The 144179-nt window shown below is 46.0% G+C and overlaps 2 protein-coding genes across 5 annotated transcripts in view; one reads left to right on the forward strand and one right to left on the reverse strand.

The window, feature by feature from the left end:
- Window positions 1-53327: 53327 nt before the first annotated feature.
- On the forward strand, window positions 53328-100378 carry ANXA2 (annexin A2). Its single transcript, XM_082255650.1, has 13 exons — window positions 53328-53430; window positions 71948-72006; window positions 73440-73542; window positions 82034-82128; window positions 83391-83504; window positions 85273-85363; window positions 85740-85819; window positions 88589-88648; window positions 90683-90776; window positions 93713-93808; window positions 95703-95761; window positions 99296-99418; window positions 100147-100378. Exons 2-13 carry the CDS (start codon window positions 71959-71961, stop codon window positions 100204-100206), a joined length of 1023 nt encoding a protein of 340 aa, XP_082111776.1. The 5' UTR covers window positions 53328-53430; window positions 71948-71958; the 3' UTR covers window positions 100207-100378.
- Window positions 100379-139300: 38922 nt separating this feature from the next.
- The window catches only part of SIN3A (SIN3 transcription regulator family member A), a 123710-nt gene continuing 118831 nt past the window's right edge, over window positions 139301-144179 (reverse strand). For 3 of the 4 annotated variants that reach the window (XM_082253074.1, XM_082253073.1, XM_082253072.1), the window contains one exon: window positions 139301-140022. In XM_082253074.1, the coding sequence (XP_082109200.1) occupies window positions 139792-140022 (231 nt within the window). In that variant the 3' untranslated portion in view covers window positions 139301-139791. The remainder of the gene's footprint in view (window positions 140023-144179) is intronic. The other variant, XM_082253075.1, reaches the window with a different exon arrangement.

Raw genomic sequence — 144179 nt, forward strand, 5'->3', positions numbered from 1 at the left:
CAGTGAAATGGTTAATCCTATGTCACTAACATTCCCTGAATTCTATGTGAATCTTTCTTTGTTGTAAAACAAGGTTCAGTAAAGAGGTGAGGAGTGTTTTTTCAGATCAAATTCCATGGATTCTACTGCCCCACCCCATGATATCCCCATGACTCACAGCCAAGATATGCAGTTTGCTGAACTTCTCCCAGAAAAAAAAAAAACCTGGATATTTTACCACACACTGAATGAGGGCCGAGTATCTGCAGCCTGACATGATGGATGGGATTGCAGATTTTAGCACTATTGACCTGTACAGGGTGAGGAGGAGGAGGGTGAGGCTGGGAATGAAGCTCACACCTCTTTCATCTGTAGCTGTGGTCTGTGCTGTGTTCATCTACATTCTACCTACTATCTCAAATGTGCTGCATGCATGACATTCAATATAGGAATCTGTTGCCTACATGTAGTTTAACTTTACACTTTCTAGTATTTTTACTACAAGGGACTATTGGTGTTACCTGTATTCGCTAAATTATCACTAAAGTTCAATGGTCTGCTAGCTGTAGTAAGTTGAGTTTTTTATCTCCTATAGCAGAGATAACAGTGAAACATAAATATTCTGTTTTTCAGTAAATAGTAGGGTATTCCTTATAAAACACAGATACCCACACAGAAAGAATGTTGACTTTGTGAGTCAACACTAATTTCCAAATGCTTCGTCACTAACTCTAAATAGGAAGTATTGTAAAATATATTCATACTCTACAAATTAGTAGAGGATGGTATTTTAAAGGTGCCACACAAAAATTGGAATTAAAATTCAAATTTTTATTATAAATATGAAAATGTAACTTTCTCTTTCATTCATCGACGGATACAGCGCTCCAAAAACATAACTACTGGGTTATATTTCCTCCTAGGCTCCTGGCTGGGATCTCTAGTCCTAGAAATTTTTTCTCCTTCCTTACATCTTTTTTGTTTTTTCTCTCTGGAGATCTACAAATAACTGCCAGGCTGGGCGACGGGCTGGATAATCTAGATCCAGTGGTCCCCCCAGTCCAGCCAGCAAATGCGAGCAGACCGCAGTTACGCACTAGGTCGACCGTGACATAGCCTAACGGACAGAGGCTGGCCCGCGAGTTAAATGCCTTGCAGGGTCGCATATGACCAGGCTTGGGTCTGTCGCAGCGTCCCTTGGCTGACCGCTCCCCTACTTCGCTGGTGAGGACTCTGTCTGGAGCGTTACCCGCACCATGGAAGGGTAAGTTAGTACAGTCCCCCGTCTCCCCTTTTGGTGTTTTTTTGGGGGGGACATGGTTAACCTCCAGGGACGGACAGACCTGCCTGCAGGTTCTCTACTTCCATCCTTAAATCCCTCAGTGAGCTGGGCTTCCCCCACTCCATTTCCCCCCTGTGTAGACCTGGAGTTTGGGGGGGGTCCCAGGGCAGAGGATGCAGCAGAGACCCCTGGGCCCTCCTTCTATCCCCACTCTGTAAGGGTCCTGGGATAATGTGCATCCTGCCCTGGTAGTCTGGAGGGGTCCCAGTGTAGGAGACCGCTAGGTGCATGCCTTTCCGTATGCAGTGTGGGTATAATGCAGGGGGGTCCCAGTGCAGAGACTGGTGCAGTGTGCCCAGAGCATTCTGTCAGCATGCTCTAGCTGGTGGCGGCCATTTTCCCTTAGTCTGACTGGTCTCCGGTTGGCGGCCATGTTTGTGTAACCCGATGATTTCACGGGGGCCAATTTCCCTTAGTCCATGAGACGACCGAAGCCTGGTGGGGATCCTGAAGCTCCTCCTCTTCCTCCTCAGTTTCCTCTTTCTGTGCCCAGGACATATGAACAGGGATGGTGTCCATGGTGATGCTGGGTTTGAATTCGCAGCACTCCCCCGGTCAGTAGGGTGAGTCCTTGGGGGTCCCTATCATTTCTCTCTGCTGATAGGTACCCTGAGCCTTGAGGGGCTCCTTTAGTGGTTCCAAAAAAAAGTACTTTAATTTAAAGTACTAGTAATTTGTACTGCAAGGTCTTCCTTGCCTTTTGGAGCCTCAGTGTCACATCTTCTCCAATCACCCCCTCATGGAAGTGGCACATCCCTCGGAACATCATCTTCCCATGGTTGCACTGATGGCGGTCCTGCAGTCCTTAGTGTCCTGGGTGGAAGTGGCGTGTGGGCAAAGGCCCAAGAGGAAGCATCCCCTGCTTAGTCTGTCTCATCCGATTCTGAGCCTGAGGCTGCCGTGGACTCGCCCCCTCAAGGGGGGCTTAATATCACACCCCCAGATCCATCCGATAGTGGTGATGATTCCTCCATGGTTGCAGCAGCAAATGAAAAAGCACTGGTAGATGCACTTTTCACTGCAGTGCAGTGCGTAAGAGTTTAAAAATGGAGAATGCAGCTGATGTAGCCACAGACGTGACTGTGTTGTTTAGTACACATAAGTCACCTCGCACTCCAAAGGGGTTTCCTTATGTGTCTTATTTTGACAGGTTTGGGAACAACCAAGATTACCGTTTCTGGTTCCCAAACGTTTTGCTGTACGTTACCCTTTTGAGGAGTCACTCCACAAAAAGTGGACTAGTTCACCATCAACGGGGCATTGATCAGACGTTGGCCTTGAGTACCTTCAAGGTGTCTTCCTTGGCAATCTTCTTTCAGTGACCCCTAGCCTCGCACTCTTTAATTTGTACCTTCATTCAGGGGGTTTGACATGTGGCTCCACCTGTATGGTCTGTTTTGCCGCTATGGGATTTAAATTAAGTGCTTTCTGTTCTCCAGAAACCTCCATTTGAGAATATTCAGGCGATTCCCTTGTCTACGTTAACCCAGAAGATTACATTCTTCGTGGCTATTACCTTGGCCCTCAGGGTATCGGAATTGGCGGCATTATCCTGTCGCAGTCCCTATTTGGTGGTCTATAGGGATAAAGTAGTTCTTTGTCCCTGTCCATCATTCCTGCCCAAAGTTGTCTCTGACTTCCATTTAAATGAGAACATTGTGTTGCCTTTCCTGTGTCCCAAGCTGGCTCATCCCAAGGAATTTGCTTTGCATACCTTGGGTGTGGTTTATGCGATTCAGTCGTATCTGGCAGCTACTGAGTCCTTTTGGAGGTTAGACTTGCTTTTTGTCGTTACGTTACGCTTCTTCGGCTACCATCTCCAGATGGATCAGACAGACGGTGACTCAGGCCTATTCCATTAAAGGTCAGGTTCCATCTTTCCTTGTCACAGCGCATTCTACTCGGCACTGAGAGCTTCTTGGGCCTTCCATCATCAGGCATCAATATCGCAAGTTTGCAAGGTGGCCACTTGGTCGTCGGTGCATACCTTCACAAGGGTTAAGGGCACTTATGCTTAGCCTTGGGTTATTTTCCCCACCACTCTTTTTCCTTTTGGCACTGCTTTTGGACGTCCCACTAGTTATGATTTATGGACTGCTGTGTCCGTTGATGAATGAAAGGGAAAATGTGATTTCTCTATCGTTCTTTGACAGACACCGCTCCTGATATTCTTAACCATTGGATTATACTGCCCCTACAGGAGTAGGACACTAGGCAGTAAAAAAGTCTGGCTACGCCCATGGGCAGTCCCAGGGGGTACACTCCCTCTCTGAGCTATATAGGCACTCCATGTTTTTTCTGCCTAGTCAGGAGTAAGGACCTAGTTCCTTGCTGGGATCTTTGGTCCTGGCAAATGTTTTCTTTTTAGATAGATATTTTTTCTCCTAAATTTTTCCTGTGAAATCGGAAATCAACTGCCAGACTGAGCAATGGGCTGGATAATCTAGATCCAGTGGTCACCCCAGTCTGGCCAGCGAGCGTGCGTAGACCTCAGCTCCGCGTTCGGTCGGCTGCGACATATCCCCAGGTCGCTATGTCTTGTCCTGCAAGTTAAATGCCTCAGGAGGGAGGTCGCATATGATCGTTTCTCGGCCCGAGTCGCAGCGTTCCTCTTGGCTGACCGCCCCCCCCCCCATTTCGATGGAGAGGGGTTCTGTCTGGAGCGGTGCCCTCCTGGTTCCTGGTATGGTTTCTGTCCCCCCCTCTTCCTGGAGGGTTTTGGGGTGGATGTTGGCCCCTCTTTGGGATGGTCAGACCCCCCCGGTTCAGTATTGTCTGTCTGATTTACGCTTTCCCTTCTCTCAAGCTTCTGCCAAGACTTCTATTTAGGATCGAGGCAGAACGGATTCCGGTCATCTTAGGGGCTCCGGACTGGCCTCCCCGGGCTTGATACCCAGATCTGGTGCAGCTGGTCGCCGATGTTCCTTGGAAGCTTACTCACAGGGAGGATCTGCTGTCCCAAGGACCGATCCTCCATCCTGCTTTACAGTTCCTCTTGGCTGACCGCCCCCCCCCCATTTCGATGGAGAGGGGTTCTGTCTGGAGCGGTGCCCTCCTGGTTCCTGGTATGGTATCTGTCCCCCCCTCTTCCTGGAGGGTTTTGGGGTGGATGTTGGCCCCTCTTTGGGATGGTCAGACCCCCCCCGGTTCCCCTCTTTCCCATCAGGCACCCCCCTGTTCCGGTGTCCCCCATCCTACCCCTTCCTCCACATATGCTGGGGCTTTTTGGGTGATCTGTTCCACCTCCTAGGGTGGGCGCAGGGCGCTAGCTGGTGATAGGGGCTGGAGGGATGCGCTGCCGGCGACCAGACGATCAACTGTGAGGTGTTGTACCTGGTTGGGGGCTCCTGCCAGGGCCCCCGTCCTATCTGGATCCATCCTTGATACCTTGGTTCTCTTCTAGGTCCCTGTAGGCCTCGTAGTGCCACACAGAACCGCCATTTTGTTGTATCCTGTGCCTTTCTATACACAGCGGCCATATTTGTGTAGTTCGGTGGCTATTTTGCTGAGGTTTGCCATTGAAAATAGCGGTGGCCATGACAGTGGAGCCCTGTGGTTAACAATTTCAGTGGTGGGAGCCCCTGCTCATCCCCTGATTCTGACTCCTGAATCCTTTCACTTCCTGATCGCCGGACGTGTAGTGCAGATTATCCTGGTGGCTGCAGGTGCCTGATTCTGCTGGGTGGTGAATCTGGTGGGGTTCTCTCTCTATTTATCTGAGGATTGCTTGGTGCTTGTGTCTGGTGAGGGGGTGGTTCTGCAAGCGCGGTGGGGGTTGTCCCTTTGCAGTGTTTTACACTTTTTGTGGGGTCCCCTTGGTGACTCATGGAGTCTTTGGAGCACATCTCCCCACCTGATCCTCTCTGTGAGGCTGCGGGACCCTCCGGGTCCCAACCATCCATCAAAGCACTGATGGTGGACCTGGAGTCCTTTGTGTCCTGGGTGGCTTTTGGGCGACGGGCTAGCAAAATGCACCCCCGCCTTCCCCTGCCTAATCTGTCCCACCAGATCCTGAATCTGATTTGGCCTCCACGAATGTGGGTCTCCCTGATGGGACGTGGTTCACCCTCCTGTGTATGCAACCTCGTGTTCAGAATCGTCTTGTATTGAGAATGATGGACGAGTCCAGACTACTGATCAATGTCTTGGAACTCCGAGCGATTAGACTTGACCATTGGACAGATCATCTTCGGAGTTGTCCAGTGCGCATTCAATAGGACAATGCCACATCCGTGGCTTATGTCAATCACTGAGGGGGCATAAGAAGCATCCTGGAGGTAGCCGGCATTCTAAGGTGGGCAGATCAGTTAGTTCCAGCCCTCTCCACCGTACCTTCCGTGGGTGGAAAATTGGCAGGCGGATTACCTCAGTCAGCAGGCGTTGGACCAAGGGGAGTGGTCCCTTTGTCCAGAGGGGTTTCATCAAATGTCTCTCCGGTGGGGCACCCCTGAGATGGATCTTTTGGTATGACGGCTCAACAGGAAGGTGCAGAGGTTTGTGGCTCAATCAAGGGATCCTCTGGCGGACGCCACAGACGCACTTGTGGCCCCTGGTGGGGTCAGTATTGTCTGTCTGATTTACGCTTTCCCTTCTCTCAAGCTTCTGCCAAGACTTCTATTTAGGATCGAGGCAGAACGGATTCCGGTCATCTTAGGGGCTCCGGACTGGCCTCCCCGGGCTTGATACCCAGATCTGGTGCGGCTGGTCGCCGATGTTCCTTGGAAGCTTACTCACAGGGAGGATCTGCTGTCCCAAGGACCGATCCTCCATCCTGCTTTACAGTTGCTGGCTTTGACGGCTTGGCTGTTGAATGCCAGGTGCTAAAGGATAGGGGTTTATTGGAGTCAGTGATTCCTACCCTTTTGAAAGCTAGGAAATCTACTTCTAGGAAGATTTACCATTGTATGTGGAAGACTTGCATTGCCTGGTGTGAGTCTCTTGGGATTCATTCTCGCTCCTTCTCGGTGACTCAGATCTTGACCTTCCTTTAATGGGGGGTTGAACAGGAGTCAGGTGTCGGCTTTGGCGGTCTTCTTCCAAAAACCTTTGGCTACATGCTCCCTGGTGCGTACCTTTCTTCCGGTGTTTCTGACATTTGGTTCCTCCAGTACGGGTTTCGTTTCCACCTTGGGATCTCAGTTTGGTGCTTTCGGTTCTCCTGAAGCCTCCCTTTGAGAACCTTCAGGAGGTTCCCTTGCTTACGCTGTCCTAGAAGGGGGCCTTTTTGGTGGCTATCATCTATGCGCGCAGGGTGTTGGAACTGGCAGCGTTATCCTGTCATACACCTTACCTGGTGATTCACAGGCATAAGGTGGTGCTTTGCCCCTGTCTGTCATTACTCCCAAAGGTTGTTTCTGATTTTCCTTTGAATGATAACATTGTGTTGCCTTCCCTGTGTCCCAGGCCAAAACATCTGAGAGAAATTGCTTTGCATGCCTTGGATGTAGTCCGGGCAATTAGGGTGTACCTGGCAGCTATGGAGTCTTTCAGGAAGTCAGACTCTCTATTTGTGCTCACGAATGGACCTCGTAAAGGGTTGTCCGCTTCTTCTGCGACCATTTCCAGATGGATCAGACAGTGATTCAGACCTAATCCATCAGTGGTCAGGTTCCTCCTTTCCCTGTCAAGGCGCACTCTACTAGGGCGCTTAGTGCCTCCTGGGCTTTCCGTCATCAGGCATTAGGGACGCAGGTTTGCAAGGCGGGCACCTGGTTGTCGGTGCACACTTTCACAAAGTTCTATAAAGTGGATGTGCGGGCATCTGCCAATTCTTCTTTTGGCCGCAAGGTTTTGCAGGCTGCTTTTTAAGAGGACTTGATCCTCTTTGAGAGGGTGTATTGTTTTTTTCAGGTGGGCTAAAGTTGTTTTGGGTTGAGCTCCTGTTGCCTGGTTGGCTACTGTTTAGCCTGGGGAATTTTTTTGTTGTTCCCACCCCTCATGTTTTATACTGCTTTGGGATGTCCCAATGGTTAAGAATGTCAGGAACTGTGTCAGTCAATTACTGAAAGAGAAATTGGGATTTTTGACTTACCGTAAAATCCATTTCTCTGATATTCATTGACAGACACAGCACCCGCCCCTCTGTGGAGTTGTAATTCTCCTGACACTGTTAGTAACTAACCTGAATGCCTGTAGCTGAGAGAGGGAGTATACCCCCTGGGACTGCCCATTGACGTAGCCAGACTTTTTTTCTGCCTAGTGTCCTTCTCCTGTAGGGGGCAGTATAACCCAATGGTTAAGAATATCAGGCGCTGTGTCCGTCATTGAACATCAGAGAAATGGATTTTACAGTAAGTCAAAAATCTGATTTTTTTGTACTTACCATAAAATCCATTTCTCTGAGTTCATTGACGGACACAGCACCCACCCCTATATTGAATTCTGATACTTCTAATACTGCTTGCTACTAAACTGATTACCTAGAGCAGAGAGAGGGGTTATAAACCAAGCTGAGGACGGCCCATGGGTGTAGCCAGGTGTTTTTTTTCTGCCTAGTCCTACTCCTGGAGCAGGCAATATAACCAAGGAGTTTGGATTTATGGATCGCTGTGTCTGTCGATGAACTCAAAGAAATGGATTTTACGGTAAGTACAAAAATTTTTTTTTCATATATAAACATAATGAAATATCCATACTGTACTAATGCAATGTATTCATCTCTACATGTCTTGCTAGACTATGGCTTCTTCGGGAGACTTTTAAAAATACTGCATAACCGTTCACTCATTTTTGACAATGAAGATGCCCGCTACATATCCAGAATCAATTGAATATAGCAAGAGGATATCCGTAACTGCAGAGGAGAATATATACAGTGGTTACGGAAAGTATTCAGACCCCCTTAAATTTTTCACTCTTTGTTATGTTGCAGCCATTTGCTAAAATCATTTAAGTTCATTCTTCTTCCTCATGAATGTACACATAGCACCCCATACTGACAGAAAAACACAGAATTGTTGACATTGTTGCAGATTTATTAAAAAAGAAAAACTGAAATATCACATGGTCCTAAGTATTCAGACCCTTTGCTCAGTCTTTAGTAGAAGCCCCCTTTTGATCTAATACAGCCAGGAGTCTTTTTGGGAAAGATGCAACAAGTCTTTCACACCTGGATTTGGGGATCCTCTGCCATTCCTCCTTGCAGATCCTCTCCAGTTCTGTCAGGTTGGATGGTAAACGTTGGTGGACAGCCATTTTTAGGTCTCTCCAGAGATGCTCAATTGGGTTTAAGTCAGGGCTCTGGCTGGGCCATTCAAGAACAGTCACGGAGTTGTTGTGAAGCCACTCCTTCGTTATTTTAGCTGTGTGCTTAGGGTCATTGTCTTGTTGGAAGGTAAACCTTCGGCCCAGTCTGAGGTCCAGAGCACTCTGGAGAAGGTTTTTGTCCAGGATATCCCTGTACTTGGCCGCATTCATCTTTCCCTCGATTGCAACCAGTCGTCCTGTCCCTGCAGCTGAAAAACACCCCCACAGCATGATGCTGCCACCACCATGCTTCACTGTTGGGACTGTATTGGACAGGTGATGAGCAGTGCCTGGTTTTCTCCACACATACCGCTTAGAATTAAGGCCAAAAAGTTCTATTTTGGTCTCATCAGACCAGAGAATCTTATTTCTCACCATCTTGGAGTCCTTCAGGTGTTTTTTAGCAAACTCCATGCAGGCTTTCATGTGTCTTACACTGAGGAGAGGCTTCCGTCGGGCCACTCTGCCATAAAGCCCCGACTGGTGGAGGGCTGCAGTGATGGTTGACTTTCTACAACTTTCTCCCATCTCCTGACTGCATCTCTGGAGCTCAGCCACAGTGATCTTTGGGTTCTTCTTTACCTCTCTCACCAAGGCTCTTCTCCCCCGATAGCTCAGTTTGGCCGGACAGCCAGCTCTAGGAAGGGTTCTGGTCGTCCCAAACGTCTTCCATTTGAGGATTATGGAGGCCACTGTGCTCTTAGGAACCTTAAGTGCAGCAGAAATCTTTTTGTAACCTTGGCCACATCTGTGCCTTGCCACAATTCTGTCTCTGAGCTCTTTAGGCAGTTCCTTTGACCTCATGATTCTCATTTGCTCTGACATGCATTGTGATCTGGAAGGTCTTATATAGACAGGTGTGTGGCTTTCCTAATCAACTCCAATCAGTATAATCAAACACAGCTGGACTCAAATGAAGGTGTAGAACCATCTCAAGGATGATCAAAAGAAATGGAAAGCACCTGAGTTAAATATATGAGTGTCCCAGCAAAGGGTCTGAATACTTAGGACCATGTGATATTTCAGTTTTTCTTTTTTAATAAATCTGAAACAATTTCAACAATTCTGTGTTTTTCTGTCAGTATGGGGTGCTATGTGTACATTCATGAGGAAGAAGAATGAACTTAAATGATTTTATAAAATGGCTGCAATATAACAAAGAGTGGAAAATTTAAGGGGGTCTGAATACTTTCCGTACCCACTGTAGATCCAAGACCATAAGTCTGCGTGCTGCAGTCGTGCCCTGGGAGACACACATTATATTAGACCGCAAGTGCAATGTTCTAGCACTGCTTGGAGACCAATTGCTGCTTCATGCTATGTATTTGCCATTTGACTGAATAAATTGATCTGATGCTGTCCTAATTCTGTGGATTTCTGTGACTCCACATGGTTCATCCTTGGATCTCCTTTGGATTTTTGTCAGTGGCAGGCTTCTAGTCTTGGGTCTATATTCTCCTCTGCGGTTACTGATATCCTCTTGCTATATTCAATTGATGCTGGATAAGTAGCAAGCATCTTCTCTGTCAAGAATGAGTGAACTGTTATCCAGTATTCTTAAGTCTCTTGAAGACGCCACAGTCTGGCGAAACGTGTAGCGATGAATAGGTTGCATCATTACTGTGTGGATATTTCATTATGTTTTTATATGAAAAAAAATTACATTTAATCTTTATAATAAAAAATGTTTTGAGTGGCACCTTTTAAATCCCATCCTCCACTCCTCTGCCAATAGTGGAAGTTTTTTTTTTTTTTTTTTTTTACCTTAAAGCAGGCAATGTTTAAGGGTAAAAAAAAAAACTTTTGGGTTTAGAACAACATTAGGCAGCTGCAGGGGCTGGAATTAAAATGAGCTTTGTCCTACTCGGGGCTTATCCTTACTTCTACTTGGGAAGTATTAGTCCTCGGGGGCCCCATTAAAGCTAACCCCTTACATTTCCCTGCATTAAGTTCCACCTTGAAACGTAGGTTATGGTATTGTTTATGTAAAGTGTTAAGGGGTATGTTTAGGTTAAGGTGTGAATCTTGCTTACACTATTTAAACCAATAGGTTAGGTTCAAGGTTATGGTGTGTTTAATGTTTGTGTCAGGTTACCAGGTTTAGAGATTCATATCACGGTGGTGTCTGACCCCTGTCAAGCACCTTGCAAACAAGTTGTCTAATTGTCTCCTCTATGTCTTTACTAATAATCACTTTGTGTGCAACGCCTCAAGGCTTCAAGTGAGGTTTCCTGATTTACAATAAACCCCCTGTTCACGGCATGTGATGTTGTAGATCATCTTTCCTCTACTTTAATGGCAGTTACTATTACTTTTAGATGTTATCACTTTTTTCTGCTTTTGTATTTTTGTGGCAGGATCTAATATTGTTTGACCGACAGGGAGGGTAGCTTATGCTTTAAAGGATAGGCTTACCTTTTAGAACATGTTACACCCATATTGTGTGAACAGATGTTGCAAGCAGTCAGTGGGTGCTGCTGGAACAACCTGCAATCTGCACACTGGACCCAGGGAGTCACTCGCTCCTGTATCTTTACCATTCATCAAACATTCGTTTTTTTTTTTTGGTTTTTTTTTCAATAAACTTAAGGTGTTCTCTTTTTGGAAAAGGTGGGCAGAAGTGGCAGATGACATCACGATCACCGCCTTGTCCAATCACAGATACTTGGAGTTCATAGTTCTAGAAAAGGCACCCTTTTACTAATTTATTTTTAAATTCACTTAAAAATAAAAATTTGACTTGATTTGGCCTCTTATAATCCCCTGTACAGCAGCACTCAGCAATCAGATGTCTTGCATGCCCATGTGCTGACAAGGAACATGCTGCCAGGTGGAGAGAGCATAAAGGGGACTTTATCAGTCTGCTGCTACTCATCCACTCTTTCAGTCATTGACTGGGGGCACAGAGGTGACCTGGCTGTGTTGCTAAAAAACAAAAGCAATATTTATTATAATGCGGCATAACATTTTTTAGATGTGATGGCTGTATAATTTCCTTTTTTAGGCTTGCTATCTTCTATTTTCATCTGGTGATCCAGCTATTAAGTTTGTTGCTTTTCAAAAGAACAATCTCTCTTGCAGATACAGGGATGAGACAAACCATTTAACACAAGATGGGGTGCTTAAATTATCCAGTTTTATTTATGCACAACCGTTATCCCAAAGGTAAAAAAAAAATTGCCTGCAACCGATAACCGCCCCACCAACAGTGCTACTGTCCTCATTCCTCCAAAGTGGGGGTTCTCTAATACAGGAGGTGTGTTACTGGCCAAATCACCAGGTGAAAACAGAGGGGTAAAAAAGAAAACTATTGCAGCCACCACATCTAATGATTGGCAAGTTGCAATGTATTAAATGTTGGCTTTATTGTTGCTTTATCTTCAAAGTCTGATGAATAGAGGCTGGCTGTGTTGTCTGAGAGGACTTTGTAAATGTCAGGACTGAGTGAATACAAAAAAAAATTCTTTAGCAGGTAAAATATCTCCAATATATGTAGTTCAGTGGTTTATGTAGCAGTTTGTCCTGAGATGAGCATTAAGGGTTAAGCCCCGTACACACGGGCTGAATGTCGGGCGGCATCAGCTGGTTCAAAAGAAACTGGCCGACATTCAAACCCATGTGTACTGCAGTCGGTCCGACAAAAGTTCGGCCAGCTTCTGTCAAAGGAGCATGACCGAGAAAGGTCTGCAGACCAGCTTGGATCACCGCTCTCAGCTGGTGGGGGGCTGTTCTCCTGTCAGAACACAATAGAACAGCCAGGGAGATTGCTGTACTAACATCAGATTGTTAGTACAGCGGCTCCTCCTGAGCTGTCAGGTTTTTTTTCGTTCAGCCTGCTGGGTTGAACAGGAAAAAAAGCTAGCAGTGTGTACTAGGCTTTATGGTCTGGTGTCATGATATTGGTGAGCCTACATTAACATGGCAGTTAAAATGGGCCAGAAAAGTGAGGAAAGATGTCTCTGATCCTTTTGGAAAATCATGGTGCTGTGGTACAATCCAGTTTTGTGCAGTTGCTAATGCGTTGGATGCCATTAGGAATTAATGACACCCCTGCTTTTCTGGTAAATAGCAGCATGTATTTCTGCATATCAGGAAAACATGCAATTTTTTGCGCATCCCCAAGACACAGAGATATGAACCTAGCCTTTAAACTATCCACTGCTAAACTTCTGTGTAAATATAGCCCAAGACTATTACTCTAATAACGCATGATGCATTTTTCAGGTGGGGCTGGCGATGAAACGGCTGAGGCTACGTTTGCATGTGGGCGCAGCGGATCATGGGCAGAATCACCACGATTCTGCCCGCGATCCGGAAATCATTGCAAATCGCGGGATACCTGTGCGATGCCCGTGATTTGCAATGGCACCCAGAACGCTACGCGATTTTGCAGCGATTTCCGCCTGCCGAATCGTGGTAACATCGCGCAAACAGAATCGCGGGACGCATGACGCACAAAAGAAGCTCTTGTACCTTCCTTTGGCGTCGTACGTCCCGCGATTCGGCAGGCAGAAATTGCGGCAACCTCGCACAGCGTTTGGGGTGCCATTGCAAATCACGGGCATCGCACAGGCATCGCACAGGCATCCCGCGATTTGCAATGATTTCCGGATCGCGGGCAGAATTGCAGTGATTCTGCCCTGATCCGCTGCGCCCACATGTGAACGTAGCCTAATAGATTGTGAATCTGTTGCTCTTTGGATTACACTCATTTTGTTATGCTTTGTGGTTTTAGGGAAAGTTTTAATGACCTTTTCCTGTTTTTCAGTCTAGGCTCTGCTGTCCTGTGCTGCATGCTACTGAGAAGAACACTGTAGAACCTATCACAAAAATTCTGCTATGCCTTTTTTTTTACATTGCAGATATGTATTTCCTTCAGCAGACCAAATACTTTTGGGCGGTCCCGGTCAGCGTGCTCTCGGTTCTGGAAACAATGGAGGAATTCAGTACTTTGGCTGTAATGTTATAATGTAATCAAGAGGACAGTACGGTCCAAGGTATTTCAGAGGTCAGGGAAAAAAAACACATTGGGTGGGAAAGTAATGTTGATCCTCTTGGATCAACAAGGTTATGAATTCAGAACTCATTGTTTAGTAATAATAGAAGCAATCCTACTTGGTATTGAGCAGTACTGGATTGCAAGATTACAAAACTGACTTCAAATTATTGATTTTAATAAAATGTAAAAATATTTGAGATTCTGTCACATTTTGTGAATCATACACCCCCTGCCTCAGTGCATAGCCAGTAGGGCAATGACACTTTTATAGTTAAATTGGAGAAACAAGAAAAAAAAAACATAATTTAAAATAAAACACTTGAACAGTAATAAACGCTTGTATAAAGAGAGTGTAGCCCTGCCCCCTTGAGGGTGGCTGGATTTCTCACCTTTTTGGGGTCCCCTGGGTTACCGATAGCAACTGCATGCAGAATCTTAACAATTTACTTTCTAGCTCAGTCCATGAACAGTCTAGGGGTTGTTGTTTTTGTTGTTATATTTTAGATGGGGATGGGAGAAGGGATGAGTGGGATACTCCAACACTTGAACTATTCACATTGCTGAGGATGTCTATCTGAGAATGCGGCAAGGCTGCAGCTTCATCCTGCCACTAGATGAATCTGAAGTAATGTTCTTTAGCACTTATCTTCAGGGCACTCGCCTAGTACCCCCTTTCTATCCACCTGCTGACACCTGTCCTCTGACTACTCTACTCCGGTGTGGCCCCCTTGCTGGTCAGGCCTGTAGACACGATCCCCTGCACTCACGATACTGCTTTTCAGGTTCTCCAGTGGCTCAACTCCTCCTAGTCAGCTCTCCTGGACCTCTGGGTTCAGCTCCACACTTCTGGCTCACCAGGCCTACTGCCTGTGACCATACACCAACCACTGCAGAAGAGGAGGCAGCCGCCACCCTCCTTTCGGGACTCTGCTCACCAGCCAAAGACGCCGAGCACATGTGCTCCTGGCTTTTATACCACACCCCACAATGCACCGAGACAGCAGTCTGTGCCAATCACTGGGCCTGTATCAAAGCCTGTGTGCCCATTGGTCAGGTTTCCTCCACTGTCCAATGTGCCTCCCCATTGGACCAGTGGGGACACTCCCTCAGACCACATGAATCACTCACTGAGCACATTGAGCAGACCTAACTCACAGATCCTGCTCCCTGTTGAGCAGAGAGAAATATAGAATTGACCTGCTGCTCCTCTGACAGGCAGACAGAGCCAAAAGCTATACTCACTCTCTAGCACCTACCTAGGAGGGTGCTACAAGAGCATACAGGAATAATCTTCTCCATTGTATAAGACACTGGAGTTGATTTACTAAAACTGGAGAGTGCAAAATCCGGTGCAGCTCTGCATAGAAACCAATTATTTTCCAGATTCTTTTTGTTAAAGCTTAATTGAACAAGATGAAGTTAGAAGCTGATTGTCTATCATGCAAAGCTGCACCAGATTTTGCACACTCCACTGTGTAGGTTAGGCCGGCCATACAAGGTACGAATCTCGGCCAGTTCAGCAAGAACAGGCTGAGATGCGAGCCATTAATGGGCAGGCTGAATATACCAAGTTGATCGGTACAACCAGCCTGCCGGATTCTCTTGCAGCTTTCCTGGCCCATCCCCGCTGGGAGCAGACAATTGCTTGGCAGGAGGGGTCCCCCTGTTAGCGCTGTCTGTGTTGATGGGGGTACCCTGCAAATTTCTTTCCTGCAACAGACAGAAATTCACACCGCCTATGGCCAGCCTTACTAATGATAACAACAGAACCTTGAGTAACCTGTGTAGGGTCCCTGCTGAACTAGAAGACTGCAGTCAGTGTGTCCTTTCACTCTCTGATGATTAGGTAGATGTAAACCAGCGTTGTTTCATAGTGACCCAACATCTGCTGTACATGTTAAATAATAAACGCCTGATATTTAATAACTAATAAACAGACCCCATATGCTGAACCAATTTATATCAACTGCTAATAGATTGCTTCTACAAACATACTTTCAGTGTAAATACATATGAACAGTTTACAGACTTTTGCAGACACTGTCGATAAGAAATCAAAAGATCAACAATGGTAAAAAGTCTGTATAACGCTATCTCAGTTATGAGAGTGAGTCATTGTGTTCATTGAACAAAGTTTGGCTTTTTTTTTTTCATTTGCTTCTACGTCCCGCTTCCTAGCAATTTTTCATTTACGTCACTTTCTTCTGTTTCTAGGTACACTGATATAAATAATTCACAGGCTCTGTATGAGCTAAGTGATATCAGAAAGCTCCAACTGATTAACCACTTGGACTGAGTATATATACCTGATAGAGAAAACAAAGGCCAGTTTACGACTCTATCTTCATACAATGTTAATTGTGCATACAAAGTTTTCATAGACAGTGTACCTGAAAAAAAATTAAATCCTGAGAGCCAATAAACTTTTATTATACTCTATTGCAGAAGCCAGCAGCCTATGGGGTGAGGGTGATCATCTATTTCGGGGAATCGGTTTAGAGTGAAAATGTGGTGTCTGATCTGCATAGAATCCTACAATTTATGAATTCTAATTGCGTGGCTTTGTCATTTGCATAATTATTCAGGACCCTGCAGGGCAGCCATCAGAAATTTTGGGGCCCCTTACACAGCTTAAGGCCTGGGCCCAACCGGGCCTGACCACCAACATTCCGCAGGGCCCGCCCTCTGGCCGTCCCACCGAGTCCTTCAGTGCACCCACTTCTATTTAACACTCTTACAACTTAATAAATGAAAATGAATCCAATCCATCAAAGAGACATCCCCATATATTTAGCAAAGAGATATCACAATCTAACAAAGAGACAGCCTCATATATTCAGCAAAGAGACATCCCAATCAAGTAAAGAGACTGCTTCATATATTCAGCAAAGAAATATCCCAATCCAGCAAAGAGACAGCCTCATATTTTCAGCAAAGAGACAACGCAATCCAGCTAAAAGACATCCCTTTAGCTGCATCGACTTACTCTGCAGCCACTATGCTTTAGCAATTGCTAGTTACTGCAGCTGGAACTACTCGGTCTCCTTGGTTGGGGCCTGGGTGGCCAGGCCCCTTTGGAACACCTGGGCCCCTTACATGTGTATGGGCTGTCCCCCCCTGATGGCTGCCCTGGGACCCTGACCTGTCTGGTGTGTTCCTTGGCCTTCATGATGCTTTGTGTTCACTAATGCCTCGTACACACGCAACGATTGTTGGCCGTGAATTTTCGACCAATGTCCGATCGGCCGATTGTCGGCTTGTTAGTATGATGCTTCTGACAACCGTGTTTTTACGGCCGAACAAAATCTGGTGTGCATGCTATAAAATTTTTGTTGGCCGTCAACAGAACGGCCGATTGTTCGTTAGTCAGTACAGATTTCGGCAGACAAAAATCAGATGAGCAAGACTGGGCATGCTCAGAGAAGAAAAAACACACGGAAAGTAAACCAGCACATGGCATCACTTCTGAAGTTGGTTGTTGTTGGCCGAAAAAATTTGTGTGCAGTCTAGAGCACATTTCAACCAACACAACAACACTGGACAAAAGACAGCCGATCGGTCTGCCGATAATCGTTGCGTGTGTACGAGGCTTAAGATTCTCTAACAAACCTCTGAGGGCTTCACAGAACAGCTGTATTTATACTGAGCTTAAATTACACACAGGTGGACTCCTTTTACTAATTAGGTGACTTCTAAATGCAATTGTTTTGAATAGATTTTAGTCAGGGGTATCAGAGTAAAAGGGCTGAATACAAATGCATGCCACACTTTTCAGTTACTTATTTGTAAAAAAAATGTGAAAACGATTTCAATATTTTCCTTCCACTTCACAATTTTGTGCCACTTGGTGTTGGTCCATCACATAAAATCCCAATAAAATACATTTACGTTTTTGGTTGTAGCATGACAAAATGTGGGAAATTTCAAGGGGTATGAATACTTTTTCAAGGCACTGTTTAATCAGTGTTTGAGATCTCCAGATTTATTAATATAGATTTTATTTTTATTTTTTTGGATTGAAGTGGCAAAATGACACTGGATACCAGAAAAATGGCATACACTTGCGTCAGAGGCGTAACTAGAACCTTCAGGGCCCTGATGCAAGAAACCATGAAGGGCCCCCCAGACCCCTGGCCAGGGCCCTTACCTTCAAGCCCAGGGCTCTTCCCACTTATCCTGGGGCTCTTTACACACGTTGCATGGCCTTTTATTACGGTCCCGCAGCAGGATTCTTTCACAAGTTCTGCAGTGGGCCCCCTTCCTGCAATCTTGTGGGCCCCCTTCCTGCAATCTTGGGGCCTCCCCACAGTGGTGCAATGCCAGGGTCCGGTCGCAAGTGTGACCTTTGCGATCCTGGAAGTTCACCCACTGGTTTGCTACCGGGCCCCCTGGAGCATGGGGCCCGGTAGCGATTGCAACCCCTGCAACCCCTGTAGTTACGCCCCTGACTTGCGTTCTCAAACATTTAACAAGAATTAGGCCCTTTCTGGTCAGCAGAGGATCTGTGAAATGATTCCCTGCAGAATCGGACAAAAACAAGATTAAATGTCACTTTTGTGACATCTGTGTCCTCTAAGGTTTTTCCTGTAGCCTGAACCTGGACCCACATTAGGTCTATGGGCAGGCAGATGTAAACATGCTTCCATATACAACCCCAAATCCAAAAAAGTTGGGATGCTATGTAAAATCTAAAAAAGAAAAATCAATCAGCACAGCATAATTAACAGATAAAAATATATATGCATATACACTACAGTATAAATACTAAACAAAAACAATAAGAGCCAGAAGATTGCAAGCTGAACACTTAAAGGTGATCCCACAACACCCCAATAATCAGTATGTGAAGTAAATAGTGCAGAGCAACCTTCCTGTTGCAGATAAGTGATTATTATTTATGCGCATCCGGGAATAAAAACAATATATAAACCAAAACATAAAAAAAAAAAAAAAAATGAAAGTTCCATGTATAAAATCTAGTAACATATGTCCAAGATAGTCATCGAGGTGCTTATCAGTGAAATATCTTTCAATTAGGAAATAAGTGTCACTCGTGTCTTCACCACCAATAACAAGTGGCCGCTCACCTCTAAAAGTTGACCATGAATGAACAGTATGGTCACAATATGCTTGTCCCCTTCAGGGGTTATTCATCCTGTGTAGCTGAATGTTCCTCTCACATCACCTCCACATATGCGCCTCTGAAGTCCTTACCCATTATTGAGGAACCCTACCAGAGGTTGGCAGTAGACCTTATAGGGCCCTTAGCCATACCCAGCAGTTCAGGGAAACGTTACATACTTACCGTAGTAGATTACGCCACCAGGTACCCAGAGGCGGTGGCCCTGAGCTCTACTCGGGCAGACAAAGTTGCAGATGCGCTGTTGAGCATCTTTACCTTTACTTTAGTCGGTTTTCCCCGGGAAATGCTCACAGATCACGGCACGCAGTTTATGTCTCACCTGTACATGCACATAGAAGTGGAAGTGATGTAAGAGGACCATTCAGATACACCAGATTATTACCGTTGAAGGGGAGCGGCCATTTGTTGTTGGTGGTGGAGGCGCAAGTGACACGTATTTCTTAATTGAAGGATATCTCACTAATAAGCACCTTGGTGATTCTTTCTTGGACTTTAGTTATTATATTTTTAATATATGGACTTTCATTTTTATTTTTTTTTTGTGTTTTGATTAATATATATTTCTCTTACGTCCTCCGACAGTCGCCGCCCTCTTCATATTCGTCACAATGGGGTATTAGACTTTGCTCCGAAGGAGTAGCTAGGCAACAGAATATGTTAATATAAAAGTTTTAACACATCCCACCCCCAGGGGGTGGTCCCCTCAGTCAATACCCTCCTACTTCCTGTATCCATACTCCAGTTTCAATGTCTAGCTTGTCAGGAGTAGCTGGATGTCTCTATGCTGGGGCATTTGTCTCAGCCTTTTCTCTATTCTTTTTTGATTTTGTTTGAGTTTTTTCTCTCTGTTTGCTTAGCTGTTCATTTTGTCAGCGTTAGTTAGTTCTTCTGATGAAGAGGATTCGTGCGGGCTGGGACTCGGGCTGATCCCCCTGGTCGCAGGTTGTGGGTCAGTGGTTTTCCCGGCCTGCCATCGAGCGTTCAGCCAGGTATTGCTCCTGGCACAGTGAACGACCCATCCCTGTTCGGTGCAGGGATGCTTGGTGAGGTGGCTACCTCACTGGACGCTGTGTGGTTTCTTAACCCCGGTTTCGTGCGTCCTGGTTGCGACTCTCCCTGCCTCATGTGCTGCGGTTTGTTCGCCAGTGCGGGTCCCCCACGCCATTAGCAGGTAAGTGAACTTATGTGGGGACCTGTCTGTCGGGGGGGGTGTCAGTCTGGGACTGTGTAACCTGCCTCTATTCACACTATTGGGCTCCCTGTCATTCTGCCTGCACGCTGTGGGCTGCAGGAGGGGGGGCTGTGTGGCACTGTGTGTCTGCCTGTTACTGTGTGAAGCGCTGTGTGCTGTGGGGCATGCCTGTGGTCATGTTGGGGGCACTGTACAGCGGTCGCTGCGGCGACCTGCCATGTTCATTTTTACATGGGCGATGTGTTACATCGCAGAGCGGGGGAGCGGCGTTTTCGGTGCCAATCGCCGCCATTTTGCCTGCATCGCCCCGGCCGCATGTTTTCAATGCGGGCGGCCACTTTCTTGTAGCCTCTCATAGGCTTTACAAGAGCGCCCTGATTGCATCACTTCTTCTTTCCTGATGTGCACCGATCGCAGCAGCAGCTACTACAGGGGTCCCCTCAGGTTTTTTTAACTTTCCTATCTGCCTGTATCCATTGCCTGTTTTCTGTGCTCTCCCTGTGGGGGTCTCATTAGGCTTGTGTGTGTGGCGGTGGGCTGCGCTCGCCGCGCTTGTTAAGGGGGCAGTGACCCTTTCTTGTCAGCATAAGTTTTGTGGGGCAATGGATTCTCAGGAGGGCAAATTTCCTGCCACATTGGTGGGTAGCCAGGGGACTGCTGTTTCTCCCCCAGGGGGGGATTTGGCTGTGATTGTGGCTAATCTTGCTGCCCAGGTGCAAATGTTGGTGGCTGCTCAATCCACAAAAAGGTCCAGAGTTTAAATTTCCTCTGGTTCAGAGGGTGATGGTGCGGGGGCTGATATGGCCGGGGTCTCCTTGTCGGGGTCCCGTTCCTCCCTGGATCTTGTGGGGTTCGAGGTGGAGGCTGAGGTTGAAGGGGTGGATAATTCTCCCCCTGGCTCGTCTGAAGAGCTTGCGCTCATGGATGACTTGGTTGCTTCCATCAAACAAACGCTGCGCTTGCAAGATGAACCGTGTCCGCCGGCTGCTTTGGCAGCTTATGGGACAAAGAGAAGGCGCAAAACATCGCAGGTTTTTCCCTGCACTGATGATTTTCAGAGCGCCGTTAAGGAACAATGGCGTAATATTCGCAAACCTTTTGCGGTACCCAGTAGGTTTAAACTGCGTTATCCTTTCACGCCCGCTACTGACGAGCGTTGGTGTGTACCACCTCCTGTGGATCACGCGATCGCGGTTCTGAATAAGTCCACTGCGATTCCTGCTGAGGATACCCCGGTATTCCGGGATGCCACGGACAAGAGGCTGGAGTCTCTTGCCCGTCATACCTATTCTATTATGGGTTCTATGCTAAAAGCTCTGTTTGCTTCCCTTATGGCGGCCCAGGCGGTCGCGAGTTGGACGCAGGTGCTTAGAAGCGTTTTGGTGGCTGACTCAGCCCCGCAGGCGACATTGGACATGGTGGATCAAATCCATCAGGGTGTCATGTATTTGTGCGATGCGGACTTGGATATGGTCCCGTTGGCCGCACGTGTACACGGTGTGGCGGTGTTGTCTCGCCGTTTGGTTTGGTTGAAGTGTTGGTCGGTGGACCAATCTTCTCGCAAGACTTTAGCCAATCTTCCTTATGACGGTTCTCGCCTTTTTGGCGAATCCTTGGATACACTGATAAAGGGGATCACGGGTGGTAAGAGCATGCTCTTGCCCCAATCCCAGAAGGCTAAGTCGGCTCCTGGTAAGAAGCATGCTTCCTTTCGGCCCTCTCAGGGGTCCTTTCGTGCCTTTCGGCCGCACTTTAAGGGCAAACCGTTCAAAGGTCAGGGCTCTCAAAAGAAGCCGTGGACAGGTAAGCAGAAGTCCGGCCAATCCGGATCCGCTGCCCACAACAGTGCGGCCTGAAGGGGCGCCCTCACCCAGTTCTGGGGTGGGGGGACGCTTGCTCGGTTTTCTACAACCTTGGCTGGCCCGTTTTCGGGACAGGTGGGTTCAGGAAATCGTTCGATCTGGTTACAAGATCGAGTTTCTCTCTCGGCCGGAGAGCAGATTTTTTCCCTCAAATCTTCAACTTTCTCCGGAGCGTTTGCGGGATCTGCACCTGGCGGTGCGGGACCTGAGAGCTCAGGGAGTGGTGGTCCCGGTGCCTCATCGGGACAGATTTCGGGGGTTCTATTCAAATCTGTTCACTGTACCCAGGAAGGAGGGCAAGGTTCGTCCATTTCTGGACCTGAAGGCTCTAAACCGCTTTGTGCGGGTTCGCAAGTTCCGCATGGAATCTCTGCGGTCGGTGGTGGCTGCCCTGGTTCCGGGGGAATTCATGGCCTCCATCGATCTGAAGGATGCGTACCTACACATTCCCATTTTCGAGGGTCACCAGAGGTACCTTCGATTCGCCATTGCGGAGGATCACTACCAATTTGTGGCGTTGCCTTTTGGCCTCGCTTCGGCTCCGCGGGTTTTCACCAAGGTGCTTGCGCCACTGCTGGCCTTGTTGAGGGCCCAGGGCATCTCTGTCCTGGGGTATCTGGACGACATTCTGGTTCGGTCTGCGACCAGCCAGGGTCTGGAGAAGGATCTGTCCGTCACGGTGCAGACTCTGCAGGAGTTTGGTTGGACGATAAATTATCCAAAATCTACAGTGTGCCCGGCGGTTCGTCTTCCCTATTTGGGAATGATCCTGGACTCGGTCCAAGCGAAGGTCTTCCTACCGGACGACAAAATCAAGGTTCTTCAGGGAGAAGTCCAGTCCCTCAGAGACGTTCCGTGCTCATCCCTGCGGAAGTGCATGCGGTGTCTGGGTCTGATGGTCTCGGCTTTCGAGGCAATTCCCTTTGCCCAGTTTCACACGAGGGGTCTCCAAGCGGAGATTCTGTCCAAGTGGGACGGGCGTCCGCAGTCTCTGGATGTCGAGGTTTCGTTGAGCCGTCGCACCAGAAGGGATCTTCTGTGGTGGCTCCAGTCCCCGGCGGTGTCGGGGGGAAAGTCTTTTCGTCCTCTTTCATGGACGGTGATCACCACGGACGCCAGCCTGTCGGGCTGGGGTGGTGTTCTGGGCGTTCTGTCCGCCCAGGGGACTTGGTCGGAGGAGGAATCCTCCCTTCCGATCAACATTCTGGAGTTGCGTGCGATAAATCTCTGCCTTCACCGTTGGACGGACAGGCTGCGCGGCTGTCCAGTTCGGGTGCAGACGGACAATGCCACGGCGGTGGCTTACGTCAATCACCAAGGGGGCACCAGGAGTGCCCGAGCGGCTCGGGAAGTGGCCGGCATTCTTTCTTGGGCCGAGACTCATGTCCCGGCGATATCGGCGGTACACATTCCGGGGGTGGAGAACTGGCAGGCGGATTATCTGAGTCGCCAAACCCTGGATCAGGGGGAATGGTCTCTCCACCCGGCTGTCTTCCAGATGTTGTGCGCGAAGTGGGGTCTTCCGGAAGTGGACCTGTTCGCGTCTCGTCTGAACAACAAGGTAAAAAGGTTCGTGGCAAGGACGCGCGATCCTCGGGCAGACGCGTCCGACGCGTTGGTGGCCCCGTGGCACCAGTATCGGCTGCTGTATGCGTTCCCGCCGATCCAATTGCTGCCCAGGTTCCTTCGCAGGTTGAACTCGGAACCACACACGGTGATTCTTGTGGCACCGGACTGGCCTCGCCGGTCCTGGTACGCGGATCTCGTGAACCTGGCGGTCGACGCTCCTTGGCGTCTGCCTCTTTGAGAAGATCTCTTGTCTCAAGGGCCGATATTCCATCCTGCTTTACAGTTGCTGGCTTTGACGGCCTGGCTGTTGAAACCTAGGTCCTGAAGGATAGGGGTCTCTCTCCGGAGGTCATTCACACTTTGATTAACGCGAGGAAGTCTTCCTCGGGGAAGGTCTATCACCGTACTTGGAAGGCCTATTTTGCCTGGTGTGAGTCCAGGGGGTTTTCACCTCGCACTTACTCGGTGTCTAGGGTGTTGTCCTTCCTTCAGACGGGTGTCGACCAGCGTTTGGCGCTGGCTACGGTCAAGGGTCAGGTGTCTGCGCTGGCCGTTCTTTTTCAACGCCCTGTGGCGTCTAACTCTTTGGTTTGTACCTTTGTTCAAGGGGTGCGACATCTGGTCCCTCTTAGGAGGGAACCTTTACCTCCTTGGGACTTGAATCTTGTTCTGTCCGTGCTACAACATGCTCCCTTTGAACAGATCAGGAAGATCTCGTTGTCCATGTTGTCCAAAAAAAAAGTTGCTTTTTTGGTGGCGATCACTTCGGCTCGCAGGGTTTCGGAGCTGGCAGCTTTGTCATGCAAGTCTCCGTATCTGGTCCTTCATCTAGATAAGGTGGTCTTACGACCTAACCCTTCTTTTCTTCCGAAGAGGGTTTCGGATTTTCACATCAATGAGGATGTTGTCCTGCCTTCGCTCTGCGCGAAGCCCAAGCATCCGAAGGAGGTGGAGCTGCATTCCTTGGATGTTGTTCGGGCGATCAGGGTTTACCTGAAATCGACTGAATCTTTCCGCAAGTCGGATTCCTTGTTTGTCCTTCCTGAGGGACCTCGGAAGGGCTTGGCTGCATCGGCCTCTACCATTGCCAAATGGATCAGACAGACTGTGGAACAGGCCTATGCTTTGAAGGGGAAAGTTCCCCCTGTGCCTGTGAAGGCGCACTCTACAAGATCTCTGAGTACGTCTTGGGCCTGTCGTCATGGGGCTTCTGTGGCCCAGGTGTGTAAGGCGGCGACTTGGTCGTCCGTTCACACCTTCACAAAATTCTACAGAGTGGATGTTCAGGCATCGGCAGATGCTTCCTTTGGCCGCAAGGTTCTTAGTGCGGTAGTTCCTTAGAGCCTCTTGTATGGGCTCCTTGGCTGTTTGGGATACATGTTGTTATCCCTGGGTTATTTGTCTTCCTGGGATTTTTGCTTCTGTTGAGCAAGTTTTTTTTCTTCTGTTGCCCAGAGGGTTTCCTTCCTTTGGTAAGGTTCCTTTCTCTGCTGTGAAGACGGCGTTGCCTTGGGCGCGGCTGCGTTTCCCACCCCTCATGTTTGCACTGCTTTGGGACGTCCCCATTGTGACGAATATGAAGAGGGCGGCGACTGTCGGAGGACGTAAGAGAAAACGGAATTTTTGTAAAATCTTACCTGTAAAATTCCTTTCTCTGAGTCCTCCGACAGTCGCCGCCCCCGCCCCTCTTTTGGGGTTGAATGTACTCTCTACTGCTATTCCACTGAAACTGGAGTATGGATACAGGAAGTAGGAGGGTATTGACTGAGGGGACCACCCCCTGGGGGTGGGATGTGTTAAAACTTTTATATTAACATATTCTGTTGCCTAGCTACTCCTTCGGAGCAAAGTCTAATACCCCATTGTGACGAATATGAAGAGGGCGGCGACTGTCGGAGGACTCAGAGAAAGGAATTTTACAGGTAAGATTTTACAAAAGTTCAGTTTTTTTTGTTCGTGGATGTGTAAAAACTATTAATCACTTATCTGCAATTGGAAGGTTGCGATGCACTATTTACTAAAAATAATATGTAAAATCTGCATAAAAACACAATGCAGTTATCTGTAAGTCCATATTTTATTCATAATCAAAAATATATCAAATGTTTAAATTGAGGAAATGTAGAATTTTAACAAAAAAATAAATTCACTTTAAAATTGATGGCAGCAATACATCTCCAAAAAGTTGGGACAGGGTCATGTTTACCGCAGTGTATCATCCCCTCTTCCCTCAACACTTTTTGTAAATGTCTGGGAAATGAGAAGACCGGTTGCTGGAGTTTTGGGAAAGGAATGTTGTCCCATTATTGTCTGATATAGGATTCTAACTGCTCAACAGTTCTGGATCTTCTTTGTTCTGTTTTCCCATAAATTATGGCTTTATAGGATTGGCAAATCATCGTATTCTGTTTTTATGTAGATTTTACACAGTGTTCCAACTTTTTTAAATTGGGGTTGTACATCCTTTTGTTCTTTTATTCTTGATCCATCACAAGTGTGTCCTAAAAAACCCAAATTATCAATTTGTTTTCTATTTTTACCGATCTAAATGAACTCAGAGGTAATTGGGTGTAAACAACCACGTCTGTTTACTTCCATCTGCCCATAGACTAAAGCCGGTGTTCTAAAATGTAGTCGGACCCGTGAAAATTCCGGACCCTCGTCACTTCCGGTGATGCTACGTCAGCACCAGCTGGAGCAACAGCTGTTGCGAGCCCCGGTGCGCATGCGCCCAAGACATTTTCCAGGTCCAATGAAATTTTAAGACTTTGCTAACAGCTGACTGAGAGGAGGCGGGGCTGAGGTGGGACGATAACACCGCCGCGGGAAAATTTTACAACACTGCCGCATCAAGAGCTGACTTAGAGGGGACTGTCCGTCCAGAGGAGGCAGGAAGGAAGTGAATATATATAATTTTAGAACACCGCCTGAAGTCCCTAGACTTTCGCACTTAGAGCCACTTCCGCCTGTTCTCCCGATACTTCCGCCCTTACTGACACATACCTCCGCCTGAGGTCCATAGACTTCCGCCCTCACGTAGAAGTGAATTCCACATTCTATATGGAAAGTAATAGAGAACTAATAGAGAACCCCTCTAAGTCAGCTCTGCAACATGTTCCTTGCTCGATGATGCGGCGGTGTTATAAAATTTCCCCGCGGCGGTGTTGTCGTCCTACCTCAGCCCCTCTTCCTCCTCTCAGTCAGCTGTTAGTAAAGTCTTAAAACTTCATCTGACCTAGAAAATGTCTTGGGCGCATGCGCACCGGGGCTCGCAACAGCTGTTGCACCAGCTAGTGGTGACGTAGCGTCACCGGAAGTGACGAGGGTCCGGAATTTTCACGGGTCCAATAAAATTACAACACCGGCCATAGTGTGATTTTTCTTTCCTGCAATCACGAGTGAATCCCTCCCGTGGAGCCATTGTGTTCTTCTGGTGGGGGTGGAAGCCCTCCCTGCCCCCGCTGGAGAACACAGTGATTATTGCTAGCGACTGTAGGAGCCGCTTGCAATAATGCCATGTAAGATCCGGCAGGCTGGTTGTACATTCAGCCTGCCCATACATGGTTCGTATCTCGGATGCTTTCTGCTGAACTGGGCGAGATTTGAACCGTCTAAGGCTGGCAAAACACTGAGCTTCTGTTCAGATCCGGCAGTCAGCTTTACAGGCAGATCTGACTGTACCACCAGTGTGAACATACTAAGTAGTTTAGGTCTGTTTCAGTTGAGAAAATGAAGGGCTTTTCACTTTTTAAATGTACCAAAAACCGAAAACCTTTTTTATATATTTTCGGCCCTAAATGGTAACCTAACCTAAACGGGTACAGATCTATTTTCACCTGCCTGCCCATAGACTAAGATTGAGCCTCTGTTCAGGTACATCTGTCAGTTTGTCAGATAAATCTGATCGGACCGCTCATGTGAAAGGATGCGGAATACTTTAAGCTCAGCTCATTTTAAAAGATTGAATGTGTTTACCTTTTTAACTGAGAATGGGGTTCCTGCTTTAAAGTGTATCTAAACCTTAATTTTTTTTTAGTTTTTGAAAGAGTAGGGAGAGGATTACAACCTGATTGGTATTTTTTATTGCTGTCTGTGTCAACACTGGGGAGATTCACTTTTCTTTTTTCTCCTGGTGACCACAGTTAGGGCCAGGACAAGGGATGGGCAGGAGGAGCGGCTGCCCTGGGCACTGTGTTATCATGTCAGGTGGGGGGCACTACAAGGAGGTTGGGGGGAGGGGATATGTGTTGGGAGGGGGAATTTGGGCGGTGGAAGGGGATAAGAATTGTTCTAGGAGGGGAAATTTGGGGAGGTGTAATGGGAGTGGGGATTTGAGAGGATTTGAGTTGGAAGGGAGGGGGGATGGGGGAAGAAGATTTGTGCTAGGAGGGGGAATTTTGGGGGTTTGTGCTAAAAAGGTAATATAGTAGGGGAAGGGATTTTTGCTAGGAGGGGATTGTTTTTCCTGCGCTATCATTGATGATTTGGGGTATGTGTTATAGGAGGGGAAATTTGGGAGGGATTTGTGCTAGGATGGGAAAATGGGGAGACTTAGTGCCGTGAGTGGGGGGGGGGGGGTGAGGATTGTGTTGAGGGGAAATTTGAAGGTAAAGGGAATTGTACTAGCAGGAGGGAATTTTTTTTTTGGTCGCGGATAGGGGGGGGGGGGGTGAATTGTGCTGGGGGCATATGGGGAATAAGAGGATTTGAGCTGGAGTGGTTGGGTGGGGCAAAGCTTTGTACTGGGAAGGAAATTTCAACAGGGGGTGGATTTGTATTGGTAAGAGAGGGACTTTATGCTTAGGGGGTAAGCATGCAGATTAGTGCTCAATTTTTTTTATTTTTTTTCTGGGGGGGGGGGGGTTTGCTGACACATAATGCTTCTACATCTGGGCGGGGAGGCAAAACTTGTTATGTTCGCCCTGGGCTCTGGATGACCTTGATCCGGTGTTCCGTGAGAATTACCTACCCTGTGAGAATTACCTACCCCTCGTCACTTCCGGCCAGAAGCATCTGAGCAGCGCAGCAGTGCGCATGCTCAGAGCACCGGATACCTAATGGCAGAACAGAGGAGCTTACTAGTGCGCATGCGCACTAGTATAAAACGATCACGGTGTACCGTGAAAAAAACCTACCGACGCGGCACTTACCTAAAACAGCTGTGCTGACATACGAGTCATCCCCGCACCTGTCCCGGTCACTTCCCTGCTCTCGGCAAGTAAATATAAAAGCGGCTTTCGGCTCAGTGATTTATCTTTTCATACAGCCGCCGCCGCTTTTATATTTACTATCCGAGAGCAGGGAAGTGACCGGGACAGGAGCGGAGATGACTCGTATTTCAGCACAGCTGTTTTAATGTACCCGCTGCATTACATACAGTGCGGAGTACCGGAAGTGACGAGGGGTAGGTTTTTCTCACGGGTAGGTAATTCTCACGGAACACCGGCACTGACCATAGTAATTAAGACTGAATGAGAGGGAAATGCCAAACTTTGAGTTGTCAGCAGAACAGTAATAGAGGGGAAATTTTTCAATGGAGATTTTTTTCACTGACAACTGTTTGTAAGGGAAATTCACTCTTGAGGATATTCCTCTTGCTTGCTGTTGTGTGCTCAAGACAGAAAGTGACAAGAAGTCACCCCAAAAGAATAAAATGGGATTTTATCCATCTCCTATTGAAAAAAAAAAAGTTGTCTTTTCACATATTTTAGATACAAATAATTTAGATATGGATACTTGGCAGTTTTGAAGATGCTGGGGCTATTAAAGTGGAACCAAACCCTCCCATCCTTTACATACAAGGAAGCCTCTGTTTGATCAGCAACTGCCATGGTGCTGCACCTGTGATCGGTTATCGTTCACGGAATGCCTCGAATGTAACTGTTTTGGGACACAGAGTGGAACTAAACCCATCGATTTAACGGTCTCAAACAGTGAAATTCCCAACATGCCCAGGATGCTTCTAGGTTTGCTTTTGCTCTCAAACTGTCAAACCATTAAATGTCTGGTATCCTACTGATCACGTGCAGTGCCATGGCAGTTGCAGATCAAATAGGGGCTAAGATGGCAGCTTCCTTGGCTGTAAATGATAGGAGGGTTTATTCTACTTTAGGAAAAAAAAAGTAAATGCACATATTTATTATTTTTTTTATTGTGCCTGGTCTCCAGAGCATTGCACCTTCTATAAGTAGATCATATGTGGAATGTCAGGCTCTTGCAGACACTGCCTCCAGCTTGCCTGGCTGTACCTCCATACAGGCAGACCATTACAAAGCTGGAGGAAATGTCAATGAACTATGAGGGTACTCACCAGCAACCAACCCCCACTGTTTTTGAAAAATTATAGTGGGTGGGGGAAGCAGAACTGGAGCATGTTACTCAAAATGGGTGTAAAGTGTAACATGCTTCAAAAGGTAAATTTATCCCTTAAATTGGTGGTCTCCAAACTGCGGCCCTTTGCTTGCTTTTACCTGGCCCTTGCAGCACTAAACATCCCACTGACACCAAAGATGGGTACTATACCTCCCACTGACACCCAAGATGGGGCACTATACCTCTCACTGACACCAAAGATGGGGCAGTATACCTCCAACTGACACCAAAGATGGGGCACTATACCTCCCACTGACACCAAAGATGGGGCACTATTCATCTCACTGACACTAAAGATGGGGCACTATACCTCCTACTGACACCAAAGAGGGGGCACTATACCTCCCACTGACACCAAAGATGGGGCACTATTCATCTCACTGACACCAAATATGGGGCACTATTCCCCCACTGACACCAATGATGGGCACTATTCATCTCACTGACATCAATGATGGGGCAATTTTTCCCCATTGACACCAATGATGGGGCACTATTCCTCTCATGGACATCAATGATGGGGCACTATTCCTCTCACGGACATCAATGATGGGACATTATTCCTCCCACTGACACCATTAATGGGACACTATTCCTCCCACTTACAATAATGATGGGACACTATTCCTCCCACTGACACCAATGATGGGGCACTATTCCACCCACTAACATCAGGGATGCGGCACTTTTCCTCCCACTGACACCAATGTATTTGCAAATGTGTGCTAACTTAACCCCTGTTTTTAATGCATATGGTTGGACAGGTTAATTCAGTTGGTGAGAAAACTGGTTGGAGAGTTGAGCTGGGAATTTTCTCAGGTTTTGTTTTGCATGCATTGCCTTCTATGTACTCCTTGCTGTGAAGGACAGTTATTGGTGGAGGCAGGGGCCATTTGTTTGTTACTGATGTAATCTTGGTGAGGGGACTCACTGACACCTTTGCTGCCATTGTGCTATGTGCTGGGTGTCCAGTGTGCCCCTGTGCCTTTAAAGAGGGATGGGCTACCTCCAAGCTCACCTGCCTTCTATCTATCCATTAGAATGCATGTGCTTCTACTATGGATACGTACAAGAGTTAGGACTTCAGATAATACTGGGGTGCCATGCAGAGGCTCTGCAGCTTACACATGTATTTGCAAATATGTGCTAACTAAACCCCGTTTTTTTATTTTTTGAACCAAACAAACGTTTATTGAGTTAAGCACCGCATGTAAACATACAATAAAAAAGTATCGTCAGACAAGTACAATATCATATAGCCAAATACTTCAAACTTCACACTGGGCAAAGAGTAGGAGAAAAAAGATGTAGAAAAAAAAAGGAAAAAAATTACAACGAGGTACATGTCTTGTTGTATTCAGAACAGGACTACGTGCCCCAGCTAAGACATAATAGAGGCCACGGGCGCGGGCCCAGCAAACATCTGCTGCGTCAGGACAGAGGCATGGGGTACCCACCCGCCCCTAAGTCTCACAAACGTCAGAGGCCTCCAGCAAACCCCTGTTTTTAACGCATACTGTTGGACGGGTCAGTTCGGTTGGTGAGCAGGCTGGTTGGTGAGTTGAGCTGGGAATTTTCTCTGGTGCCCCAATAATGGAGCACTATTCCTCCCACTGACACCAATGATGGAGCACTATTCCTCCCACTGACACCAATGATGGAGCACTATTCCTCCCACTGACACCAATGATGGAGCATTATTTATCCCACTGACACCAATGATGGAGCACTATTCCTCCCACTGACACCAATGATGGAGCACTATTCCTCCCACTGACACCAATGATGGAGCACTATTCCTCCCACTGACACCAATGATGGAGCACTATTCCTCCCACTGACACCAATGATGGAGCACTATTTCTCCTACTGACACCAATGATGAGGCACTATTCCTCCCACTGACACCATTGATGGGGCACTATTCCTCCCACTGACACCATTGATGGGGCACTATTCCTCCCACTGACACCAATGATGGGGCACTATTCCTCCCACTGACACCAACGATAGGGCATTGTTACAGACACTAGGACATTTTCTATCCGTACTGGCCACAGTCTGGCCCCTCTAAAATCTGAACGATAATAAACTGGCCCTTTGTTTAGAAAGTTTGGAGACCGCTGCTTTAAATCAATGAGTTTCGTACTGCTTTAAGCTGTGGATTTTTAAAAAGCCCTTGAAGCTTAACAGTCCATTCAAAAACTATTGCAATGCAGATTGTTACAGTCAGCATAAGTGTCTTGGTTCTTAAGCACCCTCTTACGATAATTTGCTTATTTGTTATATGTGATTGTTAGAGGGCCACTTGTATGTGGCATTTGCATGAACATTGCTATTGTTCCCATGACTATGATACCTTCATGTGTATCCAGAGTGTGTACATGTTTTGATCAGTAATATAACTCTTTCTATAGCAAAAAAATAAAATCAAATAAATTGTAACCTCAGTGATGTCGGAGGAAAAACTTCAGAGGTGGTAATAAATGATAGTAAATTCTCATACTTCATGGATATTTCGAAAGAGTTGTCAAACTGGTTCTTACCTAAAATGAATTCTGGAAAGCAGGCAAGTTAAACTTGTATATATTATAATAAGAGTCCCATGTTAAATCTACCCATTAAACATCTGACTGATCTGTTAAGTGGGGTACACACTAGTACAAAATCTGCTGAAAATTCCCGTCCGAGGTAAAATCGTACGATTTTCGGCTAGTGTGTACACAACTTTCAGCAGCCGATGCCGACATTTTCAACGAAAAAAAAAACGGAAGGACAAACACCAAAATTTTTATAGTCTGTCCCCAGCATGACCAATTTTCATTTAATGTGTATGCAATACGTCTGCGAAAAATCTGATACGAAAGACCGCGCATGATCTGAAGTTGCTGACGACCTGGAAATCTATGAACAAACGTCCCAAAAAAAAAAAAAAAATTGGACGATAAATTTCGTGAACATTATGCACTGTCAACTAAAAATGGTTATGACCGCTGAGCATGAGAGAGAAAAATTGGAGGATATTTCGTCCGATTTTCGTCAAGTGTGTGCGAGCCTTTAGTTTTTGGATAGATTGGGTGACAAACTCAGGTCTATGAAAGGACTCTGACCCTACAGCCTGTCTACATTTCAATTGTTGTCCCTGAGATAAGGAGAACATTTCAATTGTTGTCCCTGAGATAAGGAGTGCTGGCAGTTATCTACTAGTGCCAATTATCCCCTCCCCTTTGACTTAGGCCAGCCATACACGGTGCAAATTTACTTCCTGCAACCACAGGTTGCAGGAAAGAAATTAGCGCCATGTATGGCCAGCATAAGTCAAGGGGTAGGGGATGCTTTATAGACAGTGCTGACAGGGGAATCCGCAATTGTCTTCTCCAGGCAGGGGTGGGCATTGGAAGCCATCCCTGTTAAAACAGTGATTATCACTAGCGGCTATAGCAGCGTCTACTGATAATCGCAGGAGAATCCAGCAGGCTGGTTTCACTCATGTTGATCAATCAACTTGGTACATACAGCTTGCCTATTAACTGTTGAGATCTTGGCCTGTCCCAGCTGAACCGACCGAGATTTCGAACCATATAAATAAAAACGTGATGCGCCAGACGTGCACTAAATTATTGCTAAAGTGACCGTATAAATAATGAAAGTGTCCAAATATACAGTTCAAAAATAATGCCGTGCTCAAAAGCAATTATTAGTGTGTTCAAGTGTTCATATATCATGAAGGAAGCCTCGATCCCGTGAGAGATGATAATAAACACCAGTGTGTTGAATCCCTCCACCAGAAAGATTGGCCTCTCACCTCAATATGAGACCCAAACGGGCCAGCATTAGCCTGTATGAGGATAATGGACTCCTGGGATGACTCTCCAGCCTTTCACCTCCGGAGGTCGCCGGGACATGCGGTAAAAATATAAGGCAAAAATCTAGTGCTCTCTGCTTATATGTAAGTAAGCTTTATTGGAAATAGGAAAGTAACTCACGTTGGTCAGGCACTCAGCCGTGCCTGCTAGTATGGCATTCAGTGTCTAGTTCAACCCGAGAGATGATCGGCGTCAGGCACGCAGGCTCCGCCCCCTATACGCGTTACGTCATGTTATTTGCATGTCAAGCCTCGCCTTATATCAACATTACTAGAGGTGGATTGGCCAGCGATCATTCGCCCCTCCTTCTACTACTAGCAGTATGCGGGACACCGGAACCAACGATACAATCATGTAATCTTCGGTGTCACTAGCTAATATATTCATTTGGGGCGATCCAAATCTATTTATAGGCATCTGCAACTAGAGACACCGCGGAGATCGCGTGTGTCTGGTCCGCCATCACTCGGGTATCGCTATTAAAAACATGTTATTACACATAAAATCCAATTAAATCATACATTGCCATAAATTAAATAAAAGGTAATAAAAGGTCTCAATAAAATTAAAACCAGATAAAATGGACAAAAGTAGATACAAATATAAAATTAAAATTAGAATTAAAACAGCCCCGGATGATCACTGTATATACTGATAAATATTGGGGTACTATCTATTGCTAATGAAGCAGTTGAGGTCAAAGTCTATGTTTAACCCCCTGGGTGCCAGTACTTTGGCCTCATAAACCCAGAAGGACTCTCTTCTGCTTAACTGGCGAATGTAGTTTCCCCCTCTCCAGTGTGGTTGGACATGTTCAATCCCCCAAAACTTAAGAGAGTGGGGTTTCCTGTCATGGACTTCTCTAAAGTGCTTTGAAACATTGTGTGAGACTTCACCCTTTTTGATGTTTTTAATGTGTTCCCCTATCCTTACATTTAGGGGTCTGGAAGTACGGCCCACATATTGAAGTCCACAGCCACACTCCATCATATAAACAACCCCAATGGTAGTACATGTGATCAAATCTTTGATCTGGTATTCGTTGCCTGTGCTGTTAGATTTAAACGATTTTCTTTATAAATATTTCTCGTTTGTCGGCAAACTCCACATTTGCCACATGCATAAAATCCGGATAAAAACTGGAAAACAGTATTTTTCATGGGTTTGGGAGGATCTACCACTCCTGGTGCCAACCTGTCCTTCAAAATAGGCGCCCTTCTATATATGAAGCCAGGTTTCTCCGGGAGGTGGGGTCCTAAAATTTTGTCTTGTTTTAAAATACCCCAGCGTTTTTTGATAATACGCTCAACCTGCCTGTGTTGAACGTTAAAATCAAACACTAATTTAAAATCATTACCCTCCCTTGGTGGAATCCTCTTGTTTTCTAAAAGATCTACCCTATTCAATGAGGATACTTGTTGTAAATCAGAAGTCACTTTCTCCATATTATATCCCTTTGCCTGAAAATGATCTTCCAATATTTTGGACTGTGCAATATAGTCATCCTCGTTCGAACAATTCCTCTGGATTCGGATAAGCTGTCCCCTCGGGATGTTAAAAAGCCAATTTCTATGGTGGCAGCTATCCATAGGCAAATAGGAATTTCGATCGGTTGGTTTAAAGAAGTTTTTTGTATGTATACGACCTTCTTTTATAAAAATTTCTAAGTCAAGGAAGTGTAACTTTTCCTTTCAGTCCATGAAAGCACAATGTTTCTATTATTAAAATTCATCTTAGCTTTAAAAATATTAAAAGATATCATATCTCCCTCCCAGATCATGATCAGATCGTCAATAAATCTTTTATAAAAAATAAGTTCTGGGGGTCTGTCCAGTAAAATCTCCTCCTCCTCCCACTGAGCCATGAATAAATTGGCTACACTGGGGGCAAATTGGAGCCAATTTATTCAGACCCATTTGCACCTACCATACGTGCAGAAATGCACACAGAACAATGCGATTCCAGCCTCAACATTCAGTTTAGCTGAATGTTTGTTACAGAAGAAGTTTTAGTGACATTTTTTTAAATATCGATAATTTTTTTTTTTTTTTTTTTAAAACCAGTGAGTTTATTGGACAGAAAAAAAAGGACAACTAAATGATGAACATCATTTACAGAAATAAACACAGAAAATCGACAATTGTCAACGAGGACCATGCATGTAAATACAGTCTGAGCAATGCGCTTTAGTAGGGCATACCTTTTCACATTACGAGCACATAACATACAAAGTAGGATCATCCACCTGCAGGGATCACAACCATGAACAGGAGGTGTCTCAGTTCCCTGTATCCGGGCTCTGGACCCACCTATCCCATATCTTGGTGAATTTAGCTGGATTTCCCCTGTTTTTGTACATGAGTTTATGGTACGGTAGGACATTATTGACCTCAGCCTTCCATGCACCAAAAGTGGGCGGGGAGTCCCGCATCCACCGTCGGGCAATCAACTTCCGGGCTATAAACAATGTGGTCTGCAGGAGGATAAGTAGGCTTTTGTCAATGTCCTCATCCGGGTATATACCCAGTAGGCACTGTTTGGGGACCAGCTGTACCGGGGAGCCCATTTTGTCATGAAGGAATGTAACAATTTGTTTCCAGTACCCCCGGAGCTGAGGACAACTCCAGAGGAGGTGGAAAAAGGTGCCCACAGCCGTCCGGCACATTGGGCAATTGGGTGACACCTCTGGCCTGTATCTCTGGAGGCCAAGAGGGGTCAGGTATGCTCGGTGCAGAATGAAGAGTTGGGTGAGTCTGTCAGAAAGTCTAGGGGACACAGTTTTGCATGACCCCAAGGCGTCATCCCACTCATCGTCATCTATAGTCCCTACATCTTCCTCCCAGGGGGTCTTAGCAGCATAGGCAATCACTGTGGAACATGGAGTGTGAAGTTCCGCATAGAGGATGGAGATCATATGTTGGGGGTTGGTACTCTTGAGGAATTCAATCATGGAGGGGGTTTCCAAGGGAGGGGGAGGGGCCGGGAACTGGGCTCCAAATGCATGTCTGATCTGGCAGTAACGGAATATCATAGAGGCCGGGAGGTCATTTGTGGAGCTCAGGTCTATAAACGTGCGCAGAGTCGTCCCTTGCAGTAAGTGTGAAAGAAAGGGAATCCCTTTACTACACCAGAGCTCAGAGTCTGGCACGGACACGAACTCTGCCAGGACCGCGTTATGCCACAGAGGAGTATGAGTGTGAAGGGCAGGGTACTGCATCTTAGTCATTACGACTTCCCAGATCCTACTATATTGGTACAGCATAGAGTCGGTCTCGCCCGCAATCTCAGAGCCCCGCACCCCCCGGAGGACAACAGTCAGTGGTTCTTCAGTCAATTGGGACCATCTGGGGCACAGGAGCTGTAGAAAACGGGTCCTGTCGGTTTTATCTATGTGGAACAGGTGGGATAGTTGGGCGGCCAGGTAGTAAAGGTTGAAATCGGGTAGGGCTACTCCACCCAGATTGGAGGGGTTTTTAAGTTTACGCCAGGCAAGCTTATGCCTACTCTGACCCCACACAAAGGCTTTAAGGAGGGATTCCATTTGTTTGAAAAATTTTAGAGGCAGGTAGATCGGGGAATGCCAGAGAATATAGAGTATTTTTGGGAGCAGGACCATTTTTATAAGATTTACTCTTCCCATAACGCCCAAGGGGAGCTTTGCCCAAATCTGGGTTTTGGCTTTGATCAGGTCATAAATGGGTTGGACGTTGTCCTGGATGTAGTCACGGGGGTGTGACGTGACCAAGACTCCCAGATACTTAATCCTCGACACCCGCTGTAGGGGCAAGGGTGAGGGAGACCGAGGCGGCGAGGGATGATCAAGAGGTAGGATCAGGGACTTGTCCCAGTTCATCTGCAGGCCAGAGTACCTGCCAAAGCGTTCTATCAGTTGCAGGGCCGTGGTAAGAGAAGCGTCCGAGTCCGCCAAGTACAGTAACGTGTCGTCGGCATACATGCTAAGTTTTTCGGTCAGAGATCCCATACGCAGTCCCTCAATACCCGGATGATTACGAATAGCGATGGCCAGTGGTTCGGCTGCCAAGGCGTATAGTAAAGGAGAAAGTGGGCAGCCCTGCCTCATCCCCCTGGTAAGCGGGAACGATGCAGAGGTCCTGCCATTCGCCAGGATTTTGGCAACCGGAGCACTGTACATCAAGCGGATCCACTTAATGAACCGTGGGCAAACCCGAACCTCTCCAAACATGCCCAGAGAAAGCTCCATTCCACAGAATCAAAAGCTTTGGCCGTGTCCAGTGTCACCACAACCCTGCTTCCCGAGTTCTCATGCCGAGCCTGTAAGTTCATATACAGTCTGCGAAGATTAAAAGATGTGTTCTTGCCGGGCATAAAGCCCGTCTGGTCTCCGTGTATCAGAGACAAGATGACCCGATTCAAGCGGATTGAAAGAATTTTCGCGAGCACTTTAACGTCTACCTGGAGGAGGGAGATCGGGCGGTATGATTCCGGAAATCGGGGTTCCTTGCCCGGCTTAGGGATTAGCACAATCAGCGCCTCTTTCATGGACGCGGGTAGCCTATCTTCCTCAAAGATGGCATTGAACAACCTCAACAGCTGCGGCAGGAGAAGCTCAGAAAAATGGGCATAGAACTCGATGGGAAGTCCATCCGTGCCCGGGGACTTAGACCTGGGGAACCTGGACACGGCCTCAGCAATCTCATTTTCAGTTATCGGAGCCTCCAACTCAGACACCTGGTCATCCGTAAGTCTAGGGAACACAACCCCATCTAGTAGCAGGTGCATGTCCGTGAAGTCACTGGGGGCTCGAGACGTGTATAGATCTGCAAAGAATGAATGGAACCTGTCAGCTACCACCTCAGGGTCAGTCACTAAGTCACCTGTATCCGTCTGTAGTGAAATAACAACTGGGGGCCTGTCCTCACAGTGTACCAAATAAGCTAGTAGTTTCCCGGCCCTCTCTCCATGTTCAAAGATCTTCTGGCGTTGAAAAAACAACTTGTTATTGGCCTGTTCAAGCTCAATTTGGGTAACTACCTTCGTCAGTGACCTAAGATGGGAAGCCCCAGCACTGGAGGGGTCAGCTAGAAAAGCAGCCTCCGCCTCCTGAAGATCGGCCACCGCACTGTCGTATGCCGCCGCCGATCTAGTCCTGAAGGCTTTTATTTGGGAAATCAGGGTAGCGCGGGCGTGAAGCTTAAAGGCCTCCCATACCGCCAGGGGAGACGCAGTACCCACATTTTTGCTGAAGTAGCGTTCCCACTGGGTGTCCAGCGAGGCCTCCGCCGGCAATAGCGACAGCCAGAGCGGTCGCAAGTGCCAGGCCGGTGGCGACCTGGCGTGCGGCAGCCCGATCGACACCCAGTAGGGACTGTGGTCCGACAAGGATCTGGGGAGGAACCCCGCAGATACCAGTCTGGGAAGCAAAGTTTTAGAGAGTAAAATCAAATAAATACGAGACATTGAATGATGGGTAGTGGAGAAGCAAGAATATTCCCGTCTTGTAGGATACCTGACCCTCCACGTGTCCACCAGGCCCACATTCTCCATCAGGCGTGCGAACCGGGTGAAGGTGGGGGTCCCACTCGTGTGGGGACTCGTCTGCAGTCTATCAATGCTCGGGTCCATCACGGTATTGAAGTCCCCGAGCCAAACTGCAGGAGTTCCCGGGTTTTGAGCCATGTAAGACAATCCCTCCGTGATCACTGACATTGCAAACGGTGGAGGCACATAATGAGCCAATATTAGCCAGGGCTCTCCAAATATCAGCACAGACAAAAAAATAAATCGTCCCTGAGAGTCAACCCGAGATCCCTGGAGCTGGAAGTGGACATACTTGGAGACCAGTATCGCCACCCCCCGCGAGTGATATACCCAACCTATCCAGGGGCGTTTAAGGGATAGGTGCATGCGGCCCTCCAAATGGGTCTCCACCAGAATCAGTATGTCAGGTCTATGTTTTTTCAAGATGGCGAAGGCCGCCGAGCGTTTTACCTTATCCCGCAGGCCTCTGACGTTCCACGTCAATAATTTAATAGTAGCCATAGAGGGGCAGTCTGAATAGGTTGCCAAGTGCGCACAGGGATCTCGGGAAATGCCCTGTCCCGTGGTGACCCAGGGCGCAGCAGCGAAACCGGCCACAAAGGTGAGTCGCTCCACGCAGCGCCCGGGCCATCCCCGGGGACACAATAAGGAAAGAGCAATAAGATTACAAAACATGCATGCACAGTCCAATAAACAGTTGCAGTGAAACATAACAGAAAAAATAAATCCCTATCCCCCCACCCCGCCCTGCACCCACCCCAACTTGTGCGGGCCTGTAGTCCCAATAAACCCAAAAACAACAGCAGGGCCCCCGTTGTAGCCGGCCAAAAAAGAAGGGGGGGGAAGGAAGTTCTTGTGCACGGCGTGGAAGGTTGTCCCCTATGTTAACGCCGGGTGCGGTACGGCATAAAGATCCAATTGCAGGGTGTGAGGAGGGAAAAAGGAGGCCAGCAAAATCACACAAGAAAAAAAGGGGGGAAGTCCTGGCCAAACGGGGGCCACGCACCTGGCCCCAGCAGGTGCCGGGGGCGAAACAACGCTGGTCAGCATGTCACAGTTCTCTCCCGGGGCTTGAGGCGTGTTAGAACGTAGCTGGGCTCGCAAGCCCTATCACCATCAACTGGAAACGATCCCTCCCAGCCAGGTGAGGCAAAACATGACTGTTCAGTAGCAGGTGGCTAGGGTATGCGGATAGGATCCGCCCGGGCACGGCTAAGGCAAAGAGTTCAGCAGCTGGTAATAAGGGGGGGAGATGCAGCCGAGACCCGGGCCACAACCATAGTCATAATAAGGGAGTGGCAATTAAAAAAAAAAAAGGGGGGGAGAAAAGAAGAGGAAAAAAAAAAAAGGGGGTAGAGAGTAGAATGAGATATCAAGCTCCTAATAACATACAGTTACCGATTCAAGCGCGGGTTTCAAGGTGTTCCAACCACGTTATGACCGCTTCTGGATCGTCAAAAAAATGAACCCGATCCTCGCCTTCAATCCGGAGTCTGGCCGGGTAAAGCATTGCATATTTAAGATGTTTAATCCTGAGTCTGCGTTTGGCCTCCATGAAGTTCTTCCTCTGGACTTCAGCCGAATAGTCAGGGAATATTGCCACCTTGCTGTTTCCCATAGGGATATTTCCCTTCTCCCTTGCCAGACGGAGTATAGTGTCACGATCTCGGTAATTGAGGAACTTGGCAATAAATGTGCGGGGGGGTGCTCCCTGGGGTGGAGGGCGGCCTGACAAGCGGTGGGCCCTCTCCACCACAAACATGGGGGAGAATGATTCCCGGCCATAGGTTTGAATCAGGAGGTCTTCTAAGTAGGTGGTGGGGTCTCTTCCTTCTGATCCCTCAGGGAGCCCTATGAAGCGAAGGTTACAGCGTCTCAGGCGGTTCTCCATATCATCCTGTTTTGAGAGGATCTGGGACACCTGGTCCTGCAAGCGAGCGGTGGTGTGCTGCAGCGGGGGGAGGGAGTCCTCCATTCCCCCTATCCGATGTTCCGCCTCAGTAACCCTCTCCCGCAGTTGCCTCATGTCTTGTCGGATCAAGGAAATGTCCACTTTTACCTCATCAATTTTGGAGGTTAAGGAGGCCTGGCAAGCGGAGATCGCCTCCAGCACTGTCGCCGTGTCAGCTCCACCTGTCGATCCCGCGGACATGTTCGGCTCGGCGCCATCTTGGATCGGGGCCTCTCCTGCCTGCCGGCGGAACTTTTCAAGTTTGGCCGCAGCATCTGAGGGTTTCTTTGGCGGCGACATGTTCCGCGGGGTGCCCGGTGTGCACAGGATAAGGTGACGGTTCGTGTCAGGCCGAGAGGGTACAGGATAAGAGAGTTAGGATAAATGGGTGACAGAGCTCCAGCTACTCACGTCTCACCTCATGCTGCACCAGGCCACGCCCCATCGATAATTTTTTAATGAAGAATTTAAACATACAATGGGGCAGAGCAGACATAACGGCGATACAAAATTCAAGTCTTCTTATTGAAAATTGTTACAGAATAGTTCAAAAGTGAAACCTTTATTTGTACTTGAATATACTTTCAATAACCGTTTATAATAAAAAAAAAAAAGTGAAACCTTTATGGATGACCATCAATCAGGAATTTCTTTTTCAGATGGAACATGGTGGAATGGAGCTCTCTGGCTCTGCTCCCTTGCTCGCCGCTCACTCCCGTCACTTGTAAATAGAAGTGCGGCCTCTGTATATACAAGTGACAGTGCTCCTCTCCTGGCAGCTCAGACAAAACTCTCCCTTCCCTGCATATCCCTAGGACAGCCGAGGAGGGTGGCGGGGGATCTACACAGCCCCTCTAGTCTCACAGTGAAAGCTCCTCCTAAAGCCTGCGCTGGCAGCCTGTACTCTCCTACTGTAAGTTGGAGCTGCTCAGCTGCAACAGCCCCTCTCTCTGATACTTTTAGGTGGTGGAGAGGGGCTTTGGGGAGAGAGGAGAGCTCTGTGCAGGAAGGCGGGGGGGGGGGGATCTGTACTGGGGGTTGGGTTGGGGAGAATTTAATAGGTAAACCATTTTTGTTTGTAAATTAGCTTGTGACATATGCATTCCTGAACCCTGAACTCTGTACATAGCACACTCCTGAACCCTGCAGTCTGTATGCAGCAGACTCCTGAACCCTTCACTCTGTACATAGCACACTTGTGAACCCTGCGCTCTGTACATAGCACACTCCTAAACCCTACTTTCTGTACGCAGCACTCTCCTAAGGCTTGAATTCTGTACATAGCACACTCCTGCACCATGCCCTCTGTATGCAGCACACCCCTTAACCTTGCATTTACTACATAGTGCATTCCTGAACTTTTCAATCTGCACACAGCGTACTCGGAAACCCTGCACTCTGCATGCAGCACATTCCTGGACCCTGCTCACAGCACACTTTAGAATCCTGCACTCTGCTCAATCCTGAACCCTGCATCTCTGTACGCATTGCACTCCTGAACCCTGCACTCTGTACGCAGTGCACTCCTGAACCCTGCACTCTGTACGTAGCACACTCCTGAATCCTGAACTTTGTATATAGCACACTTCTGAACTCTGTACCTAGTGCACTCCTCAAGTCTGCACTCTGTAGCACACTCCTAAAACCTGCACTCTGCACATAAAGCATTGCTAAACTCTGCACTTTGTATGTAGCACACTCTTCAACCCTGCATTCTGTACACAGCGCACTCCTAAATCCTGCATTCTGTGTGTAAAGCATAGTTACATAGTTACATAGTAGGTGAGGTTGAATAAAGACAATAGTCCATCCAGTTCAACCTGTGTAGGTGTGTGTGGCTGTAATCATCTCACACACCCCTGAATGTTCTGATCCTTGAGATGTACTTCTAAGAGTCTTTTAAAAGCCATCATACTTCCCACAGAAACCACCTCTTGTGGTAGAGAATTTCACAATCTTGTAGCTCTAACAGTAAAGACCCCCCCCCCCCCCCCCGTTGCCTGAGGTTAAAACGCTTCTCCTCTAATCGCAATGTATGCCCTCGAGTCCTCATGCACTCTCTACGACTGAATAGCTTATTTTCTATGCCGAGATCACCATTGAGATATTTATAAATTGCTATCATGTCCCCTCTCAGGCGTCTCTTCTCCAGGAAGAATAAATCAAGCGATTGCAGACGCTCTTCATAATTAAGGTCCTCTAATCCCCTAATTAGTGTAGTTGCCCTTCTCTGGATCCTCTCTAGCTCCAACACATCCCTCCTGAGGACTGGCGACCAGAACTGGACAGAATACTCCAGATGTGGTCGGACCAGAGTTTTTATAAAGTGGAAGGATTATAGTCTTATCTCTGGAATACATCCCTTTCTTTATGCATGCTAATATTCTGCTGGCTTTGGCAGCTGCCGCTTGACATTGCATGCTATTGCCTAGTCTATCATCTAGATAGGAATTTCCTGGAATTTTAACACCACACACACACACACACACACACACACTATTAGTGCAATTTGGCCACACCCATCATTTTTGTCATGCTGTCCTGCCACTGGGGTGGGGTGGTGTTAAGTTCCTGCACCTATTCTCTAAGAAAAAGAAGCTGCCATCGATTATATATGGTGTTGTCCACTGAGTCTCAATTATCAGTTAAGTGAACTTTATTGGTCCCAAACGGAGCCAAAAAGAAAGGGAGAGAAGGAATGTATGCCATGATATTTACCACTGCTTGTTTGAAATTGTCAAACGTTCAAAGTGGGGAACCAGAATAAAACAAAGAAGGGAGTTATGAAGGGTTTTTGGAGATGGTTATGGTCGGGGTTAGGTCCTTGCACCATATTGTTACTGTAGTGCAGTGGTTCTCAACTCCTGTTCTCAGGACCCACTAACAGGACAGGTTTGCAAGATAACTGAAATACATCACAGGTGATATCATTTGCTGCTCAATGATTGCAGTATTCTAGTCTGCATCTCCCCAAGGTAATACTTGAAATCTGGCCTGTTAGTGGGTCCTGAGGACAGGAGTTGAGAACCACTGCGTGTAGCAGGTACCTGCACCTCCCGCCACCTGCCGCCGGGACTTACATGCTGCTAGACTCAGAGAGGGACACAGGAGCATGTCAGTAGCTGTGGAGGATTTCACCCTTTCTCTCCTCACTCAATACAGTGAATGAGCGCCACTTACAAGGACTGCTCCCTCCTCTGCTTCCTCATTGGTAGGGGGAGCGGAGAGGCAGCATGACTGCAGCAAAGCATCTTGGGACATGTAGTCCCCATCACCAGTGGCCCAATAGCCGTCTATGGGGGCAGAACTACACAGCCCAGCAATGCCCACACACCAGAGAAGGGAAGGACACCAAGAGGCTGCATGGGAGCTGGGTGGACACCATGAGGCAGGAGAGAAGACCGGACCCCGGGGAAAGGTGCTGCCTTCACGGGTCTGTGTACCATTCCTCCCACAGATACACATCCTGCCTAAGAGAGGGATTCCAGACACCCCTGTACAGATGGTGTGAAGCCAGTCGGCCAACCCGAAGAGCCTGCCTGTTCCAGGGCACCTCTCTTGGGCCTTGACCGCAGGATGGGTGAGCGGGCACTTGCTCATCTTACACAAAGACTGCATGCTGACAACGTTGCCTATTTTGCCTTCACTAGTAGAACACTGTGCTGCACTCCTCCTCTTGACAGACAGTAGAAGTGTTCTTTCTGCTTCAGGAGTTCCACAGTATACTTTGCACTCCTGCCAAACAGGACACCTAAGTACACCAACTAAAGTAGCTAGCTGATGATTCAAGGCCTTCGTCTTTCAAGGGACTGAAATCACTAGTGCCATATGGGCACACACATACACTGAGGGCTCAGGATATATAGTGAATGAGTGGGGTAATCTGATTGGAAAATTATATTTATTTTATATTTTATTATAAAATAAATTTTATTTTTAATAATTTTTTATTTATGTTTTATATATATTTTATTATTGAAATGAACTAGGTACTGTGTTTGTGGTTCTTTGGGACTGTGGTGTCCGGGGACAGAAGGGTCTGATTGATTGGTGCTCTGTGACAGGCAACTGGGTGGTGCTGCCAGAGCGGTGGGGCTTGTGCCTTAGCAGTGTTTTACACTTTTTTGTGGGGTCCCCCTGGTGACTCATGGAGTCTTTGAAGTACATCTCCCCACCTGATCCCCTCTCTGAGGCTGAGGGGCCCTCCGGGTTCCCACCATACATTGATGCACTGATTGTGGTCCTGGAGTCCTTTGTGTCCCGGGTGGAGTTGGCTTTTGGGAGATGGGCTGGCAAAAAGCATCCCCCACCTTCCCCTGCCTCATCAGATCCTAAATCTGATTCGACCGTCGCGGACGTGAGTCACCCTGCTAGGTCTGTGACCACACGCCCTGAATCCTCAGATGGTGAGGAGGATTCCTCCACTTCTGCAACCGTGCATGAAAAGGCGCTGGTGGATGCACTGATTGTATCTGTGTGTGAGACCTTAAATATGGAGGACACAGCTGAAGCTGCAATGGAGGCGCAGGTTCTCTTTGGCACTCACAAGCCATCCAGAGTGGCAAAGGTGTTCCTTTTCCCCTCCTATTTTGACACAATTGTCACTAAGGAGTGGGGGCGACCAAAGCGTCCCCTTGGGGCCCCTAAGCGATGTGCTAGGCAATACCCCTATGTGGAGTCCTTTCTTAAGAACTGGTGGTGGACCTTCCGGTTTCCAGATTAAACAAGGCAACCATGATTCCGATTGAAGAGTCCCCGATTTTAAGGGACCCAGCTGACAGGAAGGCGGAGGTTGTGGCCTGCTATATATATACACCCTGCCTGGTTCGGCACCAAGGCCGATATTCACCATTGCCCTGGTGTCGCAGACTCTGAGTGAATGGGCTAAATTTTTGCGCTGTGACCTGGAGAGGGAGTAGCTCCCCCCTGCCTTTGCTGAGCTAGCGGACCAGCTGGTTCAGGGGCTGCAGTTTATCTGTTAGTCTGAATCTTCCCAAGTCTGCCTTGGTTCCTTCCACAAAGCTAGACTATCTGGGTCTGACTCTGGACTCTGGCCAGAGTTCTCCTTCCTCTGGACCAACTCCAGAAACTGCAGGCTGCAATTGGCCCTCTGCTGTCTAGTAGATGGTCATCCCTGGAGACTTGCATGCGGGTGCTGGGCCTGATGGTGTCTACCTTCAAGGCGGTCCCGTCAAAGGGAGATTCTGCTCAAATGGGACAAGAATCCGCAGTCTCCGGACAACCAAATTCAGCTGAGTCGCAGGGACAAAAGGGTCCCTGATCTGGTGGCTTAGTTCTCCAGCGCTCCGGCAGGGCAAATTCTTCCTCCCCTTGTATTGGACGGTGGTCCTCAAGGATGTCCAGTGCTCATTCAGTCAGACAATGCCACAGCCATGGCATATGTCAATCACACAAGAAGTGTCCTGGCCGCTCTGGAGCTAGCTGGCATTCTCAGGTGGGCAGATTGTTTCGTTCCAGCCCTTTCTGCCGTACACATTCCTGGAGTGGAAAACTGTCAGGCATATTACCTCAGTTGGCAGGCATTGGACCAGGGAGAATAGTCTCTTCATCCAGAGGTGTATCATTTTTTGTTCCTCCGGTGGGGTATCCCCAAGGTTGGCGTCTGGGCTCAATAGAAAGGTGCACAGGTTTGTGGCCCTGTAATGGGATCCTCTAGTGGATGCTACAGATGCGCTGGTGGCCCAGTGGGATAAGTATCGTCTGATTTACACCTTCCCTCCTCTCAAGCTTCTGCCAAGACTTTTAGGCAGGATCGAGCTAGAAGGCATTCAGGTCATTTTAGTGGCCCCGGACTGGCCTCGCCGGGCCTGGTAAGCCAATCTGGTGCGGCTGGTCGCCGACGTTCCTTGGAAGCTTCCTCTCAGGGAGGATCTGCTGTCCCAGGGGCCAATCTACCATCCTGCTTTACAGTCGCTTGCTTTGACACCTTGGCTGTTGAAAGCCAGGTGCTGAAGGATAGGGGTTTGTCTAAATCAGTGATTCCACAGCTGTTAAAAGCTAAGAAATCTACTTCTAGGAAGATCGATCATCGTACGTAGAAGACGAGGTGTGAGTCTCTTGGGGTTCATCCTTGCTCCTTTTTGGTGGCTCAGATCTTGCCCTTCCTTCCAACAAGGGGTTGAACAGAAATTGGCCTTGAGTACCATCAAGGGCCAGGTGTCAGCTTTGGCGGTCTTCTTCCAATGAACTCTGGCCACACACTTCCTGGTGCGTACCTTTTTTCAGGGTATTTGTATTTTGGTTCCGCCACTGCGATCTGCATTGCCACCTTGGAACCTCAATTTGGTGCTTTCAGTCCTCCAGAAGTCTCCCTTTGAGAATCAGAAGGTGGCTTTTTTGGTGTCGGAACTGGCGGCATTCACCTTACTTGATGATTCAGAGAGATAAGGTGGTTCTTCGCCCCTGTCCGTTGTTCCTTCCAAAGGTTGTCTCTGATTTGATTGAAGACATTGTGTTGCCTTTCCTGTGTCCCCAGGCCAAAAACATTCTAAGGAAATTGCCTTGCATGCCTTGGATGTGGTACAGGCAATTAGGGTGTACCTGGCAGCTACAAAGTCTTTTAGTAAGTCAGACTCACTATTTGTGCTTATGGATGGGCCTCGGAAAGGGTTGTCCGGTTCCTCTGCTACCATTTCTAGATGGATCAGACGGACGGTGATTGAGGCCTATTCCATCAAGGGTCAGGTTCCTTCTTTCCCTGTCAAGGCGCACTCTACTCGGCGCTCAGTGCTTCCTGGGCCTTCCGTCATCTGGTGTCGGTGATGCAGGTTTGCATGGCGGCAACCGCAATTTTTTGCTGTTCCCACCCCTCATGTTGAACACCGCTTTGGAGTGTCCTGATGGTTAACCACTTGCCGACCGCCGCACGACTATCTACGTCGGCGGTCAGCCCCTCACAGGCAAACTAACGTAGGGCTACGTTGCTTGCTTGTGAGGGTCTAGGGAGCGAGCGCGCGCCCCCGGGGGCGCGCTCCCGCTCCCGCGTGGTCACGGACCCCCCCGCGCGTGTGACCAGCGGACCCGATGTCCGCCGGTCACTCGGCGATCGGCGGGGGAGAGGGAGAATGTCAGGCAGCTTGTGTAAACAAACTGCCTGTCATTCTCCTCGCTGCAAAGACACTGATAAAACGGATCTGGTATGTAGATCCGTTGATCAGTGTCCTTACAGCTAGAGCCACAGCCAATCACAGTAGAAACCACGCCCCTAGGGACACACACAGCCCCTCCCTTCCAAATAAAGTTAACCCCTTCACTACCAGTGTATTTTTACAGTAACAGTGCATATGTATAGCACTGATTACTGTAGAAATGTCACTGGTAACCCCAAAAGTGTCAAAAATGTCAGTCAAGGGTCCGATCTGTCCGCCGCAATGTCGCAGTACCGCAAAAAAAATCGCAGATCGCCGCCATTACGCGTTAAAAAAAAAACAACAAAAATGACAAAAATCTTTCCCTTTGTTAGTAAACGCGATAACTTTTGCGCAAACCAATCAAAATACGCTTTTTGCGATTTTTTTTTACCAAACATAGGTAGCATAAAACAAATTGGCCGAAAATTTTTAAAAATTTTGATTTTTACATTTTTTTTTGGGGGAATTTCATATAAAAAAATGTGAAAAATATTGCTATTTTTGCAAAATTGACGCTCTTTTTTTGTTTATAGCGCGTGATCAAAAAATCGCACAGGTGATCAAATACCACCAAAAGAAAGCTCTGTTTGTGGGAAAAAAAGGACGTCAAATTCGTTTAGGTACAGCGTCGCACGACCGCGCAATTGTGCGTTAAATTCACGCAGTGCCGAATCGCAAAATACCCCCTGGTCGGAATGGGGGTAAAATCTTCCGGGGCTTAAGTGGTTAAGAAGAATCAGGAGCCGTGTCTGTCAATGAACGAAAGAGAAAATGGGACTTTTGACTTACCATAAAATCTATTTCTCTGATGTTCATTGACGGACACCGCACCCATCCCTCTGTGGAGTTGTAATTCTTCTGACACTGCTTGTAACAAAACTGAGTGGCTTTAGCAGAGATAGAGAGAGTATACCACCTGGGACTGCCCATAGGTGTAGCCAGATTTTTTTTCTGCCTAGTGTCCTTCTCCTGTAGGGGCAGTATAACCTAATAGTTAGGAAGATTAGGAGCTGTGTCCATGAAACACACAGGATTTTACGGTAAGTCAAAAATCCAATTTTTCCTAAAGCTAGGTGCTCCTGACACTGAGTTTTATAAGAAAATGCTGTCTTTACCCGATTTCAGAGCGCCACTCAACCATCACGTGACCGGCCGGCTCTCTCCTTCTCTCCTCCTGACTGACGTCAGCGGGGGAATCTCTGCTCCGCCCGCTGCAGCTGTCAGGCAGGGAGAGGAGGGAGCTGGCGGGGTAACGTGACGGCCGAACGGCGCTCTGAAATTGAGTAAAGACAGCGTTTTTTTTAAATAAAAACACAGTGACAGGAGCACCTAGCATTAGGAAAAAAAGAGGATTATATAAATTTGGCAGTGTGGGTTAACAACCACTTTAAGAGATTTCAAAGTAAAGATTATTTCTGTGTTTACCATAATTTGTGTCCTTTTTCTGTGGTGTTCGCACAAACAATATTACCAGGTGTGCCAGAGGGGCTGAGACTGTTCTTGGGGTTGAGAGTCAGAGTACAGAACCAAATATAGTCAAGCGGCTCCTTCGGGGGTAGTGCTACATTATGATTAACAGCTACGTCCTCAAAGATTCAACAGTGTACAAACTTAATTAGGTTGGAGGTAATGATTGATCTAGGGAGTTCAGATCGAGTTGAACTTAGATGGAGTTTTTCACTGGGGCAAGTTTGACATTTTTCACATATATGTTAACCACTTCAATACAGGGCACTTTCACCCCCTTCCTGCCCAGGCCAATTTTTAACTTTTGGCGCTGTTGCATTTTGAATGACAATTGCGCAGTCATGCAACACTGTACCTAAACCAAATTTATGTAATTTTTTCCCCACAAATAGAGCTTTCTTTTGATAGTATTTGATCACCGCAAGGTTTTTTCTTTTTTGCTAAACAAATAAAAAAAGACCGAAAAGTTTGAAAAAAAAAAAAGTTTCTAATGTTATACAATTTTGTAAATAGATACGTTTTTCCCTGCACTGATGAGCACTGATGAGGCCGCACTGACAGGCACTGATGAGGAGGCACTGATGGGGTGGCACTGAAGGGGTGGCACGAATATGCGGCACTGATTTGTAGCACTGATGGGCACTGATATGTGGCACTGATAGGTAGCACTGATAGGTAGCACTGATATGCAGCATTGGTGGGCACTGATAGGTGGCACTGCTGGGCACTGATAGGCAGCACTGATGGGCACTGATAGGCGGCACTGGTGGGCAATAATGGGCACTGATGGGTGGCAATGATAGGCAATGGTGGGCAGCACTGATAGGGAGGGCACTGGCGGGCAGCACTGATGGGGAGGGCACTGGTGGGCTCCCTGAGCCCCGATTGCCATCCCTGGTGGCCATGGTGGGCATCCCTGGGGTCATGGGTGGGCATCCCTGGTGGTTCTAGTGGCACCCCCCCTAATGATCTGCACTGGTAATTAATGCTCTGATTACCAGTGCAGACCCCCCCCCCCTGTCAGGAGAGCCGCCGATCGGCTCTCCTATACTTGTGCCTGTCAGGCACAAACTAAGGAAAGCCGATCAACGGCACTTCCTATTTACTATGTGACCAGCTGTGATTGGACACAGCTGGTCACATGGCAAAGAGCCTACATCAGAGTGACACGCCGCAGCACCGATCACCGCTCTGCGCGCCCCCAGGGGGTGCGCAGAGTGCATTATCCTGCTGCCGTCATATGACGTCCGGTCAGGATAATGCAACCACTTTCCCACCAGCAATCGCCTATAGGGCGGAAGGGGGGGGGGGGGGGGAGTGGTTAAAATCAGTTTTTTCTTTTATTTACTTTTTTTTTTTCCATGTAACTTGTTTTTATCACAAAGAGGTGAACAAGCCCCCTTGAGATAGTTTTAGGCAGTAACAGATACTACTTATGGGGACATCAGTGATCCTATTAGATCCCTGATGTTTCCCCTGCGCTTCAAAGCAGCTGATCAAGAACAGATTGTATTTGATCAGCTGCTTCTTTTGGTTGTAACAGCCAGGAAATCACAGCTCTAAAATTGGAATTGATGGAATTTTTGTTGCTTCTGGCATCATTTGCCACAGAGGAAAACGGAAGTTCCTCCATCTCCTGTGTGGGCAGCCGTCCCGACCCCTCGTCATGGTCCTGGGTTCCCCAGTGGCGTAAAAGGGATCACTTTTTTTTTTATATGAAAACCAATTGTTCGCTGTCCAGGGCATTTTTATACGTACGCAGGGCAGCAAGTGGTTAAGGAGCGCTGCCATTTTCTCCCCCGGGAGAAACCAGTTCATTTTGTTTCTCTTGGATGATCACCATGCTTTAACAAGAACCTGTTTGGCCGCCGTGAAAAGAAATGTCAGTATGGAACGTCACTTTTTTTGGTGCCGCATATATGTGTTTCACAGTCGGCAAGTAAATAAAGGGAAAGCCTTCTTTTAAAAAAAAATTGAATAGAGCAGAAAGGGATTCGAAAATTTGTCGGGTTCTATTGATGTCTGCGCCCCGTTAGTGAGATTCACCCTTTCTAATTGTCCTGTTAATTGTTATTACTAAAAGTGATAGAAATTCCCAATTTAGGCTCGGTTTCCACTAGTGCAGCTACGAAGTCGTGCTACTTCTAGCGCGACTTCGTAGCTAAAGTTGTTTGCGGCTTTCAGTGAGACTTGTCCCTCATTATAGAGGGAAGTCACACTGAAGACGGCTCAAAAGTAGTGCACAAACTACTTTTGAAGTCGCCGCAACCGAAGCCGCGGCAGTGGAAACGGGCCAGATAGAAATCAATGGCTTTTGACTTGCTGTGTGACTTGACATGTGTCAAGTCGCACAGCAAGTCGCACTAGTGGAAACCGAGCCTTATAGGTTGTCACCAGAACAGGAATGGAGAGGAAATCTTCCACCGGGGACACTGGGTCCAGTGACTACCAAGAATATTCCTCACTTTGCAGGGAAGTAAAATCTCTCCAATAGGACACCTATAGCAATAAAAAAAAAAAAAAAACTGAGGGGGGTTATCAGTGTTGGGACAAGGTCATCCATTGCCCCCTTTCCCTTAGGGTAAGCAGTGATTTTGCTGTCACCACTCCTGTCAGCCTTGTTACAGAAGCAAATGTACAGCTCCCAACTTTTTGAGATGGGAATAAGGGACATCTATTAGCAAAAATATGTAGGCATAGGACACCCCCCTGCCACGCCCCTTTAATGCCACTTTCACACTTGTGCAACTTGGGACAGCAAAGTCGTACCCCATGATTTTTAATGAGTACCATTCATATCTGTGCGACTTCAAAGTAGCCACTGCACTACCTTAGTTTGACTTTGATGCGACTTGTAGTCCATAGACCACAGGATTACACAGGCATTGCCTCGGGTCGCGTGACTTTCAGAGCACACAAGGGGCTTAAAGGAGAATTCTACCAAAAAATGCTATTTTTTTTTACCACTACTATTCCTTTATACTGGCTTTTAAAATTTACAAATCCAGCAATTTAGATATTGGATGAAAAGTTTAACACTGGAAAACACTTTTTGAAAGATAAAAAGTGCGTTTTATATAAAACTATATGAATCCGACCAAAATGAGGGACAAATGAGGAGAAAAGAGGGACATTGTTCCAAATCAGGGACAGCTGGGAGTTATAGAAATGGCACAGGGATTCCCCAATCCCTGCACTAAACCTTTGCGCCCAGGGCAGCCGCCTTCCTGCCCACCCCTTCTCCTGGCCCAGGGGGTGGTTATAACCCTCCCTTACTCTATCCCAAAAAAAAAAAAAACTTGCCTTTACTAAAAAGTTGTGATCACACTCAGAAAAAAGCACAAAATACTCCTGGAGGATGAACAAGGTAAGCGGACTTGGCACACTTCATCCTGTTCTGATGGCACTGTACATGTATGGGGAGATTCTAACTACAACACATAACAGAACGATGTGATCTCCGTTCTATGTACGACGAATACACCTTTCTTTTGTACTGGAGCGCTCCCCCCCCCCCCCCCCCCAAATCTATGATGGAGCAGTCCCCGATGGACAGCGGCCACAGTGCCCGGGATGGTCTATAACGGAAAAGTGTGGGGGGAGGCGGCGGTGATCAGGGCGGGTACAGAGGGGGTGTTCTCCGGAGTTGGGCTAGACTTTACACGTGGCCGCCTGTTAAATGCCACGCCCGGTGACAGGAGAGCTCAGACTCAGAGCGCTGTGAGATCGGAGGAGATCCAACTTCTATCCACCTAGTGCAGCACAGGACCAGGTAATACTGCCACCCATACCTACCCACACTACCAGCTAATACTACCCATACCCACACTACTCACTGATCTATGGGACCAGCTAATACCACCCATACCCACACTACTCACTGATTTATGGGACCAGCTAATACCACCCATACCCACACTACTCACTGATTTATGGGACCAGTTAATAATACTCATACCCACACTACTACCACCCATATTACTCACTATGGGACCAGCTCATACTACCCATACCAACACTACTACCACCCACACTGATCTATGGGACCAGCTAATACTATCCATACCCACACTACTACCACCCATACTACTCCCTGCTCTATGGGACCAGCTAATATTACTCACTGATCTATGGGACCAGCTAATACTACCCATACCCACACTAATACCACCCATATTACTCACTGATTTACGGGACCAGCTAATACCCCATACCCACACTAATACCACCCATATTACTCACTGATCTATGGGACCAGCTAATACTACCCATACCCGCACTAATACCACCCATATTACTCACTAATTTACGGGACCATGAGCTAATACTACCTATACCCCACTACTACCACCCATATTACTCACTGATCTATGGGACCAGCTAATATTACCTATACTACCCCACTACTACCACCCATATTACTCACTGATCTATGGGACCAGCTAATATTACTCACTGATCTATGGGACCAGCTAATACTACCCATACCCACACTAATACCACCCATATTACTCACTGATCTATGGGACCAGCTAATACTACCCATACCCACACTACTACCACCCATATTACTCACCGACACACCCTACTCGCTGATCTCTGGGACCAGCTAATACTACCCATAATAGTCACTGGACAGCCTGTCCTGGGGGGTGCTACACAGAGCAATGTCCCAGCACTGTACTCTATGTATTGTAGGTGTTTACCTGTTCTTTGATGGATTGTGGACCCTTCCTTCTCATCCCTGCCTGTCCTCTATCCATGTCTACCTGTTGCAGTGTTGCAACCTGTGTAGCCTGGTGACACCCATTACCTTAGATTTGGGGTGCTGATTGCAGTGGGACAAGGAGTGTGATGGGGGAGGGGAGGGAGGAAGAAGCGTGATGTGAATCAGCAAATGTCTTCATCTAGTAGAAAGGATGGCTGCATTCACTCACCCCACCCTGATGTGTCCATTCATTTCTGTCTTCATTCATCATTGTCACATCTGGGGCTCCAGGACTGCATAGTCTGCAGAGTTCGGTCCTGTAACTGAAATTTGCAGAGGAAAGTTCAACATAATTGGGACTTTTATCAAATGAAATGGAATGATCTGATCCTTTACATTTGTAGAAAACAACATTGATGATTTTATTTTATTACAAATATTAATATGGCACCCACAATGTATACCTACCATCCATTCACATCAATACTAGCCGTGTTCATATCTAATGAACACAGATGGTCCCGGCTATCCAGGGCTGGGTCATTCATTCTCATAGTGGAAGTCATACTCCTGGATACGGTCACCAGCAAAGTATCATTGACCACATGTTCAATGTACATGTATGTGGGACTCTGCATGATCCTTTATTGGCTATATTAGACTCCATTAGTATACTTCAGAAGATAATTGCACTTTGAGCTGGCATCATGAGGGCATCAGGCTGCAGTGCCTCTGCAAAATGAATTAGGAGCCACCCCTACATATCCTTTTTTTGGGAATTATTTATATTATATTTCTATTATTGCTACTATTATTATATGTATTATTCTTATACACAATTTATACTATATACATATAATTTATACTATAGAAGTATATATTTTTTTTCAAGACATGGTGGTTACATGTATGTCAGTACAGAGATGTATGACCCATGCATGTGGAGAATGCTGCCATGTTCAATAAATAACTATCGTATATCACTATTGATATGGGGCTTCTTGTACGTGAAAAGGACACACCTCTTTGTCCATTCTTAGATCCAAGTGAGTTGGAAAGTAGAGAAAGTAAGTGGAAGCAAAATATTTAAAAAAGAAAGGGTCAAGGTAGGGTAGTAGTAATGTGGGGTTGGGGAAGGAATGGAGGGAAGTAGGAGTGGGGATCAGAAAGGGCTCAATGGAGGGGAGTAGGACTGGGGGGTGGGGAAGAGAAGGGGTCATTGGAGGGGGGGGTAGGAGTGGAGAAGGAAAAGGGTTAATGGAGGGGTGGGGGGTAGAGAAGGGGTCAGTGGTGGGGAATGGAAGCAGTCAATGGAGAGGAGTAGAAGTGGGGGGAAGGGGTCAATTGAGAGGAGTAGGAGTGGAAGTTAGTGAAGGGGTCAGTGGAGGGGAGTAGGACTTTGGGGGTGGGGAAGGGAAGGAGTCAATGAAAGGGGGATAGGAGTGGAGAAGGAAAAGGGTCAATGGAGGGTTGGGGAAGGGGAAAGGAGTAGCAGTGGGGGGGGTATAGAAGGGGTCAGTGGTGGGGAAGGGGGGGGTCAATGGAGAGGAGTGGGGGGAAGGGGGTCAATGGAGAGAAGTAGGAGTGGGGATTAGGGAAGGGGTCAGTGGAGGGGAGTAGGACTGGGGGGTGGGGAAGAGAAGGAGTCAATGAAGGGGGGATAGGAGTGGAGAAGGAAAAGGGTCAGTGGAGGGGAAGGGGAGGGGAGTAGGAGTGGGGGGTAGAGAAGGGGTCAGTGGTGGGGAATAGGAGTGGGGGGTGGGGAAGGGAAGGAATCAATGGGGGGAGTAGGAGTGGGGGGTGGAGAAGGGAAGGAATCAATGGGGGGGGGTAGGAGTGGAGAAGGGAAGGGGTCAATGGAGGGGTGTAGGGAAGGGGTCAGTGGAGGGGAATAGGAGTGGAGAAGGGAAGGAGTCAATGGAGGGGTGTAGGGAAGGGGTCAGTGGAGGGGAATAGGAGTGGAGAAGGGAAGGGGTCAATGGAGGGGTGTAGGAGTGGTGAGTAGGGAAGGGGTCAGTGGAGGGGATTAGGACTGGTGGGTAGGGAGGGGAAGGAGTCAGTGAAGGAGGGGTAGGAGTGAAGAAGGAAGGGGTCAATGAAGAGGAGTGGGGGAGGGGTGTGAAGGGAATGGGGAACCTATCATCTGAGCTATTGTTAAGGGAGTGGTATGCATTATTCTGTCTCCATACTGAGAGTACCCTCAGTTCATTTGCCTGATATCCAGGAGCTGTATTCTTGGGAATGAACAAATTCCATCCAATAGAAACATATATCCATAATATCTCATTCCCTCTTATCGTTTTCATTGTAAAGCTGGCCATACACAGATGGTCTTGTTGAGATATCATAGGTTCTTCTATCTGTATAATGGATGGAGGAGTCTCAGTCAGTCACAGTTGTCTGAACACCCGAACATTGCCTGCATCTTATTGGCTGCAGTCCCTGTTCATCTGACAGTTTTACACCCCACTTTCATTTTATTTTCTTCACAACTGTTGATCCGGGTAGTGCAGACAGACCGCCCCTCCCCCCCACCTGAAAATTTGCCTGATTCAGCAGAAATCTACCGAAATTCAAGCCGTGTTCGGTGAGCTTATGCCCATCCATTAAAGTCTGGTCAGTATACAACGCCAGCTCTGATCTTGGCATCCCAGCTGCCAATGAACTTTACTTTCCTCGATCTTTACCTATATTATCTTTTTCCCGGAATGTCTAGCACGGTCTGGCAGTCTTACAGAACCGCAGAGAAAAGTGGAGTGAATGAGCAGGATAGGTGTGGCAGAATGAGGTACAAGCTGGCACCGTGCCTCCTGCGGGCTTGCTTCACGTTCCACCATCGAGTGGGTGGATTTAACCAGTTCCAACCCAGAAAGATTTGCAGTAGATTTGATCTCTTTGGTGAAATGTTTATAACTTTATGAATTTATCACTTCCCTGTTTAGTATTCTGAGCTTTTATACTGACTAATACTACCAGGGGAACATTTTAACAAACTACATAAATGTTCATCTGTATATAAAGTCTGCATCTCTCCGGAAATCTCCGAGTTGTGGAACTCTGAAGACTTCTCTTTTTTTGCTGCTTTCCTGAACCCCTCCTAGCAGCCCCCACCCCCCAGCGCAGGAGGACGTGAGCTCGGCATGGATGGAGAAGAACAGACCATTCTAGTCATGTCTGCCACACCCAAGTTACGAATTGGCAAATTGTATGAAAGGCGTCTCACACATACATCATTACCCATCACAACCCTCTTGGTAACATGCCCAGGCAGGATTCCAGCCGCAGAATAGGAATATTTTAGTGCAGAACTGTTCTAGAAGTTATTCAACTTCATGGATTTCTGGAAATTATATCTGAGAAATATGGAGCAATAGTTAATGTGGGAGAATGATAGTTCTGCTAGCTTTCCGGATGATTTGATTTTATGCTATTCATATGGTATGTAGAAGGCGATGTACAAGAACAGGGGACCACTTCTTCTAGTGTCTTATATCAGGTTTCCTACACGTATGACTGTTCTTACTATTTATGAGAGTGGACCTGGACTGGCGCCATATGTGGCTCCAATTTCAGCCTGTTACTGCAAAATCGGACCAAACTGAAGCCGTGGGGGTTCCTGTTGGCACCAAGTGTTAGCTGGCCAATCAATATTGGGGTATTTAATCAGTTGCAGGGGCAGGGGCTGTCAGACTAAAACAGCCGACAGAGGTGATTTCTCCATCCACGCTATTTAGTAATATCTTCCATTCCAGGATAGACTAGATCAGTCCAGGTGTATGGCTAGCCAACAGCAGCTATAGCCTTTAATCTAAAGCCTCGTACACACGTAACGAATATCCTCCGACGATCGTCCGTCTTTTGTCCAGAGTGGTGTTTTGTTGGTTGCAACGTGCCTAGACTGCACACGAATTTTCCCGGCCGACAAAATTCTACTTCAGAAGTGATGTCATGTGTTGGATTGCTTTCTTTGTGTTCTTTCTTCTCTGAGCATGCCCAGTCTTGCTCATAAGATTTTTCCCTGTCGAAATCTGTACTGGCTGCATGAAAATCGGACGTGTTTTGAGGGAGGACAAAAATTTTATAGCCTGCACACCAGATTTTTTTCGGCCGAAAAGTCAGAGTCGGTTGTCGAAAGCCTCATACTAACAAGCTCAAAATCGGCCGATCGGTCGTCTGATGAAAGTTCCCTGCCAAATCTTGACTCGTGTGTACGGGGCTTAAGACCCTATATGTCTGAGTATAGGAGGGCTGTGCAAATTGTTCTGGCATGCCCGGGATTATTAAACAGCAAATCCAGGTTAGTGATAACGCTTCAGTGGCGACACCTTTTTCCCATGAGAACTCTTACAGGAGTGAATTTCCCTTCCTAGGGGTAGATTTCCTCACTTTCTGTTGTCTCTCTCCGTTTGTAAGTAAGAGTCGTTTGTAAGGCAGATGTTTGTAACCCGGGGACCGCCTGTATTTGATCACCTGTGCGGTTTTTCGTTTTTGCGCTATAAACAAAAAAAGAGCGACAATTTTGAAAACACAATATTTTTTACTTTCTGCTATAAAACATTCCCAATAAAAAAAATTTAAAAAATCAAATGTTTTTCACCAGTTTAGGCCACTTTGTACTCTGCTACATATTTTTGGTAAAAAAAAAAATCCCAAAAAGTGTATTTTAATCAGTTTGCGCAAACATTATAGCAGTTACAAACTACGGGATAGATTTTTGGACTTTTTTTTTTTTTTTTTGTTTTTATTAGTAATGACGACGATCAGAGATTTTTAGTGGGACTGCGATATTGCGGCGGACAGTTCGGACCCCTAACTGACATTTTTCACACTTTTTGGGGACCAGTGAATACAGTAATGCAGTGCTAAATAATATGCAATAATAAATGAAACTGGCAGGGAAGGGGTTAATACTGGGGTGATTACAGGGTTTAATGTATGCCTATTTGTGCTTACTAACTTTGGGGGGAGTGGCAGGGCTCTCTGACAGGCACAGAGAGATCGGGGGTTCAGCTTAGCTGAATCACATGATCTCTCTGTGCCTGTGTGACAGAAGACTCGCCTGCTTTGTTTACATAGGCAGGCAGCTCTTCTGTCAGTTTCTGTGAAGATCACAGGAGGCCGGCGGTGATCGTGCCCGCTCCTCCCGCAGTCTGGCTCCTGCTGTATCACCGCACACACATAATCACATAGATCTACGTGATTATGCGCAGCTGAGCCACCGTGCTGCAGTAAATCTGTATGGGGTGGTCGGCAAATGGTTAAAAATAATGGACAATCTCAAGGCACCCTATTCTAGAATGTAAAAACGATTCCATTACCTCTACACAATAAAGCAAAATCCACACACGTTGGACACCCAATGTTAGAGGTGATTTATTCTGCCAAAACAAATACACTTTTACAAACTGGTACTGACTAGTATTCCAATGTCGATTTTTCTGCATCACTCAGCTAATGTGACCCCCAACACTGATGGAGAGGGGCAGGGGAGGGTCAAACAAGAATGCTATGCAGGCAGCTGGCATCCTCCTTATCATCTGATGATGCCAATGGTTGATCGGATGCAGGCAGCTAGAAGATTGTAATGGTGCACAATGAAAACCTGTGGCTTTGAGTAACTAAAAGGCAGCTTCATCCACATGCCGACTTGTGTACAATTTTTGGGCAATTTTTAGGCATTTTGCCAAGGCACCCCGGAGGAAACCTTAAGGCACCCTGGTTGAAAAAGGCTGATCTAAACATGATACAAATGACCTACAAATACTCTAAAAACCAGGAGCGATTGTCGCTCAGGTCCAGCACTAGAACATTATACTAGAGTACAGAGAATGGCAAGGCCATGTCATCGTACCCTTATGAAGTTTTATATTTGGCAGAATATCTGTCTGATTTCTTTTTTTTTTCTAGATTGTAGAACAAATCTGCTTCATCTCATATGCGGTCTATGCTCCAGTGCACTTACCCAGCAGATTTAGAAAATGATGGGGGGAGGAGGTCAGGGTGATCAGCGATTTTCTACTAAGGAAATCCATAATGACTTTCCCGGAATTCCTGAAGACAAATGATGATGATGATGATGGACCATCACATTAGTTCTGTAGTGCTGAATTAGCTCCACTATCTGCTGTGGTATTTCAGATGAAGTAGTGAATGTGCAGTATGTGAAAGCGCCGTGTAAATTTCTGGCACGGTATAAATGCCTGAAAAAAATCAAATTGTACATTCCTTTGTATAGGGGCTCCTTATTAGGCGTTTTTCTTTATCATCTACGCTATATCTGCATTTGTGCTGAACGGATCTCTCTCTTTATGGACAGCAAAGAATTGGCTATGATGGGAAAATAAGTGCAGCAGGAGTATATGCTGGACTTGTACTGACAGATCACTAATGATAGAAGGGCCTGTTCTGTAAATGTCTATCAATCAGTTCTTAGTACTGCATCCTGAACATTCTATGTCTTCCCCATCACTGCTTCCTGAACATTCTATGTCTTCTCCATCACTGCATCCTGAACATTCTATGTCCTCCCCATCACTGCATCCTGAACATTCTATGTCTTCCCCATCACTGCATCCTGAACATTCTATGTCTTCTCCATCACTGCATCCTGAACATTCTATGTCCTCCCCATTACTGCATCCTGAACATTCTATGTCCTCCCTGATCACTGCATCCTGAACATTCTGTGTCTTCCCCGTCACTGCATCCTAAACATTCTGTGTCTTCCCCGTCACTGCATCCTGAACATTCTATGCCTTCCCGATCACTGCATCCTGAACATTCTATGTCCTCCCCATCACTGCATCCTGAACATTCTATGTCTTCCCCATCACTGCATCCTGAACATTCTATGTCTTCCCGATCGCTGCATCCTGAACATTATATGTCTTCCCCATCACTGCATCCTGAACATTCTATGCCTTCCCCATCACTGCATCCTGAACATTCTATGTCTTCCCCATCACTGCATCCTGAACATTCTATGTCTTCCCCATCACTGCATCCTGAACATTCTATGTCTTCCCCATCATTGCATCCTGAACATTCTATGTCTTCCCCATCACTGCATCCTGAACATTCTATGTCTTCCCCATCACTGCATCCTGAACATTCTGTCTTCCCCATCACTGCATCCTGAACATTCTATGTCCTCCCCATCACTGCATCCTGAACATTCTATGTCTTCCCCATCACTGCATCCTGAACATTCTATGTCTTCCCCATCACTGCATCCTGAACATTCTATGTCCTCCCTGATCACTGCATCCTGAACATTCTATGTCTTCCCCATTACTGCATCCTGAACATTCTATGTCCTCCCCATTACTGCATCCTGAACATTCTATGTCCTCCCTGATCACTGCATCCTGAACATTCTGTGTCTTCCCCGTCACTGCATCCTGAACATTCTGTGTCTTCCCCGTCACTGCATCCTGAACATTCTATGCCTTCCCGATCACTGCATCCTGAACATTCTATGTCCTCCCCATCACTGCATCCTGAACATTCTATGTCTTCCCCATCACTGCATCCTGAACATTCTGTCTTCCCCATCACTGCATCCTGAACATTCTATGCCTTCCCGATCACTGCATCCTGAACATTCTATGTCTTCCCCATCACTGCATCCTGAACATTCTATGTCCTCCCCATCACTGCATCCTGAACATTCTATGTCCTCCCCATCACTGCATCCTGAACATTCTATGTCTTCCCCATCACTGCATCCTGAACATTCTATATCCTCCCCATCCCTGCATCCTGAACATTCTATGTCCTCCCCATCACTGCATCCTGAACATTCTATGTCTTCCCCATCACTGCATCCTGAACATTCTATGTCCTCCCCATCACTGCATCCTGAACATTCTATGTCTTCCCCATCACTGCATCCTGAACATTCTATGCCTTCCTGATCACTGCATCCTGAACATTCTATGCCTTCCCGATCACTGCATCCTGAACATTCTATGCCTCCCCGATCACTGCATCCTGAACATTTTATGTCCTCCCCATCACTGCATCCTGAACATTCTATGTCTTCCCCATCACTGCATCCTGAACATTCTATGCCTTCCCCATCACTGCATCCTGAACATTCTATGTCCTCCCCATCACTGCATCCTGAACATTCTATGTCTTCCCCATCACTGCATCCTGAACATTCTATGTCCTCCCCATCACTGCATCCTGAACATTCTATGTCTTCCCCATCACTGCATCCTGAACATTCTATGTCCTCCCCATCACTGCATCCTGAACATTCTATGCCTTCCCGATCACTGCATCCTGAACATTCTATGTCTTCCCCATCACTGCATCCTGAACATTCTATGTCCTCCCCATTACTGCATCCTGAACATTCTATGTCTTCCCCATCACTGCATCCTGAACATTCTATGTCCTCCCCATCACTGCATCCTGAACATTCTATGCCTTCCCGATCACTGCATCCTGAACATTCTATGCCTTCCCCATCACTGCATCCTGAACATTCTATGTCCTCCCCATCACTGCATCCTGAACATTCTATGTCTTCCCCATCACTGCATCCTGAACATTCTATATCCTCCCCATCCCTGCATCCTGAACATTCTATGTCCTCCCCATCACTGCATCCTGAACATTCTATGTCTTCCCCATCACTGCATCCTGAACATTCTATGTCTTCCCCATCACTGCATCCTGAACATTCTATGTCCTCCCCATCACTGCATCCTGAACATTCTATGTCCTCACCGATCACTGCATCCTGAACATTCTATGTCTTCCCCATCACTGCATCCTGAACATTCTATGTCTTCCCCATCACTGCATCCTGAACATTCTATGTCTTCCCCATCACTGCATCCTGAACATTCTATGTCCTCCCCATCACTGCATCCTGAATATTCTATGTCCTCCCCATCACTGCATCCTGAATATTCTATGTCCTCACCGATCACTGCATCCTGAACATTCTATGTCTTCCCCCATCACTGCATCCTGAACATTTTATGTCTTCCCCCATCACTGCATCCTGAACATTTTATGTCTTCCCCATCACTGCATCCTATACATTCTATGTCTTCCCCATCACTGCATCCTGAACATTCTATGTCCTCCCCATCACTGCATCCTATACATTCTATGTCTTCCCCATCACTGCATCCTGAACATTCTATGTCTTCCCATTCACTGCATCCTGAACATTCTATGTCTTCCCATTCACTGCATCCTGAACATTCTATGTCTTCCCCATCACTGCATCCTGAACATTCTATGTCCTCCCCATCACTGCATCCTGAACATTCTATGTCTTCCCGATCACTGCATCCTGAACATTCTATGTCCTCCCCATCACTGCATCCTGAACATTCTATGTCCTCCCCATCACTGCATCCTGAACATTCTATGTCCTCCCCATCACTGCATCCTGAACATTCTATGTCTTCCCCATCACTGCATCCTGAACATTCTATGTCCTCCCCGTCACTGCATCCTGAACATTCTATGTCTTCCCCATCACTGCTTTCTGAATAGATTGTAATTAGAGTTTATACACACTGGATGCTACCTAGATGCCTTTCTCCTGGCACTAGATGCTGGTAAACACATGTGCCACGTTTAGATGTGTCAAGAGCTTTAATGTTACTTTATTTCAGTGGCCAAAATAACAAGCCTAGCGTTAACGCTTATTTTTGCCATGCCAAGCATTTTTTTTCTGCTAAAACTCTCCTCTCCAGAACTCGATTCTTCTGCGTTCAGAAGAGGAGCATTTAGTTGCCTTCGAATGCTGCTGCTCCTAAACTTTTATTGAGGCTGGCTGGGTTCACACTGGTGTGATGTGGGAAACCCTGTGATTCCTGTGCGGGTTCCCGCATCGCACCACAATCACAGTGTTCACACTGACATCTGCGAACCGCTGCGGGGATGTAAAGTTATCGACACCCCTACATCAGATCGCAGTACGAACTGTGAAATTGTACAGGGATCAGATCACATGGGTTTTAACACCTATGCAATTTGTTTCCAGTGCAGACCAAAAAAAGGGTCTTGTATAATTTTGGTCCGAATGCGATGCAAATTCAGCCATACAAACTGTATGGCTGAATTTGCATGGCACAGACATTGCATGTGATCTGCATAACAATGCAATGTGAATCACATGAGATGTGTGTGTTCGCACCAGTGCAAATGCAGCCTGAGTTGTGTTCAGGGGCTTTGGCAAAAACCACCAAAAGCTCCAAAAATGTAAGTTTAGGAGTAGCAGTGTGCATCAGGCCTAACCATTTTATACCATGTGGGAAAAGTTCTGTAACAGCCCTGAATACCTTCTATACTAAATGAAGAAGAAGAAATGCTTTGATTTGTCTTATCACCTGCTAACACTGCTTATGATATGGCAGGAGTATAAGTAATGTTCACCACACACACATTACCATCTGATTGTACAATCCCCTTTAGATCCACTACAAACTATGTACTGCAATAGCCTGCCTGATTGCTTGGATAGTTTAGGTAGGTCCTCCATATTACATAGTTCTAGTAAATCTAAAGTTGATTGTGAGGTCAGCTAGTAACATTTATGGTAACTCTAAGGCAATACCAATATTCAAAAAAGGCCAGAGGCATGTCCTGGGAAATTATAGGCCTGTCAGCCTGACATCGATAGTGTGTAAACTTCTGGAGGGGATAAGTGATTATATCGTAGAGTTTGCTAAAGACAACAACATCATCAGCAGTAATCAGCACAGGTTTACAAATGGGCGTTCTTGTCAAACCAATCTCTTAACATTCTACGAGGAGGTGAGCTGTGAGCTAGATAGGGGGAGACCAGTGGATGTGGTGTACCAGGATTTCACTAAGGCGTTTATAAAGTTCCCCACAAGCGCTTAATTTATAAAATAAGGTCTGCAGGCATTGACCGCAAGGTTTGCTCTTGGATACGGAACTTGCTAAAAGGGTGTGTCCAAAGGGTGGTAATAAATAGCACATTCTCAGACTGGTCTGGGGTGGTAAGTGGGGTCCCCCAAGGCTCAGTCCTGGGACCAACCCTGTTCAATTTATTCATAAACAGCATTGAGGACGGGATCAGTAGTTTAATATCAGTCTTTGCAGATGACACAAAATTGGGCAGGGCAATAACTGCACAGCATAAAGCAGATATCCTACAGAATGACCTGAACAAAATAACAGAGTGGGCAACAACATGGCAAATTAGGTTTAATGTGGAGAAGTGTAAGGTGTTGCACTTGGGGACTAAAAACATAAAAGCACAATACACTTTAGGGGGGAACCTTTGGGGGAATCAAAAATGGAGAAAGATCTGGCAGTCTTAGTAGAGGATAGACTAGGCAATAGCATGCAACGTCAAGCGGCAGCTGCCAAAGCAGGCAGAATAATGGCATGTATAAAGAAAGGGATGTATTCCAGAGATAAAATTATAATCCTACCACTTTATAAAACTCTGGTCTGACCACATCTGGATTATTCTGTCCAGTTCTGGTCACCAGTCCTCAGGAGGGATGTGTTGGAGCTGGAGAGATTCCAGAGAAGAGCAACTAAACTAATTAGGGGATTGGAGGACCTTAATTATGAAGAGCGTCTGCAATCGCTTGATTTATTCTCCCTGGAGAAAAGACGCCTGAGAGGGGACATGATAGCAATTTATAAATACCTCAATGGTGATCTCAGCATAGAAAAAAAGCTATTCGGTCGAAAGGACTGCATGAGGACTCGAGGGCATACAATGCGATTAGAGGAAAAGCGTTTTAAACTCAGGCAACGCAGGGGGTTCTTCACTGTTAGGGCTACAGGATTGTGGAATTCTCTACCACAAGAGAATGTGTTTCTGCGGGAAGTATGGCTACTTTCAAAAGACTCTTGGACATACATCTCAAGGATCAGAACATTCAGGGGTATGAGAGATGATTACGGCCACACACACCTAACACAGGTTGAACTGGATGGACTATTGTCTTTATTCAACCTCAACAACTATGTAACCCATACAGGAGTCTTTTTTTTTCTTTTTTTAACCAGTGGGTTGAATGAAAAGAAACTGGACTCGATTTCCACATCCACACACTCAATGTGGACGAGGGGGAATCATTCATTCTGACAATGGGGAGACTTCTTTGCTGTCTGAATACACAGATCAGCGTTGCAGGCTATAGCCTGCAGCACTGATCGAGCAGGAAAAATCTGACAGGGCGATTGATAGGTCAACTGTTGTACAACCTCCCTGCGCATACATAGAAAACCATGGTCTCTGTTGAACTGGCCGAAATTCAATCCCTGTTTGGCCAACCTAAATCAATGGATAATTGAGGTCAAGCAATAACTTACAGTACAAGGGAATGCTTTGATGTAGAAAGAAAAAAATCTAGGTAATCTCTGGTATATAGATGAGCTCTTAATCGAAGTGGATGAAGTGGTGTCCACAGTCAAAGCTGAGGCCACAGTAGCTCTCTTGTATTTGGAATCCAGCTCTAACGTATTCCCAGTAAAAAAAAAAAAGAAAATAAATGGGCATCTATGAATATATTTATGGCGTGGAGCAGCAGTGAGACAGTCGGACACCACCTGTACTACTTACCTGGAGGAAAACAATATTGATCAGTCACAAGCTGTCTATGGTGGTGTCCTGAGGGCACAGAAGTCAAACGAGATTATCATCCAATCTAACCAAAAATGTCTGTAGTAGATGACTGTTGACCTCATAGCTCTAGGTAATTGTAGTGAAGGACGCATGTCGGCTCCTTTTTGTTTTGTTTTTTAAGGCGATAAAAACAAACCTTAGGCCCCATGCACACGGGGCGTTAGAAAAAACGTACGTCAAAGTTAGCTCTGACGCCGGAAAAAGCAGCTGTAAAAACGTGCTTTCAGTAGCTTTTTCCATTGGCGTTATTGCACGTTTTGCCACGTTGCTTTTAGCAGCGTTTTTTTTTCTTCCATTCAAAATCAATGGTTCCCTATGGGAGCCTATTGATTTGAATGGAGGTCGCACCGCAACACCGCAAGTCGGATCCGACTTGCGGGGTGACTTGCGCTGTGGGAATCTTGAGGGGGAACTCCACGCCAAAATGTGAAAAAAACGGCGTGGGGTCCCCCCCCAAGGTTCCAAACCAGGCCCTTCGGGTCTGTTATGGAATTTGAGGGTAGCCCCATGCCGAAAAAACGGCGTGGGGTCCCCCCCAAAATCCATACCAAACCCTTATCCGAGCATGCAGCCCGGCAGGCCAGGAAAGGGGAGGGGACGAGCGAGCGGCCCCACCCCCCCTGGACCACACCAGACCACACGCCCTCAACATGGGGGGGTGTTGGTGCTTTGGGGCAGGGGGAGCTCTGCACCCCCCACCTCAAAGCACCTTGCCCCCATGTTGATGAGGACAAGGGCCTCATCCCCACAACCCTGGCCGGTGGTTGTGGGGGTCTGCGGGCAGGGGGCTCATCGGAATCTGGAAGCACCCTTTAACAAGGGGGTCCCCCAGATCCCGGACCCCCTCCCTATGTGAATGGGTATGGGGTACACTGTACCCCTACTCATTCACCCCATAAAATGCAGTGTATGGAAATAACGACAGGAGACGTTTTGGAAAATTTATTAAAAATCTTCATCCGGCTCTTGTCCTCTCCGGGGGTCTTCTCCTCTCCGAGGGTCTTCTGCTCTTTTGCTGTCCGCCCTTCTTGTCTTCTCCTCTCCGGGGTCTTCTGCTGTCTTCTGCTCTTTTGCTGTCCGCCCTTCTTGTCTTCTCCTCTCCGGGGGTCTTCTGCTGTCTTCTCCTCTCCGGGGGTCTTCTGCTGTCCGCCCTTCTGCTGTCCAATCTTCTTGTCTTCTCCTCTCCGGTCTTCTGCTGTCGGCTGTCGGTTGTCCTTCTTCCTCCGGTCCTCCTCCTCCGACGTCTTCAGCGATAATGCCGGCCTCTGGTCTCTGCAGCTTATTATATAGCCATTAGGGGCGTGGTCGCCAGATGACGTCATCGGGAGACCACGCCCCCTTGTGTCACAGATGACGTCATCTGTGACATGAGGGGGCGGGGCCTCCCGATGACGTCATCGGGGCCACGCCCCTAATGGCTATATAATAAGCTGAAGAGACCGGAGATAGGCATAATCAGCGGAGACGTCGGAGGAGGAGGACCGGAGGAAGAAGACAGCCGACAGCCGACAGCAAAAGAGCAGAAGACCGGAGAGGAGAAGAAAAGAAGGGAGGACAGCAGAAGACCCCGGAGAGAAGAACACAAGAAGAGGGGGGACAGCAAAAGAGCAGAAGACCCCGGAGAGGAGAAGACAAGAAGGGCGGACAGCAAAAGAGCAGAAGACCCCGGAGAAGACCCCTGAGAGGAGAAGACAAGAAGAGTCGGATGAAGATTTTTAATAAACTTTCCAAAACGTCTCCTGTCGTTATTTCCATACACTGCCTTTTATGGGGTGAATGGGTAGGGGTACAGTGTACCCCATACCCATTCACATAGGGAGGGGGTCCGGGATCTGGGGGGCCCCCTTGTTAAAGGGTGCTTCCAGATTCCGATGAGCCCCCTGCCCGCAGACCCCCACAACCACCGGCCAGGGTTGTGGGGATGAGGCCCTTGTCCTCATCAACATGGGGGCAAGGTGCTTTGAGGTGGGGGGTGCAGAGCTCCCCCTGCCCCAAAGCACCAACACCCCCCCCATGTTGAGGGCATGTGGCCTGGTGTGGTCCAGGGGGGGTGGGGCCGCTCGCTCGTCCCCTCCCCTTTCCTGGCCTGCCGGGCTGCATGCTCGGATAAGGGTCTGGTATGGATTTTGGGGGGGACCCCACGCCGTTTTTTCGGCATGGGGCTACCCTCAAATTCCATAACAGACCCGAAGGGCCTGGTTTGGAACCTTGGGGGGGGACCCCACGCCGTTTTTTTCACATTTTGGCGTGGAGTTCCCCCTCAAGATTCCCACAGCGCAAGTCACCCCGCAAGTCGGATCCGACTTGCGGTGTTGCGGTGCGATCTCCATTCAAATCAATAGGCTCCCATAGGGAACCATTGATTTTGAATGGAAGAAAAAAAAACGTATAACGTGGCTTAACGCACGTTAAGCAACGTTATAGCAAAGTTATTCAGCTGTTAGCAGCGTCAGGCGTTTTTAACGCTGTAACGCTGGTCCTCAGAACGCGCAGGTGGTGGGTTCTTGTTGCAGCCTAAAAACGCCTAAGCCACTTACAGCTCAAAAACGTCTGAGTGTGCATGAGGCCATAGAATAACATGGAGGGGCGTTTTTAGGCTGCAAAAAGAAAACGCCTGACGCTGCTTACAGCAGCGTTAAAAACGTCCCGTGTGCATGGGGCCTTAAACTGGAAGTGTTTGTAGACATTGATCTTTGTCTATTTTGCAGATAAGACAAACAGCTCTAATGTTTAATGGAATAACGGGTTAGCCTTGCTACACAATGTGGTCAGGAGAGTTCTTATAAGGACACTTCCACATAGCTAACATGTATTGGCAGAAGGTATGTCCTGATAAGTGCTCGCCATTCATAAGGCACTGCAAGGCTTTACTTGGGTATTGTGCCTCGTCTCACTGCATGTAAAGTCCAGGCAGATATAAAAAGGCCAATGTAATGGGGTTATGGGTTTATTTTTAAAAAATATATATTTTTTTACAAACAGCCAGCAAGAATAACCAAATCTATCTTGATATTAGTTTCCTGTAATCCCTGGTCAGTATCATTGTAAGCCAGCCAGGCTCTGTTATATAACACAGTGCAGCCCATCATACAGCGGGCGCTTCTGGAGAGGAAGAGAGATGAGTGATTACTTATTAGAGGTTCATATATTGTCCTATCCCAGCCTGAGCTTTCTGTGCTGTCTGAATCACAAGACTTTCAAGGAGAGAGTTTTCAAATGCATATTTTACCTGTTTATTCAACTGTTTTCCTGGAGGTCTACATTAATTAATAAAGGTATTCCCTATCTGCACGCTCTTTTGACTACTGAGCTATTTACCTGAATATAATGAAATGCAGGATCCCAAATTCTCTAATAAGATTGTTATGAATGGAGGACAAGTGGGTGAATGACAGGTCTGCCTCCTCCATTTATAGATTGCATTTAATTCATACAAGCTATAGAATGGCATGGAAATATTCATAATAATAATATAATAATAAACAAAAGCTAAGGGAAAAGTGGATATACCAAGCAACAGATGATAGTTTTTGTCTTTTGACAAAAAAAAATGGCAAAGCTCAAAAACTCTGCAAAATATTGTGCGAGTCGTGCATAAAAACACGCCAAAATCGCTCATAAAAACACGCAAAAAACCTGCCGGAAAAACGCTCAATGACGCTACGCTCAGATGTGAAGAGCTTTCATTTGCTCAGTCTGACACACATATTCTGTTCCAAAACTAGGAGAACAGAACACTGTGTTTTTGAGAAATCCGGTCAGGCACTCCTACTATGATTGGTTTATAGACCTATCATAGATTTTGTTAACAGAAAACAAATGGGTGTAGTGGAATATTTCTGCCAAAACTGATAACCACACCAAGATTGATTTTGAACACACAGACACACACACAGTCACACACACCACACACAGACACACACACACCACACACAGTCACACACACACCACACACAGACACACACAGTCACACACACACACAGTCACACACACAGTCACACACACACCACACACAGACACACACACAGTCACACACACCACACGCACACACCACACACAGTCACACACACACACACAGTCACACACACACAGTCACACACACATCACACACACACACCACACACAGTCACACACACACACAGTCACACACACACCACACACAGTCACACACACACACAGTCACACACACACCACACACAGTCACACACACACCACACGCACACACCACACACAGTCACACACACACACACACAGTCACACACACACCACACACAGACAAACACACAGTCACACACACACCACACACAGTCACACACACACACACACACCACACACAGTCACACACACACAGTCACACACAGTCACACACAGTCACACACACAGTCACACACACACAAATACATGCACACACACACACCACACACAGTCACACACACACACACACACACACACAAATACATGCACACACACACACACACACAAATACATGCACACACACACGTTTTAACAATAATTTCTATGAAGCTTTTATCTCATAAATTTTATTAGACTCGGTTTCCGTATAGCTTTGTGAAATCCGTTAATGAGGACAATAATTCTGTGAATAGATTCTGCACTGTACCATAAAGGGATGTACTGGCCCCTCTTCCCTTATTTAGTGTTTATATTCAGCATTGGGTGGGGTGGGGGTGGGGTGTGATGGCTAGTACTTGAATCAGTTTAAATGATGCTGTCATTTCTAGGGATCAGCAAGCAAGTCAGTGTATAGTATTCACTCTGAGCCATATGATTGAAGTATGCAGGAAGGGAGGGATGGCAGGTTTACCACAATTAAAATGTGACGTGTTGGGTGTGGTGGATTTGCTATTACCGTAGTGGAGATGTCAAGTTTTCTGTCGTTTTTGTAAAACTTTTTTCCTCTTTATTTCTTTGTTCCAGAACCTGCAGCAATGGCTACTATTCATGAAATCCTAGGGAAGCTGAAACTGGAAGGAAATGTAAGTACAAACGTGTATACATGTTTTATCTTAGAGCAGGGGTCAGCAACCTTTTTCCACTTAAAGCGAAGTTCCACCCAAAAGTGGAACTTCTGCTTGTTTGCTCCCCCCCCCCCCCCCTCCGGTGCCACATTTTGGCACCTTTTGGGGAGGGGGGGGATGGGTACCTGTTTTTCACAGGTACCCTTCCCCACTTCCGGGAGACGGCACCACGGCGCTGTCCCTCTGAAGTTTGGCCCCCTCCTCCTTCCCCTGCCACCGAGCCAATCCCAATGCGCAGCGTGCTTCGCACATGCGCATTAGGGACCTGCCTGTGAAGCCGCAAGGCTTCACTGCTGGGTTCCCTCACCTGCAATGGCGGCGGTAGCATCCGACAGCCGACAGAAACATCGGCTGCAGTGCCGACATCGCTGGACTCCAGGACAGGTAAGTGTCCTAATATTAAAAGTCAGCAGCTACAGTATGTGTAGCTGCTGATTTTTAATTTTTGGAGGGTGAGAGGGGAGGCTGGAACACCTCTTTAAGGGCCAAGATTCAATGTATGTGAATGCCTGGAGGGCCGCATTCACCTGCTACTAAATGAAGATAATAATAATCCTAACATAGTAATAATAACAGTACAGGTTTGCTTCACTAATACAAACCAGGTCACCCTGAGGGAGCATGTGGCTGGGGATTTGCATCTTACTGCTCCCTCCCCACCCTGGCACCCAAGGGTGGCTGACGCTAGCCCTGCCCGCCAGCATGGTCTGGAGATGAAGTTGCTGTCCATAGGGAAAATGGGGGTTCCTGCCCTAGGGGGAGATGGGGTCCTTGTCCCCGGGGGAGATGGGGTCCCTAATAGGGTCCCCCTATTGCAGTGTCCTCTGTATCCCCACAGCAGTGTCCTCTCTGCCCCCTCCCTCATAGCAGTGTCCTCTGTCCCCTGTATCGCCCCCCCCCCCCCAGTAGTGTCCTCTGTACCCCCATAGTGTCCTCTGCACCCCAAACACACACACTGTGTTGGTAGAACTCTCCTGCTTTACACAGGTGTACAGCAGAGCAGAGATTGGCCGGTATCACAGGGTTGGTTGGGGGCAGGAACTGCTAATATTAACTTTACACATTAACAGGCTGGTAATTGGTTTCTAGGATCTCCCGGTAACCAATCACCTGCTGTTTATTGTAAAAAATGAACTCCAGCAGCTCCGGCCCCCATCCAGCCCTGTGATACCGGCCGCTGTACAAGGAAAATGTATGCGGGCCGGGTGCACGTGGGCACTAACGGGCCGGACTATTAGCAGTGGCGGGCCGGGTGCTGCCTGTGGGCTGTAGGTTGCCAACCCGTCTTAGAGCCTCTGTAATTCTATGTGCTATATTGAAATCCTTTCCAACTGATTCTCTGTAACCACCTGATTCCTATTACTGAACTGATTTTCTAACTCCATCTGCAGCAATCCTGCTCCACCCAGCAAGCTCTTGGTACTGTCAGGCCTTCCACCAACTTTGATGCCGAGAAAGATGCTGCCGCCCTGGAAACTGCCATTAAGACTAAAGGTAGGTGCCCTTCCAAAGTTGATTACACACACTGAGCAGTTATTGACGTGTTTAGCTCCAGATAAATGCTGTGGTCTGTAATGTGACAAAATGAAAGCATTTCTCAGAGCGCATGGGAAATGCAAACAAAAGATAATCAGCATTGGACTTTGTATTTAATTGTAAATATCTGATTGCTAAGAAAATGCTTGTGTAACTTGAGCCGGCCATACATGCTTTGATTTTCCTCATTTATCCCAGGGGCTAACCCAGAGAAAATCATCCATGCTAAACCTCGTAGATGGAGGAACCTCCACTGCAGTTGTATTCAGACAGCCGACAGGTGTCTTACTGAAAACCCAAACAGTGACTGCATGCAGTCACTGACAATTTTCCACCCAGCGATGATGATTGTTTTTTTTTTTTTTTACTTTTGTTGAGCTGGGCAGAGCCAACCGGGCCACTCATGGCTCAAAGTTCAGCCAAGTCAGCAGAAATTTGCTGAAATTCAAGCTGTGTATGGTTAGCAGTAGGATTGATATGGCGTTATGTGGCCTGACTGCTATGGTTACAAGACACATTGTCGACATTAATATAACGTAGTTATTAACGTTATTTCTGATTTAGTTAATTGCTGCTAATGATGGTGACTGCGGTTGATTACATGAAGCTCTTCACATGACTACTGTGCTATGTCTGGTTTTCTCTGCACAAAGTCCAGTGGACTGTGACCGCCGTTCTCTGCTTTATTGCAGCAGAAAACAGTTCAGGCGCCTGCACTTTTTATCAGATGTCAGGGTTAACCTTCTTAAAGGTGATCAATGTACATACATTCCTGCTCCTGTGAAGTATCCCCCACCCAGTACTGGTGTCTTTTCTTGTGGTTACAGAGGAGTTCTGACATGCCTATGTGGATTTCTTCTGATATTGCATAATATAACTTGCTGATCTCAATAGTGTTTCTTAAGGCCCGTACACGCGACAAGAAAATCTGAAGGGAAATTTCGTCCGACGACCGATATGCCGATTTTCGGATTGTTAGTATGGTACTTTCGACAGTCGATGTGCAGGCTATAAAATTTTTATCGTCCATCAACACAACGTCCGATTTTCGTCTCATTAGTACAGTTTTCGACGGAAAAAAATCTTAAGAGCAAGACTAGTCATGCTCAGAGATGAAAGAACACATACAAAGCAATCCAACACATGACATCACTTCTGAAGTAGAATTCTGTCGTATGGGAAAATTCGTATGAAAATAACCTCTTCACTTTCCACATCAGACTAGCATGCCACAAAAAACAGACGACAGATCGTTCGATAATGCTGCTGAAAAATATGTAGCAGAAAACAAATTGGCCTAAAATGCTAAAAAATGTAGATTTTTACATTTTTTTTTTTTTTTTTGAGAATGTTATATAGCAAAAAGTGAAAAATATTGTTTTTTTTTTTTTTTTTAAGAATTGTCGCTCTTTTTTTGTTTATATCACAAAAAATAAAAATCACAGAGGTGATCAAATACCACCAAAAGAAATCTCTATTTGTGGGGAACATCAGTTTTATTTGGGTACAGCTTCGCACGACCGTGCAATTGTCTGTTAAAGTAACGCAGTGCCGAATTGCAAAATATGGCCTGATCATTAAGGGGGAAAATCTCCCGGTCCAGAAATGGTTAATAGTGTGTACGAGCCTTAAGAAGCATTCATTTAAAAACATCCATTTGGTAAAGTAGCGCTATTGGCAGAAACTGCTTTGACATTAAAGGCTTCTTTCTCACGGGGCGGACCGTATTTTGGTCCGCTCCGGCACTTTTTTTTTTGTTACGGACATGGATGACACTTGTGTCACCCGGTCCGTATGTCCGCATATCATCCCATCCGTTTGTATGTCTATGGGATTGCGGATGTCAGCGGATGACACCGCTGACATCCGATTATGCGTCCTTTCCGTTTTTTAAACGGAGGAAAAATAGGGTTCTGTTCCGTTACAAAAAACGGAACAGAACTGAAAGGACGAAAATCGGATGTCAGCGGATGGTCATCCGCTGACATCCGCAATCCCATTGACATGCATTATGTCCGTATATCACCCGCAAACGGATGGGGTGATATACGGACATACGGAGCGCCAGTGTGAAAGAAGCCAAAGTGTGTTTATTTTGTTTGCATCTACCCTCCCAAGGTTACCTGTTGAAAAATTGGAAAAGCACATGTAGGGAGGAGAGGGCTGCACACCCCAAAACAGTTTCAAAACGAGGAAGAGAATAAAAAAAGAGAAAAAAAATCCCTCGTTTTTTAGCAGCAAATAATTATTGAAAACAAAATGATAAAAATATTGATTTTATTACGAAAATGTAAAAAAAAAAAAAATGGGGTTACTTGTTGATCCTACCAACACTTGTTATATATATATTTTTTTTAACCCATGGAGCTTCGGACCATGATAATAGAGGTGTTGATGGTGTGATCAATGTGCACGTATTGTGACGGTTGGGCTGTAGACATAGGTGTAGCCTCTATCGTTTCATGTTCCATTCTCCTATCTTCCTTGTTTGTCCATTCCACATGACTCTCTCATATTTGCTCTTATTGGCAGCAGTCTGGTCCTCTCCTTCCTCTGCATTCCAGGTGTCCTCTATAATGGGATGTGGCCTCTATAATGGGATGTGGCCGCAATTGTTAGAGGCCCTAAGAGAGCAATTGTGAGCGAGATGTTTACACAGAGGAGCTGCTGTACCTGGGCCAGGAAAACCATGGAATCGAGGAAACTGCTCCAATTTCCTCTTGGCTCTGCTTTTCCTTGATTATATCATGATGGAACAATCCTGAATAAATCCGTTTTCTATCCTTTACCACAAATAGAGAAGAGTGTTGGTTGTTGTACTTCTATAAATTGCTGCTAGATTTTATTTTTATTCTAATTGCGGCTTGACGCTTTCTTTACTGGCCTTGAGCCTTAATGGCTGCAGTTTGAAACCTAATTAGAGAAACCATTTCTTATCTGCTACAATCAGGGATGTTCAGGGCCTCAAGATAATTGTATTTATTTGTTTTCTACAGAGACATGTGAGTGCAGAAAGTGCGCAGACAATGTATTATTCAGATGGCTAAAAATAAAAGCCATTACTTTGCTGGATATGAAGCCTGTACTTTACCCTGAGTGGTCTTCCACCAGCCGGACCTCATGTAGGGTGTGATATACTGGGGAAAATTATTATTTGACCCCCTGCAGATTTTCTATGCTTGCCCACTTACAAAGAAATGAAAGGGTCTATAATTTTTATTATTGGTGTATTTCAAATGATAGAGACAGAATATCAACCAAAAATCCAGATAAAAAACACACCATACAAATCTTATAAATTGAGTTGCAGTTCAGTGAATAAAATAAGTATTTGATCCCCAAGAAAAATATGACTTGGTACTTGGGGGAGAAACCCTTGTTGGCAAGCACGGAGGTAAGACGTTTCTTGTACTTCGTGACCACGTTTGCACACATCTCAGGAGGGATTTTGTCCACTCTTCTTTACAGATCTTCATTAAATCCTAAAAGTGATTCTATATGCAGATTTTTTATTTGTTTTCTCTTAATGCATTCTGTGCATTAAAGTGGAGTTCCACCCAAAAATGGAACTTCCGCTATTTTGCTTCCTGCCCCCCTGCGGTGCCACATGTGGCACCTTTCAGGGGGGAACGGGTACCCGTTTTTGACAGGTACTCCTTTCCCTCTTCCGGGACACGGGCCGCAGCACAGTGTCCCGGAAGTTCGGCCCCCTCCTCCTCCTTCCCCCTGACGCCAAGCCAATAGGAATGCACAGCGCGCTGTGCCCATGCGCAGTAGGGGCCCGGCCGTGAAACCGCAAGGCTTCACTGCCGGGTTCCCTTTCCCAGAATGGCGGCGGCAGAACCCAAGGGCCGATACCAAAATTGGCTTTGGGTGCCGACATCACTGGACTCCAGGACAGGTAAGTGTCCTGATATTAAAAGTCTTCAGTTACAGTATGTGTAGCTGCTGACCTTTAATTTTTTTAGGGGAAGGCGGAACTCCTCTTTAAGATTAAAAAAAAAAACCCTCAGTGTGCTGCAGCCCTATAATCCTTACCTAAGCCCCATCTCGATCCAGCGATGAGGCACAGCAGCGGCACCCTTTGCTCCCGCTGCTGTCAATCAATGTCAGTTAGCCAATGAAAAGAGAGAGCGAGCGGGGCCGAACTGCGGCTACGTGTCTAAATAGACACACATGGCTGCGGCTCCGCTCGAGTCCCCCCATAGGAAGCTGCTTGCTGTAGGGACACTCGACAGGAGTGAGGGACCTAAGAAGAGGAGGATCTAGGCTTCTCTGTGCAGAACCACTGCACAGTTGAGGTAAGTATAACATATTTGTTATTTTTAAAGAAAAAAAAAAACAACAAGACTTTAGTATCACTTTAAGGTTTCTTGGCTGTCGCTTGGCAACTGGAAGTTTCAGTTAACTCAAATATGTTTCTATAGGATTAAGGTCTGGAGACTGGCTAGGCCACGCCTTGACCTTTATTGTGCTTCTTCTTGAGCCACTTCTTTGTTGCCTTGGCAGGATGTTTTGGGTCATTGTCAGGCTGGAAGACCCATCCACGACCCATCTTCAGTGTTCTGCCTGAGGAAAGAAGGTTCTCGTCCAAGATTTTACAATACATGACATGTCTATTGGCCCCTTAATGCGGCAAAGTCAATGAAAAATAAAGTGAATGTGTTCCCGTATTGGCCTCTGATATAGGTCAAAAAGAATAGAAAATATCAAACAAAAATATAGATGACTCATCCGGTACCTGTTGATCCCGGCATATGTGAACAAAAAAGAAAAAAAAAAAAGAAAAAAGGGGGGAAGTGGGTAGGTGGAAGGATAGCCCTCCAACCCACCCCCACAAAAAAGCGATCAACTGACAGTACCAATGAGACAGAAATGTATGTATGATACTAAAAATGATATATATTTATTAGGCACTTGTGCCTGGTGAAAGTAGTTTGCACATGTGAAGACACAAACCACCACAATATAAAAGCAATTAAAACCAACAAGAGAAGATGCACATAACTGGAGCCTAGAGCTGATAATTAAGTAAATCAGGCTAATACAAATCAGTATACTACCATATGCAGCATGAAAGTGGAATCTGCTATATGATCATCTAAGGAGGGTCTATAGACAGACACACCAATGGTTATCCTGTAGATCAGACGTGTGTAACACACTATCACTGGACAAACAATGTGAATGGCATGAAATTGACAGTCTGGAACAATTCCTGAATATTAGTGGAATGTAAGTAGTTGCTCAGCCATTCAGGTGTGCTAATTATCTGCTATAAGACATCAAGCCTTTGCTTAAAAAATTGAAGTAAAAGTCAAATTGAGGATGATTCCACATAAAGAAAGGAGTGCCAGGGATGGTATATGCACCTCCGGTGAGAACGTTCAGTGTTGGCAGAAGGATGTAAATTCCAATCCTGAGAACGGAATGCTGACTGTTTTGAGAATTCAAATTAACTGCCCAGAGTATGCATGCAACGATGTAAGTGCTCAATTCAAAGTCCTCCGTAATGTTGCAAAAGGGTAGCGGTAAACGGAAAAGTACAGCCAAAGTAATGATAAGTTCATACCTCTGTGTATTATTTCATGACTCAGCCGGCGCCTGGAGTCCTCATTTGGCGTTCCCTCCCGTGCTCGCTCAAGCCTTCTTCCAGGTAACGGCGTGTAGGTCCGTCAGTGGCGGCCTGACGTCATATCCGGTACGGCGAGCCTGGACCCGGGGGAGCCGTGAGGGGCCGGCCATGCATGAGTCAGAGGCTCACAGAGAAGGCTGATCCAGAAAGTGCAGTTCAGTTGACACTACCGCTGCGGCAAAGTCAGCCTGTACCTGTAGCAGAGAAACTGCCCCAAAGCATAATGTTTCCACCTCCGTGCTTGACTGTAGAGATGGTGTTCTTAGGGCCATAGTCAGCATTTCTCTTCCTCCAAACAAAGCGAGTCAGGGTGATGCCAAAGAGCTCAGTTTTGGTCTCATCTGACCACAACATTTTCTCCCAATCCTTCCCTAAATCATTTAGATGTTCATTGGCAAACTTCAGACAAGGCTGTACATGTGCCTTCTTGAGAAGGGGGGGGGGGGACCTTGCGGGCACTGCAGGATTTCAATTCATGGTGGTTTATTGTGTTACCAATAGTTTGTTTGGTGACTGTGGTCCCAAATGCCTTGAGATCATTCACAAGCTCCTCCTGTGTAGTTCTGGGCTGATCCCTCACTTTTCTCATCATTATCCTTACCCCATGAGGCTAAATCTTGCATGGAGCTCCAGACTGAGGGCGATTGATGGTTATTTTATATTTCGTCCATTTGCGAATAATCGCTCTAATAGTTGTCTCCTCACCAAGCTTCTTGCTGATGGTCTTGTAGCCCATTCCAGCCTTGTGCAGGTCTACAATCTTGTCTCTGACATCCTTGGACAGCTTTTTGGTCTTGCCCATGATATTGAGGTTTGAATGGAAGAAAGAGATTCTGTGGACAGGTGTCTTTTATACACATAACAAGTTGTTGTTCGGAGCGCCTTCTGACAGGACTAATCTGTGTACCACATCAGCACATACTGTAGCCAAACTGTGGGAGCCAGAATTATTGTTAGTTGTTGGGGATCAAATGCTTATTTTACTCACTGAACTGCAACTCAATTTTTAACATTTGTATCATGTGTTTTTTGTTGTTTTTTTTTTTAATAGGTTTTTGGTTGATATTCAATCTCAGGGGATCAAATAATTATTTTCCCCACTGTACCTACATCCCACCACTGGAATGAGCATCCTACCTGTGGGCATCACACATTCCTTATTATTGCATTTGTATTTTCATTGTGTTTGTCCTCTGTGCTTATGCCTAAGGCAAACACTTGCAGAAGGTTCTAACTCCTCTTCTTTAATGTCAGTACTTCCCACCTGTGTTTTATATTGTGGCTTTGTAAATGGTGTGCTAGAACACTGAAGACCTAAGCTTGTAATCTGCGTTCATTAACCACTTGCCGACCGCCCGCCCCATATATACTGTGGCAGGCTGGCTCGGCTGCGCAAATTGACGTATGGGTCGGTTCACAGGAGTGGTGCTGGGGAGGCGAGCGTGCGCCACTGGCGGCGTGCTCCTGCCCCCACTAGACAGCAGGGATGCCAATCTACAGGGCCGGCGGCCGCAAACCTTGCATGTGGAGGGGTTTTTTCTTAGAACCACAATTTATTGCACGGGACTTGTATTATGTAGCATCCATCTGGTTGGACAATTCTACACTAGAGACCACTGTGTGTTTTTTCAGGTCTTTAGTGATAGATCCATTTTACATCAGTGATTTATGATCACGCTCTTTACAGAATAGCGCACTTCTTTTATATTTCTAATCGTCCCTTAAAGCCTATCCCTATAAAGCCTGTTCCTGTCTATTCTACCTTTCACTGAGAGCCCTGCTGTAGCCGCACATCTCGGATCATGATGACTCGGTTTTACATAACACACACCCAGCTATTGATTGACAGGGGGCCGTGTGTTATGTACAGTAGACTGAACAATGATAGAAAGCATAAGGGTCCTTTCACACGGGCGGTCCGTAGGTCCGTTTTTCTTCCCATTTTTTTGCGGATGAAAAACGGACATAATGCATGTCAATGGGATTGCTGATGTCAGCGGATGACCATCCACTGACATCCGATTTGCGTCCTTTCCTATCAGTTCAGTTTTTTTGGAACGGAAAAGAACCCTATTTTTCTTCCATTTAAAAAAACAGGATGGACGCAAAAACGGATATCAGCGGTGTCAATCACATTGACATACATTATCTCCGTTTATCATCCGCAAACGGATGGGATTATGAACGGACATACGGACCGGATGACACAAGTGTCATCCGTGTCCGTAGTAAAAGAAAAAAAAAAAAATGCCGGAGCTGATCAAAAAACGGTCCGCCCCCTGTGAAAGGACCCTTAGAAGTCAAGGGAACTGTAGTTCGCTGTGGGAGAAGCAGAAGATAGCACAGTGAAAGGAAATTAAGTGCTAGCTCTGCAGAACTCCTCCCACCATCACTTGCATTATCAAGCAGAGGAGGAATGATGGGGGGATTAGAGACCCCAATTGCATCTATAGGAAAATCATAATCTCATTTGCTATATTTATTACCATGTGTAACTTTGAGGTGTTTATAGAATGGCTTACTAACATGAGCATGCTGCATTTAGCTGTACTTTAATGCCTTTGTAATTTTCTTTTTCTTTAGGTATGTATTTTTCCATAAATGTTTGAGTTTTTCCATGTATTCCAAAAAACAGACAGCAATCAGAGTGCATAAATAGAAGTTTGAGTACTATAACAGTTGTGGGGGGGTTTAGCACCCCTTTAACGGATGAGTAAATTGTCCATAGGGTTCCACAGAGGCTCCATAGGATATGTAACTGTATATTTTATTATGCATTCAGTACAAGACTAATGTTATAACGTTTTATTTCAGGTGTGGATGAACTAACAATCATCAGCATTCTAACAAACCGCACCAATGATCAGAGGCAGGACATCGCGTTTGCTTATCAGAGGAGGACCAAGAAGGTACATCCTCCTAGGGAAATGTTCTTCCTAATCCTCTCTCAGGATATATGAGGCTAGGTTCACATTACGGGCTGTGAACATGCGCATAATCGCGTGTTTTCCTGACCCACCGGCAACAAACATGCCTATACCTCCCTGCTTTGTGCAATGGTTTTGCACAGAGCAGCCCTGATTCTCTCTTCTACGGTCCCCAGTCGGTGCTCCAGGCCCCTCCTCTTTATTGCGTACCCCCAGGGACAACCGCTTTTGTCATATTGCATATTTCTCACTCCCAAGTCCCACTGCTGTGTCTATGGACACAGACCCCATGTCACTAGATTTGATTGACAGCAACGAGAGCCAATTGTTCCCACTGCTATCAATCTGTCCAATGAGGAGAGACAGCGGTGGGAGCCTCTGCACTCGTGCACATTGCTGGATTGGGCTCAGGTAAGAAAAAGGGGGTTCTGCAGCACGGATGGTTTTTCACCTTAATGCATAGAATGCATTAGGGTGAAAATCCTTGCTTTAGAACCACTTTAAACAGATGCATGTGAGTGCTGTTAATTCTAAATGACCCCTCCAGGCATGGAACAATACCAAACCGTATGGTGCAGCAGCAGAAGGGTCAGGGACTTCTCTCCCTGGGTTTATGTGAGAAGGATAGCACATTGAAATGAATGGGCTGCTTAAACACAGGTGTCACAGATCTGAACAGAGCCTAAATCTAGCACTAGAAACATTTATTTTGATGGCATTTTGAGACAAACTTGCTAATGTGAAGTTCTTGAAATTGATAGGTGAATAATATGGTTTTAGGCTGCGATTACCATTGTGCTTGGGGTGGTAAAAACAGGCAGTTGAGCTGCATTTTACTGCTACTTCCCCTTGCTGCAAAAGAAGTTGGACATAGTTGCATACTTGCCCCACCGTGGCAAGAATTATGCCCCTGTATCACGTTCCTCAGGCAGTACCGCCTGCAGAAAACAACCCATTTGAATGATTGGGGCCGTGCCACAACTGCCCTGCAGTCACGTGCAATGCAAACAGTTGCAATGCAGTGGTGCAGGTTTTCAGGGGTTGATGGAGGCAGTGACCATTTGACATATTGCCTCCTCACTTCTTGTTAAACACACTCTGAAAAGCGCTCATTGCAGATCGTTCTTCAGTGGACAGCACTTACATAAATGAGCCCTTAGTGTTTCACTTGTCCCCACCAGGCTAATTATAACACAAGCATGATGATCCATTACTGTAAATGAAACCATCTGTTTTCTCTCTAGGATCTCCCCTCTGCACTCAAAGGTGCTCTCTCCGGACATCTGGAGACCCTGATCCTTGGACTGATGAAGACACGGGCTCAGTATGATGCTTCAGAGCTAAAATCTGCAATGAAGGCAAGTGACCAGGGATTTTTGCTCAGTTAAAAATGAAATGACATCTACGCCAACAATGTGACCAACAGCATGCTGGTGTCACTAACTTCAGGATCATTACGTTTTTTTTCCCCAGAACATCCACTATAATGACCTTACTGAGACCGTAGTATATGTAGGGGTGTGTGAACCTCCAGGGAATTTACTGGTTTTCTGCAGTAATTTGCCATAAAATGTCATCTGATCCTCATCTGAGTCACAACAATAGACAAACACAGTGTGCTTAAGCTGATAACACACAAACAGTTCTTATTTCTCATGTCTTTATTGAACACACCTATTATACCTTCACAGTGCTGGAGGAGAAAGTAAGTGAACCCATAGACTAATTACTTAAAAAAAAAAAAAAAAACAAATTGGAGTCAGTAGTTTGAACACCTGGAGTCCAAATAATGAAATGAGTTTGGAGGTGAGGTTTAGAGCTATATTAATAAAGAAGACACCCTAAGGCCACTTTTGTATGGGCTGTCCGATCAGATCCACCTGTCAGTTTTTCAGGCAGGCCTGATGGGACCCTGCATTATCCTTTATGGAGTGGCAGATGTCAGCGGACATGTGATCTCTGACAACCGTCTCCATCCGATCCGATCTGATGGTGGTGGTCCTATTTTCCATCCTTCCGGGGATCGGATTAGAAGGAAATTGACAGGCGGTTTGTTTCCATCCGTTTGCCTCATAGAGGAGAGTGGGACTGTGTCATCTTACTTAGTGGGGATCAGTGGAGAGGTCCCCCGTTGAGCAAGCAGATTCTGCTTAGCAGAGGCGCCCGTGTGAAAGGACATTACACATTTTAAGATTGCTGTTCATAAGAAACATCAGCTGATGTGAACCATCCTCCACAAAAAAAGAGCTCTCTGAAGACATCCGATTAAGAGTAGTTATTTCCAAGGGATTCACATACTTTTCTTTATACTGTAGTATATAAAAGGGAACTGCTACACCAGTTTCTGAGATAAGTTTGTCTTTGTAGTGATGGCGTTCTTCTGTAGTACCAAATCACAATGAAGTCAAAATATTACTTTATCAAGCTCGGGGAGCTTTATAAAGTAATCTTTTTGCTTCATTGTGATTTGGTTTAGGAGTCGTCTTAAGCACAGCAACAGAGTCTTTTTAATTATTTTACACTTTATTTTGAGAGTTCACATGAAGTGAGTAGAACTATCATTATTCTGCAATAATATTTCATCTGAGGGGCTGCTTGTCTTATGGGCCATTCACACGGTTGCAATGCATTAGTGCATGCTTGTGAATGCATCTTACAGTGTGTTTTACATCAATATGTATTGCGTTAAGACAGCCCATTCATTTGAACAGACTAACGCACATGAAAAGGTGCATATGTCGTTACTGGCAGCTCACTACACGTTAGGTGCCCCGATGCATGTAACATGTTGTTGAACGTGCATTACTACACCTTTAGGCCCCTTTCACACTTGTGCAACCTGAAAGTCACACGACTTGAAGCAATGCCTGTGTAGATCTATGGACTCCCAAGTCGGACAAAGTAGTGCAGGGACTACTTTGAAGTCGCTGCAACTTGAAGTTGCAATGAAATGAACAATACTCATTGGAAATCATGGGGTGCGACTTTGCAGTCCCAAGTCGCACAAGTGTGAATGGGGCCTAAGAACGCTTTGAGTTACACAAGAAACATGGTGTTAAAAAGTAACTTTGTTATTGTTTAGTGTTTAAATATATTTCTAATAAAATGCTGACTTTAAATTTTTAGGGCTTGGGTACAGATGAAGACACACTTATTGAAATCATTTGCTCACGAGATAACAACGAACTACACGCAATCCAGGCTGCATACAGAGAGTGTGAGTGTTGGCAAACTTCACTAACATAATTAAGACAGACATATGTTATGCGATTAATACAAATTGGAGGATAAAAAGGTGAAAGCCATGCCAATACAAGCTACTCATTCCATCTGTCATTAATCCATTAGTTATTAAAATAAAAGTAAACATTTCAACTGTTCTAAATGATTTTATTAATCCTGTCCCTGTGACTTTTACCCCTTCTTCCTTTAATACGGGCCCAACACATCAGCTCGAACGATTGAGGTGGGTTAGTGGGACACCTAGTGGTGTGTAGATGTAAATACATGCCTAGTGTAGAATATTGCAATATACTGTAGGTCCTCAAAGTGTTTATAATGACCAGAATATATTTTTTTTTTTTCTCTTTCAGTATACAAGACAGAATTGGAGAAAGACATTGTTTCTGACACATCAGGGGACTTCAGGAAACTGATGGTGGCACTTGCTAAGGTGAGTGACCTACAGAAACATTCTTTTTCATCAACCTAGAAATGGCATTGGAGTAAAAGGTGTGTGTGTGTGTGTCTATATATATATATATATAAACCGGCTCTGTGACATCCTCAGAGAGTGGGCTTCAGCCTGATGTGTGCTGAAAACAGGTCACAGGAGTGTAAAACGAACTATACTTATGTAATCCATAGGAGAAGTACAGCCACAAACAAGCTTTGGCTGTACTTTTCCTTTAATAGTCTATTTTTATCAATTAACAGAAGAGAAATCTAAATCAAATCAATATTTGGTGTGATCATCCATGGTCTAAAGCAGCATCAATTCTTCTAGGTAAACTTGCACATTGAAGGTTTTGAAGGAACTCGGCAGGTAGGTTGTTCCAAACATCTTGGAGAACTAACCACAGATCTTCTGTGGATGTAGGCTGCCTCAAATCCTTCGGTCTCTTCGTGTCATCCCAAACAGACTAAATAATGTTGAGATCAGGGCTCTGTGGGAGCCAAACCATCATTTCCAGTGCTCCTTGTTCTTTACAATGAGAATAGTTCCTAATGACACTGGCTGTATGTTTGAGGGTCACACCCCTCCCTGATGGTATGGCATCCGTGAAGCATAGTGGAGGTTCCTTGCAAGTTTGGAGCTACATTTCTGCAAATGGAGTTGAAGATGTGGAGATTTGGTCAGGATCAATGGTGTCCTCAATGCTGAGACATACAGATCATACTTATCCATCATGCAGTACCATCAGGGAGGCATGTGATTTGCCCCAAATTTATTTTGCAGCAGAACAATGACCCCAAACATACAGCCAATGTCATTAGGGAACCATCTTCAGTGTAAAGAAGAACAAGCAAAGGAGTCTGGAAATGAAAGTTTGGCCCCCACAGAGCCATGATCTCAATATTGTCAAGTCTGTGGTTAGTTCTCCAAGATGAACAGCCTAGCTGCCAATTTCATTCAGAAACTGTTTGCAAGTGTACCTAGAGGAATTGATGCTGTTTTTAAAGCAAAGGGTGGTCACACGTGCCTAAGACTTTTGCACAGATGTGTGTGTGTAGTGGTAATGACTTTTGTCTACTTTACTGATTTATATTCTTGCTCTGGAAAAACTGAAACCTTTGTGTCAGCATATCAGCCCATAAACTAGCATTTTCAGAGGGTCAGGAGCAGCAGTCCAAAATCCCACACATTATTTGGTTTGCTTTAATCCTTGCTCCGGTGTCATTTACACTTTTGTATGTGAACAGCAAGTGGATGTTCTAACTTGATGAAAAAGGAGCAGTCCTTGAACAACCACATAGGGTATCAGAAAGAAGAAGAAGTCTCTAAAACTTTTTTAATAAATTCTGTTGCTTGTTCATGCTTCTTTTTTCCTCACAAGAGTGCCCCATACACAGGCAGACTATTAGGCTCTATTCACACTAATGTATTTTTTCATGCTTTTTGCAGAAAATCAAGACATTATTTTTAACATGGGTTCCTATGGAACACGTTCACATCAATGCATTTTTGTGCCTCTGCGTTTTAGGAAAGGGTCAGGGACTTTTTTTTAAACACAAAATGGTGCTTTTTTTGGTTAGATAGACTTCAATGGAGAAGCTGCAGAAAAGCACGTAGAGTGTTTTTACCGTGATTGCGAAAATCGCAACAGAATCGCGGTAAAAGACCGAAAAAAAAGCACTGCAGAAACACTCAAAAGCAAACTACATAGGTGTGAATAGAGCCTAAAAAGTAATGCTTAGACTGGTCTCCTTGTAGAGAATCATCTGAGCATATAAGTATTCCTTTATGTCGGCTACAGATGGGAATATTTTGTAGGTGATTTCATGATCTGCCCATCCTTCCATGAATAGATTATTATTAATAGATACAACCACTTGCGATAGTCACTCCAAACATTTAGTAATCCAATTGATAATGGGAACTATCACAAATTAGAGTTTGATTGGAGTTGATTATTTCTAATATTAGGATAGTTATCATCAACTAGGAAATTCCTCTAAACAGTCTGCTCTATTTATAACCAATCAGATTGGAGATTGTACAATTAGGTTGTAAATTTTTATACAGATTAAATAATCACTAGTAATGCACTAATAATGGCCAATGTTAATATTTACATAAATAATCATTGCATTCCAATATAATAGGATTCTATAAATGTAGACGTCTTCCTATACAGGGTAAGGATGCACCGATCCGACTTTTTTGGTCCCGATGCCGATCTTTTGCTTTGTGAAATCGCCAATCCCGAGTTCGATCTGGAAGTACTGTTTTGTGAGTTTATAACAAAATAATACTTCCGGATCGGTATCGGCAGATACCTTGTAACAATTGTGCATTTAAGAGGTTAAACTTCCCTCCTCTGGTGGAACGAAAAGATACTTTGTATTCATTGTGTTTACTTAACTGGGAGACTGACAGGCATTTGCAGGAGGCTCTTTTTTTTTTCTTCTTTGACAGCTGTTCTCTGCTCCCTCATAGCTATGTAAAGAGCAAAACCGGATCGGCCCGTGGATCTGTATATTTTTACCGATCCAGCTATTATGGCCATATCGGTGCCGATATCCGATCCTAATATCGGATCGGTGCATCCCTAATACAGGGTGTCCATTGTATTTCCTCACCGCGCCATGTCTTGTATGTCATTTTACAATGGTTGTGATTTCTGAATGTCATTTGAGTCTTCTCTGTATCATTTTTGTATCATTGCTTTGTGAACTGTAACCCCATTAATCACCAGTGATCTGGTATGTTTGTGTGCAGGGTAAAAGGCAAGAGGATGGTTCAGTGGTGGATTATGAGAAGATTGACCAGGATGCCAGGGTAAGTCCATTTATACCATGCAGAAATCATCAATTATACACAGAAACACTTGTCATATTAAAGTTTAATTCTCTAAAGTGTCAGTAATGTTTTATATCCTTTGTAAGCGATAAGGGAGGCAGTTGGCTTCCAGTTGCTTGCAGGAACATGGACAGGCTCATTATACTGTCCATTGCAAAGCACTTCTATCCAGTGTACTAGCTGGTGAAACTTTAGTTAGAAGCTGTAATAATCAGGTTTACTTTATGGATTTTTTCAGTATGGGTTCAGATATTTACAGTGGGTATAGAAAAAAATTGCTGCCCCCCTTTAAAATCACATTTTGTTGCTTTGCAGCCTGAAATGAAGACAGACAGTTTTTGTTTTATCCAGCAGCTGTATTTGCTCAGTGCAACTTATTACATCCGAGTGAAAGATATAACACCAACATGTCAGAAAAAAAAAAAAAATCAAGAACAGAATCATTGGGTTGGAAAAATAATCACTCCCTTATGTCAGTATCTCGTTGGACTACACTTTCATTGCAGCCTTTAGTCTGTTGGGATATGTCTCTACTAACTTTGCACATCTAGACTTTACAATATTTGCCCACTCTTCTTTGCAGAACTGCTCAAGTTCAGGAAAATTTGATGGTGACCATTTGTGGACTGCAGTCTTCAAGTCATTCCACAGATTTTTAATGGGGTTTAAGTCTTGGCTCTGACTAGGTCATGCAAGGACATTCACCTTTTTCTCCTTCAACCAGTGTGCAGTCATTTTTGCTGTGTGCTTTGTGTCATTATCCCTTCTTTCCATTGACAAATTTCTGGCAGAGGGCAGCAGATTTTTCTCAAGAATTTGATGGTATTTTGCCCCATCCATTTTTCCTTCTATCCTGACAAGTGCTCCAGTCCATGCTGCAGAGAACACCCCCATAACAGGATATTACCACCTCCATGCTTTACTGTAGTGTTGGTGTTATCTTGATGGATTTCATTTGGTGTTGAGGCTAAATTATTCAATTTTAGTCTCACCTGAACATGACACATTTTTCCATGTGGCCTCAAAATCTTCAAGGTGCGTTTTGGCAAAGCTCAGTCATGACTGCATGTGGCCTTTCTTGAGGAGTGTTTTTTTTCTTGCAGCCCTCCTATACAAGCCACATTTGTGGAGAATTTGTAATATTGTTGCACACAATGATCACTCTTTGTCATAAATTCCTGCAACTGCTTCAGAGTTGCTGTAGGCCTCTTGGTAGCCTCTTTGACCAGTTTCCTCCTGGCTTTTTCATCTAGTTGGAGCAACGTCCTGATCCAGGGAGGGTCTGTGTTGTACCAAATACCTTCCACTTCCTAATTTTAGACTTTACTGTGCTTCTAGGCATTGATAAAGCCTTTGAAATTTCTTTGCATCCATCTCCTGACTCGTGCCTTTTCATTACTGTATTTGGGAGATCTTTTGACAATGCCTTGCCACCATAGTTGATTGATTGCTTCAGTTGTACTACCAGGGACTGAAACGCTCCAGGAAAGCTCTTTTCATGCTGAGCTAATCAAAATTCACAATCCACAGCTGATCACTGCTAAAAGTTGCATGGATTTGTGTGCCATTGAGAAGGAAGGTGATTAACTGCACCTGATTGAGTTTACAAGTCATTTTTAGGAAAGGGTGATACTTTTTCCAGCTCAGTCATTATAATTTTGATTTTTTTTTTTTTTGACACGTTGGTGTTAAATCTTTCACTTGGATGTTATAAGTTGCAATGTGTAAATACAACTGGATAAAACAAAAACTGTGTCTGTCATGATTTCATCATTTCAGGCTGCAAAGCAACAAAATGTGATTCTTTTTAAGGGGGGGGGGGGTGATTCTTTTCTATACCCACTGTACAATGATATTTTGACCTTCATAGAGAAATAAAATATATAACTTCTGCCCTGATCTACCAGGACACTTATTCTTGTAACTTCCTATGTACCCAACTACTCACCCTTCCATAACATGAGAACTAGAATCAGGGCTTTAATCCTTCTGTGAATTCCTATTGCGGCACAGGAACTATACGAGGCCGGAGTGAAGAGAAAGGGAACCGATGTAAGCAAGTGGATTACAATCATGACAGAAAGAAGCATTCCTCATCTACAGAAAGGTACGGCGTTATTGTAAAACTGTGCTAAAAATGAACAATATTTCCCTGAAATATGCTGTAGGCTGGTGGATCGCTCTTATTATAAAGCATGGGGGACAAATTGCTTACAGCTGAACTCCAGACAAACAGCTTAACAGATAAAAATACATCTGTAAACTGATTTGTATTTCTGGTCAGCCAGTCCTATGATCCAGGCTCCCCTGCCAGACAGAATAGTCAAGTCCTGTCTTTTCTGTAGTTTACATAACAAGTGAACAATGTGGCAAGGTCTAGGAACTGTCCCACCCTGTGATTGGACAATGAAGGAGCACTAATACACGTCTATAGATTACCATTGTTACATGATTGGCACTATGCAATGAACTAGAACCTTCAGCCATTGACTTGGGAAGAGCTTATAAAAGCTAAAATATATTAATTTGACTAAAAGTCACCTTTTGTTTAGGCTAACCCCTTTTGTTTTCTAATCTGTTGGCAGAGCGGCTAATCTAATCTTCCTTTCCCTGAAAAATAGAGCGTGCAACCATAGCTATAAAAATAAGTTACTAGGCTAAAAATGTCACCATGTGAAAATTTAGGAGGGTTTTATGCTCTGCCATGATGCTGAAATAAAGAGTGATTTTATTTTTTTATTGAGTTTTCATGAAGCCTACTGTGCTAGACACTGCTTTTTTTTTTTGGTGCGATGTTAGCCATTGCATGTGATTCGCAGTGCTGTGCAGATCACATGCGATGTCTCTGCAATGCAATGTATGGCTGAATTTGCATCGCATTTGCACCAAAATGGTGCAGGACCCTGTTTTTGGTCCGCACTGGAATTGGATCGCATGGGTGTTCATACCCATGCGATCCGATTCCTGCAACATTTGGCAGTTCGCACTGCGATCTGCGAAACAATCTGGGGGTGTCATTAACTTTTCATTGACACCCGTAGCCATTCACTGATGTAAGTGTGAGCCGCTGGCAGGTGACAAGCGATGTGGGAACCGGCACTGGAATCACGCTGGTTCCCGCATGGCATGTATGTGAACCGGGACTGATAGTGATAGTTTAGCCCAGTGGATGGCCATGGGCTGGTGCCCGGTGTACGAGGCATATGAGCAGATTAACATTTGCTCCAATTGTAGTTTTGAATCAAAGATGGTAGGAACCACAAGGGACTATATAGTACTTTCATGAACAAAGCCCACCGCTAGTAACATCAGCAGACAAAATATCCAACTAAGCTCCCACTAAGACTCCCTCCAGTGGTGGTTCTGGCCGGCTCAGTAGATTGCTGTAAAAAAGGCCTGGATTCTTTCCTAGGTGTACATAATATAAATGGGTACTAATATTTATAGGTAAAGTCGATCCAGGGAATATCCGATTGCCTCTCGGGGGATCAGGAAGGAATTTTTTTCCCCTGCTGTAGCAAATTGGATTATACTTTGCTGGGGTTTTTCGCCTTCCTCTGGATCAACTGTGGGTATAGGATTGTGTATATGGGATTGTATGGTTGTGTTTTCTTTTTTGATTTTTATTGGATGAGCTAGATGGACTTGTGTCTTTTTTTAATCTGACTAACTATGTAACTATATGTAACCTTTACATGTGAATAATATATTGATGTTGTTTTCTAAATCCTTAATTTGAGAGCTGACAATTGCACATGGAAGTTGTAAAGTGATATATACTGGTGTCTTGCTTGACTGCCTTAAGGCCCGAACACACGATAAGAAAATCGGAAGTAAAATTTAGTCCAATGAATGGTCTGCCGATTTTTCTTTTTGACAGCCGATTACGAATTTTCGTATGACAAAAACTGGATGTGCAGGCTATAAATTTTTTATCGTACGTGAACAACGTCTGATTTTCATTTAATTAAATACAGTTTTCGTCCGAAAAAAATTGTAAGAGCAAGACTACACATGCTCGGAAATAAAAGAATACATACAAAACAATTCAACACATTATATATTACTTCTGAAGATGAATTTTGTCATACGAGAATTTTCATATGAAAGTAACCCCTTCACTTTCCATATGAGATTAGCATGCAACAAAAAATGGAGGAAAATTCATCTGATAATCTGATCGTGTGCACGAGGCTTTAGTTCACTACTTGGTCAGGATGTGTACTTGAAAAAAGCAGAAAAGAGTGCTTGCTTCTTATAACACAAATCCCTCCTCCCCAGAGGTCTGTAAGATGTTGCTTGAGTCTCCTTGTCTGCTGTTCACTCAGGAGAGCAGAAAATTATTGATTTATCAACTTGTCTGCAACATTGGCTATTTAAAGCTGAACTCTGGGCAAATACATATAAAAAAGACGCAAATTTATCACTTAACCTGGTTTTATCCACTTCATGACAACAGAGTTTTTTTTTTTTTTTATTCAGCACTGCGCTACTTCATCATGCAACACTGTATGCAAATTTAATTTTATCTTTTTTTTTTTCCACACAAATAGTTTTTTTGGTGGCATTTGATCACTACTGGGGGTTTTTTTTTTTATTATAGCAACAAAAAAAGACTGAAAATATATTCTGCTGCATTTCTTTGGTAAAAAAAAAAAATCTCATTAGGTGTATATTAATTGGTTTGTGTGAAAGTTCTAGCATCTATAAACAATGGTATATATACTGGAATGTATGCAACTATAGAAGCATGGTACTGTGTGACTGTGATAGGGTGATGGGCAATCTGGCCCTAACAGATACTATTTGGGATGGTCACTACCTGACATTGACATTGCTAGTGACCCTAACACAGTGATCAGTCATAATACTGTACACTGACACTGTACTATTGACACTGGCTGGGAAGGGGTTAACTGAGTGCCTAACAAGTGCAATGTGTGCTGCTTTTACGTTCTCTATATGACAGTTTATTCCCCCTGATGTGTTTCACAGCTTTTTTTAGTTGCCATCGTATAATAATGTTGGTTGTTTCAATTCCAGTGTTTGACAGGTACAAGAGCTACAGTCCATATGACATGCAGGAGAGCATAAAGAAAGAAGTGAAAGGTGACCTGGAGAATGCATTCCTTAATCTTGGTAAGATTTTTGTCTCAGATTTAAACTGTGATCATTAGGAGGATCAGTATATTCAATAAACATTTTTCTACACAGATACACATAGTTACATATCCTTACCAATTTCTCAATTACTTCAATTGTGAATCATACAATTTAATAAATGTTAAGTCTAACGCAATGATCTCCAAACTGCGGTCAAGGAGCCCGGATGTGGCCCTTTGCTTTCCCTAATCCTTCGGGTGCTATTTTATTCACTGGCACAAATTAAGCTGTTCCCAGAGACACCAGCAATGGGGCACAGTTCCTCCCAATGACAGCAACATAGGGGCCCAATAGAGCCACCAATGATGGGGAACAATTTCGCACAATGGTACCAATGATAGGGTATTATTACTCCCAATGACACAAACAATGGGGCCCAATGATACCAATGACGGAGCACAATTCTTCCCACTAATGATGGGGGATTGTTTACTTCTACTGATGCTGGCACATTTTGTACTCCCGATGGCCACAATCCGGCCCCTCTAAAGTCTGAAGGACAGTAAACTGACCCTTTGTTAAGAAAGTTTGGAGACCTCTAGTTTAAAGGATAAGTGCAAATTTTACTCTTAAAAATAAATATAATTCTGTCTAGCCCCCTTTATCATTAGAATTAACAATACTCCCCTTCTGATGAAGCCACATCCACATATGCTGTAATGAATCTCTCTGGGCAGCCTATGGGAAGAGAGGAGTCCATTACATCCTTTGGGGTGCCAGATATGAAGATGACATGTTGGCGCTCACATTTCCATAAAAACGAACACCCCGACTTGTCGGGAAGCAGACATTAGTTCCTGTGCTGAAAGTTTACTATTTTTAATCATATTTATTTTTTATGAGTAAACTTGCTTGTATCTTGCAGATATTTAGATTGTTAATGCTTGTCTGCAGACTGTTCAGTTACCCCGTACCTCACATAGCATCAGACCATTTACCACTGCTCATTAGTACCACTTATCCATCCCACAAAGAGTAAATTAAAAATAAACAAAGAAAATGTCACTAATGTCCCCAGATGTAAATACATTATCAGTCACCTTATCCAGCAATGCAAGTCCATCATCAGTGAAGGCATCCAGCATTGTAAATCCTTGTCATTTTCTTATGCCAGTTCATGTTGTTATGCTGCAATCCTGTCACTAAATGACGGATCCCCAGTGACATCATTGACCAAATATGGTCAGTGATGTCCCCGGATCCCTGACTGTTTAGGCCCGTACACACTTACCGACTGTCGGCCATAAATATTCGGCCAACGTCCGATAGTCGGCTTGTTAGTATGATGCTTCCGACAACCGACTGCGACTTTTCGGCCGAACAAAATCTGGTGTGCAGGCTATAAAATTTTTGTAGGCCAACAAAGAACGACCGGTTTTCCGTCAGTCAGTACAGATTTCGGCCGACAAAAAGCAGATGATCAAGACTGGGCATGCTCAGAGAAGAAAAAACACACGGAAAGTTAACCATCACATGACATCACTTCTGCAGTCGGTTGTTCTTGGCCGACAAAATTCGTGTGCAGTCTTTTGCACTTTTCAACCAACACGACAGCACCGGACAAAAGACGGCCGAACGGTCGGCCGACAATTGGTGCGTGTGTACGGGGCTTTAGTTTTTTAAATTGCAGCATCTGATGATTCAGGCTGGCAAAGTGACCAATTGGAGCCACTTAATTCAGTGGGTCTTCAAACAGCAAGCAAGCTGGGTTTAACCTGAATCTTATCCCTAATGGTAATTGGATTGAAATACATGGGATCACATAGTTTCCTGCAGATTGTCTATTGAATATTTGGATCCCTTTAGGAACTAATGTGGCCAGCTTGAGATGTGAGTGTCGTAACCTCGCCTTATTGTTTTCTTCCTACAGTGCAGTGTATTCAGAACAAGCCCCTGTATTTTGCAGACAGGCTGTACGACTCAATGAAGGTAAGATCAACATTTACAATTAATTTGAAACTTTTCAGAGTATTTTAGTCTCTTCAGAAAAATGACAGTTCAACCCTATCCTCCAAACTTGAAATAATTGAAGGTAAATGGTTCCGGAGTCTCTTTACACCATTTTCCATTTCAATCTATGAGAAAACTCGAACTTGTACTTGAGTACTTGACTGTGTAGCAAGTGCAGAAGTAACATTTAATTGGAAAAATAAATTGGCAAGTCTAGGGTTTCAGGGTCCCATAGAAAACCTATGTACTGAGAAATGTGTAGGCTGCCATTGCTTTGTTTCTTCCAGACATGCTAGACGCCTGACTCTCCTACTGATTCAAAGGCTTCAGTACTTGATCTGGAACACGTATTCAAATCCAGAGCTCTGTCTTTACTGCCATTTCAGGGGCTGGGAAAGTGACTTGTAAAGAATTAAAGTCCCTTCGATCGTCCCTGACTGCACTGGTGTTTGTCAAGCCATTTTTCCTATAAAATATGAGAACCGTGCTTATTATACTGTAGTTTGCTCGGCAGCATACTAATAATGTTCATGGTAATCTAACACACATGAACTGTGCGTGCATTCATTAAATCCTAATGTTTTTACCAGACTGCTCTGGGCCCTGGAGCAATTAAATTTCTTTGTATGGCTGTACTTGCACTCTTATCTAAGTATAGGAGAAAAAAGGAATTTGAACCCACTGTAACATTCTTTTCTTGCATTCCATCGATGGACACAGGAATTCTTTCACCTTAGGGTTATACTGCCACCTATATGGGGTTCTTAAGACTTACAGGACCAAAGGGAGGATAGATGGTTTTTCTGGTTAAAAAAAAAAAAAACAGTAACCAGGTTGGAGGAGTACAACCCCTGTCTGAACTGACACAGGGCCTGGAACAATGACCAACAAACCCAGCAACAACTGGGTTTTAAAGAGGGATTGCAAATGCTGATCAGTATGAATGTAGGAACGCCCCTAGCAGTTTTCCTGTTAAGGTGGGCCCAAAGTGCCAACAGTGGGTATAGTCTAGTGTATATCAAAATCCTTTCCAAAGAGGAAAAAAGAGGAAAAAGTTCAGTAAGCATTTCCGGGGTATCAAGTGCACATCAAGGTCCTTAACAGAGTTTGGAAACACTTTGAAGAGTGAGTGTAATAGGAAGGTCTTGCAGCTACAGGAACTCTGAAACACCTGAGTTTGGAATTGCCAGACAGATTCTCTAGATTTAGCTGAAACAGTCTCTTAATTCAGAAAACCGTGACTCCTCATGGATAATCTTGTCAGGTAGGAGGTTGAAGTGACTCCAAATCAAAAATGGTCCTTCTGATAAATGGTTCAGAAGCCCACTAAAGCCGAGGGAATATCAGCCATAGTCTTGTGTGGGTGTAGTAGAAATCCTTGCCAATAAAGCAGGGATTTCAGCCCCACCCGATAGAGAGAGAGCTCCTCAGAAGGCACAGAACGGTTAGCGGGGTGTAATCTGGGTTCACCTGCTACAGCGAGACTGTCCCCTTTGTGTCTAAGAACAGATGTTGCAACCATGTTGAGGTAAGGCAGCTTAAGCTTAGAGTATAAGGTAAGGCATAGGGACTTCTAGAAAATGGCGGCTGGTGACTGCAGCACTGGGAATATGTTACCTGTTCAACTATAAAATCAGGTGGAACATTAAGCATGTTCCCAAAGGTGAACTTATCCTTCATATGGTTGACCTGGTGAGAAGAGAGAATTTTAAAGGCTACGTTTTTAGGGTGCAACATGTTACAAATGCTGCAGCGGCTGTGGTAGTTAAAGAGGAGCTCCAGGCACTTATCAAAAAAAATAGTCAACAACTGCAAAAAGTGTAGCTGCTGACTTTTAAAAAGCAGACATTCGCCTCTCCCACGGTCCAGCAGTGCACTCAGCCAAGCCGCCTTCATCCTCCATCCTCCCTCGGCGGAACCGGCATCTCAACTATGGGCACCCGGCTGTGACAGCTTGCGGCTTCACAGCTGGGTGCCCACTGCGCTTGCGCGAGCCGCGCTGCACATTGTGAATGGTGGATGCAGTCTTCAGGAACCTGTCAGTGTCCCAGAAGACTGCAGGGTGAGGGAGAAACGAAAACTTCCGTTGCCAAACACTGCGGCACTCAGAATATAAGTGGGAAGCAGGTACTCGATTTTGACAGGTACCTACTTCCCACTTCCGTTCTAATCACCATGGTGCTCGGCAGCGGTTCTCCTTCTCCCCTGCTCTTCAAACGTGCCAATTGTGCAGGAGATGCGAGGGATGAGTCCTTAAAGCGGAATTTCCCCTTTTGTGGTTCTGCTTTAATTAATTCTTCCTGTCAGTGATCTGCTTGCTGGTGTTCCGTGAAAAAACCCTACCCGTGAAAATACCCTCGTCACTTCCGGTGCACCTACGTCATGGAACAGCTTACCACTGCGCATGCTCACAGCTCCGGAGGGTAGGGAATTCTCACGGGGTAGGGTCTTTTAACGTTACACTGCATCAGCTGTTGCCGCGGGTACATTAAATCATCTCCGCTCCTTCCCCTGTGACTTCCCTGATCTCGGCTCCTAAATGTAAAAGTGGCGTCGGGTCTATGAAAATATAAATCACGGAGCCGAGATCTCCGTGATTTATATTTTCATACACCCGCATGCCTTTCCATTTAGTTGCCGAGATCAGGGAAGTCCCAGGGGTAGGAGCGAAGATGATTTCATGTTGCAGCGGAGAGGTTTTAATGTACCCGCGGCAACAGCTGATGCGGTGTAACGTTAAAAAACCCTACCCCTTGAGAATTCCCTACCCTCCGGAGCTTTGAGCATGCGCAGTGGTAAGCTGCTCAGCTGTTCCATGACGTATGTGGGCAGGAAGTGACGAGGGTAGGGAATTTTCACGAGGTAGGGCTTTTTAACGTTACACCGGTACAGGATGTACGGGCACACACAGATACACTGACAGATCTACAGGAGACTTTTTGTGTTTCAAAATTTATCATACCCGAGATGTTATAAAGAAGAACGCACAGTAAAAAAAATCATATGTAAATAGTTGGTTTGGGCTGCTCATTCTTAAGAATTACATGCAAAATAATTGTACCGCTTTCAGCACCTAAAATCCGAAAGAATCATAACGCCAGGGAGGTTAACAGGTAGGGTTGTCGTCTCATCCCTTTGAATTACACAGGTTCTGAGGCTGATATAATGCACATAAGGCACTAAGTGAGTTTAATTACCACTCTACTCAGCCACAGAACCTGTGTAATTAATGTGTGTCCTGGTTTAAAGGGATGAAGTGGCAACCCTATTACCAGGGAATGCTGCAGTTTTCAATATGGAAAACTGCCACAGATTCCTGCCAAGTGTGACTTTGTTATGAACTGTATACATTTCTGCATCCCCCATTGGATGAGAAAGAAAGATAAGCTTAGTTTTTGATGTAGACAGTTTTTTTTCATGTAGACTGCTTTAGAACTAAAAGGCAAGTTTGTCTTTTGTGAATTGTCAGTTGGTATTCAGTTGGGAATTAACCTGTAACTTTTTGATTACCAGGGAAAAGGCACCAGAGATAAAGTCTTGATCCGGAATATGGTGTCCCGCAGTGAGGTAGACCTGCTTAAAATCAAGGCAGAATTCAAGAAGAGATATAGCAAATCTTTGTCCTACTTCATTTCAGTAAGTGTGATACTTTTTTTTTTTTTTTTTTTTGTGACCTCACATAAGAATTATTCCAGCTGCCATACACATAATTGGATATTTTCAAGTGCAAACTGTGGGAAAAAGGTTAGCTGACCAGGTCACAGGCTATTCACAGACTGCAGGACTATTGTGGGTTTAGAGTTAGGCAGCAGGGCATATCCATTTAAGTACATACAAACCAGTTTCTGGTCTTTAAAGCCTAAGTGCAACCAAAAAAATCAAAAATTAGCACAACGTCACAGCTTGAGCTGTGCAATATAGTAAAGGACGCACTTCTGCGGATTGCAAAGCTCCAGCTCTGACATGGCTGGTGAGAGGTACTGTGCTGCTCACACACTGGTACCAGTCCTTAATGCAGCCTGCCATCTTGCGCTGAAGCGTTTCATGTTGCAGGTACAATTATAAGCTAAGGACAGCAACACAATTAGCAATGTATTTGCCTCCACTCCGTTTTATCTATGGGATCCAACATAAGGCTTCAGTTGTAGGCATCATTTTGTGAACATTCTGGATCCTGTTGTGAACATTACATACATTCATAAGCAGTGTGCATATGGGAATGCAGCCTATGCTAACTAGAACAGGTTGAAAAATAAATGTTAATATATTAAGTAAATCCTACGTAAACTGCTGGTGGTGTCAGCATTCATAGGTACTTTGTGTGTAGAATTTTTTTTTACTTGATCATTGCTTTGTCTTTGCAGCAAGACACAAAAGGAGACTATCAACGTGCCCTGTTAAACCTATGCGCTGGAGATGACTGAGCTACATGTTATTCCTGCTCCCCCGATTTAAGATGCCTTACTGCTTTTCCTGACCATAGTCTGCACAGAGCTCCCACCGACCTTCTATCCCAGTGTCGCCTGGCTGCTCCTCTCCAATGTACTGACCAATACAATGCTACCGTCTAAATATATGTATATTTTTTTTCTGTAACTGGTCTTGTGTGTTTTTTTTGGGGGGTGTTTTGTGCGATTATGCACCTTGATATGGTTTTTAATGACTATTCAAAATTACAATTATCTTGCTGTATCCATTCTATAATGTGCCATGTGATGGACAGACAACACTGAGCACATCCCTAGAATCCTTGGGTGCAACCAAGAATGAACCATAGGATCATCCATCTATTTGCATGTGGACTAAGGGCTCTTTCACATGGTCTGCCTCTGTAGGCGGATCCGTGCTGCTCAGCAGGGGATTGTAAACACAGATCCCCGCTGAGCGGGAAGGTGACAGCTCCCTCTCCGCTCTGTGTGCAGAGAGGGAGGTGTCAGAGCCCCATGCATCTCTATGGGGGAATCAGATGAGAGCAGACCGCCTGTCCGATCCCATCCCCTGGACGGATGGAAAATAGGGTTTCCATCCGTTCAGATTTCAGGGACAGGATCGGATGCGGATGGCAGCGGGTGTCAGCGGACATGTCTCTGCTGACATTCGCTGCCCCAAAGGGATGCATGGGGGATCCGATCAGATCCGCCTAAAAAACTGACAGGCGGATCTGATCGGAGCGCTCGTGTGAAAGGACCCTATGAAGCATGGGCTTACATGGAAATGTATTAAACCTAATTAAATGCAGAAAATGGTTTCATTGGTTGCATTTGGCCAGGGCAGGAGAAGGAAAACACCTTGCTGGATAAAGTTAGCAACCCTTTCTTGCTTTCCCTCAATTTATGAACATAAACACCTTTCTTACTTTTGAAAACCCAATTCCCATAGGTTCACTGACCTATTTAAATGCAATTGCAAACAAATTAGTGCATTGGGTGATTTGCGTTGCAAGATTGTTACAGGTACTCCAGCACCTGGTAGCTCTCAAAGTGGGATTTTGGGTGTTAAAAATATGGCGGGGGGGGTAGTTCCACCCTGGTCACATCCTGGAGACATCTCAGTTTTGACCATCCCAAACCCCGTTATCTAATGAATAGCACTGTAAACTTGCACAGACTTCCTAAAGTGTGAATTTAACCACTTTACCACTGAGCCTATTTTTGACACTTTTTGTTTACAAGTTAAAATCAGTATTTTTTGCTAGAAAACTACTTAAAACCCCCATACATTATAATATATATTTTTAGCAAAGACTCTGGAGAATAAAATGGGGGTCATTGCAATATTTTTTGTCATGTGGTATTTGCGCAGCGTTCTTTCAAACGCCATTTTTTTGGAAAAATTACAAAAAATCACATTTCACTGCATTTAAAAAAAACGAAACAGTAAAGTTAACCCAATTTTTTTCTATATTGTGAAAGATGATGTCACGCCGAGTAAATAGATACCCAACATGTTACGGTTTAAAATTGCACACACCCGCGGAATGGCGTCAATCTACAGTCAATAAAAATCTCCATAGGCGACGCTTTAAAATTTAACGGTTACCAGTTTACAGTTAGAATATAGCTCTTTTTTTTAAATTATTGCTCACACTCTGGCGATCGCGGCGATACCTCACATGTGTGGTTTGAACAGCGATTTAATTTGCGGTGCGACTTCCATATACGTTTTCTTTCAAGCGCGAGCTAACGGCGACGGGGGCGGCTAATTTTTTTTTTTTTTTTTTCCTATTTATTTTATTTTTTTTAAATTTTAACAGGTTTTTAAAAAAAAATAAAAATCTGATCACTTTTATTGCTGTCACAAACAATGTGAACATCCCTTGTGACAGCAGCATGCAGTGACAGGTACTCTTTATGGAGGGATCGAGGGTCTAAAAGACCCTAGACCCCTCCACTACACTTCCATGTATTCAAAACCCCGAAAACTGCATTTTTGAATACACTCACTTTTTGAATCTGCCGCCTTTAGCAGCAAAGTAACCCGGATGTGACGTCATGGATGCCGCCTCCGGGTTACGTCATCGGAGACCTGATCGAAGCCGCTTCTGGCTTTGATCGGGACTCCATCCAGCCGGCTGGGTGCTCGAGTCTCCCGGTGGGACGGGAGACCCGGGCAGAGCCGCGCGGGGACATCCCCTCCCGCTCGCCGGGGTAGCAATGGAGCGGCTCCCGTGCCGCATCGGTCGTTACTGCCGGAAAGCCGACCGCCGGCTCTAAAGAAAACGGTACCGGGGTGATGCCTCTAGCTAGAGGCATCACGCCGGTATAACCACGCAAAGTCAGCTGACGTAGGTCTACGTGGCTAGACGTTAAGTAGTTAAAGCCGTTTTTTCAGTCAAAGCACCCTTTAAAATTATGGACAGTCTTGAGGCGCCTCATTCTAAAATGTAAAAACTATTTGGATAGTTTTACATAATGCAGCAACATCATTACGTGTAGGACACCCAACATTAAAGGTGATTTATTCTTCCAAAGCAGATACACTTTTGCAAACCGGTACTGACTAGTATTCCAAAGTTTCTCTTCACCCTCAATTTTTCTCCATCACTCAGCTAATGAGACCCCAAAGCTGATGAGAGAGCAAAGAAGGGTCAAACAAGGTTTCTTCTATTTTCATTTGGTTTTACAGCCAGTAAAGCTGGATACACACTAAACAACTTTTGCTGTTTGGATTCCTTTAGGTTTACCTTCAGCTATGTAGTGCAAGGGCCTGCCTGATTGCATACAAATTTAAAGTGTTTAGGTTTGACCTCATATTATATAGAGATGCACCGAAATGAAAATTCTGGGCCGAAACCGAAAATTCAGGATGCCCTTGGCCAAAAACCGAAACCGAAAATGACTTTTTTTAACCTCAATAATCTACATAATAAAAGTGTCAAACACGCCTATAATAAATAACCCATAAATTAATATCAGCAATAAATAAGCAATATATTCAATATCCTATAAAAGCTCTCACTAATGTGGATAAAAAAAAGAATGTGTGGCTTATACAGTACATAAATATGAACTTAGCAAATCACTTAAATAAATAGAATAAATATAAATGAGCAATAACAAGTACAGTAAAACGTATATCCTCGTGCACGAGGATATACGTTTTACTGCACTTGTTATTGCTCATTTATATTTATTCTATATTTGCTAAGTTCATATTTATGTACTGTATAAGCCACACATTCTTTTTTTTTTTTATCCACATTAGTGAGAGCTTTTATAGGATATTGAATATATTGCTTATTTATTGCGGATATTAATTTATGGGTTATTAATTATAGGCGTGTTTGACACTTTTATTATGTAGATTATTGAGGTTATTTATATATTGATAATTTATTTCCCTCTATATATATATATATATATATATATATATATATATATATATATATATATATATTATATATATTTATATCTTGAAGTGGGCTGCAGCCAATCTCTCTATTATCTCTTTATACATATATATTTCTTAATTTCTTTATTTGTTATCCTAAGCACAGATTCTTAGTTTTTTTATCTAAGGGGTTAACTTTATTAACTCGCGCACTGCAATTAGAAAGGGGTGAGCACTGCACTAGGCTGTGAATCTGTTCTACTACTGACGCACATAACATTACCTTCCTCCAAAGCAAACACCACGTGAAGGCACTGAAGGGAGGAGGTGGGTGGAGCGATGAATCGGCACGGAGGAGAATGAGATCCTCCTACACTGTCACTGTGCATTCTGGGTCCCTCTCCCCTGGGACGACAAGCTGTAAATCACAATGAAGGCACTGCAACAGATCGCGGCAGACAAGGAAGTCAATGACTCACTTCTTTCACAGATCAGCAGCCATACATTTTCAGCTTTTTTAACCCCCTATCGGCCGAAATGAAATAGTAGCATTTTCGGGCCGAAAATATCGGCGGCCGAAATTTCGGGGCATCCCTAATATTATATGGTTTTGGTAAATCTAAACAAAATTGTATAGTGTGTATCCAGCTTAAGTCTGTTTTTCAAAAGCAGCAGCTCTCCAGCAGAATGTATCGGTTACAGAGACAAGACAAACCATTGAACTCTAGCAGGGGTGCTTACAATGATCAGCTTTTATTTATGTAAAACCTTTAACCCAAAAGGAGAAAAAAAAAAACTTTGCTGTAACTGCTTTTAAAGTATTAGGAGTTCAGCTTTAATTTGCCCCCTGTGCTCATTCATCCAAAGTGGGAGTACTTCAATATAGGAGGTGTGTTACTGGCCAGATCATTAGGTGAAAACAGCATAAGAAAAGAAACCGAATGCACCCAACACATGTATTGATACTGGTAAGCTGCAATATAATATTGGTTTCGGGTTTAATACTGCTGATTTTGGAATCCTAACACTTCCTTACATTGGAAGGCAAGGAATTTCTCTTTCGTTCATCGACAGACACAGCGCTCCATAAATCATAACTACTGGGTTATATTGCCCTCCTCCAGGAGTAGAATTAGGCAGTACAAAAGAAAACACCTGGCTACGCCCATGGCCTGTTCTAAGCTTGGTATATAACCCCCTTCTCTGCTCTAGGTAATCAGTTTTAACCTGTCTAGTCAAGAGTAATGGGCCATATACACTATACAATTGTCTTTAGATCTGACCTCATATGGTTTTGGTAACTCTAGGAACAAAATCTAAACACTTTCAATTTGTAAGCAATCAGGCAGACCCCTGCACTACATAGTTGAAGGTAAATCTAAAGGAAATCTAACAAAAGTTGTATAGTGTGTATCCAGGTTTAGGACCTCGCTCCCAGCTGGGATCTCTGGTCCTAGCAATTTTTTCACCTTTCTTGCATCTTTTTTTTCTCTCGGAAGATCTACAATCAATTGCCGGGCTGGGCGACAGGCTGGATAATCTAGATTCAGTGGTCCCCCCAGCTACGCGCTAGGTCAGCGCCGACATAGCCTTAAGGACAAAGGCTGGCCCGCAAGTTAAACGTCTTGCAGGGTCGCATACGACCAGGCGTGGGTCTGAGTCACAGCAGTTCCTTTGGCCCGACAGCTCCCCTGCGGTGGTGAGAATCCCGTCTGTGATGTTACCCACATGTTCCAGACAGAATCCTGACAGAATCCAGAGGATTCTGTCTGGAACGTTACCCGCACCATGGAAGGGTAGGTACAGTTCCCCCCTCCCCTTTTGGCGTTTTTTTGGGGTGGACATGGGTAACCTCCAGGGACGGTCAGACCTGCCTGCAGGTTCCCTCCTCCCATCCTTAAATCCCTCAGTGAGCTGGGCTTTCCCCACTCACTTTCCCCCCTGTTCGAACCTGGAGTCTGATGGGAGTCCCAGGGCAGAGGATGCAGCGGAGACCCCTGTGGTCTCCCCCACTATCCCTACTCTGTAGTGTCCTGGGATAGTGTACATCCTGCTCTGGTAGTCTGAAGGGGTCCCAGTGTAGGAGACCCCTAGGTGCATGCCCTACTGTTTGCAGTGTGGGTATAGTGCAGGGGGGGTCCCAGTGCAGAGTGCGCAGCGGAGTCTCCCCTAACGTGTGTCCTCCCTTCAGGGGGGGTCCCCTTGCAGAGGGTGCAGCATGTCCCCATCTTTTGCCCTGGTGCTTGACTTCTGGGTCTTTCTCTTTCCCCTGGATGCCACACGTGGAGCAAGTGCTATCCCTGGTGCAGTCAGTGCTTCTCTGGTGGGGTGGGCAGTCTAGTGGGGTTCCTCTCTCTCTCTGCTGCAGGTTGTGGGGTGCTCGGTTTGCTGGTGACCTGGTGGTGATACCAGCGCAGTGGGGGGGTGTCCTTCTGCAGTGCTAGACACTTTTTGTGGGGGTCCCCCTCTTTAATGATGAAGTCTCTTTAGCACACTTCCCAACCTGACCCCCTCTCAAAGCTGCAGGTCCCAACCATTCATCGATGCACTGATGGCGGTCCTGGAGTCCTTTGTGTCCCGGGTGGAGGAGGCTTTTGAGCAGTGACTTGCAAAAAGCATCTCCCGCCTCATCAGAGCCTAAATCTGACAGGGCCCACCCTGCAGGGTCTGCGGCCACGCTCCCTGAATTATTGGATAGTGAGGATGATTCCTCCAAACCTGTAGCTGCGCACAAGAAGGCGCCGGTGGACACAATGATTGTATCTGTACGTAAAACTTTAATAATGTAGGATGCAGCTGAAGCTGTGGCGGAAGTGGCTGTCTCCTTTTGCACTCACAAGCCGTCTCGCACGGCAAACGTGTTTCCTTATCCCTCCCATTTTGACAGATTTGACGCAAAGAGTGGGATTGTCCAAAACGTCTCTTTGTTGTTCCTAAACACTTTGCTGTGAGGTACCCCTTTGAGGAATCCCTTCTTAAAAAGTGGATTGTTCCACCAGTAGTGGACCCTCCAGTTTTCAGGATAAATAAGGCAACCATAATTCAGGATGAGGAATTGCCGGCCTTTAAAGATCCGGCTGATAGGAAAGGAGGCTTGTAGCACGCAATATGTTTACTGTTGCTGGTTTGGCGCTTAAGCCTCTCTTCACCATTGCCCTGGTGTCACAAACTCTGACCGAGTAGGCTAAACTTTTAGTCTTTCTCAGCTCACAATAAGTTTTTTTTTTTTCATCCCTTCGGATCCACTGACAAGGGTTTGAAACCTTTCAAGTCCTCTTCGGGAGGTTCCAAGCGGCCCTGGTCTGGTAAGTCGAGAGCGGGATTCTCTAGACTCGCGGACAAGGCTTCTTCAGCATGAAGATGCGCCCTTACCTGTGCCTGGGGTGGTGGGACGACTTCCCTGGTGCAAGACAAGTGGGTCCATGAAGTCATTCGGTCTGGCTACAAGATCGAGTTTCGCTCTTGTTCTCTGGCAAGGTTCTTTCCTTCCAACTTGCACCGCTCCCCGGACTGCTTACAGGGTCTGTTTGGGGCGGTACAAGACCTGCTGCTTCAGGGTCTGCACTCTGCTCAGGGTGTTTGGACACTGGAAGAGTCCAGACTGCCAATAAATGTCTTGGAACTTCAGGCAATCAGGCTGTGCCTGGATCACTGGACGGATCGACTCTGGGGGCTTCCGGTGCGGATTCTGTCAGACAATGCCACAATCACCAGTGCGAAACAAGGGGTGTATTGGCGGCCTCGAAGTAGCCAGTGGGCGGAATGCTTCAATTCGGCCCTTTCTGCCGTACACATTTCAGGAGTGGAAAACTGGCAGATGAACTATCTCAGTTGGCAAGCGTTGGACCAAAGGGACTGGTCCCTTCATCTGGATGTGTTCCGTCAGATATGTCTCTGGTGTGGCACACCCGAGATGGATCTTTTAGAGTCCTGGCTCAACAGAAAGGTACTGAGGTTTGTGGCAAGGTCACGGGATCCTCTGGCAGATGCCACAGATGCTCTGGTGGCCCCGTGGGTCCAGTATCGTCTGATCTACGGCTTCCCTCCTCTCAAGCTTCTGCCGAGACGCTTGCACAGAATCGAGGCAGAGGGGATTCCGATCATTCTAGTGGCCCCAGAATGGCCTTACTTGTCTTGGTACGCCGACCTGGTGCGCCTGGTCCCTGATGTCCCTTGGAGACTGCCTCTCAGGGAGGATCTCTTATCCCAAGGGCCAATCTCCCATCCTGCTTTACAGTCACTGGCTTTGACGGGCCTTGCTGTTGAAAGGCAGGTCCCGAAGGATAGAGGTTTGCCTGGGTGGGTGATTCTGACACTGCTGAAGGCTAGGAAATCTACCTTTTAGGTCTAGGAAAATATACCATTGTACGTGGAAAGCGTACATTTCGTGGTGCAAGTTGATTGGTGTTCACCCTCGGTTCTTTTCCAGTGGCTTGGATTTTGACCTTCCTTCAACAAGGTGTTAAGCAGAAATTGGCCTGGAATGCCATCAAGGGCCAGGTGTCAGCCTTGGCGGTCTTATTTCAGCGACCCCTGGCCATGCTCTCTCGGGTGTGTTATTTTGTTCAAGGGGTCCATCATCTGACTCCACTGGTGCAGTCTCCCTTACCATTGTGGGATCTGAACTTGGTGCTTTCAGTTCTGCAAAACCTCCCTTTGAGAATATTCGGGAGATTCTCACATTGTCCCAGAAGGGTTTTTTTTTTGGTGGCTATCACCTCTGCTCACAGGGTATCGGAACTGGCGGCATTATCTTGTTGTACCCCTTACTTGGTGGTACACAAAGATAAGTTGGTTCTTCGCCAATGTCCACCGTTCCTTCCCTAAGGTAGTCTCTGATTTCATGAAGACATTGTGTTGCCTTCCCTGTGTTCCAGGCCCAAAGATTCTAAGAAATTTGCGTTGCATACCTTAGATGTGGTTCGGGCCAGGGGTATCAGGCAGCGAAGAGTTGTTTCGGAGGTCAGAGTCACTGTTTGTGATCACAGACGGGCCATGAAAAGGGCTATCTGTCTGATCCATCTGGAAATGGTCGCAAAAGAAGCAGACAGTGACTCAGGCCTATTCAGTCAGAGGTCAAGTTACCTCTTTTCCCTGTCACGGCGCACTCTACTCGGGCACTTAGTGCTTCTCAGGCCTGCTGTCATCAGGCTTCAGTGGCGCAGGTTGGGTCAACGGTGCACTTTCACTAGGTTCCTTAAAGTGGATGTGTTGGCATCTGCAGATGCTTCCTTTGGCTGCAAAGTTTTGTAGGCTGCTGTTTAGAGGGTCTGCTTCCTCTTTGGGGGTGTATTGTTCAGCTGGGCTCCAGTTGGTTTTTGTTAAGGTCCTGTTTACCTGGTTGGCTATTGTTAGCCTTGGGATTTTTTTTGTTGTCCCACCCCTCATGTCTGGCACTGCTTGGGGCCGTCCCAATGGTTCAGAATCCTGGAGAGCTGCATTGTCCCAATGGTTCAGAATTTTGGAGAGCTGTGTCCATCATTGAACAAAAATGAAAAATCTGTAAAGTCCATTTCTCATGTGACGGACACAGCTCTAGATCTTCATAACTGTTGGGTTATACTGCCCCCTATAGGAGTAGGTCACTAGGCAGAAAAAAAAGTCTGGCTACGCCCATGGGCAGTCCCAGGGAGTATTCTCCCTCCCTCTGCTATAAGCACTTAGTTTAGATACAAGCAGTGTCAGAAGAATTAAAACTCCACAAAGGGGTGGGTGCTGTGTCGGTCTATGAACATCAGAGAAATCGTTTTTACGGTAAGTCAAAAATTCCATTTTCTCTTTCACTCATAGACGGACACAGCTTCAGATCTTCATAACTGTTGGGAGGTCCCAAAGCAGTGTAAAACATGAGGGGTGGGAACAGCAAAAAAAAATTCCCAAGGCTAAACAGTAGCCAACCAGGCAACAAAAAAACAACTGGATCCCACCTGAAAAAAAACAATACACCCTCGAAGAGGATCAGGTCCTCTCAACAGCAGCCTGCAAAACATTGCGGCCAAAAGAAGCATCCACAGATGCCAACACATCCACTTTATAAAACATTGTGAAAGTGTGCACCGACGACCAAGTGGCCCCCTTGCAAACCTGAATCACTGATGCCTGATAAAGGAAAGCCCAGGAGGCACTAAGCACCCAAGTAGAGTGCGCCTTAACAGGGAGAGGAGGAACCCGACCCTTGATGGAATAGGCCCGAATCACTGTCTGTCTGACGCAGGAATGACACCACCGTGCGAATGGACTTCATTCTAAACTTCTGCACCCGCACAAAGCAGTTCAGCACCTTAAGGTCCAGGATTGGATGCACTTTGCCTTTCTTCCTGGGAACTGTAAACAGGTTTGATTAACCACTCTGCAACCGCTCACAGTAATACTACTGCGGCAGAGTGGTTCGTTATCGTCCAGCCACGTAGTATTAACGTGACTGGACACTCCCCCTTCTGGGCGGCGCTTGCGCGCCGCCGGAGGCTCGCTCCCGCTGTTTTCATTCACAGCGGGAGTCGGGCCAGGGGAGGAGCAGCGGCGATCGCCGCTGCTCTTACCCGATCGTCGGGGATCGAGTCTGGAGATCCGCCCGCTGTGTGTAAACACAGCGGGCGGATCTCCATAGTGACAGGGAGTGACAGATCGGACTGTTCAGCATAGCTGGACATCCGATCTGTCCATGACTCACACAGTCACCTCCCCCCCTACACGTCAGTAAGCACCAGGCATACATTAACCCCTCCCTCTCCAATAAAATTAACCCCTTCCCTGCCAGTGTCATTTTTACAGTAACAGTGCATATATATAGCACTGATTACTGCAGTAATGTCACTGGTACCCCCAAAAATGTCAGTCAGGGGTCCGGTCTGTCCGCCGCAATGTCGCAGTCCCGCAAAAAAAAATCGCAGATCGCCGCCATTACGCGTTAAAAAAAAACACCAAAAATGACAGAAATCTTTCCCTTTGTTAGTAAACGCAATAACTTTTGCGCAAACCAATCAAAATACGCTTATTGCGATTTTTTTTACCAAACATAGGTAGCATAAAACAAATTGGCCAAAAAATTGGTTTTTACATCTTTTTTGGGGGGAATTTCATATAAAAAAAATGTGAAAAATATTGTTATTTTTTTAAAATAAACGCTCTTTTTTTGTTTATAGCGCAAAAAGTAAAAATCGCACAGGTGATCAAATACCACCAAAAGAAAGCTCTGTTTGTGGGAAAAAAAGGACGTAAATTTCGTTTGGGTACGGCGTCGCACGACCACGCAATTGTCAGTTGAAGTCGCACAGCGCCGAATCGCAAAAAGTGGCCTGGACGGAAGACAGCAAAATCCTCCGGTTGTAAAGTGGTTAAAAACCCTGAAACCGTTCCGAAGTCGGGACAAGGACAACCACCCCTTGAAGGAACAGGTCTTTTACTGCCCCAAACAGACCCTGTAAGCAGTCCGGCAACAAGCACAAGTTGGAAGGAAAGAACCTTGCCGGGGGACAAGAGTGATCCTTGTCCGGCTACAAGATCTTGTTGCCGGAACAAATGACTTCGTGGACCACTTGTCTTGCTCCAGGGAAGTCCACAGGTCCAGGAACCAGCAAAGACATCCGCCGCCCACCCCTGATAAGGGTGAGGGCGCACCTTCATGCTGAAGGAGCCTTGTCTGCGGGTCTGGAGAAGCCCGCTCTCGGCTTGCCAGACCAGGTTAATTTGGATCCTTTAGAGGAGGCCCTGAAAGGCTTTGAGCCCTGGTCAGTCGACCCTGAGGGACAAAAACTTCTAATGAGCCGAAAAGGAAGGCCCTCGTCTACGATGAGGTTCCTTGCCCTTAGTAGCCGGCAGAAGAAAGGTACTCTTTCCCCCCTGTGAGATCTTTTATGATGTCAGGCAGGGTAGCTCCAAACAGGCGATCTCCTTGAAAGGGAAGATCAGTCAAGGCCTTTTAAGAAGTCTGGTCTGCAGACCAGCATTTGAGCCAAAAGACACACTGAAGGACCACTGCCAAAACAGAGAGCCAAGCCACTAGGGGAGCCGCATCCAAAGAGGCATCACAGATACTGTAAACTGCAGCCCCAAGACCAGCGAGTCCGCCAGCTTAGCAAAGGCAGGGGGAGCTGTTCTCCCTCCAGGTCACGGCGGCATAAAAGCTTAGCCCACTCGGTCAGAGTATGCAACACCAGGGCATTGGTGAATACTGGCCTCAGTGCCGAACCAGCCAGAGTCTACATATTGCGGACCATGCCACAGCCTCCGCCTTCCTATCAGCCGGGGACTCTTCGACCGGAATCATGGTTGCCTTGTTCAATCTGGAACCTGGAGGGTCTACCACTGGTGGAAAAGTCCACTTCTTAAGAAGGGAATCCTCATAGGGATAATGCCTAGTAAAACGCTTCGGGACCCCACGGGGACACTTTGGTCGTCCTCACTCTTTAGCGACAATTCTGTCAAAATAGGCGGGGAAAGGAAACACCTTTGCCGCAATGGATGGCTTGGAGTGCAAAAGGGAACCTGCGCCTCCGTCACAGCTGCATCCTCCAGTCTCAAGCACAGATTCAATCAGTGTTTCTACCAGCGCCTTTTCGTGCGCAGTTGCAGACAAGGAGGAATCATCTTCACTATCAGAGGATTCTGGGCGCGTGGTTGCAGACCCAGCTGGGTTACCCACGTCCGTGGCAGACAAAATCAGATTCAGGATCTGATGGGGGAAGGCAGGGTGCTTTTTGCTAGCCTGTCGCCCGTAGACCACCTCCACCCAGGACACAAAAGACTGCCGTCATTGCATCAATGAGTGGTTGAGACCCAGAGGGCATCGCAGCCTCAGGGGTTTAGGTGGGGAGATGTGCTCCAAAGACTCAAATGAGTCACCAGGGGGACCCCACAAAAAGTGTAAAACAACCCCCACCTCGCTGGCAGCACCACCCGGTCGCCAGGCACAAGCACCAAGCGATCCTCATCAGAAAGGGAGAGAACCCCACCAGACTCATCACCCAGGAAAAAAAAAAACCTGCAGCCACCAGGATAATCTGCATTCCACACGTGGCGATCAGGTGAAAGGATCCAGGAATCAGCACCAGGGAATGAAGAGGGGCTCCTACTGCCAAAATCGCCGCCACAGGGATCCACTGTCATGGCCGCCACTATTTTCAATGCCAAACCACCGCAAAATGGCCGCCAGACTACACAAACATGGCAGCCGTGTAAAGAAACACAAAGGCTACAACAGAATGGTGGCTGCATCATGAGGCTTACAGGGACCCAGGAGGGAACCCTAGGCCTCAAGGACAGACCCAGGCAGGCAGGAGCCCCCACCAGGTACAACCCCCCCCCATGCACAGTCAATCGCCCGGTCACCGGTGGCACACCCCCCGCTCGAAGAGCGCCCTGCCCCCCACCCCAGGAGGTGGATCAGACCATCCAAACAGCCCCAACATATGTGGAGGGGGAGGGTAGGATGGGAGACAGATGACAAGGGGGTGCCTGACGGGAAGGAAGGGAACCCGGGGGTCCAACTGTCTCAAGGAGGGGCCCAAGTCCACCCCAAAACCCTCCAGGGGAAGAGGGGGGGACAGCTTCTCACTATACCGGGAACCAGGTGGGCACCACTCCAGACAGAACCCTTCTCCATCGAAATTGGGGGGCTGTCGGCCAGGAGGAATGCTGCGACTCAGGCTGAGACCTGGTCGTATGCAAACTCGCAAGGCGTTTAACTCACAAGCCAGCCCCCATCCAGTAGAGCTATGTCGCGGCCAACCTAGTGTGGAGCTGAGGTCTGCGTACGCTTCCTGGGCATACTGGGGTGACCACTGTATCTAGATTATCCAGCCCATCGACTAGTCTGGCAGTTGAATGTAGATCTCACAGTCAAAATCCAGGGGAAAAAACATTTCTTTATAAAAAGAAAAAAGATCCCAGCAAGGACCTAGATCCTGACTAGGCAGAAAAAAAAAAAAGTACCTATAACAGAGAGGGGGAGTATACCCCATGGGTGTAGGCAGACTTTTTTCCTCCTAGTGTCCTACTCCTGTAGGGGGGAGTATAACCCAACAGTTATGAAAATCTGAAGCTGTGTCCATCAATGAACAAAAGAGAAAATCTGATTTTTGACTTATATGACGTAAAATTGAAAATTGTATCAAATACTTACCATAATTTTCCTTTCCTGACGCCAATACATGGCAGCATACATATGATATAGCTCCGCCCCCTATATCCACCCACCAGACCTGTTTAAATCTATAAAATTCTGACTGAGAGCAACCTTCCCCCATTCTCCGTATAAAGCACAAAGATCAGAGGGAGGGTTCATATGCTGCCATGTGTTGGCATCAGAAAAGGAAAATTACGGTAAGGGATACAATTTTCCATTTCTCTTTCGTTCATTGACGGACACAGCTCCATGTCTTCTTTGACCCTTAGGTTATGCTGCTCTCCATAGGAGTAGGACTAGGCGAAAACAAACAGAAGCTTCGCCCATTCCGTCAAAGTCTGGGAGACAAAGTTGATAGCAAAACACCGGCCTCAAAATTAACCCTACCACAGTGAAAAGGTATTGGACCAGGGCCTCAGCCCTCTTGTCCACCGGATCTTTAAAAGACAGGGAATCTTGCATCAGAAGAAACGTGGCTTTATTCAATCTGGAGACCTGAGAATCCACCACCGGTGGAACTGTTAGCTTCTTCCAAAGGAGCTCAGAAGGTTGACTCGCGTCCGCGGCAGTGTTAATTTCATCTACTAAAACCGACTAAACCGTCGACTAAATGAACACAATTTTAGTCGACTAAAATTAAAACAATTCAGATGACTAAAATACGACTAAAACTATAATGGCATTTTAGTCATAAGACTATAATTAAACTAAATAAAAAATTTACATAATCAAAATTAACGCTCCTCTGCTGGCCATTTCTATATCGGCAACACAATTCCATCCAGAGCATGTAATAATAGCACATTAAAGTTTAACATGTATTGCACTACTACATACGCATAAGTAAGCTGCATCTACTAAGCTGCTGAAAACTAAACAATTAAGAAAAAGGCTTTTCTTATAATATTCAGGTAATATGTGCAATGACATTACAGCCAATGGAGTTTACAGCAGTGTTAATTTCGTAAACGAAAACGTTTTCGTCACCGGCATTTTTCAACTGATGAAAACGAGACGCAAAGTATAGCACATTTTCGTCAAATGACGACAACTATGACGAAAATCAAATCAGTTTTCATTAACGAACTAAAACTAAAGGAGGCAGGGACGTTTACCCAACTTCCGGTTTTCACGGAGCTCCGCCTGTGTGGCGTCTGGCGTGGCGTGCCCCGTGACGTCCGACGTGAGGAGTGGACTACTACAAGAGCGTAGTCTCGAGACCAGTCACCTGACCTCACCAGAGCACTGCAGCACTACAGCCAGACGCGCCAGGCCCGACTCATCACACGGCACTGGCACCCGGCCACCACCACAGCCAGAGCAGAGCACCCACTGTGAGTTAACAGCCAGGCCAGCTATTACTGCCTCCCTGAGTCCCCTCAGACCACTCACTAGTCACCACTGGCATCCGATTCCGCCATCCATCCAGGAATGTGTGCGTGCATATAGGCCGCTGAGGCCCGCCCGGCCCATCCTGTTCAACAACTTCAGTTCAGAGTCAGACCAGAGACCACCCTTAAACCTGAGACCCCCATCCAGCACTCTGAGCAGCACTGTGTGCACTCACTGCACTGACTGCAGGCAGCAGCATTACAGGCCTCCTCTCTTACCTGACCATGACCATTTAGATGACTAAAATGAGTTTTAATTCGACTAAAATGAGTTTGTCGACTAAAATGAGTTTGTCGACTAAAATGTAAGATGTTTTAGTCGACTAAAATGTACTGGAGTTTTAGTCGACTAAATACAACTAAAACTAAAACACTTGCAGAAGACTAAAATGGGACTAAAACTAAAATGCCATTTTAGTCCTAAGACTAAAACTAAATTGAAATTTGCTGCCAAAATAAACACTGGTCCGCGGTGGCCAAATCAACTTCAGAATCTGAGGAGGCAGAGGATACAGGTGAAGGCTGGGGGCCCTTCTTGCTAGGCTGCTTTTGAAGGGCCAAATCAACTTTGGACACTAGTGACTGCAGGACCACCGTCATGGCCACCAGAGCAGACAGACCCAGAGGGTCCCGCAGCTTCCGAGAGTGGGTCAGTCCCTGCGCACCAGTGGCGCTGCTATAGCAGAAAGAGGAATTTGCACCCCGCATGAACTCGCCACCATCGACTTAGGTAAGGACTCAGAGTGCCTTGCTGTTTGCCATGCGACGTTCATAGAGAAAGAGGAAGCGCTGTCACTGCCACCAGAGGCCCACCGCTCCACAGACTGCAATCAAGGCGGTGACCATTTTCTTGTAATGGGAAACTCCGAAAACATAATGTGTGGTACAATAGGCAGCGCTAAAAAAACACTAATATCAACTTAAATCATTAGGGAGAAAATCAGAGTCCATGCATATAGCCCGTGATAAGAAGTGAACACACTTTCTGGCAGGATCAACAGGTGCTCAAAGTGTTAGAATCCACCACCGAGTGAAATGGCCTCTCACCTTAGGCTTATTAGATATAAGCATATGACTCAAAAATTCTTATAGCGATCTCCCCTTGGTGGATGGGATGTACTCCTTCTTGTACTTCACCTCCAAGAGACCTCACACTGAACAGAAGCAACACCACAAAGTTCCCAAAGCGGACTATGTTCTGCTCACAGATAGGCTTCAATCAGCAACTCCCCGAGAAAGATCAGACGTCCTGCCCCCTCCAAGTCCCGCCGTAGCTGGGTCTGTGCCGGGGATCTGCCCTCCTCCGGTCCGGTTTACTTTCTCTTTTACACGTTCCCGTAGGAGGGCAGATCCCCGGCACAGACCCAGCTACGGCGGGACTTGGAGGGGGCAGGACGTCTGATCTTTCTCGGGGAGTTGCTGATTGAAGCCTATCTGTGAGCAGAACATAGTCCGCTTTGGGAACTTTGTGGTGTTGCTTCTGTTCAGTGTGAGGTCTCTTGGAGGTGAAGTACAAGAAGGAGTACATCCCATCCACCAAGGGGAGATCGCTATAAGAATTTTTGAGTCATATGCTTATATCTAATAAGCCTAAGGTGAGAGGCCATTTCACTCGGTGGTGGATTCTAACACTTTGAGCACCTGTTGATCCTGCCAGAAAGTGTGTTCACTTCTTATCACGGGCTATATGCATGGACTCTGATTTTCTCCCTAATGATTTAAGTTGATATTAGTGTTTTTTTAGCGCTGCCTATTGTACCACACATTATTATTTACACAGGAATTGTATTTTGACCTGAGGAGTGCAGCTGCTTTTCGATTTGATATTGTCCTTTTGCGCCGATATTATTTTTTCTCTCATAACTCCGAAAACATGGCTGGCGGACTACACAAACATGGCTGCGAAGCTTCAGCACAGCCACCCACAGAAAAATGGCCATGCAGTGCAGCACCCTAGACACCCAATGGCCCTTTAGGTACCTGTAGCCCGCCAGGGGGGCCCTGACATGGACCCCACTCCAGACATTTGCCACATAATGATGTTCTTGTGAGCTACAGGTGGCCCACTCCCTCCCCCCTTCAGCCCAACACCCCATGACACCCCGTACCTGAAAGTAGCTGGCTGCACCTGGGAGGGGGGACTAAGGGGGGGGGGGGAGTAGGTGAGGGGGACGTGCAGGCAGGGCCACGGATAGGGCAGTAAAACCGGCCCTGTTGTACTGGGCCTGGGCAGCATCACAGTTAATTTCTGTATGTTCAAAAAAAAAAAATAAGATTTTCTTAACTTTCCTCATTTTTTCTTGCTTGGGGGTGTAATTACATTTTCCTGGGCCCTATTAGGTCAACAGAGGGGCCCAGGAGGTAGTGCCAGGACTTTTTCTTCATTTTTGGGGGCGCATGTATAAATGGAATGTAGTCCCATGTTGATCTGCTGCCATTTAGTCCTGGCTGCTGCTTTCCACTGCCTTCCCTGGCGGAGGGATACAATAATGCTCTGCTCAGCCCAGGTGCCGAGAGTGATGTAAGGCGGCAGGCGGCTCAGGAGCTGACAGGGAGCAGCAGGAGGACAGCGTGGCTGCATTGGATTTGGACAGAGTGAGTGAAGAACAGAGGATAGAGTCCTCACTGTGTCCTATGATCATCAGCATGATAATCACACAGGCTGCAGGTGCCCAGTCACATGGCTGCTGAGAGTGCTGACTTTATTAACCACTTGTCTACAGGGCACTTTCACCCCCTTCCTGCCCAGGCCAATTTTCAGCTTTCAGCGCTCTCGCACTTTGAATGACAAATGCGCGGTCATGTTACACTGTACCCATATGAAATTTTTATCATTTTTTTCACACAAGGTTTTCGTTTGGTGGTATTTATTCACCTCTGGGTTTTTTATTTCGTACAAAAAAAAGACAGAAAATAAGAAAAACGTTTTTTTTTCAAAATTTTCTGTCAGTAAATTTTGAAAGTAAATACATTTTTCTCCTTCACTGATGTGCGCTGATAAGGCAGCACTGATGGGCACTGATAGGTGGCACTGAGAGAAGACACTGATGGGTGGCACTGATGGGCAGCACCATCAGTGCCCACAGTGCTGCCAGTCAGTGCCCATCAGTGCCTAGATGAGCAGGCACTGATGGGCACTGACTGGCAGCCCTATGGGCACTGATTGTGGGCAGCAACTGGCACTTTAGTTACATTTTGTGTAATCAGGGCACTGATTATCAGTGTCCTGATTACTTGTTTTTGTCTCCCCTGTGAGGAAGAGCCGCTGATCGGCTCTCCTCGCCTCACACACTGACAGTGTGAGGCGAGGAGAGCCGAATAATGGCACTTCCTCATTTACATGTGACCGGCTGTGATTGGACACAGAATCTGATAGGTAGCGCTATTCTGAGAATACCAGCATGTCCCTGGCTTGCAAGGGTGATATCTTGGTCATCCCTACAGCAATGACTATGATATGTTTTAGCCCCAGCGACTTTGCACAAAGTATAAGTAATGCTAGTGGCTAAGAAGTCACTGTAAAAACAGGTGATGTGGATTTCATAATTTCTGGTTTCCGTCTTATGTAACCAAGCCATTACCGGTTTTAACAAGCATCTGATCCCTCGGATCTTGGTTTGAGCAGATGCTTTAGAGGCCAGAGGAGAGACATGGGGTATAAGAGACCCCAGATCTCTCCATAAAGAGGACCTGTCATGGCCCACGCTATCACAAGAGATGTTATTTATCCCTTCTGCTAGCAATAAAAGATTTTGAAAAATGTAAAGATACAGTGTAAAAAAAAAAATGTAATAACCTAAATATTAAAATAAGAAACCTTTTTAAAGCCCCCATTACCCCTTGCTTATGCTTCATTGCAAACGCGCACGTTGGTCCCGCATGTATATGTAAACGGTGACAAACCTGCATTTTGTTTTGAGGCAGGCCAGGGATGGAGTTGAAGGGGGCCCCATCATTTCTAACAGCAGCCCTGTGCAGGGTGACCCAACTAGTGAGGGGGAAGGGGGGGCACCATGTGGGAAGAAAGGGCACATGTAGTTCTCACAGGAACAGAAAATGATAAAAAGAATAAAAAATTCAGTTTAAAAAGGAAAAAAATATCAAGACCAGAGATCCCAGCAAGGAACTAGGTCCTTAATCCTGACTAGGCAGAAAAAAAAAAACTAAATTTTTGTAAAATCTTACCTGTAAAATTCCTTTCTCTGAGTCCTCCGACAGTCGCCGCCTCCTCTAAGTCATCACTATTGGGTATTGACTTACGCTCCGCAGGAGTAGCTAGCCATAAGACTTAGTCAAAAGAACAAAGGCATTTGCATATACACACCCATGGGGGCTGTCCCACTGGTCAATACCCCCCTGCAGTGACACATCCCAACTCAGTTTGGTAGAATAGCAGTAGGTAAGAAAACAACCCCAAAAGAGGGGCGGGGGGGGGCGGCGACTGTCGGAGGACTCAGAGAAAGGAATTTTACAGGTAAGACTTTACAAAAATTCAGTTTTCTCTTACGTCCTCCAACAGTAGCCGCCTCCTCTAAGTCATCACTATTGGGATGTCCCAAAGCAGTGTAGACATGAGGGGTGGGAGACGCAACCGTAGAAAAGGCAATGCAGTACCCACATCAGAGAAATGAACCTTACACGCACAGTAAGAGAACCTTCTGGGCAATAGAAAACAAGGCTCAACAGGAGCAACAGCCCAGGAAAGCAAATAACCCAGGTGATAACACCCCAACAGCCAGGGACCCACAAAAAAACACAAGGTTCCTTTATGGCACTGCCGCACTGAGAACTTTGTGGTCAAAGGAGGCATCAGCTGATGCCAGAACATCCACCTTATAGAATTTGGAAAAGGTGTGCACCGACGACCAAGTCGCAGCCTTGCACACCTGGGCCACCGAGGCACGATGCCAATAGGCCCAGGACGCATTCAAAGATCTGGTAGAGTGCGCCTTAACAGGGAAGGGTGGAACCCGTTCCTTCAAAGCATAAGCCTGTTCAATGATCTGTCTGATCCATTTGGCAATGGTCGCTGCAGACGCAGCCATGCCCTTCTGTGGTCCCTCAGGAAGGACAAAGAGGGAATCCGTCTTCCGAAAGGACTCCGTAGACGACAGGTAAACCCTGATCGCCCTGACAACATCCAAGGAATGCAAAGCAACCTCCTTAGGATGCTTAGGCTTCGTACAAAGCGAAGGCAGGACATTGTCCTCATTAAGGTGGAACTCAGAGACCACCTTAGGAAGAAAAGACGAATGAGGTCGCAAGACAACCTTATCCTTGTGAATTACCAAGTAAGGAGAGCGGCAAGACAACGCCGCCAGTTCCGACACTCTGCGAGCCGAAGTGATCGCCACCAAAAAGGCAACCTTCTTAGACAGCAGAGGCAACGATATCTCCCGGATGTTTTCAAAGGGAGCACGCTGTAACACGGACAGAACCAAGTTCAAGTCCCATGGAGGTAATGGCTCCCTCCTGGGAGGAGCCAAATGTTGCACACCTTGAATGAAGGTGCGAATTAAGGAATGAGACGCCTCAGGGCGTTGGAAAAGAATAGCCAGTGCGGAAACCTGGCCCTTTATTGTGGCCAGCGCCAGGCGCTGGTCCACCTCAGATTGGAGGAAAGCCAACACTCTCGACACCGAGTATGACCGAGGGGAGAACCCCCTGGACTCACACCAGGCGAAGTAAGCTTTCCAGGTACGGTAATAGATTTTACCAGATGAGGTTTTCCTAGCCTTGATCAGAGTAGGAATGACCTCAGGGGAGAGACCCCTGTCTCTCAGGACCAGGGTCTCAACAGCCAGGGCATACATCAGAAGATACTGATACCAAGGAGCCACCAACGCACCCGAGGCGTCTGCCAGAGGATCGCACGCTCTTGCCACGAACCTTTCCACCTTGTGGTTTAACCGAGGCGCGAACAGATCCACATCCGGGGATCCCCACTTCGCACACAGCATTTGGAAAACCTCCAGGTGCAGGGACCATTCCCCCTGGTCCAGGGTCTGGCGGCTCAGATAGTCGGCCTGCCAATTCTCCACACCCGGAATGTGAAATGCTGAAATCGCCGGGACATGAGTCTCGGCCCAAGACAGAATGTCGGTCACCTCCCGGGTGGTTGATGTAAGCCACCGCGGTAGCATTGTCCGTCTGTACCCAAACAGGACAGCCCCGAAGTCGATCCGACCACTGGAAGAGACAGAGTTTTATCGCTCTCAATTCCAACACATTGATCGGAAGGGAGGATTCCTCCCCCGACCAAGTGCTCTGGGCAGACAGGTTGCCCAGGACTACACCCCAGCCCGACAGGCTGGCATCCGTGGTAATCACCGTCCACAGCAATGGACGGAAAGATTTGCCTTCCGACACTGGAGCCACCACAGAAGATCTATTCTGGTTCGGCGACTCAATGAGACACTCAGATCCAAGGACTGAGGTAGTCTGTCCCACCTGGCCAGGATATCCGCTTGAATTGATCGTGTGTGAAACTGAGCAAAGGGTATCGCCTCGAAGGCCGATACCATCAACCCCAGGGACCGCATGCAGGTCCTGAGCAACGAAGACGGATTGTCCCTGAGGGACCTGATCTCGTCCTGCAGGGTCCAGAGCTTGTCCTCCGGCAAGAACACCTTTGCCTGAGCAGAGTCCAGGATCATTCCCAGATAGGGAAGACGAACCGAAGGAGACAAGGTTGACTTCTGTACGTTGATGGTCCATCCGAACTCCTGGAGCGTCTGTACCGTGGTGGACAGATCGCGCAGCAGGTTCTGGCGGACACTCGATCTTAAGAGGAGATTGTCCAGATACCCCAAGACCGCAACGCCCTGTGCCCATAGCAGGCCAGAACCGGCGCCAACACTTTGGTAAAGACCCTTGGAGCCGAAGCGAGACCAAAAGGTAATGCCACAAACTGATAGTGGTCCTCCGTGATTGCGAAACGAAGGTATGCATCCTTCTGGTCTATAGAGGCCAGGAATTCTCCTGGGCTCAGGGAGGCCACCACCGAACGGAGAGATTCCATACGGAACTTCCGAACGTGCACGAAGCAGTTCAGCGCTTTTAGGTCCAGAATAGGACGCACCTTGCCCTCCTTTCTGGGCACAGTAAACAGATTGGAGTAAAACCCCCGAAACCTGTCCCGATGAGGCACTGGGACAATCACCCCCTGGGCAAGGAGGTCCCGCACCGCTTGATGCAGGTCCTGCAGACGCCCCAGGGTCAAATGAAGATTTGAGGGAAAAAAATCTGTCTGCCTGCCGGGAAAGAAATTCGATCTTGTAACCTGATCGAATGATTTCCTGAACCCACCTGTCCGGAATTCGGAGCAGCCAAGGTTGGAGGAAACCGCGCAAACGTCCCCCCACCGCAGAAATGGGTGAGGGCGCCCCTTCAGGCAGAGGCAGATTGACACACCGCACCGGCATTCCCGGACTTCTGCTTGCCCGCCCAGGGCTTCTTCTGGCTACCTTGGCCCTTGAAGGGCTTGCCCTTGGTTTGATTCCGAAAGGCACGAAAGGACCCTTGATTGGGTCGAGAGGTGGAACCCCACTTGCCACGAAAGGACTTGTTCTTGGGGTTCTGGGGCAGCATGGTGCTCTTACCCCCCGTGACACCTTTTACCAAAGTATCCAAGGCCTCGCCAAAAAGGCGAGAACCTGCATAAGGAAAATCAGCAACAGTTTTCCGTGATGTCTGATCAGCCGACCAGCTCTTCAGCCAGATCAGTCGACGGTTAAGCACCGCAACACTAGATAGGCGTGCTACCAAAGGGGCCTCATTTAAGGCCGCATCGCACAAATACATGACTCCTTGGTGAATTTGATCCACCATAGCCAGCATGGCAGGGGGAGCAGAATCAGACGCGAGGTTGCATCTAAGCACCTTAGTCCAATCAGCCACCGCCTGAGCCACCAGAACGGACGAGAAAACAGGTTTGAGCAAGGAACCCGCCACCGTGTAGGAATGGCGGGCTAGAGACTCCAACCTCCTGTCCGTGGGATCCCGAAAAACCGGGGTCTCAGTAGGAATCAAGGTAGCCTTGTTTAAGACGGCAACAGTGTGATCCAATTGTGGAGGCACACACCATCGCGATTCCGTAGCCAGCGCAAAGGGATAAAGTAGTTTAAACCGACTAGGAACCATGAATGGACGTTTTAAAGTGCACCACAGTTCATTCACAGTGTAATAAAAATCAGCGGGGCAGGGAAAAACCTGCGCCGACTTGCGGGTCCTATGTGTACCAAAAGAGGACACAATGCCCGGAGGACTGGGCTCATCCTCCAAGTGTAGTGTTTCTTTAACAGAAACAATCAACTCATCCATGGTCGCGCGTTCTTCAGGCGACCCCAGGGGAGAAACATCAACCCCCTCCGCCTCCCCCTCCCCTTCAGACCCCAGAGGGTCCAAGGATAAGCGAGACCCTGAAAAGGGCACGCCCGCTGCAGCAGCCCCATCACCATCTGAATCAGAGGAGATAGATAATCTGGGTCTTTTCCTAGCAGCACGTTCAGCCATCAGTACCTCCATTTTGGACACCAAAGACGCCACTACAGTGGCCAAGTCAGGTATAACAGGGGCCCCAGCAGGACTGGGGTCCCCCACCAGAGCTGGAGGAAATTTGCTGTCCTGAGAATCCATTGCCCAAGTTAGAAAAAACAACAGTGCAATAAAAGGTACTGGCCCTTTAATACTGCTGCGGAGTGCGCAGCCCACCGCTATATGTACAGTGACTAAAGACCCCCAAAAAAAGGAGAAGAAACTGAGCCAGGAATGCCAAAACAGAAAGTTATGGAAGAGACAGTCTGCAGAGCCCCACAGAGTGTTACCACATTGATCGCTGCTTCAGAGGAAAAGGAAGTGAGGTCAGAAGAGGCTGAACTATAAGCTGCAATAACCCACGGAAAATGGCTGCCTATATAACTGAATGGGAGGCTTCGGGAAAATGGCCGCCGAACATGTGCTCAGAACGATCGGTCTGCCACACGCAAGATGGCACCAAAACAACATTTAATGTAGCCCACAGTGAAGCCAGACATGTATGCCCATAGTAAAGATGGCGGACCGCGCGGTTTTTCCCCGCTGCGGCCGCCACACACATCATCTGCACCCCCAGACAAAACACCGAAGTGACAGGGGAAGGGGCCCCCAACAATACACAGCACCGCAGCGCATGCACAAAGAGACCCCCGCAGGGATCGCTACAGGGAGCCCCACACTGGCACAGACATGGGGGACACACAGCAAAACAGGACTGCCACCCCAGACAGAGGCCCCACACAGAAGTACTTACCTGTACCAGATGGCGTGGGGTGCCTCTCAGAACGAAAAGCCGCTGTCCTCATCTGACAGGGAATGCCGTTAGCCAAGGACATTACACTGCAGTATCGCAGATGAGTCCAGTGAGGTAGCCACCTCACAGCTGCATCCCTGCTGCGAGCAGGGATGGGTCGTTCATAATGCCAGGACGAACCATGGCTGAACGCTCGATGGCGGGCTGGGGGACCCTCTGCCCTGGAGAACCAGCGCGGTCAGTCAGATTCCCAGCTCCGCATGAATCCATCTTCATCCGAAGATGGGACTAAAAACTTAAGCTGACAAAAGAAACAGCTAGTATAACAAGAAAAAACTGACATTTTTAAAAGAAAATCAAATAAAGATTAGAAGGCTGAGACTGTAGCCCCAGCACAGGGAAAGCCTAACTACTCCTGACGCTAGGCAGAAACAAACTGAGTTGGGAGTGTCACTGCAGGGCGGTATTGACCAGTGCGACAGCCCCCATGGGTGTGTATATGCAAATGCCTTTGTTCTTTTGACTAAGTCTTATGCCTAGCTACTCCTGGGGAGCGGAAGTCAATACCCAATAGTGATGACTTAGAGGAGGCGGCGACTGTCGGAGGACGTAAGAGAAAAACAAGTTCTATAGCAGGAAGTGGGAGTATACCCCCTGGGACTGCCCTATGGGCGTAGCCAAATTTGTTTCTGCCTTGTCCTACTCCTATGGAAAGCGGCATAACCCAAGGTCAAAGAAGATATGGAACGGTGTCTATCAATGAACATCACGGAAAAGGATTTTACGGTAAGACAAAAATCCAGTTTTTCCTGACACCAACCTGGCAGCATACATATGATAAAAAGCTAGCTAAACAGGGTGGGGTATAATCAAACTTTACTACAATGGACATGGATGCCTAGACCGTCATTCCATTGAAGTCCATTGATGTACAAGCCCCTGGATCTTCCCTGTAGCGCTGTAGGCAAGTGCACCATGCCAACCAGCCTGCTGTTTTGGAGAGGTCTCTATAGGCAAATGCCCATATTTATGTAAAAATTGACCTAGCTGAATGAGCCTGTATTACTTCTGAAGGCTCTTGCATGGCCACACTAAGTTTTATAGATGACCTTGATTCTCCAAGATGACAAGGTTTTACTGTAGGTTCCTCCTCCAAACTTGCCTGATGGAAACACAATCAGCCTTCTGGAGGATTTTACCTAGTAAGCTGCTTGAAGTTAGGCATTTTAGACACACTGGTACATCCAGTGTAGGTAAGGTACTGTCTCTGCCGAAAAGGATAGAACCACCATTTTGTAAGATGAAAACAGAAGCCACCTTGGGAACAAAAGTGCTCAAGGAGTATAGGCCCCAATTTGTCCAGAAGAAATAAGATAAAGGACTCTGTAGCTCCAAGTGTTTGCAGAGCCAATACCCTGCCCCTTGAAGTTATCAAGGGACTTTGCCTCTCGAGTGATGTCCCACTGAGGACTGCTTCCTGATGATGCAGAGTCCTGGCAAGAAAGCCAGGACCAGAATAAAAACCTGCTGGGGAACGTTATTCCTCCTCAGGGCAAATTCTCTGGACTGACCTCATGAAGCATTCCCCTGGCAGCTCACATGTCCATTTTCCCTGGTGAAAGCTGAAATGTGAGCACTTACAGGACTAGGCTGAGCAACAAATCCAGAACCACGTGAGGAAATGATAGCAACCTCTGTATTGCAAGGATTAAAATTCTGGTCAGGCTGTGAACCTGTTCCAGACTTTGGAGTTAATAGATTTGTTAACATCTTTTCTGGAATCTTGTCAGGATTTAACAACTTCTAGAAGACCACCCAAGTCCTCCAATCCCCCCCCCCCTCATTTACAGGCCATCATGGGACAGGTGTTGTGGAAACACTGGTAGTTGAAGTGCCTGATTCTGCCTAGATTCTACGGCTAGGGAAAACCCAAGGCCTGCGGGCCAATCGGCATGCTTGCTATCATAGTGAGACCCTCAGACAACAGTCTCCCCTGGAACTTCATGACCAAAGGCAGTAAAGGAAAGGCCCCGGTTAGGTGACTATTTCTTGAGTGAGTTAGTGAATGCATCCACTTCCTTCACCAACAGGTAAGGGTAGGAAGAGAGGCAACTTGTGAATGGATAGTGATGCAAACAGACTCAGCTGAGGGTGGCCCCGTACCTGAGTGATATGGTCAAGATCTTCCGATTAAAGACCCATTCATTGGGAACCAAGTACTGGCATCAGTGGTGACTATGGTCCCAGATAATGAACCTACCGGAAGGAATCAAGTGAGGGTCCCCTGACAAATCCATCACCAGAGGCTCCTGCACATCTGGGAAGAATTACTTTTAATCGGGCTGTCTTGCATTGCAAAAAAAAAAAAAAAATTCTTGGATGTCCAGAGAATCCAGTGTGCCCAGGGTAGCATTGGGATGCAAGACATCATCGCCTTTCAGAAAGGTGCCCTTGCACACCCTTCCATTTGCTCTTGAAGTTTCCCATTCTGGCAAAAGTATCTTGAGTCCTGGAATGTTAAGTGGACTAAACTATCAGAAAGAACTTACCGGAGCATTGACCTCCTATGAGGAGGAAGGCCAGACTATATGGATTGCTCCTGGAATAGTGCTTAGCGTTACGATGTACATGTGACTTAATCGTGGCCAATGAAGAGTGTTCGACATTTCAAAGGATGTGTGCCGCTCTATGAAACTTAAACCCTGTTATACAGCAATAAAGCGCCGACTGCAAGCACCATCCATCTGCACAGCAAACCGAGGACAACCAGAATTGAATGAAGGTGAGTTTTTGGAATTGTCAAAACTTCTAGTCAGAGGGAAAATTATCATCATATAGGCACTTGCGACCACCCTGCCCGATGACAGGTTTGTTGACCTAGAACCGGGTTTTAAAGCCCCTTTCATTGTCACTGAATTACCTTGGGGGAACATTGATAACAGCATATGCTACTTAATCACAAAAGCCGCCGATCACTTAAGCTCACCAAGAGCACTAATAATCTGCTCTTTCAGCAATTCATGGGTGATGGAGACCTCCACTCTGAATCTCAACTGTCCTTGCAACAAAGTACTGTGATCACTGGCTTACAAGCACCCCATGTCTTGACATGAATCTCTCAAATATCCATCAATTCATCGATCGTAGATACAGCCAACATAAACTCGATATTCCCTGGGAAGAATAACACTCCTGACAAAATGCATAATGGTAGTGTCCATACCTTCGCAGTAGAGTGCAGTACTGTAAAGTGTGTGCTACTGCAACGCATGTTAAGTGCATTAGCTCGATGCAGTGCCATTCTTTTGAGCAGAGAATTGGCACTTCCCTCTGGAGTAGGGTGTAATTTTGCCACTGCTTACATCTGTAAAACTTCATATCACTACTACCACTACTCTTGACTCCGCCTCTTCACCCTTCCATTCATTGGGAGGGTATGGAAGGACATGCCTTAAAAATGTAATGTACTGACTTAGAAAGTAGTGATCTGGGTCATCCTATTTCGGGCCTGCTTAACTGTCCAAATGAATGACTGGACCCAAGAGGCACTCGAAACCTACTTAACCTGTTCAAGGATGATGACTGACCCTCTTCTACCTCTGGTGTAACCAGGTGTATGACAGGGGCGAATGGCTTGGATAAAGGTGCCCTCAGCTGGGAACAAAGTTGGCTGTAATGGGCTTGGGGCCTCCTTGGTTAGAAGGGCTAATTGTGATGCCCTGAACTCATCTGCAGGACTGCATCCTTGACGTTGCGCCCGAAGTCCACTGGCATAAGGGATTTTTAGAACTCAGAGACTTGCCCATGAACGGCCATGACTTCCTGACTTACAGCATTCTTTGTCCTGACAGAGGTCTCGGCGGCAATATCCACAGATATTTTAGTCTGGTAAGCTCAGCGCCGCAGGCCCAGCACTTCTTACCCTTTTATTGCCATTAGCACTCGGGGAGGCGTAATGCTGACACTCACTGGTAACTTTCTGCACCTCCTGAGCGAGACCTGCGGGAATAGATGAGCCGCTGTCTACACTGGACCTGTCATGACATGGCAACGCTCTTTTAGCTAGACCTTAAGCAAGATCGAGAGCAGGGTAAGTTGCATCCGAAGACGAAGGCCACGCTCATGGAAAGGCACTCTTTTTTACTCTTCTTACCAGTCTGATGGTCTCTTCCTGAGGACATGGAGATCTCGGCTATGTGGCAGAAAGTTCCTTTTGGAGCAAGGATATAGAAGACTCATAGAAAGAAGCAAACAGATTATTGACATGTGCCTGGAATCCACTCCCTTCCCTCCCTTAACCCATTCACCTGCAGCATAAGCAAGGAAAACAGAAGAGGTTTCCAGTGCTAAAACCACCTCAAGCATGCATGAGCCTATACATACCATAGCAAAGATGGCTGCCACAAAGGGCCCTCTGCACAGTGCATGCATGGACACCATAGCCAGCCCTGAGACCAGAAACAGACACAAAACCTGGACCAGATCGTGCACACATGCACGTTGGTCAAAGGAAAAGCCACAAATCAAAAAAAAAAGAAAAAAACTAATTACTAGAACCAGCACATTGTGAGATTATCATTATGTGAAAAATTGTAGTGTGTGGAGGGATATTTTCAATCAGATGTGAAAGGAAATTCTGACCCTATCTAATGGAATATGTGCATTATGTGTTGAGAATTATGAAATAAAATATCTGCAGTGAACTTGTTTTGTGATCAAAAAACACATTTCACCAATAATAGTGCACAGGGTCATTGGTTTAATTTAGGTGGCAAAATGACACTTAAATTCAACCAATGACCCCATGCACTATTGGTTGAATTTGTTTTCCAAGGAGTAAAACAAAAAGGATAGCACATACCTGTAGGAGAAAAGAAACTGCAGCACTGACACCAGCATCAGGATTCAGCACAGGTGTGCAGAGAGACACATGCATCATGGACTCCAGCAACGAAGCACAATCTCAGGTGTGCAGGGAGACACATGCATCATTGACTCCCGCAGCCAAATACCATCCCAGGTGCACCACATGAGGTTCTGTCGTCTCTAGTTAGAGAATTCCTCACCCCCAAAAGACCACTAGAAGGGGCTCCCCAACTTGGTGCATTTAACAACCTAAGATTTGGGACTGCGCCTGGGAGAGGCTGAACCCAGTCTAATACCGACACAGTCGGCAGGCAGGGACTATATCGCAACATCACAGTCTTGTGGCTGTACATCTTGAGGACAAAAAGGTGAATGGGGGAGGTTGCGCTCAGTCAGACTTTTATAGATTTAAACAGGTCCTGTGGGTGGATATAGGGGCGGAGCTATATCATATGTACAGTCAGGTCCATTATTATTGGGACATCGACACAATTCTAATCTTTTTGGCTCTATAAGGGATTTGAAATGAAACAAACAGGATGTGCTTGAACTGCAGACTTTCAGCTTTAATTTGAGGGTATTTACATCCAAATCAGGTGAACCGTGTAGGAATTACAACAGTTTGTATATAAGCAAAAGGTGTATTCAAAAGGTGATTATAAAGATACACATCACCACCCTAAATAATACACTAATAAAAGAATGCACTAGCAGCGCTGGTATATCAAACATATACAAATCAATATCCTAATGACATGAATATAAAAAACAGAAGTAAAGAGTCCTTTGATGTTAATAATATCAATGTAGGAGAGTTCATGCATACAGTCCAATAAAACAGGGTAAGGATCCAAGGATAAGAAGATAATCGGATCATCCAAACTAGTGCATCCAACTAGTAAAAGGCCTCCACCTCACCGCTGTGCACCCCTTATGGTAATAAACTTACCAGAGGCAACTGAATTGCCTGTATTGCTCAACAAGGGGGGATGACCATATCTCCAAAATCCAGGAACCTTGGACCGGACACTCTCCTTTACAATCATGGACAGGATTCAATCAGCATGTACCGTTATGCATGAAAATAGATCAACAAAAACCACATAGTGTAATCCTGTATAACTCCAATTTATTAAATATCCCAAACAAAAGACCCTTCAAATATTGCACTCACATAATAAGCATGTGTCAAAGCGTATAAAATATGGTTAACCTGCGTCCAGTACTCGTTCCCAGTTTGCGATCCGCTCGCCGCCTGGTACCTGGTCAGCAAGCTTCCGGGTAGGACGTGGGATGTACAGGGTAACCTTGGTAACCGCATGACCACGCCCTTACGCATTTCGTCATCAAGGACTTTAACTGAGGGCCAGATATTTTATACGCTTTGACACATGCTTATTATGTGAGTGCAATATTTGAAGTCTTTTGTTTGGGATATTTAATAAATTGGAGTTATACAGGATTACACTATGTGGTTTTTGTCGATCTATTTTCATGCATAACGGTACATGCTGAGTGAATTCTGTCCATGATTGTAAAGGAGAGTGTCCGGTCCAAGGTTCCTGGATTTTAAAGATATGGTCATCCCCCTTGTTGAGCAATACAGGCTTACAATTCAGTGGCCTCTGGTAAGTTTATTACCATAAGGCGTGCACAGCAGTGAGGTGGAGGCTTTTTACTAGTTGGATGCACTAGTGTGGATGATCCGATTATCTTCTTATCCTTGGATCCTTACCCTGTTTTATTGGACTGTATGCATGAACTCTTCTACATTGATATTATTAACATCAAAGGACTCTTTACTTCTGTTTTTATATTCAGGTCATTAGGATATTGATTTGTATATGTTTATGATATACCAGCGTTGCTAGTGTATTATTTAGGGTGGTGATGTGTATATTTATAATCACCTTTTGAATACACCTTTTGCTTCTATTTCTATTTTTTTTTTTTATAGCAGCAGCTTATGGTCCTCTTGCAATTTTGACAGTAGGACTATTAGTTTTATTTCTTTCTTTTGAGCACTGGGTGAGTGGGGTTTTTCTGTGTTTTAGTTCATCCTACTCCTAATTTTAACAGTTTGTATATGTGCCTCCCACTTTTTAAGGGACCAAAAGTAATGGAACAATTGGCTGCTCAACTGTTCCATGGCCAGGTGTGTGTTATTCCCTCATTATCCCATTTACAAAGAGCAGATAAAAGGTCCAAAGTTAATTTCAACTGTGCTATTTGCATTTGAAATCTGTTGCTGTCAACTCTCAATATGAGATCCAAAGAGCTGTCACCATCAGTGACCCAAGCCATCATTAGGCTGAAAAAAACAAAACAAACCATCAGAGAGATAGCAAAAACATTAGGTGTGGCCAAATCAACTGTTTGGAACATCCTTAAAAAGAAAGAACGCACTGGTGAGCTCAGCAACACCAAAAGACCAGGAAGACCACAGAAAACAACTGTGGTGGATGACCGAAGAATTCTTTCCCTGGTGAAAAAAAAAAACAAAAACATTCACAACAGTTGGCCAGATCAAGAACACTCTCCAGGAGGTAGGTGTATGTGTGTCAAAGTCAACAATCAAGAGAGGATTTCACCACCAGAGTGAATACAGAGGGTTCACCATAAGATGTAAACCATTGGTGAGCCTCAAAAACAGGAAGGCCAGATTAGAGTTTGCCAAACATCTAAAAAAGCCTTCACAGTTCTGGAACAACATCCTATGGACAGATGAGACCAAGATCAACTTGTACCAGAGTGATGGGAAGAGAAAAGTATGGAGAAGGAAAGGAACTGCTCATGATCCAAAGCATACCGCCTCATCAGTGAAGCATGGTGGTGGTAGTGTCATGGTGTGGGCATGTATGGCTGCCAATGGAACTGGTTCTCTTGTATTTATTGATGATATGACTGCTGACAAAAGCAGCAGGATGAATTCTGAAGTATTTCGGGCAATATTATCTGCTCATATTCAGACAAATGCTTCAGAACTCATTGGACGGTGCTTCATAGTGCAGATGGACAATGACCTAAAGCATACTGCGAAAGCAGCCAAAGAGTTTTTTTAAGGGAAAGAAGCAGAATATTATGCAATGGTCAAGTCAATCACCTGACCTGAATCCGATTGAGCATGCATTTCACTTGGTGAAGACAAAACTGAAGGGAAAATGCCCCAAGAACAAGCAGGAACTGAAGACAGTTGCAGTAGAGGCCTGGCAGAGCATCACCAGGGCTGAAACCCAGCTTCTGGTGAGGTCTATGCATTCCAGACTTCAGGCTGTAATTGACTGCAAAGGATTTGCAACCAAGTATTAAAAAGTGAAAGTTTGATTTATGATAGTTAATCTGTCCCATTACTTTTGGTCCCTTAAAAAGTGGGAGGCACATATACAAACTGTTGCAATTCCTACACCGTTCACCTGATTTGGATGTAAATACCCTCAAATTAAAGCTGAAAGTCTGCAGTTAAAGCATATTTTGTTTGTTTCATTTCAAATCCATTGCGGTGGTGTAGAGCCAAAATGATTAGAATTGTGTCGATGTCCCAATATTTATGGACCTGACTCTATGCTGTCATGTTGGCGTCAGGAAAATCCATTTCTCTGAGTTCATTGGTGGACACAGCACCCGTCCCTCTTTGGAGTTGTATTACTTCTGACACTGCTTGTTACAAAACTGAAGACCTATAGCAGAGAGGGGGAGTATACCACCTAGGACTGCCCATAGGCATAGCCAAGTTCTTTTTTCTGCCTAATGTCCTACTCCTGTAGGGAGCAGTATAACCCAATGTTTCAGAATCCTGGAGCGCTGTGTCCGTCAATAAACTTAGAGAAATGGACTTTATGGCAAGTCAAAAACCCATTTTTTCAGCATTTTGCCGATAGAGAAAAGGGTGCTGAAAAGGCAAGCAATTTTACTGTGCTTATGGTGTTTTTCATAGGTCATGTGACTCAAAAACCTCATCAAAAACGTAACACAGGTGCCTTATTGTAGCATTCTTTCTGCATTTTCAATGCATTTCAGCAGGGAGGTGCATTTTTGTTTTTTTTTAACTGACCAAAAATGCAGCAAGCAAGATTTTGAACACCACCACGTAAGCACAATGGACCAGTGTGAAGACATATATAGAATTGAAAAGAATACATTTTTCTTGAGCTTTTTTTTGCGCTAAAAGGTGGCGATAATGGGCCGAAAATAAATTCATATTTATTTAAATTCATAATATTAATTCAAAAGTTGAATATAATACAATTATATATATATTTTTTTAAAACTCATTTTCGGTACTAAAATTTCCATTCGGTGCACCTCTAGTAGGTAGGGGATGAAGCTTACGAGCCTCACATCTGGCTGAAAAGGCTTTCCATATATGGTTATAGAACTTCCTGGAGATCAATTCCTTTCCCTACCTAGGGTGAGAAAGAGTCAGAAACAATGCTCTCTCTCAGGACCTGGGCTTCAACAGCTATGCTCAATGGAGAAAACCTATCCAGGAGAGTGTATGAATTCACAGCCCCTCCACACATCGATTTGTGCTGGCCCGATCCGCAATCATGACACTTAAAAAAAAAAAAAACCTAAAAAAAAAAACAAAGAAGTGGGCTGACTGCACTTCAATCATTTTGCAGATAAAATGTGATTTATTGGAATCTGGAAAGTGCAACACAGACATCAAAGCTCCCACAATGGACAGAGAACAATAAATGTGTTTCACACAGACATGCTTAATCATTATGTCCATTGGGAGCTGTAATGTCTGTATTGCACTTTCTTTGAAGATTCCACTAGATCATGTTTTATCTGCAACTTCAACAGCTATGCTGTCAAACCCAGCGACTATAGAGCCAGATGGTAGATCAAATCCGAAAGAGCACACGGGTCATCTGCCATGAGATTTAAGATATTTGTATAGCACGTTCCTGGTCATTCCAATCACCAGAATGGCCTTTACCTTTATCCTATGCAACAGAAGAACATGCAATAGAGGGAAGGCATAGGTGTATTATTTATTACAGGTACTTATATAGCTCAGGGAAAACTGATCCCAGAGTCACCAGGGCATCTACTGAAAATGCCAGAGGTTCCCTTGGTTCAGGACATAAGCCTGTACCAAAAGAAACTCTTCTTGGATTCCAAAAGCATCACTAATTTCTGTCCTTTACCCTCTTCTTAAGGGGTAGGAGCATGCTCTTACCCACAGTTATATCCAAGGATAGTGCAAACAAGCATGCCCGCCCCCTAAAAAAACAAAAGAAAAAGGGTAGCCTCTCACTTTGCTTCTTGCAAAGAAGTTCCACCAACCATCACTTGAACCGTACATTCTGAGGAGAAACTCTAGAAAGCTTCTGTATGGAATCTCCCAAGGCATCAACTGAGAAACTGAATGGCAGCAGTAACAAGTTTATTCTGGCAGTAGTAAATTAAGTTTAATGGGTACCACATCTTCCAGCAAGCTGAACTGGTCTTTTGGGTCTGAGACAACCCTGGACCCGGAAATTCATCTTGGGAGCACTCATCCACAGTCCTGATTCTCCAGAATAAGAAAAGGGCAAAGCTGTTGAGGAATTGCCTCAGAAGCCTCATCCTCTCACAAAGGGAGAACAACACCCACATGTGCTTCCCAGGTGTTCCATACCAGTGAGAACCCCTGACAACTGAACCCCTACAGCACTGCAGAATGTTCTTCCCTTGACAAAAAAATGTGAGAATTGTGCTCTTGAAACAACAGAATTACCAGATAAGGGCAGGGCCTGGATGAAGAAACAGCATGTGGGTGTGCTTTTAGAGTTTATATTATTCTCATGCAGTACTAAATCTGTTACAGTCCTTTGCAAAACTGTCTCAATAGGCTGTTCAGGACTGCTGGCACTGGTGTTGCAAATACAACTCAGGCTGGCACTCATCTAGTTTGTTAGATGGGGCAGGTATTTTTTTGCAATAGATGTGCATCCAATTTTAACTTGAATTTATTGAGTAATGTCCCTCTAAAAGTTTGCCTGAGCATATTTCCTGCCAGTGTCATGGCTCTACTACATTACCAGCTTGACCATCTGCAGCAAAACTATCTTTCTAGGCCAGGAGTCAGCAACCCGTCAATAACAGACAGGTAGCTCGTGTTTGATTCCCTGCCTTGCCAACCCTCAGCCTAAAGTATTCCTCCCCCACCTGCAGGGTGGCACAGAGAAGGGACATGCCTCCTCTCCAGTCCATCCACTTGTATGTGACATCATGTGGGGTGGAAGAAATAGGAGTGCTGGCATGCCAGACCAGGTAGTATTCTGTCAAAACAGCTTCCCTGCACTGCTCTGCATGTGGAGGAAACTGCTTCAGAACTACAGCCTAATGATCTCCCTAATCTCTGCCCTGCAAACTGCAGGCCACTTTACTCTGCCCTACATACTCATGACCCCTTTTACTCAGCTGTACAAACTCCTGACCCCATACATTACCCTACAAACTATTAACCTCTGGCCACTGCCTCTACATAATACTTACACATACACTGGCCAGAACTCAGGACAGCCAGTAGAAATGAGGCCAGTCACACCTGAAACTAGTTAAGCAAGGCAGCCTGTTTTTCCTTCATGATGGAGTGCATTAGTACATGTTGACAAATTACCCGCCAGACATAAAAATATGTGAATGAAAACACTAATTTTCTCACTGAAGTAAAAGCCCCTTTCACATGAGAGGTCCGAACAGGTCTGGCTGTACATTTTTAAGCCCGACCATCTATTCTACTCTAGGGGGTGCCTCAAGGTCCAATCCAGTGTTCTGCAAAAAAATAAAAAAACGCCAACTTACCGAGAACTCCAACGACGTTACTTCCAGTGACTGTACACCACGAATAATCGGAGATTTCTACCATTTGGTGTTTTCACAGATCACCGGCAGCCTTTACACTCCGGTACATGCTATAATGAGTAGACATGGTTAGTCCATGCACTAGTTGTCACTGCCTTGGAGGCGGCCATGTTTTTGGTTACTAGCAGGGGGGGGGGCCAACAATGTCCACTCATTATAGCATGTACAGGAGTGTATACACTGCCACCTGTTCTGTGAAAACACCCAAGTTGTCGAAAAATCTCCAATTATTCATTATGCACAGTCACCGGAAGGGACGTGATTGGGGTTCTAGGCAATTTGGGATTTTTCGGCAGGACACCTGCAACAAAAAAAAAAAAAAAAGGGGGGGGGGGGATCTGTTCCCCTCCTGCCTGAATTGGATGGCAGTCAGGTGTAAACAGCTGGTCATACTAACACTCCCGCTCAGTGGGGGGGATCCGCAGACGGAGCCCCTGCTGCTGAAAACCAGATCCAGCCCATGTGAAAGGGGACTCTCTTAAGGTAGAATAAGTTTTATTTTTACAGTGACATTTGTTTTGTTTATTCTAAATTTTCTTTATACCATACTTAAGATTTATTGGGTCCTTACGCGTTAATTTCTAGAACAAAAAAAAAAAAAAAAGGCGGACATCGCACGCTGGTGATCTTTGATCTCGTCCGTGTTGTTACCTCTCAAAGGTCACCTAGGCTGTACCTTTAAAATTCTTTGACACCTTCAATTTGTTATGGGTAAACTGTTTTAGAATTCTGTACTGAGAAATTATGCAGGTTGTCATTGCTGACTAGACTTGTTCATTGTCTATTGTGATGATCTTAGAACTTTAAGCCCCCGTTCACATAGGAGCGACTTGTCATGTGATTTGACAGTTCAAATCGCACCCTATTGCCAGCAATGGCACTGTTCAAATCAGTAGGGCACCGATTTTAAAAAGTAGTACATGCATTACTTTTGGCAATTTCAGGTGCGACTTGAATAGACATCTGTACATGAAGCCACACAGATGTCTTCGAAGTCACACTGAGATGCGGCTTTGAAATCGTTCAATTTCAGATAAATGTGAACGGGGGGCTAAGACTTACATCAAACTGGTTTTTGACAATGAAAATATACTTTCATGATATAATGTACTATAACCCCAATGTTATACAATGACTTTGTAAGAATGGGTTTTAAAAATTGATTTTGTAAAAAAATGATAAAATTTTTTTTTAAAAAGCCCCATAAATCATTGTTTTTTTGGCACAAAACAGATCAGGCTGACTTCACTGTGTATTTACTATCTTCATATACGTGTTGCATGTCAGACAGTAATAAAATGTACCCAAGCAACTAGCATTTGCAGAGGGTGGTCAGCACTGAGTCTCAATCTATTTTTCTGGGGGGGGGGGGGGGGGGGGGGTTTGTTTTGTTTTTTAAAGGTAGGTACTGCAAATTTCTCAATTAGGTTTAAAACTTAGACTTCAACTTTAAATACCTGTTTAGAAAACCCCTAATTTAATTTTCAGGGGGCCTGGAACCCCTACTAAATGATATTCTAAACTGGGAGAACATGCCCTCAAATTGGTGGTCAGAGGGAAGAATGCCACCCTTACAAAATCATTTTGTTGGCATGCTGCTTGCTCTGCCAAGTGGTGCTGGGCTTCGAACTTTGCAGGCAACATTAGATTAGAGGTCAATCAGCTACAGCTCAATGAACCATAAGCAACTCAGCTCTGGTTGTTTAGAAACCTGTGTGCACTTTTCAAAATTAACAAATATAATACCTACATAAACATTCAAAGCAAACAGTGTGCCAAAGTGGTGATTTGTTCTACTTTAACCTATGCAAAACTGAATCAACTACCCTTCACCAAGTTGCGGGTGATGGAGCCTTCATTTCTTCTGTTACCAAAGATGTTGTAGCAGATCTGAGACACCTTAGCAGGCTGTTGTAATAGTCACAGTAGAGAAGTAAAACTGAAAAATCCTGCAAGGAAGTCACCATTGGTACCCAATATATGTAATAAAAAAAAAAAAAAAACCCTCATCTTCACCTTGCACATAAGCGATGTGTGTTTATGGCAAAGGGTGAAGTTATAATCCCTTAGAATAATCCCTTAGCTCCTTCACGCTGACGTAACATATGTACAGCTCACTGCACTGGGCTTTTTTTTCTTTTTACATGGGGCCACATGTGTTTCTCCCACACTCCCAGCACAGAAACTGGTGATCTTAACAAGAGTCCCAGGCCCCGTACTAACATTTTGGTCCCAGGTCCCCCAATCACTGTGGTAGCCTCTGATTAGCTACCACAGTAATCAGTCACTGTGAAGCCAACCTGTGTTTTTTTTTCCTTTCTGTGAATGAAGGATACAAAATATAATGTATCTTTCTTGCTCCTTGCAGAAAGTGGAAAAAAAAAAAAAAGTTTGCAACAAAGTTTACAAGTTAGCATCAGTGACAGTTAGTGTTTGTGTGTTTTAGGCAGGACAAAAAAAACCCTCCCACAAAATATTGCTTCTGGATTGTTCTACAGGGACAACGAACATACACATATGTGGTATTGTTGCGATCATCAGGAGCAGGAGAATTGTTTTTGGATTGTTCTTTGGGGATAAGTTATGGCAGCAACAAGAAAGATACAGCTAAATATAATAAAGAAAAAAAAAAAAAGATTTTTTTTTTTTACCATTTCGGGCCAGATTTCCTTTGATATTATTAAATAAATAATCAGGAGATATCCACAACTATTTCCTATCAAATAAAAGCCCAATTTGTCCTAAAAAACACACGATAAAATCCACCTGGATGGAGTGTGCTTAGGCATTTAGATTGGTTTTATCCGTAGGTGTGAAGGGGTTAATAAGCATAATAAAAACAAAAGCATCATTGGATCCCTGTAGTTACCAGATACTTGTATTAAGTGTATAAAAGCCAAATATAACTTTGGTTTCGTTTTGCACATTTAGATTACCAGATCCTCGGTTCTCTGTGGAAGAAGCTTGGAGATGGTATCAGTGACCAGCGAGACCATACAGTCGTCATCATTAGCTTCCATCAGAAACTTATTCATACCAAACCTTTTCTTTATTTACACTGTGTTTAAAAAAAGGGGCAGAAGAAAGGACAGGAGAATAGAAGATAAAATGTAACACTCACACTGACAGAAATACAGCAAAGAGGCGCTGGGACGGGGCAATTAGACATATATACTGTAATTCTATATATATATAAACCACACTCTCAATAGACTCCCTTTGGTAGAAACAGTAATAAAGGAGGTTGTGGCTTTTAGATGTCCCCTACCCCCATCACTATGTTACAAAGATAGGTAACAGGACATTAAACTAAGACAGTGCTTGCTATAAAATAAGAAATGGGTACAGGAGATGTATAGGACGACCTTTGTTGACGTTATTTACACGCTTGTATTTACACACCAGGAATAACAGGAGGTCTGCTAAGACTAACTGGTGGGGCAGTTGGCAGAAGATTTTCAGTAATGGTAAACCCCTAGGATCACAGCGCCTCCGCTGGCAGCAGAAGAGATTACTTTATCCTCCAACGAGCGTTAGGCACTGCCATGCCTCTGCCAATGATTCTTCTCTTTTAGGCAAAATACCATGTCCTTCAGAAAAGCTTGGACTACCTCAGTCAGTTCAGGGATGGAGGGCCACTTGTTGCATGTGTTTACGGTGTTTTAAAAGGTGGTCCATATTTTACTCGATACTTGTTGATGTCCACAAAGTGTAGGGTCTCCAAGTCCCGGGTGGTGGCACAAGGCACCATACCGTCCACCCCCTCCCCCATCAGCCACTTTCTGGTATCAGTTGCCATCTCCCGGCTCACATGCTCCATATTCCACTTGTTCAGCCATGTTTGGAAGCGTTGGTGCAGTCGTTTGCTGACTCGCTCATGAGACTAAAGAATACACAATACAAAAGATTCTTTGTTAATTTGCACCATGAAAGAAAATCCAATAAGGACAAACTAAACCAGGATTATAAACAGTAAAATATCTGATATTTGCAGGTTTCTACTGGAGACACTGAAGGCCATTGACAAAGATGCAGGTTATTTTAACAGTTTTGCCATTTTCTTATCACACTGTTCAGTTCAGGCATAAAAACACTGCGAACGTTGTAGAATCATTTTCCCCATACATTTTTTTTATTTTTCATATACCACCTTTTTTTTAACAAGCCACAGCTATATGCCATTTATGAACTAGAGAAATTGTTACCTTTTTGCTAGAAGGCTATTGATGTGTTGATGTCATAATGCAAGATAAAATAATATACAGGGGGTGTGGCTAGACAGCAATCACACTGAGATTACACACAGAGAGGAGATAGTCCCGGAACGTCCCGGCGTTCAGCGTGGAGCTAACACCGGACTAAGGGTGATCACAGAGTCTGTGTACTACATGCTTTTATTATGTGTTTTACAAGTGAGTGTAATATTTTATTTTAATAAATCCATATGTTTAAAAAGTTATTACTTTACATTATTACGCTATTGGCAGTCCTTCTCTATGAGGGGAATAACGGAATTTTTGTAAAATCTTACCTGTAAAATTCCTTTCTCTGAGTCCTCCGACAGTCGCCGCCTCTTCATATTCGTCACAATGGGGTAATTGACCTTTGCTCCGTAGGAGTAGCTAGGCAACAGAATATGTCAATATTAAAGCTTTTAGCATATCCCACCCCCAGGGGGTGGTCCCCTCAGTCAATACCCTCCTGCTTCCTGTATCCATACCTCAGTTTCAGTAGTATAGCAGTAGAGTACATAACAAACCCCAAAAGAGGGGCGGGGGCGGCGACTGTCGGAGGACTCAGAGAAAGGAATTTTACAGGTAAGATTTTACAAAAATTCAGTTTTCTCTTACGTCCTCCAACAGTCGCCGCCTCTTCATATTCGTCACAATGGGGACGTCCCAAAGCAGTGCAAACATGAGGGGTGGGAAACGCAGCCGCGCCTAAGGCAACGCAGTATCCACAGCAGAAAAAACGGAATCTTACCAAAGGAAGGAAACCAGCTGGGCAACTTGAAAAAAGCTTGCTCAACAGGAGCAAACAACCCAGGAAAAAACAAACAACCTAGGGATAAAAATATCCCAAACAGCCACGGGCCCAAAAAAAAAGGGACCCTAAGGCACTGCCGCACTAAGAACCTTGCGGCCAAAGGAAGCATCCGCCGATGCCTGAACATCCACTTGGTAGAACTTTGAGTAGGTGTGAATGGACGACCACGTCACCGCCTTACACACCTGGGCCACAGAAGCCCGATGATGACAGGCCCAAGACGTACTCAGAGATCTGGTAGAGTGCGCCTTCACAGGCATAGGGGGAACTTTTCCCTTCAAAGCATATGCCTGTTCAATGGTCTGTCTGATCCATTTGGCGATGGTAGAAGCCGACCCGCCAAGCCCTTCCGAGGTCTCTCTGGAAGGACAAATAGAGAATCCGGCTTGCAAAAGGATTTAGTCGATGACAGGTAAACCCTGATCGCCCGAACAACATCCAGGGAGTGTAAATCCACCTCCTTCGGATGCCTAGGCTTCGCGCAAAGCGAAGGCAAGACAATGTCCTCATTGAGATGAAATTCCGAGATCGTCTTCGGAAGAAAAGAAGGGTTAGGTCGCAAGACCACCTTATCCAAGTGAAGCACCAAATACGGAGACCTGCAGGACAAGGCTGCCAGCTCCGACACTCCAAAAAAGCGACCTTCTTGGACAACAGACAACGAGATCTCCCTGATCTTTTCAAAGGGAGCATGTTGCAACACGGACAGAACGAGGTTCAAGTCCCATGGAGGCAAAGGCTCCCTCCTAGGAGGGACCAGGTGTCGCACCCCTTGAACAAAAGTGCTAACCAAAGAGTTAGACGCCACAGGGCGTTGAAAGAGAATGGCCAGCGCAGAAATCTGACCCTTAATCGTGGCCAACGCCAAACGCTGGTCCACACCCGTTTGAAGGAAAGACAACACCCTAGACACCGAGTATGAGCGAGGGGAAAACCCCCTGGACTCACACCAGGCAAAATAGGCCTTCCAAGTACGGTAGTAAACCTTCCCCGAAGGGGGTCTTTCTAGCGTTGATCAAAGTGTGAATGACCTCAGGGGAGAGACCCCTATCCTTCAGGACCTCGGTTTCAACAGCCAGGCCGTCAAAGCCAGCGACTGTAAAGCAGGATGGAATATCTGTCCTTGAGACAGAAGATCTTCTCGAAGAGGCAGACGCCAAGGAGCGTCGACTGCCAGATTTACGAGGTCTGCATACCAAGACCGGCGAGGCCAGTCTGGCGCCACCAGAATCACCGTGAGCGGTTCCGAGGACAACCTGCGAAGGAACCTGGATAGTAGCTGAATCGGCGGGAATGCATACATCAGCCGATACTGATGCCACGGAGCCACCAACGTGTCCGACGCGTCTGCCCGAGGATCGCGCGTCCTTGCCACGAACCTTCCCACCTTGTTGTTCAGACGAGACGCGAACAGGTCCACATCTGGAAGACCCCACTTCGCGCACAACATCTGGAAGACATCCGGGTGGAGCGACCATTCCCCCTGGTCCAGGGACTGAAGACTCAGATAATCCGCCTGCCAGTTCTCCACCCCCGGAATGTGAACTGCCGTGATCGCCGGGACGTGCGTCTCAGCCCAAGACAGAATGTCAGCCACCTCCCGAGCCGCTCGGGCACTCCTGGTGCCCCCTTGGTGGTTGATGTAGGCCACTGCTGTGGCATTGTCCGTCTGCACCCGAACCGGACGGCCCTGAAGCCTGTCCGTCCAACGTCGAAGGCAGAGATTTATCGCTCGCAATTCTAGAATGTTGATCAGAAGGGAGGATTCCCCCTCCGACCAAGTACCCTGGGCGGACAGAACGCCCAGAACACCATCCCAGCCCGACAGGCTGGCATCCGTGGTGTTCACCGTCCACGAAAAGACTTGCCCCCCGACACCGCCGGGGACTGCAGCCACCACAGAAGATCCCTTCTGGTGCGATGGCTCAACGAAATCTGGAGATCCAGAGATTGTGATCGCCCGTCCCACCTGGACAGGATCTCCGCTTGGAGACCCCGCGTGTGAAACTGGGCGAAGGGAATCGCCTCGAAAGCCGAGACCATCAATCCCAGACACCTCATGCCCGTCCGGAGGGATGAGCACGGAACGTCCCTGAGGGACCTAACTTCTTCCTGAAGTGTCCCGAGCTTGTCGTCTGGCAGGAAGACTCTCGCCTGGACCGAGTCCAGGATCATTCCCAGGTAGGGAAGACGAACCGATGGACACAGCGTCGATTTTGGAAAGTTTATCGTCCAACCAAACTCCTGTAGAGTTTGCATCGTGACGGACAGGTCTTTCACCAGACCCTGACTGGTCGCAGACCGAACCAGAATGTCGTCCAGATACACCAGGACCGAGATGCCCTGGGCTCTCAAAGCCAGAACCGGCGCAAGCACCTTGGTGAACACCCGCGGAGCCGAAGCGAGACCAAAAGGCAGCGCCACGAATTGGTAATGATCCTCCGCAATGGCTAATCGAAGGTACCTCTGGTGACCCTCGAAAATGGGGATGTGAAGGTATGCATCCTTCAAATCGATGGATGCCATGAATTCTCCCGGAACTAGAGCAGCCACCACCGAGCGCAGGGATTCCATGCGGAACTTGCGAACCCGCACAAAGCGGTTCAGAGCTTTTAAGTCCAGAATCGGACGTACCTTGCCCTCCTTTCTGGGCACAGTGAACAGATTTGAGTAAAACCCCCGAAATCTGTCCCGATGAGGCACCGGAACCACCACTCCCTGAGCCCGCAGGTCCCGCACCGCCAGGTGCAGATCTCGCAAACGCTTCGGAGACAGTTGAAGATTTGAGGGAAAAAATCTGCCCGCCGGCCGAGAGAGAAACTCGATCTTGTAACCAGACCGAACGATCTCCTAAACCCACCTGTCCTGAACGCAGGCCAGCCAGGGTTAAAGAAAACCGAGCAAACGTCCCCCCACCCCAGAACTGGGTGAGGGCGCCCCTTCAGGCCGCATTGTTATGGGCAGCGGACCCGGACTGGCCGGACTTCTGCTTAC

The sequence above is a fragment of the Pelophylax lessonae genome (genome assembly GCF_965119305.1).
Source record: "Pelophylax lessonae genome assembly, chromosome: 4".
Classification (NCBI taxonomy): Eukaryota; Metazoa; Chordata; class Amphibia; order Anura; family Ranidae; genus Pelophylax; species Pelophylax lessonae.

Coding starts and splice junctions, on each gene's coding strand:
- ANXA2 (XM_082255650.1), top strand. CDS start 71,959: ATGGCTACTATTCATGAAATCCTAGGGAAGCTGAAACTGGAAGGAAAT. Junction 85,364..85,739: donor CCAGGCTGCATACAGAGAGT/GTGAGTGTTGGC, acceptor TTTCTCTTTCAG/TATACAAGACAGAATTGGAG. Junction 88,649..90,682: donor AGATTGACCAGGATGCCAGG/GTAAGTCCATTT, acceptor ATTGCGGCACAG/GAACTATACGAGGCCGGAGT.